Source organism: Balaenoptera musculus, chromosome 1 (assembly GCF_009873245.2).
Source record: "Balaenoptera musculus isolate JJ_BM4_2016_0621 chromosome 1, mBalMus1.pri.v3, whole genome shotgun sequence".
Lineage (NCBI taxonomy): Eukaryota > Metazoa > Chordata > Mammalia > Artiodactyla > Balaenopteridae > Balaenoptera > Balaenoptera musculus.
The window spans coordinates 49,491,452-49,635,630 of record NC_045785.1 but is presented as its reverse complement, the minus strand read 5'-3'; the positions used below and the strand labels follow the sequence as shown (position 1 = coordinate 49,635,630).

Genomic DNA, 144,179 nt, shown 5'->3' with positions numbered 1-144,179 from the left:
TCTAAAAGCACTTTCACATGTATCACCTCTGAGGCGTTGGTTTACTGGAAATAACCCAAGTGTTGACAAACCTGAGTTCAAATCCTACTCTACTGGGCAATAAGTCACTTAACTCTCCCCAGTTTCCTCATCTGTTGAAAACTACAAATCTCTGTCTATTACAAAAAATTAAATGAAGGTAATTGATGGGAGTGCCTAGAATGATCTGGGCACTTAGAGTTCAATATATCTTAAATTTTTTTCCTCTCCTATAGATTATATCCATTTCACATGTCAGAAAACTGAGGTCCAAATAGGCTGAGTAACTCATGATCACACATCCTCCATGTGCCAAAGCCAGAGTTTAGAACCTTTGTTTCGGCTTTCTAGCCCAGGTTGCTACCCCAGATACAAGACAGGTTGAGACACATTTCTTATTCACTTCTTCCAAGGAAGAGCCCCTCATGCTTTGTTCTGAAACTCAGGCCTCTGCCAATCACAGGATTATATTATCCAGAACCGGCTATCTGCAGGGGTTTAGTCTCCACCTCCAGATTTCCAGCCCCGCCCCCCAAATTAACATTTACTCTTTTGGGCACAGGCCTGGGGCTGCCCTTGGAAGGAATGAAAAGAGCAGGTGTGACTCACCTAGCATGTCACAGCTAGTCTTCTGAGCCCTGTGGGAGGCTCATCAGATTTCCTTGTTTCGGTCACCGGTCACCCGGGGCTTTCTCCACTCTTGCTATTTCCTTAATTGGAGCAATTGTTTTTTTTTTTTTTTGGCCATACCTTGCAGCTTATGGGATCTTAGTTCCCCGACCAGGGATTGAACCCAAGCCCTCAGCAGTGAGATCACCAAGTCCTAACCACTGGACTGCCAGGGAATTCCTGGAGCAATTCTTTAAATCATGTAATTTCTCCCTGCTTACATAGTTTTGGCTTCACTGTTTTTCAAATAGAATCACAGAATGTCAGAGCTGGAAAGAGGATCATTTAGTCCAAGACTCCATTCTACGGATGAAGAAACTGAGGCCCAGAGAGGAGAATAGATTTACCCAAGTCTGGCAGATAGTGGCAGAGCTACCCTACAACTCCAGTACCCTGGCTTTTGTCTTGTCTAATGTCTGTTCCACTTGTCTCTCTAGTTGGTCTCCTGTTTATTTTCACTCGATCATTTCTCTTCTTAAATTGTAGTGGTGATTCTTTAGCTTCTTAATATCACTTAAATGGGAGAGATACTTTGGTTAAGTGTAAAATGTGTGGGCTTTGAAGTTATCGGCTTTTCAGACCTCTGTTTTCTTATTTGTGAAATAGGTGAGTCTTATCTAATATGCTTGGTTTTAAAGATTAGACATAAGAAAAGATTGAGTACGTATTTAGTAAATGATCACCCTTGTTAGAATGACAGCAAGACCCTCAAGACCCAAGGGAAATAAATAACTAGTCATGGTTGGACTCTCTTCAATGCAATGCAAACAGCAATTCTAGTCCAGTTCCTTAAGGGGACGTCTCTGTCCCTAGGTGTCTGCTATTAGGGGGACGAAAGCAACCTTTGAAGCTACCTGTTTACAAAGGTGAAGCCACGGTCCACCTGGTTTGTATAAAATAGCCGTCAAAGCCAAGCAAGATACTCACCTTTGACTCTGATATGAGAAAGAAATAAATGTCTTTGTTTTCAAATTATATCATTGCTGGGTCTCAGTCTTTTATTTTATAATAAGAGTCTTTTTTTTAAATTTTAATATAATCTTTTACCAAAACACGTATTGGTGTCTATATTATTATTCCTGTAACAGACAAAAAAACTAAGACCCTGAAAGTTCAATTACTTGCCTATGGTCACACATCTAATAAGTGGCATATCTGGGTTTAGAACCCAGACAAATTGGCCCTTAAATCCAGCTTCTTAACCAATGTGCTATACTGCCTCCTAGACTTTGTAAATTTGTAAGCCAGAGTATATTAGTTTCTGTTACATCAAATTACTACAAATCTAGTGGCTTAAACAATACACACTTATTATCTTACATTTCTCTAGGTCAGAACCCTGACACAGGTCTCACTGGGCTAAAATCAAGATATCTGCACGCTGCATTCCTTTCTGGGGATGCTAGGGCAATTTTGTTTCCTGCTCGTTCAGGTTATTGGCAGAATTCAGTTCCTTTTCAGTTATGGGACCTTTCTCACTGGCTGTAAACTGAGTGCTTTCCCCAGTTTGTAGAGGCAGTCCACATTTCTTAGCTCATGGCCCCCTTTCTTCATCTTCAAAACCAGCAATGGCAAGTAGAGTCTTCACATTGAACTCTCTCCATTGTCCCACCTCTTTCTGGCCCAGCTGGGAAAAGTTCTCACTTGTGAGGACTCCCGTGATTAGGTTGGGTCACTCACATAATCCAGGATAAGATTATCCTCCCTCAAGGTCTCTAACATTAATCATATCTGCAAAGTCCCTTTTGCCATGTAATGTTACATATCCATAAATCCTGGGGATTAAGTTGTGGGCACCTTGACAGGGGAGGGCATTATTCTGTCTACCCCACAGAGAATAGCCCCCCAGCTCTCTGCTCTTAACCACTATACTGTACTACTTCTGTAAAATTGCAGGGCAGAGTGCATTTTTGTATTTAATGACAAAAGAGTTCTTTCCCCCATGGCCCTCTGCTCTATCCCTTTTTGAACAAAGCCTTTGCAAGGAAGAAAATGAACTCTTGGGAGAATTATTCCTGTATCCCACACAGGGTCATGCCTAGCACTGAGTAGGCACTCAGGAAATGTGTGTTAAATCGAAACAATACCAATGGCTATCATTTATTGAACACAGATAATGTGCCAGACATTGTCCTACAAGCTTTACCCTGATTATCTCATCCATTTCACATTAACCCCATGAACGTTAAGGTATGTTCTGTTTTTCCTGTTTTACTGCTGAGGAAACCAAGGCATTAATAAATGACTTGCCAGAAATCACATAGCTGGCAAGGAATACAGCTAGAATTTAGATCCAGGGCTACCCTCCTCAGAGTTTGTGCTTTATCACTATGCGCTACAACACTACAGGGTAAAGAACCATGTTCCGTGCCAAATAGTGATGATACAAGTTGGGAAGCTTATTCTTAGGGACCGAGAAGGAATCCCTCTAAGGATCACTTGGGAACTGAACAGATTTCTTCTGCAATCAATAGCGAATCCTGGTAGACGTCTTCCAGTTGTAATTTCTTTCCTGGAACCATTCTCTGTCATTGCTAAATACCATCAGAGGTTTCATTATTGCTTTTTATGATGAATTCTAGGAAGGAATTGTTCAGAGGGTGGGGATGAGTACGGGGGCCTAGGTTCATTCAGTGTTAGGGGATTACACTGAACACAGGAGAGCTGTGTCCCTGGCTCCACAGCAAGCTAGATACCCTCCATTTTAGTGGAAATTCTCAGCTCCATGCTGTACCAGGAGGCCAAACCAAGAAGGGTAAGGAGGGAGAGAGAAATGTCCCAGAGCGACAGTCTGAACACTCAGCTAACCAACATCCTGTCTCCTTGGAAAGACAGGGACAAGGGTCCCTTGACTAGATCAGTTTAACCCTTTAGAGAACTTATGTCCTCATGGCTCCTACACTGGATGTGACTCAACCTCTTTGCTGGTCCCGCTACTCTCAATTCCCTGGTTCGTTGGTACTGTTGGCGGAAATATTCTGACCACCCAAATATTGGGTTGGCCAAAAAGTTTGTTCGTGTTTTTCCTTTACATCTTAATATTTTCTGTAACATTATCACATGCTATGAAAACACAACTTGATATAGAAGGTGTCGATTCAACTAGGTCAGCAGATGAAGCTTGATGTCTTGGTTCTCTCTTTCTAGCTGTGTGGCCTTGAGTCTGGTAGTTTACCTCGCTGGTCCTCACATTTACCTTGTATCATGGATCTAATAATATCCACTCACTCTGGTTCATAGCATTCTTGTCTTCTAATCTCACCTCAGTGGAACTAAGGTAAGTATGACCAAAAGGCCAGTTTGACCAGTACTGGGAATACTTGGAATGAAGAGGTCCTGAATGACTGTGGGTGGTTACCCTGAAGCCATCCCAAACTGGACAACCTGTGTCCTTCAGGATGCTGAGGTTTTATCATTCACTTATTCCTTCAAATATTTTTTGTCTCATTTTTCACCAGATATTGTACTAGTTTGGGGAATATATGATGCATTGAATAGATATGGTCTCTCTGGTGTTTGTTTGTTTGTTTATTGCTTACCTGGCATCCCCACAACCTTCTTAATGAGGAAACACACCCATTGTGTGAGTCTTGGTGACAGGCTAGATGCTCCTGGCTGATGGAATATGGGCATGTGACCTGGCTTAGCCAGTTGAGCTCTCCTGTCTGGGACATTGATCTAGAGGACATGAAGCCGTATGGCCACTTGATAAATTAGTCACAGCAGCGTTAGCTTTGCCAACCATACAACTGCTCCACGGGTGTCAACTGTCCAGTGACAGTAGCACCAGTGGGCCATCCCAATCAGACTGTCCCATTGCTTGCCCTGGGCCATGTTCCTACTGCCCAGCCAACATAATTTCCTGACCATTTCCTGAATCTTGTTCTCCAGTCTTCCCACTGATTCTGTGAATTTACCCCAAATCCTCCAAAAAATTCCTTTTATGCTTGAGTTTAGCCAGAGTCAGTTTTTGTTGCTTACAACCAACCGTCCGACTGGTAGAGTCCCTGCCTTTGTGGAACTGAAAGGCCAGAGGCAGAGACAGTCATTAAGCACATAATCATAAAGGTAAGGGCACAAGTGAAATATGAGATAAGTGCTCTGAAGACGAAGAGCGTATATGGAAGTTCTGACTTCCCCTACTCCATAGGGGGAGTCACATCCTTAAGGAATTGATGCTTGATCTGAGATTCAAGGTATGAATAGATGTTATTTATGAAGGAAGAGAAGCATTTTAGTAAAGGAGAACAGCACGTGCAAAGGTCCTGAAGCAGGGGGAGTGTGGCTTATCTGAGGACCTTAGATTAGGCCAGTATGCTGGAATGTGTGGATAGCAAGGAGAAGGGTAGTGCTACTTGAGGCTGGAGAAGTGCGCTGAGGACCGACTATGGAAGACCTTTCAAGCTAATATTTATGCAAATTAGCATAGGGCACACCCTTTGTGCAGACAACCAGAAAAAGGCCTACTGTCTAGCTGGACTTAACCCTGTAGTGCAAGCCTTGGCAAACGGGCTGGTGGGAACCTTTGTGTGAAGAAAAAGGGGCTCCCTCCCCCTTACCGACACCACCTTACCCCAACCCCATTCAAGAGTACAGTAAAATCATTGAACATACACACACATACACATATATTTATACAGGGAGTGACATAATCCAATTTTGAAAGATCACTTTGGCTGGAGTATGAAGAATAGACTGAAAAAGTGGAAGGAAACAGTAGAAGACCAGAAGAGAATCTCAGGTGAGAGATAAAGGTAGTTTAGACTGAGAGCATATGTAGAGGATAGTGATGGTGATGGAGAGGACTGAGTGTATTGGAGGGACACCCAGGATTTAAAATCAATAGGACTTGGGGCTGGATTCTACATGGGGGTGGTGAGGAAATGGGAGGTGTCAAGAACATTTCCCTGGTTTCTGGCTTTCATGATTGATTGGTGGTACCATTACACAAGACAGAGAACACAGGAATGAGAATGTGTTTGGTGGGAGCGAAATGATGAGTATGGTTTTGGACATGTTGAGTTCAGCCAGGAGTTGGATGTAGATGTCTGGCATATTATGGGCTGCAGATGGGAATTTGGGAGGCACTGGCATATAGGTTTTGGGAGGCACCTGTATGTAGGTAGTACAAAAAGCCATAAACAGGGATGTAAGTGCCTAGGGGAAAGTGACAGACTGAAAAGGGGAGAGAGCTAGTTCCAGGCCTCCGACGACTTCAGCACTTCAGGACAGGAAAGAGGAGGATGAGCTGGTAAGGGAACCAAGAAGGGTCAAAACCAGGGATGGAGACAAAAGGACCAGCCCAGTCTGGTTCCAGGAGATAAGACCAAGTCAGAAGGCGGGGGCTACTGAACAGATGGGGAAGGGGAGCATTGGTGGGAGCAAAGGTCCAGATCAAGAGAGACCTGAGTGTCTGCCACTTACAGTTTTCGTCCAGCAGTTGCCTGCTCTTTGGGGACAAGCACCTGGGGAAAAGGAGAGGGTTGGAGTAGACAGTTCAAGAGATTAATCTGTGAGCATGTTGGGGGAAAACAAGGGGATGAGATTGCCTGGGAACAGCTTCTGGCAAAGCTCCTTGTCAGCATATGATCTCGGATCAAGTTACTTAAACTCCTCATGTCTCAGCTTCCTCACTCGTAAAATGGGAACAATAATGTACCACCTCCTCCCAGGGTTGGTGAGAGAAGTAACTACATTAGTACGTGTAAAGCACTTAGACTAGTGCCTGGCACACAGGGGGCACTCAAAAATGTTAGCTCTTATTAATCAGTGTGTTAAACTTGAATATACACAGTGTCCAATGCAAGCTCCACCATGGGGAAGAACTGTTTCCTTTTAGTCATCTCTGCACAGTTCATGGGACATAGCAGGTGCCCAATAATCAATGCTGATTCAATGGTTGGACAGATGAGATGGGTGGAGATCTCCCGGAAGGGCTAGCTCTGGCCTGGGAGTTTAAATGGGGCCAAATATGTCCCTTTGACATCTGGGATTAACTGTCCAAGGCGGTAAATTTCATATGCTTCTACCCATATCTCACCACTCAAAATAATATTCAGGAGCAAAAGGAAGAAAAAGAAAGCTACTTAGAACTCCAAGAAAGTTTTTTAAGGAAAAGCAATGTGGAACACATTTAAATAATTTGTGAACTAATAATAATTTGTAGAACTAATACAAAACAATAAGCAAGGAAAACACAGTCAGCACAATAGAATACACAAAAAGTTAATAGCTTTGGTATATAGAGAACCGAGACAAATGATTAGAAAAACAAAGATCTAATCAAGGCCTCAGCTAGGTAACTTTGTGCAAATTAGAAAGGGTACCCCCATCTGGGCAGATAAATTAGAAAAAGGCACCCCATTTATTTGGACCCAGTTTTATGGTACAGGCTTGCCAAGTGCACAGGTAGGTAGGTACCTTTGTAAAGAGAAAATGATTGGAGTCAGACTTGATTTTGGCTACCGCACCCCTTGGCCTTGGTGCAGCACATACGCAGAACGATCTTAAAAGATGGCCTGTCTTCAGACAAAGGTCATGAATAGACAATTCTGGAAGAGAAACTAGAAATGATAATAAACAACTTTAAAAAATATATCTAACATCACCAGTTAGTTATCCAATGTGTTCAAAGCAAAATGGGTTAAAATCCTTCTTCTATGAAATTAATAAAACTGGTATTACTCAGAGCTGGTGAGGTAGGTGTTAACTGGTATAATTTTCTGGAAAACAAGTTGACAATATCCACCAAGAACATTAGAAATGTTTATTTTCGTTGACTTCCCAATTCCATGTCAAGGAATTTATTTTAAGGAAATGAACAGTGATACAAACAAAGTTTCACATATGAGACATGTTCCCTGCAGCAATTTTATAATAACAAAAAGCTGAAAATAAATATCCAACAACAAGGGGATGGTTATACATATCCACAACTCCCTGAGACCGAATGTATTTCAGAATTTTCAAATTTTAGAAGAATAATTTGGTGCATATATATATATATTTTAACATCTTTATTGGAGTATAATTGCTTTACAATGGTGTGTTAGTTTCTACTTTATAACAAAGTGAATCAGCTATACATATACATATATCTCCATATCTCCTCCCTCTTGCGTCTCCCTCCCATCCTCCCTACCCCACCCCTCTAGGTGGTCACAAAGCACCGAGCTGATCTCCCTGTGCTATGCGGCTGCTTCCCACTAGCTATCTATTTTACATTTGGTAGTGTATATATATGTCCATGCTACTCTCTCACTTCATTCCAGCTTACCCTTCCCCCTCCCAGTGTCCTCAAGTCCATTCTCTACCTCTGCTTCTTTATTCCTGCCCTGCCCGTAGGTTCTTCAGAACCATTTTTTTAAAATTTTTCTTTAGATTCCATACGTATGTGTTAGCATATGGTATTTGTTTTTCTCTTTCTGATTTACTTCACTCTGTATGACAGACTCTAGGTCCATCCACCTCACTACAAATAACTAAATTTCGTTTCTTTCTATGGCTGAGCAATATCCCATTGTATATATGTGCCACATCTTCTTTATCCATTCATCTGTCGATGGACACTTAGGTTGCTTCCATGTCCTGGCTATTGTAAATAGAGCTGCAGTGAACATTGTGTTACATGACTCTTTTTGAATTATGGTTTTCTCAGGGTATATGCCCAGTAGTGGGATTGCTGGGTCGTATGGTAGCTCTATTTTTAGTTTTTTAAGGAACCTCCATACTGTTCTCCATAGTGGCTGTATCAATTCACATTCCCACCAACAATGCAGGAGGGTTCCCTTTTCTCCACACCCTCTCCAGCATTTACTGTTTGTAGATTTTTTGATGATGGTCATTCTGACTTGTGTGAGGTGATACCTCATTGTAGTTTTGATTTGCATTTCTCTAATGATTAGTGATGTTGAGCATCCTTTCATGTGTTTGTTGGCAATCTGCATATCTTCTTTGGAGAAATGTCTATTTATGTCTTCTGCCCATTTTTGGATTGGGTTGTTTGTTTTTTTGATAATGAGTTGCATGAACTGCTTGTTAATTTTGGAGATTAATCCTTTGTCAGTTGCTTCATTTGCAAATGTTTTCTCCCATTCTGAGGGCTGTCTTTTCATCTTGTTTATGTTTTCCTTTGCTGTGCAAAAGCTTTTAAGTTTCATTAGGTCCCATTTGTTTATTTTTGGTTTTATTTCCATTTCTCTAGGAGGTGGGTCAAAAAGGATCTTCCTGTGATTTATGTCACAGAGTGTTCTGCCTATGTTTTCCTCTAAGAGTTTTATACTGTCTGGCCTTACATTTAGGTCTCCAATCCATTTTGAGTTTATTTTTGTGTATGGTGTTAGGGAGTGTTCTAATTTCATTCTTTTACATGTAGCTGTCCAGTTTTCCCAGCACCACTTATTGAAGAGACTGTCTTTTGTCCATTGTATATTCTTGCCTACTTTATCAAAAATAAGGTGACCATATGTGTGTGGGTTTATCTCTGGGCTTTCTATCCTGTTCCATTGATCTATATTTCTGTTCTTGTGCCAGTGCCATACTGTCTTAATAACTGTAACTTTGTCTGAAGTCCCAGAGCCTGATTCCTCCAGCTCCATTTTTCGTTCTCAAGATTGCTTTGGCTATTCGGGGTCTTTTGTGTTTCCATACAAACTGTGCAATTTTTTGTTCTAGTTCTGTGAAAAATGCCAGTGGTAGTTTGATAGGGATTTCATCAAATCTGTAGATTGCTTTGGGTAGTATAGTTATTTTCACAATGTTGATTCTTCCAATCCAGGAACATGGTATATCTCTCCATCTGTTGGTATCATCTTTAATTTCTTTCATCAGTGTCATAGTTTTCTGCATACAGGTCTTTTGTCTCCTAAGGTAGGTTTATTCCTAGGTATTTTATTCTTTTTGTTGCAATGGTAAATAGGAGTGTTTCCTTAATTTCTCTTTCAGATTTTTCATCATTGGTGTATAGGAATGCAAGAGATTTCTGTGCATTAATTTTGTATCCTGCTACTTTACCAAATTCATTGATTAGCTCTAGTAGTTTTCTGGTAGCATCTTTAGGTTTCTCTATGTATAGTATCATGTCATCTGCAAACAGGGACAGCTTTACTTCTTCTTTTCCAATTTGGATTCCTTTTATTTCTTTTTCTTCTCTGATTGCTGTGGCTAAAACTTCCAAAACTATGTTAAATAATAGTGGTGAGAGTGGACAACCTTGTATTGTTCCTGATCTTAGAGGAAATGCTTTCAGTTTTTCACCATTGAGAACGATGTTGGCTGTGGGTTTGTCACATATGGCCTTTATTATGTTGAGGTAAGTTCCCTCTATGGCTACTTTCTGGAGGGTTTTTATCATAAATGGGTGTTGAATTTTGTCGAAAGCTTTTTCTGCATCTATTGAGATGATCATATGGTTTTCCTCCTTCAGTTTGTTAATATGGTGTATCACATTGATTGATTTGCATATATTGAAGAATCCTTGCATTCCTAGGATAAACCCCACTAGATCATGGTGTATGATCCTTTTAATGTGCTGTTGGATTCTGTTTGCTAGTATTTTGTTGAGGATTTTTGCATCTATGTTCATCAGTGATATTGGCCTGTAGTTTTCTTTCTTCGTGACATCTTTGTCTGGTTTTGGTATCAGGGTGATGGTGGCCTCGTAGAATGAGTTTGAGAGTGTTCCTCCGTCTGGTATATTTTGGAAGAGTTTGAGAAGGATAGGTGTTAGCTCTTCTCTAAATGTTTGATAGAATTCACCTGTGAAACCATCTGGTCCTGGGCTTTTGTTTGTTGGAAGATTTTTAATCATAGTCTCAATCTCAGTGCTTGTGATTGGTCTGTTTATATTTTCTATTTCTTCCTGGTTCAGTCTCAGAAGGTTGAGCTTTTCTAAGAATTTGTCCATTTCTTCCAAGTTGCCCATTTTATTGGCATATAGTTGCTTGTAGTAATCTCTCATGATCCTTTGTATTTCTGCAGTGTCAGTTGTTATTTCTCCTTTTTAATTTCTAATTCTGTTGATTTGAGTCTTCTCCTTTTTTTCTTGATGAGTCTGGCTAATGGTTTATCAATTTTGTTTATCTTCTCAAAGAACCAGCTTTTAGTTTTATTGATCTTTGCTACTATTTCCTTCCTTCCTTTTTCATTTATTTCTGATTTGACCTTTATGATTTCTTTCCTTCTGATAACTTTGGGGTTTTTTTGTTCTTTTTCTCTAATTGCTTTAGGTGTAAGTTTAGGTTGTTTATTTGAGATGCTTCTTGTTTCTTGAGGTAGGATTGTATTGCTATAAACTTCCCTCTTAGAACTGCTTTTGCTGCATCCCATAGGTTTTGGGTCATCGTGTTTTCATTGCCGTTTGTTTCTAGGAGTATTTTGAGTTCCTCTTTGATTTCTTCAGTGATCTCTTGGTTAAGTAGTGTATTGTTTAGCTTCCATGTGTTTGTATTTTTTACAGATTTTTCCCTGTAATTGATATCTAGTCTCATAGCGTTATGGTCAGAAAAGATACTTGATACGATTTCAATTTTCTTAAATTTACCAAGGCTTGATTTGTGACCCAAGATATGATCTATCCTGGAGAATGTTCCATGAGCACTTGAGAAGAAAGTGTATTCTGTTGTTTTTGGATGGAATGTCCTATAAATATCAATTAAGTCCATCTTGTTTAATGTATCATTTAAAGCTTGTGTTTCCTTATTTATTTTCATTTTGGATGATCTGTCCATTGGTGAAAGTGGGGTGTTAAAGTCCCCTACTATGATTGTGTTGCTGTCAATTTCCCCTTTTATGGCTGTTAGCATTTGCCTTATGTATTGAGGTGCTCCTATGTTGGGTGCATAAATATTTACAATTGTTACATCTTCTTTCGGGGTTGATCCCTTGATCATTATGCAGTCCTTCCTTGTCTCTTGTAATAGTCTTTATTTTAAAGTCTATTTTATCTGATATGAGAATTGCTATTCCAGCTTCCTTTTGATTTCCATTTGCATGGAATATCTTTTTCCATCCCCTCACTTTCAGTCTGTATGTGTCCCTAGGTCTGAAGTGGGTCTCTTATAGACAGCATATATAGAGGTCTTGTTTTTGTATCCATTCAGCTAGTCTATGTCTTTTGGTTGGAGCATTTAATCCATCTACATTTAAGGTAGTTATCGATATGTATGTTCCTATTACCATTTTCTTAATTGTTTTGGGTTTGTTATTGTAGGTCTTTTCCTTCTCTTGTGTTTCCTGCCTAGAGAAGTTCCTTTAGCATTTGTTGTAAAGCTGGTTTGGTGGTGCTGAGTTCTCTTAGCTTTTGCTTGTCTGTAAAGGTTTTAATTTCTCTGTCGAATCTGAATGAGATCCTTGCTGGGTAGAGTAATCTTGGTTGTAGGTTTTTCCCTTTCATCACGTTAAAGATGTCCTGCCACTCCCTTCTGGGTTGCAGAGTTTCTGCTGAAAGATCAGCTGTTAACCTTATGGGGATTCCCTTGTATGTTATTTGTTGTTTTTCCCTTCCTGCTCTTAATATTTTTTCTTTGTATTTAATTTTTGATAGTTTGATTAATATGTGTCTTGGGGTGTTTCTCCTTGGATTTATCCTCTATTGGACTCTCTGCACTTCCTGGACTTGATTGACTGTTTCCTTTCCCATATTAGGGAAGTTTTCAACTATATCTCTTCAAATAATTTCTCAGTCCCTTTCTTTTTCTCTTCTTTTTCTGGGACCCCTATAATTCGAATGTTGGTGCATTTAATGTTGTCCCAGAGGTCTCTGAGACTGTCCTCAATTCTTTTCATTCTTTTTTTTTTTTATTCTGCTCTGCAGTAGTTATTTCCACTATTTTATCTTCCAGGTCACTTATCCATTCTTCTGCCTCAGTTATTCTGCTATTGATTCCTTCTAGAGATTTTTAAATTTCATTTATTGTGTTGCTCATCATTGTTTGTTTGCTCTTTAGTTGTTCTAGGTCCTTGTTAAATGTTTCTTGTATTTTCTCCATTCTATTTCCAAGATTTTGGGTCATCTTTACTATCATTACCCTGAATTGTTTTTCAGGTAGGCTGCCTATTTCCTCTTCATTTGTTTCGTCTGGTGGGTTTTTACCTTGCTCCTTCATCTGCTGTGTGTTTCTCTGTCTTCTCATTTTCCTTAACTTACTGTGTTTGGAGTCTCCTTTTCACAGGATGGAGGTTCGTAGTTCCCGTTATTCTTGGTGTCTGCCCCCATTGGCTAAAGTTGGTTCAGTGGGTTTTGTAGGCTTCCTGATGGAGGGGACTGGTGCCTGTGTTCTGGTGGATGAGGCTGGATCTTGTCTTTCTCATGGGCATGACTGCATCTGGTGGTGTGTTTTGGGGTGTCTGTGAACTTATTATGATTTTAGGCAGCCTCTCTGCTAATTGGTGGGGTTGTGTTCCTGTCTTGCTAGTTGTTTGGCATAGGGTGTCCGGTACTCTAGCTTGCTGGTCGTTGAGTGGAGCTGGGTCTTAGCATTGAGATGGAGATCTCTGGGAGAACTTTTGGCATTTGATATTACATGGAACCAGGAGGTCTCTGGTGGTCCAATGTCCTGAACTTGGCTCTCCCATCTCAGAGGCACAGGCCTGATACTCGGCCAGAGCACAAAGACCCTGTCAGCCACACCGCTGAGTTAGAATTCAGGCTTCTTTTATACTAAAAGGGGAGAGCGTATGGCTGGTTGTTGCAAACTTCTGGGATGCTGGGATCCTTTGCAGCTGTCCACCTACATCTGGTCATAATCGTGCGTGTATTATTTAGCACTCTCAATAGGGTCTGGAGCAACATCATCAACACATCCAGATTTCTGCCATGAAACTTATTAATAGCCACGCTAATTGGTATAAATAGACCATAAATAGCTGTAGGCCACTTCAGGTCAGTTTTGCCATCAAATGGGTTGGCACCAAACTTTCAAAACAGCTTTCAGTTTTCAGAGCATTCTGAATTTGTGGATAAGGGATTGTGGATCTGTATAAATCATGGTTTAATTTTTGAGGACTTTTTAATAGGGGAAAGTGCTCACAATATATTGTTAAGTGAAGGGCAGGGGGAATAGTACCAAAGTGACACAATGACCCTGCTCCATTTTTAAAAAGAAAAATGGGAACACATTTGTAATTTAAATGCAAAATTGGCTGTTTTAAATCCAAACTGACCATATCTGCTTTTGTTTTCCTCTTTTTTTTCTTCTTTCTGTTTTTAATCTTCAAGTGCAATGGTATAATTTTTATCAGTGTAGAAATCAATCATTATTCCACTTGGTTTTCTTTGAACAGTCTACTGGGGCAGGAGAAAGGGAATCCCTCCTTGGCCACCGCCCAGTTGGTGAAGGAAAGGATAAGCCTTTGGATTTACAAAGGGAGGCCCCTTGCTTGGGGAACAGGAGAAAGAACCCAAACTGATTTGTATTAAGAAGTGGGAGGATATTTTTTTGGAGTTGGGTAGAAGCTGGGGGATGAGGGTGAGGTGGAGAGGATGGAGAGGCAAGGAGGGGAGATCATTCAGCATGGGGTTGACCCCTGTATTAGTTTCCTGGCGCCACCATAACTATGCACAACAAATGTAGTGGCTGAAAAATAATAGAAAGTAATTTCTCACAGTTCTAGAGGCTAGAAGTCTAAAATCAAGGTGTGAGCAGGGCCACATGCTCTCTGAAGGCTCTAAGGAAGCATCACGTTCCTTAGATCATTCTTCGCATCCTCTAGCTTCTTGGCGCTCCTTGGCCTGTGGCAGATAGTTCCAATCTCTCCTTCCTTTGGCTGTCTTTCCTCTGTGTGTGTCTATGTCCAAATTTCCCTCTTCTTATAAGACACCAGTCATTGGATTGGGATGCACTGTAGTTTAGTATGACCTCATCTTAACTTGATTGCATCTGAGAAGAACTTATTTCCAAATAAGGTCACATTTATAGGTTCCAGATGGGCATATATTTTGGGGGGATACTATTCAACTCCATCCAGACCACTAGTGTGTGATTTGACTAAGCAAAGGCAATTCTAATATTCCATTTCCTTTAAAGGCAGTGCCTGCGGAATGAACGAATGAATGATGAATATGGAACTGTGATGTAAATTTCCTCCTTGTCTTTACCCCCAGATTTTCAGGATAAGTCGGCTATGCAAGTGTGGAAATCAAGGAAAAGGCATCTCTTTGTTTCTGTGGGATAAAAAGGGGACACCCATGGGAAGTGAAATCAGGAATCCTGGAGGAGGGACCCTGAGAAGGTAAGACCAGGAGTGTCCCTGGGGGCAAGAGCCAGGATCTGAACTGACACCAGGTTACAGATACCCACAAAAATAAAACACAAAGATTCATCAGTGGGGATACTGGGGCTTTCCATTTTCTCCAAATATACATTCACATATTTTCCAAATTTTCTATGATGCTCATAATTTGCTTCAATAATCAGGGGGGAAAACGTTATTTAAAAGAAGGACAATTCAAGGTGATGTATTATTTAGATTTAAATCCAGATCTTCAGAAAATGCCTAAGGAACTGGCAAACTGAGCTCTTCCTTTCTTTAGTCTCATCAGACCGCTCAATACTATTAAAGCAATAATCTTCATCCTCCATGAGTATAATTATCCTCTTCAAATTATTCCCTTTGATCAGCCTGGGTGTTTCCAAAAAATTATTATTATAGTTTTATTAAGAAATCCCTAGGTAAAAGTAATTACCAGTCTCTCTACTAAAAATTAATCAGGACATACTACAATTGTCCAGTAGCCACACACACACACACACACAGCAGCCGTAAATTATATTTGGTCATAGCCTACTTTACCACACTTTGAAAAACAAATGAAGATTCAAAGTTGTGAATGAACAGACATTAGTCATCTACTACTTTTCATCACTATGCTAGAAACCAGAATAGAGCAATAAACAGAATTTTTTTCTGTTCTCAAAAATCTTACATTTCAGCACAGAGGTAGTGTTGGGACAGGGGAATAAACTAAACAGGCAAGTACAATCATGTGAGATAAGTGTTATGATAAGGGAATGCTGGGCTATGAGAACATCCATCAGGTAAAACTGATGTAATCTGGGGTGGAGGTGGGGATCAGTTTAGGGAAGGTCTACTTGAGAAAGTTTAAACTGAGACCTGAGGATGAATAGGAATTTGTCAGGTATAAGAGGAAGAGAAGGAGAAATGGATCAATCAAGGAGGAAAGCAGATATGTAATACTTGATTGTATTATTAAGAACTATTTCAGGTGAAAGTGTTTGTTAGCAGCTAAACTCAAACTAGTTAAGCAAAAGGAATTTGTTGACTCATGTAACTGGAAAGTGAAGGAGAGGTATTAGCTTTAGGCATGGCTGGGTCCAAGGGTTCAAATAATGTCAGGTTTCTATTTCTCTCTTTATATCTTTATTCTGCTCATGGCTTGGCTTTCATTTTCTAGGCCAACTTCCTCCTCATCTAGGGCAATAGGGCCACCAGCAGCTCCAGTCTTGTATTTTATTAATTTAAGAGCCACACAGAAGAACTTTTTCTCCTTCAAATTCCCATTGGAAATAGTTTTTGTAGATCTTAACTAAGCTAAGGATCTTGAGAGGAGATCATCCTGACTTAGGGTGGGCCCTAAATCCAAAAACGGGTGTCCTTATAAGAAGAGAGGACACAGAAACACAGAGAAGATGGTGATATGAAGACAGAGGCAGATAATAAGAACCTGCTGTATAAAAAAATAAATAAAATTCTAAAGCTAAAAAAAAAAAAAAGACAGAGGCAGAGACTGGAGTTATGCATCTACAAGTCAAGGGGCTCACTTGTACGGGAGCGTGTTAGTGGTTTCATCCTGGGATTTGAAGTCAGGGGCCAACTTGGGTCTCAGAGCCACCACTTACAATCTCTTAGTAGGAAAAACATAAGCATGAAGTGCTGCTGGTACACAGAAAAGTGGGGCAACTCACCAGGCCTGCTGCAGATGCATGCAGGACTTGCCGGAGGGTGTGATTTCTGCCCTGTGTTTTGAAGAATGAATTAGCCAGGTGACAGTAGAAAAGGCATTTGTAGTAGATGCCAGTGGTGCCCACTCATATCTCCCTGGATGTTGGCGTCTGGCCCATAACTCTGCACATGCTGGTTCTACTTGCAACAGCCAGCATCTGCGTTCCTCTTCTTGAGGCTTTTGGATCCCTCAGAAGCATATGCAAGATGCTGGAAGTGCAGAGAATTAATCACCCCCCCAGACAGCACTCAACCAATGACTGGCTGGAGTTGGTAGATAAATAGCCAGGCAACTTTCTCCTCCAGTTAGGAAAACTCTGTGTGTTACATAGTCTCCCCACACTCTTCAGAGAGACTCCACTCCATTTGACCCCATCTGTAACTAGTTGGTTAATGCGTCATTTATTGGCTTCCTTCCTTTTCCTGTCTCACTTCTCTGCTCCTCAGCTGGTGCTTCCTGGGATCATCTCCCAAATAAATTACTAACATTTGATTCCTTGTCTCAGGGTATCCTTCTGAGGGAAACCCAAATTAGACAACATTCCACATAGAAAGGACAGCATGTGCAAGAGCATAGGAATATAAGCATGGACATCTCACAACACATATAAGGGATTATCCAAATTATTTGAGAATCTGCTGCCTGGTCTCTTGGTCTAATGGATAAATAATTATCCAGGGCTTAGAAATAAATGGGTAACATGTTGTAATGACCCCTCTTTTATTTTGGGAATTGTTGGAGTTCAGAAGAATGGCTGGGGATTGTTAATTTTCCCTGGAGCCCTCACACCTACACAGTGCCTGGCACATAGTGTGCCCTCAGCAAGTATTTTTTTGAAGTAATGAATTTTATTGTGTTGAAATTGGGGTATTACAAAACTCCAGGGCTTACTATACAACACCCATTCAATAAATGTTTATTGAACAGAACTGAAGGACACTGGAAAGCCAAAGAAAAGCCTTTCTTTGAACAGGCATTGTGCCACCTGGTGGTGACTTTGAGGAGGGGGCCTTTGCAGGCACTGGTTGTGTGCTCTGGAATTTTGAGAACTTTTAGTTAGGGTGCAAGGTTGTAAGCTGAGTTCTTTGTAAGAACAAAACAACAGAAAGAGTTTAAATGCCCACAACAGGGGAATAATAAATTAAGTGATGCGATATCATTTCCATAGAACACTATGCAGTGATTAAAATGAATTAAGTTGATCTATATACATTGATATAGAAATTTCTCCAAGACTTGCTGTTCAAGTGATAAACTGAAGTCACAGAAAATACATATAATATGATGTCATCATGTCAAAAAAACTCACCAAAATACACCCCATATCTTTGCTTGTTTGAGAGGCAAACTCAACTACAGATTGAGTGGGATGCTGAGATGAATTTTAAGTCCCTTCCATTTCTGAGATTCTGTAATTTTAAGATGACAAGTCAAAGTTTATAGTTCCTTTAGAAAATATACTGCTTTGACTCATATAAGAAAACTGTAAAACTTTATGGAAGGACATAAAAGAAAACCTGGATAAATGGAGACATAGGCCAGCTTCCTGGACTGATAGAGTCAACATTGCAAAGATATAAATTTCTTCAAAATTAATCTAAGTTTAAAAACAACAGCAATAACAAAATCAAAATCTCAATGCATTTTTGGTGGGGGAGGACTTGAAAAATTTTCTAAAGTTCATCTTAAAGTTCAAATGTATAAGAAAAGCCAGAAAATATTTGAAAATAAAGTCTATATTGTGAAGTTAGAATAATTAGAATCATATACTAGTGCCAGAACAGACAGACAAAGGAAAAGATGTGGGTATTTATGAGAATTTAGTATGTAACAAAAGCAACACTTCAACTGAGTCAGGAAAGGATGGGTTGTTCAATAAATTGCTGGGACAGCAGTTACCTTGGTGTCCTCACCATGGGAAGGGCATATGCATGTGTCTTTTGTAAAAGCTCCACTGGTCTAATCATTCAGAAAATATTTTAGGTTATATTTTTCTATCCTAATTTGCACCAAAATAAATTCCTAGTAGACTAAAGTTTTAAGAACAAAGTCATTAAATATTGATACTAGAGGAAAATATTGGTAAATACATAATTTTGGGATTGAGACAAACTATAAATATGACCTCAAAGGCAAAAACCAAAATGAAAAGGTGGATAGATTTGTCTATACCACAATTTTTAAAATTATTTTTATATGCAGACATGAATTAAAGTTGAAAGGCAACTGTCAAGCACGGGAAATGTTTGCTACGTGAACGACAGACAATTCTTAAATATATAAAATATTTTTACCAGTCAATAAGGTAAAAATGAATGTTTTTATAGAAAAACGGGTTAAGGCATGAACAGGCAATTTGCTAAAGAAGAAATCGAAAGAGCAGATAAGCATAAAAAATTGCTTACATTGTTAGGAATCAAAGGAATGCACATTAAAACAACAGTAAGAAATGTTTTATCCTATCAAAGTTTTAAGTATTTAAAGCAATTTTATTTTTTTTAATTTTTTTTTAAACATTGCTTTTTTTAAAAAATTATTTTATTTATTTATCTATTTTGGGCTGTGCATGGGCTTTCTCTAGTTGTGGTGAGCGGGGGCTACTCTTCGTTGCGGTGCACGGGCTTCTCATTGCGGTGGCTTCTATTGTTGCAGAGCACGGGCTCTAGGCACCCGGGCTTCAGTAGTTGTGGCTCGCGGGCTCCAGAGCGCAGGCTCAGTACTTGTGGCTCACGGTCTTAGCTGCTCTGTGGCATGTGGGATCTTCCCAGACCAGGATTCGAACCCACGTCTCCTGCATTGGCAGGTGGATTCCTAACCACTGTGCCACCAGGGAAGTCCTAAAGTAATTTTAATTTTGCTTTTCAAGAAGCTTATGTATCAAAATGTTAACAGTGATTATCTTTGGGTAGTGGGGTTAAGGGTACTTTTTTTTTTTTTTGCTTTTCTGTGGTGTTATTTAACTTGTGTAGTAAAGAAATAGTAGTTTGCACTGACTCTTAGAAAAGTGCTCAGCTGGGATCTCTGGAGAACTAACCTCTGGAGAGTGAGCGAGGATGTGTCCAAGCTGTGGCTTCCTCTTGGGCCCAGCCTGGAGCTCGCTGAGCCATACTGAACCCTCTTGGCCCCCAACTTCAGGAAGTGGGTCTGGTTGGCTGTGTTTATACAGAGGTAGGGAGACCAGTCAGCAAGCTAGTGCAATGACAATCCAGGTGGCAATTTCTAAAAATAACACACTGGAATTTGGTGTGACAATTCTATTTGGGCAAAAAAAAAGAAAGAAAGAAAAAGAAAAGGGACTTCCCTGGTGGTCCAGTGGTTAAGACTCCCTGCTTCCACTGCAGGGGACATGGGTTCGATCCCTGCTTGGGGAACTAGGATCCTGTATGCCACGCGTCAGGGCCAAAGAAAAAAAAAAGAAAAAAATATTATGTTATAAATTTAAAAAATGAAATGGCCTGCCTGTTCATGTTATATGGGAAGAAGAAGGTAAAAAAGGAGAAGAAAGTAAAAAAGTCAAATGTGGATGAAGAAAATACTGAGCTAATTTTTGTTGGAGTGGAATATGCAAATGAAGATGCAGCAACTGTCTATGTGGGGGGCATTTCAGATGCAGAGCCAGCCATCTCCAACATCCGGAACAGTCAGGCCTAGCACGTATTCAAGAAAAAGGAAAGGCTGCTTTAGTCAAGACCACCCGTGCCTTGCAGACTATCAAATATGTGACCCTCAGCAAATCCTGTGCTCATCTCACCTAGCTCTCAGCCCGAATCTAGATCAGCAGAGTCCTCTTGTCTGTTGAGCTTCTGTCTATGTCTGGTGCTAAAACAATTCATCCCTCATAATTCTTCAGAGTTAGTCTCTCCTTTAATTCAGTATTCAGTTTCCAGTACTTCCTCTAGGAGGTGAGAATGAAAGTCTTTCTGTATCAAAGCAGCTTCTACTTCTGGAGAAAACTGAGTTGCCTTAGGTTGGGTTCCCCAGAAAGAGATTCTGAAAGAATTCTTTGTGTGCAGAGTTGCTGGAGAGGAAGGGAAAGAGGACTGGGCAGAAGAAGTGGGGCTTCTCCGCCAGTCCCATGGAGACCTGGGATGGCCCTGCAGGGTTGTCCTCAATTGAAATCCAAGGGTCAGGCCTTTGTCCCCCCAGATTACCAGTCATTGGATGTGCACTGTCCCTGGAGAGAAGGCATATTCTTGGATGAGGCAGGTGTCTTCATCCAAGGGAAATCTCCAGAGAGGAAGCCATCTGAATTGCTCTGGCAGACTCTAGAAGAAGGAAAGAAAAGCCCAAGGGAAGTGGGCTTGCTGGAATGATTTATTTTGTGGAGCCAGAAGACCTGACAGAGGATTATGTTCCACTGGAGGCCCAAAAGACAGATAGTATACAAAGACAGCAAGGAAGGCACTGATGAGAGGAGTACCAGCTAGGGATGATGGTAAGAGAAGCAATCACAGGGCTGGGCTTGATAATATCCAGGAGGATGATAGCATCTTGAAGTAATAGAAGCCAGGTGGTGGCTTTAACCACCAGAAGTCTGGGGGCTGTAATTACTATAACAACAGCTGGCAAGGTCAAGGGGGCAGCCTTAGGGGGCTTGATCCACAGAGGTTGTGAAGGTATTTAATAATACAAGGTGTCCCTAGGGGAAAAAATAGATGGGCAGCCAACTGGGTTCTGCTTAACATCTATGACCAGAAAAACACAAGAATGGAGGAACAGGGCTTCTCTGGTGGTGCAGTGGTTAAGAATCCACCTGCCAATGCAGGGGACATGGGTTCGAGCCCTGGCCCAGGAAGGTACCACATGCCGTGGGGCAACTAAGCCTGTGCACCACAATTACTGAGCCTGCGCTCTAGAGCTCGCGTGCCACAACTACTGAGCCCACGTGCCACAACTACTGAAGCCCACGCGGCTAGAGCCCGTGCTCTGCAACAAGAGAAGCCACTGCAATGAGAAGCCCGCGCACCGCAACAAAGAGTAACCCTTGCTTGCCACAACCAGAGAAAGCCCGTGCACAGCAACAAAGACCCAACGCAGCCAATAAAATAAAATAAAATAAAAATAAAGAATGGAGGAACAAGTGTCTCTGAGTTGTTACCCCAATAAAAAGTCATGTTCTTTGCTTAATTCTCACATCTGAGTCAATTTTCAGACCCAGACCACAGAACCCATTGACCAAAGAGGTGGCTGGGTCCCTAGAAAGAAGAACCCTAAAACACTGAAACAAGTATTTACAGTAATGATTTCTCCATGGCCTATGACCATTTTCTCAGCTAACTATATATTGGGGAAAGAGGAATACCCAGACATTTCCCAGGGTCTGAAAGGATCTTGTTACTCAGAAATCCAAGTGTTATCAAGTCCTCTCTCTAAGACTGGGGACTTCTGGGGGTCAGGTAATAAGCGGAGTCCTGGGTAACATCCAGCTTACAGTTGGTCCCTGGGTCCATAGACCCACCCAGTGGTCATTTCCCCAGACTCTCAGTGCATAACTGGGAATATATATATTGGGAAGCTGAAGCAAGCCCCAATTAGGTCCTTGGCCTTGAGTTCTCATGTGGGGAAGACCAAGTGAAAGCCTCTGAAACTGTCCCCTCTCTATCAAGTTAAGATAGTAAATCAAAACCTGTATTTCATCCAAGGGGAAGCGGGGGATGATGGTGGAGTTAATGCCACATGAACAACCCAAAGGATGGTCGTCCCTGTCATATTTCCATTTAGTTTGCCTGTCTGGTCCCTTCAGAAACCAGGAGGATGACTTACAAACTACTGCAGACCTAATCATGTAATAGCCCTGATCACAGCTGTTGCGTCAGCTCTGTGATCCGTCATAGTACAGGATCTGGACCACTTGGTCAACCCACAGAATGTCACACCTGTTTCACTGATGACATCATGCTAATCAGGCAGGATGAGCAAGAGGTGGCTAGTATATTGGAAACCTTGGTAAGAAACATGCACTTCAGAGGGTGGGAGATAAGCCCATGAAGATTCAGGGAACTGCCCCTTCAGTTTTTAGGGAACCAGTGGTCAGAGATATGCCAACATAGTTCCTTTAAAGCAAAAGGCAAATTACAAAATATAGACAAGCAAGATAAAAGAAAACATTACTTTAAAACGCTCTAAAAGTGATACCTAAAAATAGTGTTTATATCCTTTAGGATGTTCTTCATTGTGCATAGAATATAAATATAACAAACTGACTTTGAAATTATGGGATCATGTCACTATCTGATATCTTATTTATTTACTTGTTTATTTGCTTGTTGTCTCGTTCTTCACTGTGATATAAGCTCCATGAAAGTAGGGTCTGTCTTGTTCTCTGTTTCCCTGGCACTTAGAAGGCACTTGGTGCCCAATAAATATTTTTTGGTGGAATGAATGAAGTGTACTATACACATCACTTTGTAGCCAGCTTTTTTTTTTTTTTCACACACACACACTGTATTTTATTTTTACAAGAGATAAATAGACTGACACCAAGCATTGTACATGGATGACCACAACAAAAGCAACAATGATTGTAATTACCAAACATGAAACACACTCATACTATGTCATAATATTGACATTCAGTCCAGTAATCCTCCACTGTAACAGCTCCTTTACTTTGCAGTGAAAATTGATTTGTATATTCTTTGCCTCTGAGCAGCTATTTTCAACTATCTTCCAGATGCTTCAGGTTATTCTTCATCTTCCTTAGAATGTGCCATGTGGAAACAATTTTCACAGTCCAAAGACTACTTCTATCAGTGCGACTTCTGAACCAAGAAACCTTAGCCTTTTGGCAGCCCTCGAAACTCCTTCCTTTTGGTCAGCACTGCCTTAGAATCTACAGCGGGCACAGCCTTGCCTGGATCACTCATTAGAGGGACCCAAGTCAGGTTCCAAGACCTGAGCAAGTGAAGATGTTCCCAGGCGAGCCCCTCTGCCTGCAGCCACGTCCCTCCTCCGGCCACGCGGGGGCGCTAGAGCGCCACAGTTCACATGGGATCGGGGCCTTCTGGGAGGAAGACTCTGGGCGGGTGTATTGACTGCCCGGTGTGGGCGGAGCCAAAGGCGTCCATGTCCGAGCCGAGGGCAGGAAGTGAAGAGGTCGGGCTCCTTTGGCGGGGCGTACGCTTGCGCATAGGTCGGGTCAGAGGAATCTTCGTTTTCGACACTGCTAGGGTCTGTCCTGGTGGGGGTCGCCTTTGCACGGCTGTTAAGAGTGGGCCGGGCCCAGGGGAGGGGGCAGAGTACGGGAGTTGGGGTGGGGGGAGCTTGGAGGGGCGCTGGGGTGAGGAGCGGGGACCCCTGGGGACCCGGCTGGGTTGGGGTGGCCAGGCCTGGGGTGGAGGAGGGACGACGGGGAGCCGGGCTGGAGTGAAGCGCGGGGGCGGCGTGTGGAGTCGGGGGAGAGGGCGAGTGGGAAAGGAGGACGTGGCAGTAAAGTCTCCTTTTCCCGCCTGATCCCGTCCTGGTGTGAACTGCGGGGACCCCAGGTGCTACCCTGGCAGCGCGGGAGTTCCAAATAGGCAGGTGGCTGCATTTTCCGGGAAGATAAGCTCCCTCTCCTCCCAGCCTTCTCATTAGCGGCCCTTTTTTAAAAGTTGTGTTTTTTTTTTACCGCAGTATCGTGTGCGTCACAGTGACACCTTCACCCGTAGAAAACCGCTTCCAGCCGCTTTTGGCATCTTGAGACTCAAACCATCTCTTTTACCTGTTCCCTCTTAAAGCAGAGAAAATTAAAGTTTTCCTACCCAAACCCCGCAGTGAAAAATAGGAAATTCCCTGTCTCAAGAGTTGTAGGGTATTTAAATAATTTCTTCATGAACTTGTCTACAGATTCACTTTTTGTGCTCCTTAAATAATGTCACTTGCCTGCGTAAAGTGGAACAACAATTGTGTTGTGCCATGCAGTCCTCAATGAGAAATTTTAGTCCAGGGAGATGAAAATACTTCATTGGGAATTCAGGGATTGAACAACTATAGTGACTCTGACCAATGCCATGTAACCCTCACTAAAAGGATTTGGGTCCATATCCATCATTCTCAGCTGTGGTGAAGGGGTGCAGTCTGGCATTTGGAAGCTTAAGAACCAACTCTGTTGCCTTCCAATTTATTATTATTTTTTTTAAGCCTTCCATCATGTGTGTACTTTGCTTGAATGATTATTTTAAAGTACATGTTCTATTTTTGCCAATCTGACAGCTGTTTCCATAGAAACTAGGGAAGAAATAGTCACTTTCAGAAGAGTTGTTAAAACTGTCTTCCCGGCTTCAGCTGTGAGTGCCAGTGAGCGCTGTACTTGCTCATTCTGAGATGGTACTTAAAGAATTAAGGATCTGAAATGTTCATAGAGGCTAACAATCCAAATTGTTTAATTTTCTCACATCATTAATTTAGTAATCCTGGAAGTCTGCCAGCTATGTTTGTTGACCTGCTACAGTTCTTTGAAGAGGATGTGTCAGCCCTGATTCTTCTGCTCTGTGTAGTCTAGTGATTGGATCTTTGAAAATGTATAAATAGTTTTCTTCTCCCATTCTTTACCCTTTCTTAAGGATAAAGCAGGGATTACAAAATATCAGGCACTATTTCTGTTTCAAGTGACACTTGTCTGATATAAATGATAACGTTTTTGCTTATATATGTACTACATATAGTGTTTGGGGCTTTTGCTAACTTCTGTGTCAGTAGAATAAATTTCACGTTAGTTGTGAGCTATGAGCAGGAGTTTGCTTGACGTGTGAACAGAGCTAAGCAGTGTAAATAGATGTGCACAGAGATGAGAGCTTTTCTGAGAGGTGTAAGTAAATCAGTGGGTCTGGAGCTTCGGAATGGGTGAAGGAGGGGTAGGGAAGGTGCCTGGAGAAACAGTGGGAGGTGGTATTATGAGGGGCTTGGCCTACCATATGCAGGAGTTTATTGAAGCCCATGGAAACCAATGGTAATTACAAATATAGTTGCCTTTATTGATTTGGGGCTTACAAAAGTAATAACACATCCTGTAAAAGTTTAAACAGCACGGAAATATATAAGATGGAAATACTGAATCCCTTACAATCATCCTGCCACCCCAGATAACCACTGTGAATGGTTTGGTGTGTATTCCTTTAGATTTATTTATATGTGTATATACTAGTGTGTTTTAAGCATTCCTATGTAAAAATTTGAGTAATTTTCAAATAATTTGATATATAGATAATACTATTTATGAAAATTGATGTTCTGAAGCATCTTTCCAGATAATATTGTATTAGCCTAGACAGAGTTAGATTTATGTATTTTTCCCTGCAACTTTTATTATGAAGATTTGAAACACTAAAAAAAACTGAAAACAAATTTAATGAGCACATATATAACCACCACTTAGATACAAAGATTGTTAGCGTTTTTCTGTATTGCCTTTATGTTCTGTGTGTATGTCTGAATGTTTTTTTTTAAATTAATTAATTTATTTATTTATTTATGGCTGTGTTGGGTATTCGTTTCTGTGTGAGGGCTTTCTCTAGTTGCGGCGAGCGGGGGCCACTCTTCATCGCGGTTCGCAGGCCTCTCACTATCGCGGCCTCTCCTGTTGCGGAGCACAGGCTCCAGACGCGCAGGCTCAGTAGTTGTGGCTCACGGGCCCAGTTGCTCTGCAGCATGTGGGATCTTCCCAGACCAGGGCTCGAACCCGTGTCCCCTGCATTGGCAGGCGGATTCTCAACCACTGCACCACCAGGGAAGCCCATGAATGTATTTTTATTATAAAATTTGAAAGTTTTATTCATCATGAAAAGAGAGTTCAGCAAGCATTTCAGGTATAAGATATTCACCTACATAACCACATCTTTATCACCTAAGGAAATAAGCAACTCTTATCTAAAATAACCTAAAAGCAAATTCATGTTCAAATTACCCCAATAGTTCCAGTTTTCTTCTAAAACAAATTTTTTTTCTTTCAAATTAGGATCTAATCAGAGTTCACACATTGCATTTGGTTGTCTCTTTTTAGTACCTTTTAAAAAAAATAGCTTAATGTATAGTTGATATACAATAAATTGGACATATTTAAACTGTGCATGTTTTGACTTATGTGTATATCTGTGAAACCAACAACACAATCACAATAGTGAACATTTTAGTTGCCCCCCTCCAAACTTTGTAATCCCTCCTCTTGCCCTTCTTTACCTTTCCATCCTCTGATTTCTCTATAAGTATAAATTAGTCTGCATTTGCTACAGTTTATATTATATAGCTGAAATCATAGAACATGATTTTTGGAGAGAGAGTAGTGTTCTTTCCTGTGTATTTTTCCTCCTGTGTATGGGTCTGGCTTCTCTCACTTGCTAGTGTTTTTGTGTATTGCTCTTGTATTCTGCCACCTTAAACTCATTCTAATAGTTTTTTCTGTAGATTTCTGTGGATTTCCTGGATAGACAGTCATGTTATCTAGGAATAAAGATCATTTTACTTCTTTATTATCTGGCTGCCATTTGTTTAGTTAGTTACGTATCTGTTTATTTAATTCTGTTGCACTGGCTAGCATCTCCAGTATAATGTTGAATAGAAGTGGTGGGAGCAGACACATTTGCCTTGCTCCTGATCTGAGGAGGAAAGTATAATCTTTCACCGGTAAACATACTGTTGCTTATAGGTTCCTGTAGATGTCCTAGTTACTGAGAGTTTTTTATCAGGGTTGGTTGTTGGATTTTATCCATTGCTTTTTCTGTGTCTTTTGAGATGATCATGTAGTGTTTCTTTCTTCAGTTAGGGTGAATTACATTGATTGATTTTTTTTTTTTTAAACATCTTTATTGAAGTATAATTGCTTCACAATGGTGTGTTAGTTTCTGCTTTATAACAAAGTGAATCAGCTACACATATACACACGTTCCCATATCTCCTCCCTCCCACATCTCCCTCCCTCCCACCCTCCCCATCCCACCCCCCCAGGCGGTCACAAAGCACCGAGCTGATCTCCCTGTGCTATGCGGCTGATTCCCACTAGCTATGTATTTTACATTTGGTAGTGTATATATGTCCATGACACTCTCTCACCCTGTCACATCTCACCCCTCCCCCTCCCCATATCCTCAAGTCCATTCTTTAGTAGGTCTGTGTCTTTATTCCCATCTTGCCACTAGGTTCTTCATGACTTTTTTTTTCCCTTAGATTCCATATATATGTGTTAGCATACTGTATTTGTTTTTCTCTTTCTGACTTACTTCACTCTGTATGACAGACTCTAACTCCATCCACCTCATTACAAATACCTCCATTTCATTTCTTTTTATGGCTGAGTAATATTCCATTGTATATATGTGCCACATCTTCTTTATCCATTCATCCGATGATGGACACTTTGGTTGCTTCCATGTCCTGGCTATTGTAAATAGAGCTGCAATGAACATTTTGGTACATGACTCTTTTTGAATTATGGTTTTCTCAGGGTATATGCCCAGTAGTGGGATTGCTGGGTCGTATGGTAGCTCTATTTTTAGTTTTTTAAGGAACCTCCATACTGTTCTCCATAGTGGCTGTATCAATTTACATTCCCACCAACAGTGCAAGAGTGTTCCCTTTTCTCCACACCCTCTCCAGCATTTATTGTTTGTAGATTTTTTGATGATGGCCATTCTGACCGGTGTGAGATGATACCTCATTGTAGTTTTGATTTGCATTTCTCTAATGATTAATGATGTTGAGCATTCTTTCATGTGTCTGTAGGCCATCTGTATATCTTCTTTGGAGAAATGTCTATTTATGTCTTCTGCCCATTTTTGGATTGGTTTGTTTGTTTTTTTGTTATTGAGCTGCATGAGCTGCTTGTAAATCTTGGAGATTAATCCTTTGTCAGTTGCTTCATTTGCAAATATTTTCTTCCATTCTGAGGGTTTTTTGGTCTTGTTTATGGTTTCCTTTGCTGTGCAAAAGCTTTTAAGTTTCGTTAGGTCCCATTTGTTTATTTTTGTTTTTATTTCCATTTCTCTAGGAGCTGGGTCAAAAAGGATCTTGCTGTGATGTATGTCATAGAGTGTTCTGCCTATGTTTTCCTCTAAGAGTTTGATAGTGTCTGGCTTTACACTTAGGTCTTTAATCCATTTTGAGTTTATTTTTGTGTATGGTGTCAGGGAGTGTTCTAATTTCATACTTTTACATGTACCTGTCCAATTTTCCCAGCACCACTTATTGAAGAGGCTGTCTTTTCTCCACTGTATATGCTTGCCTCCTTTATCAAAGATAAGGTGACCATATGTGCGTGGGTTTATCTCTGGGCTTTCTATCCTGTTCCATTGATCTATATTTCTGTTTTTGTGCCAGTACCAAACTGTCTTGATTACTGTAGCTTTGTAATATAGTCTGAAGTCAGGGAGCCTGATTCCTCCAGCTCCATTTTTCGTTCTCAAGATTGCTTTGGCTATTCGGGGTCTTTTGTGTCTCCATATAAATTGTGAAATTTTTTGTTCTAGTTCTGTGAAAAATGCCATTGATTGATTTTTGAATTTTTATTCAACCTTGCATTCCTGAGACAAACCTCACTTGGTCATGAGGTATTGTCTTTTTAATATATATTTGAATTAGATTTCCTGAAATATTATTAAGAATTTTTGTATCTATGTTCATGAGGGATATTATTCTGTAGTCTTCTTGTAATTTTTTTTCCTGTCTTTGGTATCAGGGTAGTGCTGGTCTTATGGAAGGAGTTGCAAATTATTCCTTTTTAATTTCCTGGAAGAGTTTATATAGAATTATTATTATTTCTTCTTTAAATGTTTGGTAGAAGCCTTTTGGTTCTGGAGCTTTCTTCATGGGAAGGTTTTTAACTATAAATTCAATTTAAAAATTGGGTATAGGGCTCTTCAGGTTGTTTATTTCTTCTTGAGTGAGCTCTGGTAGTTTGTGTTTTTCAAGGAATGTATCCATTTAATCCAAGGTGTCAAATTTAAGGTTTTCTCTTTCATTGGTTTTAAGAAATTTGATATACCTTAGAGTAGTTTCTTTTGTGTTTCCTGTGTGTGTGGTTTGTTAAACTTCTTGGATTTGTGGGTTTACAATTTTCATCAAATTTGGAAAATTTTGGCCATTATTTTTTCAAGTTTTTTTTTTCTGTCTACTATCCCTCCCCACTTTTTAGGGACTCCATTTACACATATATCAGGTCACTTGAGTTATCCCACACCTCAGTGATGCTGTATGCATTTCTTAAAGTCTATTTTCTCTCTGCATTTCATTTTGGATAGTTTTTTATTGATATGTCAATTTGTAAGTCTTTATTTATACAATGTCTAATTTGGTGTTAGTCTCATCCAGTATAATTTTTATCTAAGACATTGTAGTTTTCAAATCTAGAAATTCAATGTCGATCTTTTGAAAAAATATATTCCATGTCTCTACATAACATGCCCAAACTTTTCCTTTAACTTCTTAAACATAAGCAATATGTATAACTAGTTTAATATCCTTGAATTCCCAGCTTCATCTCTTTAATTTAGGAGGACCATTGGGCTGCGCTAGGTTTCCCCTCTTTGCATAGTGGCCTAGAAACTCTCTCCAGGCAGAAGGCTGGGGCAGTTGTAGGGCTTGCCTTATTTGTTTCCCATTTCTCAGGGATGACTGTTCTTCGTTGCCTGATGTTCAGTATGTTGAAACCATTGTTTTACTTATTGTGTCTGTTTTTTTTTTTTAATTGAAGTATAGTTGATTTACAATATTGTGTTAGTTTTAGGTGTACAGCAAAGTGATTCAGTTGTGTGTGTGTGTATATATATATTTCAGATTATTTTCCATTATAGGTTATTACAAGATGTTGAATATAATTCCTTGCGCTATACAGAAAGTCCTTGTTGCTTATCTGTTTTATGTATGGCAGTTTGTAACTGTTAATCCCATACTCCTAATTTATCCCTCCCCCCTCCCTTTCCCCAACAACCATAAGTTTGTTTCCTATGTCTGTGAATTTGTTTCTGTTTTGTATATAGACTCATTTGTATTATTTTTTTGGATTCTAAATATACATGATATATAATATTTGACTTATTTCACTAAGTATAATATTCTCTAGGTCCATCCATCTTGCTGCAAATGGCAGTATTTCATTCTGTTTTATGGCTGAGTAATATTCCATTGTGTTGATGGGCACTTGGGTTGTTTCCATGGCTTGGCTGTTGCAAATAGTGCTGCTATGAACATTGGGGTGCATGTAGCTTTTTGAATGAGGGTTTTCGTCTTTTATGAATATGTACCAAGGAGTGGGATTGCTAGATCATATGGTAGCTCTATTAGTTTAAGGAAGCTCCATACTGTTTCCCATAGTGGCTGTATCAATTTACATTCCCACCAACAGTGTAGGAGGGTTCCCTTTTCTCCACACCTTCTCCAGCATTTATTATTTGTAGACTTTTTGGCGATGGCCATTCTGACCAGTGTGAGGTGATACTTCATTGTGGTTTTGATTTGCATTTCTGTAATAATTAGCGATGTTGAGCATCTTTTCATGTGCCTGTTGGCCATCTATGTGTCTTCTTTGGAAAAATGTCTGTTTAGGTCTTCATATTCTGTCTGTTTTTTTGGTTATTTTCAGTGACAGGATAAGTCCCTTTTACTCTGTATTGACCTGAATCAGAAGTGCCAGTATTATATTTGAACGGAACAAATTTGTATTTTATTTTTATTTATTTATTTTTGCTTTTTTTTTTTTAGGTTTTTAAAAAAATATTTATTTATTTTATTTATTTTTTTGGCCGCGTCAGGTCTTAGTTGCGGCACACAGGGTCTTTGTTGAGGTGTGCAGGATCTTTTGTTGTGGTGTGCGGGCTTCTCTCTAGTTGTGACGTGCGGGTTTTCTCTCTCAGGTTGTAGTGCTCGGGCACCAGGGCACGTGGGCTCTGTAACTGTGGCACAGTGGGCTCTAGTTGAGACACATGGGCTCAGTAGTTGTGTCTTGCGGGCTTAGTTACCCCGCGGCATGTGGGATCTTAGTTCCTGGAGCAGGGATCGAACCTGCTTCCCCTGCATTGTAAGGTGGATTCTTTACCACTGGACCACCAGGGAAGTCCCACAAATCTGTATTTTTAAAAATGCATTTTATGTTAGACTTTACTATTCCATTAAATACTCTTTCCCCCCATTACTGCCAATTGCTGAAACTTAGTGCTGTTTTTATTTAATCCATTCCTTATTCCCCAAATAATATAGCTGTTAAAATAAAAATAGACTCACCCAACTAAAATTAAAAAATGAAAAGAAGAAAAAAATCCAGATTTTGAAAGTACATGTTGTTGAGTTAAAAGTTAGTAAAACCTCTTTGGTTTTTATTGTTAAGAGGAGTTGGTGCAGGGGGCAGTGAGTAGAAACCCAAGGTAATTTAGTTGGAGATGTGTTAAAGGAAGAACACCTTTTTCATAAGTGTTATATTCCCAGTTTGGTAATAAGTATTTTGCTTAGATATTTATAGTTTATATTTTGTGTTCCAGATAATCAAGCAAAACAAAGATGAGCTTCATCTGTGGACTGCAGTTTGCTGCTAGAAACTGTGTTTTCTTCCGATTGAATTTACTGACCAGCTGGAGAAAATGTAACACACAAGCTGTAACCTCACTGGACTGTCATCAAGTGAAAATTAACAATATAGTAAATAAGTCTCTGGGCCTGGGAGTAAATCAGGGTGATAGATGGACATTTCTGCCTGAAAACTTTCATTTCTATAGGACTTTTAATAACAAAAGAACAGGCTGCCTCTTGAGCACCAGAAGTAAGGAAATTTGGATGATTACCCAAAAATGTACTGCATGGAATAACTCTTTTTCAAGACAGCTACTGATGAAAGACGTTCCAGTAGTTCCTGCTCTTTCAGTGGTGCATCCTGTAAACTGTTTACCCACAAGAGACATCAGGAGTTTCCATACTTCTCCGCGGTTTCAAGCTGCTCCAGTTCCTCTCTTGTTGATGATTCTTAAACCAGTGCAGAAGCTACTGGCTATCATTGTGGGCAGGTAAAATGCTCTTTAAAATATAAACTCTTAAAAAGTATCTGTAAAACTCACTTTTAAAGAAAACTTGATAGATTTCCCTCCCATAATTAGCTCAGAATTCAGTTTCTAAACAGTTGGTTCTACTCAGTTTTTTTATGTATGCCTTAAAAATCTTAAAATCATTTATTGCATATTATAGTACAGAAATGTGATCTTTAAAAGTTATTCTTGTATATTTTATATAGACACTATTTAAAAGGTCTTATATTTATGATTACAAGAATCAGAAATGTTTGTTATAACTCACATATAAGAACTGTACTTACAAGCATTCCTTTTTAGTTCATGGAATTTGAGACAATGGATCATGAAACTGAAGAACTTTGCTTACTTAAGAAAGGGCTCATTCCTAGCCACGTTAACTCTTAATTAGTATTTATTATTTATTTATTTATTTTTCTATTCTGTTTCTGACAAATCTTTATTTTCTCTTTGTGATCCTTTATAATACTTAATGTTTTTACAGCTAAGTGATACTTCATATTTAATTTAAAACTCCCCCTCATAATTCTGTTTTCTCTTATTTGCTCCATGAAGATTGAAGAAAGGTAAAGTTAAGCATTGTCTCCTTATAAACTTTTCTTATGTTTGATAACTATGAAGTGCCTTCTAGCCTTCTTACTTCCATGCTAACCAACCCAGTTTTCTTTTTATCAAAAATCGAGGACCTGTACTCTGTAATTTATTGTGTTCTTTATGACTAGGCTTTGGCACTCAGAAAATATACAGCTAATTTAGCTCTCAATTTAAGTAACGACTATCAAAGAAAGCCAGAGCTAGACAGTAGTTAAAGAAGTAAAAACAGATTTTATTCAGAACTTCTGCAGTAGGAGAAAAGAGACCTCAGTATAGAACCAGAGTCAGCTCTGAATACACCATGGGCTATGTGGGCAGGGCGGGGGGTTGGTAGATGGAAAACTACAGAGAGGAAACATCAGGAGCAAGGGGGGATTCCACCCAAACTGACCTACTAGAGTTATTGCTGAAGGCAGGTGAGGGTGATCAGATATCACCTGGGGGATGATGAATGATAAGGACAGATTGGGTATCGTGATCAGATATGGAGGATGAGGGATTCTGACTTAATTGACCTAGCAGGATTCTTGCTAAAATTGGACAGTGCAGAGATGAACACAGCAGTCCAAAAGACAAGGCCTATTTGAAAAAGAGTTCAGGGGAGTCTGAGTAGAGTTTGGGGGAGGAGAGAATCTTTGTCACAACTCAGCCCAAGTTCTTGGGCCAATAACACTTTTTCATCCTTTTAAATTATTTATTTATTTTTAACCTTTTGTTGATATTACTATAGTAAATCACCTAAAATTTTATTTTAGGATATGTTTTCATACATTTTAAATAATAATGTCATAAACTTTTAAATTGGAAATAAGTATACTTCATAGTTTGATCTGAATCTTTTTAGGTTGAAACACTTTAAAGGCATTTTAGGTGTGTCACTTAACAAGATTAAGATAACTCAAAGAAGTTATTTTATAAAATAAATTTTGTCAAGAGAATGATGTATATATTTTAAATTCTTGTTGTAATTTCACAGATGAACTCATAGGGAAAAAGTTCTGTTCCAGTGCTGAAAACATTACTGGTTGTCAAAATGTCCATGAACCCTTACAAGCAGCAGAGAGTATATTGTTGCCTGGTAGAATTGGACCTCCCCAGATGTTATCTATAAAATCTCTCATTTCCGTATTTACAGTGCTTATGCTCTTTTTATTACCTCTCCTTTGTCATGTTCTTGAGGGGTTAGTGGAGTTTCTGCTACTGAGCAATACTTGTTTCTATAATCAGTGCTGAGATAGTTTCCCTTGTACCTTACTGAAGTACTGGCAGATTGTGTCAGATGTCTGATGAGCAGTGGGGGCAATGGTGGTTAAAAGTATAGATTTGTTGTACCGTAACGCCTTCAGATGTTTATTTGGGCAGTTCATCCCTATTATATTGCCTTCCTTGCCTCATTTTCCTCTTACTAACTCTACAACCTTGTATAAATTGTTTAACTTCTCTAAGTCTCCATTTTCTCTTCTGTAACAGGATTATTATGAAGATTAAATGAGATGATATACGTATAGCATTAGAAGAGTACCTTGAACGTGCTAAACAGTCAATAAATGTTAATGGTAGTTTTAGTAAAACAGCTTCTCATTTAGCATTTACCTTTAAAATAACTGAAGAAAATTCAAATGAGCATTAGAATTTTTAACTATAGCTCCATATAATTGATTACTTTTTCATCATTTAGCTAAGAATTTTTAAAAACTGAAAAAAACATCTATACAGAAACATAAAAATTTGAGTATTTGATGACAGAATTTTAGCATAAGCATTAAGTTTTGGTGATATGTACTGATTCTATTATCAGAACTTTGAATTTTTCTTTTTGCTCTAGGGGCATAAGGAAATGGTGGCAGGCACTTCCTCCTAACAAAAAGGAACTATTTAAAGAAAGTGTAAGGAAGAATAAATGGAAGTTATTCCTTGGTTTGAGTAGTTTTGGATTGCTTTTTGTAGTATTTTATTTTACACACCTGGAAGTGAGTCCAGTCACAGGAAGGAGCAAGCTTCTATTACTGGGGAAAGAACATTTCAGACTTTTATCAGAACTGGAATATGAAGCAGTAAGTAGAAAGAATTGTTTTTAACTACATTGCTTGATGTAATACGCAAAGGAGGAAAGTTTCTTAAATATGAAAGATGCACTAGTTTTTAATTTTAATCTCTGATAGCAAATTAGCATTTTTTCCAAAAGGTCTCAGACCTTTCATGCTTAGTATTCCTACTGCCTACATTGCCTTTCCTCTGGATCACCCAGCTAACTCCTGCACATCACATGTCACCTTAAATGTCACTTTCTCAGGAAAGCCTTCCTTGATTATCCTGACTGGGTTAGGCAGGGTGGCTACGTTAGGCTCTAGGGGGTATCCTTCATACAGACTGCATTATGAATTAGTCATTTGTAGCTATGCTCTGTGCTTGGCTATATTGGGGCTAGGTCTCCTACTTTTCTCTTTGCATACTGTCCTTTTCTTTTAAAACACTTATCATGAGGGTAACACCATAATTATTTGCATAATTATTTATTTGTTGATCTGTCTCCCTTTCTAGACTAGCTCCAGGGGGTCAGAGACCCTGTCTATTCTGTTTATCATTTCATCTTACGTACTGGCACAGTGTACAAAATAGTGCTTAGTATATATTTTTTGAATAAATAGGTCTGTAATTTGAATTTTTGTACCTTGAAAATAAAGTAGAATAAGATATTCCCCCCCACCCCCCACACATCAATTTTGGCTATTTATTATATTTTTTGAATGCAAAATAAAGTTGGAATTCAGAAGTCATACCTCCTTGGAAAGTATAGTCACTCAAGTAGTTAAACATTTTATACCACTAGTGAGTTCCTTGAGGACGGATCATCTTTCTATCTCTCATGCTTGGCACATAAATAGTATAGACAAACCTCATCTTATTGTTCTTCGCTTTATTACACTTTACAGATGTTGCATTTTTTTTTTTAATTTTTATTTATTTATTTATTTATTTTTGGCTGTGTTGGGTCTTCGTTTCTGCGCGAGGGCTTTCTCTAGTTGCAGTGAGCAGGGACCACTCTTCATCGCAGTGCGCGGGCCTCTCACTGTCGGGGCCTCTCTTGTTGCGGAGCACAGGCTCCAGACGCGCAGGCTCGGTAATTGTGGCTCACTGGCCTAGTTGCTCCGCGGCATGTGGGATCCTCCCAGACCAGGGCTCGAACCCATGTTCCCTGCATTGGCAGGCAGATTCTCAACCACTGCGCCACCAGGGAAGCCCCCAGATGTTGCATTTTTAAAAATTGGAGGTTTGTGGCAACCCTGTGTCAAGCAAGTCTATCGGTGCCATTTTTCCAACAGCATTTGCTTACTTCATATCTCTATGTCACTTTTCGGTAATTCTTGCAATATTTCAAGCCTTTTCATTACTATTATATTTGTTAGGCAAAAAAGATTATGACTTGCTCAAGGCTTAGATGATGGTCAGCATTTTTTAGCTATAAAGTGTTCTTTAAGGTATGTACATTGTTTTTTTTAGACATAATGCTGTTGCACACAGTATGCACTGGGAAACCAAAAATTCATGTGACTTGCTTTATTAAGATATTCACTTTGTGGTGGATATCTCAATAAAGATATTGAGAACTGGAATTGAACCCACAATGTCTCTGAGGTGTGCCTGTATGTGCTCAATTAATATTTGTTGAACTTATAACCTCACTTGACAGCTTTGTCATGGTTAGATTTTTATATATTTTTATTTCAATTGAGCTTCTGAGTTTGTTAATGGAAAGTTACCATAAAAAAGGAAATAATGGTTTTTCACTAAAAAGACTGTTCTTAATAAAGATAAGACCAATCTCTTCTATACAGTTTATACAGAGATTTGAGATGTTTCTTAGAATAGTCTAGTTAGAAGCAAGTTTGAGGAAAGTGTTCTGTTAAGATTGAGAAAGGCCTAGTGTTAAATTAGTGTTATCTTCTACCATTTATATCACTAAGAAGCTTTAAAAAATTATATACATGTACATATATTTTTTTTCTTATTTTTTAGCCTACTAATGTAATACCTGCTTGTTATGAAAATTCAAACACATGCTCTTATAGGATTATTATAAAGTACTATAATTACATACAATTTTTTTTGTTGTATCTACTTCAGTGGTTTTCTTTGTTTCAGACGGTTTACATTGGTGACTTGTGCTTTTAAAAAATGCTATATAAAGACTTTTTTTTTTTTTATAAATTTATTTATTTATTTATTTTTGGCTGTGTTGTGTCTTCGTTGCTGCACGCGGGCTTTCTCTAGTTGCGGTGAGCGGGGGCTGCTCTTCATTGCGGTGTGTGGGCTTCTCATTGCAGTGATTTCTCTTGTTGCGGAACATGGGCTCTAGGCGCGTGGGCTTCAGTAGTTGTGGCACACGGGCTTAGTGGCTCCGTGGCATGTGGGATCTTCCCAGACCAGGGCTCGAACTCGTGTCCCTTGCGTTGGCAGGCGGATTCTTAACCACTGTGCCACCAGGGAAGTCCCGCTATATAAAGACTTTTAAATTCATGTTCTATAAAATCATCTGTTTTTAATGCATCTCAAGGAGGAAGGTTATGGACTTCTTGATTCATATATGAAAGAAATTATACGTTTTATGGAAATTTAATATTTTCAGAACATCCTCACTTTTCGAAGTACACTTGAAAGAGTCTCATGAATATAGCTTCAGAAAGTGTCTTCATATGGTGGTTAGTCTTAATTAGCATAATATAGAGAAAATGATATGCCCATTAGTTCTAAAATTTTAGTAATTTCAATCTGTCTGGCTAAAACACTGTAAAGTTAATGAAGTGTCCTTTTTTTGGTGGAAGTTTAACTTTCTTATTAAGTATAGGGTGTTTTTCTATTCAGTATGTTATGAAAGTAATTTTCTTTTGTATTTTACTTTCTTATATGAAATCTTACTGTTCTCTAGGCAATGTTTTGTTTTCTAAAATATTTAGGAAATTAGAAATAATATTTAAGCATTTTATTTGTTTATAGGCTAATAGAAGAGTGAAATTTTTATTTCAACCAATTTATATGAAAAATCTTAGTTATTAGAATTTATTCTCTTTGTGAGAAACCAGATTGCCTTTGCATAAATAATTCAAATTTGAAATTTTTGAGTATTTAATATGTGCATATTTTTACATAATTAAAAATTAAAGTGTTCAACAATAAGTGCCATATAACACTACTTAAAGCAATATAAACATTTTGTAGAACTAACACTCACTTAGAGACTACTTTTCTTTTTAATCTTTCAGTGGATGGAAGAATTTAAAAATGATATGCTAACTGAGAAAGATGCCCGATACGTGGCTGTTAAAGAAGTGGTTCATCATTTAATTGAATGCAATAAAGATATTCCAGGGATCTCTGAGATCAATTGGATAATTCACGTGGTTGATTCCCCAGATATAAATGCCTTTGTGCTTCCAGTAAGTAAATGTTACCCAGCCTAATTTTTAATTGTTAAATTTAGCGTCCTTGTTTTTTATGTTGTTCTAATTCCTTACATTATTTTCATTATGGTGCAGAATGGACAAGTGTTTATCTTCACTGGGCTTTTAAATAGTGTGACTGATATTCATCAGCTATCCTTCCTTCTGGGCCATGAAATAGCACACGCAGTACTTGAGCATGCCGTAAGTACCTAAAATGAATGTTCAGTTGTTGAAACACTCCTTTGAAATTAGCAAGTTAAATCTTTTAGAGAACTGAATCTTTTCAGTTATTTTTTATGATGGAATTTTAGTTTTTAGTAATTGACTTATTCTGTTACCTGAGAAAGTATGATTGGGTAATTTTGAGAATTTTTATCGTCTTTAGTGTTTGATACTGAACAATTAGTGTTTCTATTAAATACTATTTTTATCACCTGTCTTTTTTGCTAAGAAGTGATTATTCTCAACCTGTAATTATTTCAAATTAGATTTTAAACTTCCTATAATTATTAACATACTTATAATCTAGTCAGAAAATCAACTGTAGGAAAGTGATATTACTATTCAAGTGGTAAATGTTTTCTTACTTTTTTATTCATTCTCAGAGGATAGCTTAGAGCATCTTTGAAAATGTCTAGAATGATATGCCATGTATAATTAATGCAGAGTAATAATAATGATACCTTGCCATTTTACACTTTACTGAGTTTTTTAATACCTTCTCATTCATAATTTTAATACTATCCTCATGAGGTAGGTATTTAATATCCCTATATTACAGGGGTCCTCAACCCCCGGGTCGTCGACTGGTACTGGGCCGCACAGCAGGAGGTGGGCGGCAGGCGGGTGAGCAAAGCTTCATCTGCCGCTCCCCATCGCTCGCAGTACCACCTGAACCATCCCCCCACCCTGTCCGTGGAAAAATTGTTTTTCATGAAACCGGTCCCTGGTGCCAAAAAGGTTGGGGACTGCTGCTATATTATATACGAGGTCTCTAATGTTTAAAAAGACTCTAAATAACATGACTAACGTGACAAACTGGCAGAACTGGAACTTTAATCAAGGTTTTCTGTTTGCAAGTCTGGCACTGCTTCCTTTTCCTACAGTTACCCGGCTGTTGGCAGCACTTTTCTCATAGATCATGGAATTCAGGTCGATTTATACCTTTGTGAATATACATCTGTTTGACTTGGTATGAATCTAGAAAAATAATCTATTTGTTTACTCATATTTTTATTTTTATTCATTAAAAATTGTGCATGGCTCATTTGTTCACATGATTAGAGAGAGGTATATTTTTTAATTGAAAACACAAAGGTAAATAGTGGAAGGATTGTGAATATATCAGAAATGAAAGTAATATTAACTTCAAGTGGAAATGATAATGTTATTAATCCCTCTAAAAGTCATCTCAAATTCTGTCTTTTCCTTAGAGTATCAAAAAGATGAGGTGGGCCAAAGTTGTGCTATTCTAGAGTGCAAATAGTAATTATCTCCTTTGTTTCTTCTGAGTTACAGGAAAATAGAAAAAAATCTTTTCCTTAAACAGATACATACAAGAATAAATCTAAGCAGTTGAAATACGTTATGTCTTTCTAGAAATGGCTTCATAACTCCAAAGTCAATCAATTTTGGCCATTTTTAGTTTTTAAAAGGTGTTCATTTCAGTACATTAATTTTTCTGGCCTCTAGGCCAGTGCCTTATTCAGCATAATGTTGTCATCTCTATCAGTGCAAGAGCAATAATTAGACAAGACATAAAAAGCAAATGGTCTTAAAAATAGGAAATAGTTATTAATATTTCTTTGTTAGAGGTCTTAGACACTGTCAATACTATGTTTTCTCTTTCAGGAGTCTCCATTTTATGTTTTCATTATTTCACAAATACAAATTTAAAAAATTTTTTAGTTTTCTAAGATTATGTAATAACAATTATATTCTTTAATAATTAATTACAAGGATTTTCTCTTCTATAATGACTTCATCATTTAGTGCTAAAATAATTCCATAATTGTTTTTCATGAGTCTTACAATGAAGCAAAGAATGCTTTGTGAGGGCAGATTATATTAAGAAGTATTCTAGGTGATTATTTTTAGTTGTTAGCCATGTTTCATACATTCAAGTAATGATTCCTATATTATCAGTATCAGCATTACAATAACATTTATTCAGCAACTTTAGTGAGGAACAATGAACAGTCCAGTGCATTAAACTTATATTTAGATATTACTACTCCAAACAACTATTTTAAGTAAAACATTTTTTGGTTACTGCTATAAGTAAATACAAAAAATCATATAACTAAATTTCCTGGTGGGAAATACCAGGCTGATAAAGTTGCAAACTTGCATGACTCTTCACATATTAGGTCATGAAGTCAAAAGACTTTTATTTAAAAAATAAATTTCTAATATTTTCCTGAATTGTTCCTTGTTTTAACTGCTTCATATGTTAGGTAGTGTTTGGTCTCTGTCTAAATGTATAAGCATAATAAACACATTTATTTGATTTTTTAAAAAGATTTAGCGACTGTATTAGAAACTCTGACTTCCTGGGTTTGATTCCTTGTTCTTTTACTAATTGCTTTGTGAATTTGGGCAACTCTTTTAATCTCTCTTCATCTTAGTTTATCTATAAAATAGGGAACAATTGTACCTATTTTACAAGATTATTATGCTTGTTAGTATAAGACACTGTAGGTTAATGAACCTGTCATTGTATCTGAATGGTGCTAGTGGCTCAAGTAGATATTAGTTAAATGAATAAATGAATGCATAACTATGTAAGCAAGAGATGGGAAAAACAGACTGGGAAAGGATAAAGCACACGGAAGAAAAAGAATTTGCAATCTTACTTGGCGAAGTTCAGTTAAACACATGTAATTATTTAATGTGATTACACATGATGAACTAGAAAATATAAGCATGTACTATCTGAATTTATTAAGTGTAATTTTCATTATTTTGATTTTTCTCAGGCAGAAAAGGCTAGCTTGGTTCATTTCCTGGATTTCCTAGGTCTGATTTTTCTCACAATGATTTGGGCCATTTGTCCTCGAGATAGTTTGGCACTTTTGGGCCAATGGATTCAGTCTAAATTGCAGGAGGTAAGTCTGAGACAATAAGTTGAATTTGCAATGGCCTGTGGTGAGAACATTTTAATATTACTGTAAAGGAAAAAGTACCAGAAATGTTTTCATACCTTATCATGAATCTTATCATGAAAAACGGGTGCTAATTTTTAGTGTCTTACGTCTTCTTATTTTTAGGGGATATTCTTAATAATGAGCATTCAAATTAGAAAATACTACATCTCTTATATGATGGAGATAGATGGGTTAGAAGGGCTTGGCAACTTTTGGCTAGCATTTTTTTTTTTTTTTCATAGTTACTGTTCTTACAGAGAGAAACCCAGTCACAACCCTTCCTTTCCTTCTGTTGCTTTACCTTCAGACGTTCCCCTTTTGTCTCCTAGTAACAGTGGTGTACTCACTGGATGTCTCTCCCTTCCCCCAAATTATTTGCATTTTAATGGAGAACTCTTAAAACCTGTAAACTTTTATGGGCGCAGGGTTGGCAGAAGCTGCTTGACGACCCTCATCTCCTCACTCCCAGTTAAATTAATGTTGCCTGGAAAATACTGAAAGGACAGTCTTAATAGGTGTTTGTTAATTTTGTTTTTAGTACTTATGCATAATGATAGTCATCTGATAAAATTTGTTGAGTCCTCCATCTTGTTCAAAACAGTACACTACTGAAAGGAGGTCTTGCAATCTTAATATTTGCTTTGTTTAACTATCATTAGTTATTTTATTTTATGTCTTTCATCAGATATTTCTTCTTGTCCTGGGAGGTTTGGTTATTTAGGAACAATCTGTTATTTGTTTATTCAGTGATTTGTGGAGCACCCATCAGAGTGCCATCTGGGTGCTGTTTAAATCCAATGTATAAAATTCTTTGAGACAAATTGCTTTAGAAATTGAATAACTAAGTCTTTTATTCAGTGTTAGCATATCATTTGGTTTCATTTATATTGAAATAAAGATTCTTAAATGGAAAAAGAAAGAATGGTTATTGCTTAGATTATAGAATCTCATATTTTGAATTTTATTTTTATCATTAATGTGCTGGGAAGTCAAAGAAGGTAATGTAGTTTCCCCCCCCCATTTATCAATATATAGCTTTTTCTGTAATGGAATCAGGAGATTAAGTCTTAAGAAAGATAACTGGAAGCTGTTTCTCCCTTGAAATACTTGATGATCCTGCTATTTGAGTATAATTCTTTAATAATTAAACTGAAAATGAAGTAAGGATTACTTCTGTTTGAAGTCTTTTTCCCTAAATCAAGGCCCCCTCCCAGCAATTTTGGTGACAAGGAAATATTTCTTTCTCTAGAAGCTTGCTCATTGTGATTGGAGAGTAGAGGGGAATGCTGATAGTGAAGTTCTTGAGGGGGAATTGCTGACATTTTTTTGTCAGAGAAAGGAAGAGAGGAAGGAAGAAGTAGGGGGCCCTCACTTAACTGTCTGGGTACAATGTAGCAGCCCTCATAGAGCGCTACCAGGTAGGGTTTTGAGAGCTATTACTAATGATTATAGTAGCTAACATTTATTGAGTACTTACTGTATTGTAGGCACTAGGATAAACATTATAGATTAATTTTGTACAGGGGTTAAGGATACAGGCTCTGATCAGATGGATCTGTGTTTGAATTTAATCTCTATTAGACCTAAATTTTATAGAACTTCAGCAGGTTACTTCACTTATTACAGGTTTCAGTTTCTTTATCTGTAAGTTTGGATAATAGTAGTGGCTAACTCAAAGCATTATTGCGGGTTTAATTATACATTTAAAGCAGCATTTCTCAATATAGGCACTATTGACATTGAATTGACAAAGAATTGACAAGATAATTCTTTGTTGTGGGGAATTGTCCTCTGCATTGCAGAATGTTCAGTGGCTTCTACACGTCTAGATGCCTCTACACATCTGGCCTCTACCCACTAGACGCCAGTAGCACTCCCCCCTCTCTCCCCAACCCCAGTTGTGACAATCAAAAATATCTCCAGACATTTCCAAATGTCCCTGAGGGACAATATCACGTCCAGTTAAGAACCACTGATTGACAGCATTTAGCACAGTACCTGGTACCAAGTAAGGACTCAACAAATGGGAGTTATTATTATTTGCTCATTTTATCCTCTCTGCAACTCTAGGAGTTTGGTACTGTTACTGCTCCATTTTACATATGATGCTATTGGGCTTAGAGGGGTTAAAAAATTAGCCCAGAACTAATAGTTAATACACATCAGCATTTGGGCTTGAACACATTTCTTTCCTTTTAAAGCCAATGTTTTTAATTGGTTATACTACCGGCAGATTCGTTGGGACACCTGCAGACTGCTTATGGAAAGTGCAGACACTATATAATATAGTTCAGCAACCTAAAACAGACATGATCGAGAAGGAAGCAAGTCATATCTAATGGTCATATACAGTGGATTAGATTGATTTTACTATTTCTAGCCATTACTGACATGCAGCTACCTCTGAAAAATTGCTTCCCCAATTAATAGCTCTTCTCTCAAAAATCCTGCCTATTGATCCATCTTCTACAAAGTTTTAGTACTTACTGAAAATTAGTATTTAACTGGAAAGCATTCACATAAATACAAGTAATTAGGAAAATTACAGTTATAATATCTATTTGTATTCTTTTATTGAAGTTGGAAGAAAAGTTCATTTTCCTAACTAATCAATACTTAGAAATCAAAGAGGAAATTAAGATAATATGTCAAAGAAAGAACATTCTGCTATATGGTTAATTTTCGAACTGAAATAAATCCTCTAGTAGTGTCACTGGCTATTATATAGCTATAGTTTTTCAATTTTCTTTTAAAACTGCAAGGTCACAATGTTCCTTGGTCATATTAAAAATCATGCATCAATAAGCTTTCTTAGGGAATCCTCTACATAGTAAGTAGAGATTATAATTGGAAAAATAGAAGTCCACTATATGATACTGTGGACTCTCCAAAAGTTTGCAGGCATGGTTTTTTCCTATTCTTTCCATGTTTTAAAAATATTAATCTCCGATGGAGGAAATAAAGGCTGCACTTTGTTTTATACCATGGTGTTCTTTAAATGTTAATCATGGAGAGCATAAAAACTATATCCTAGGTACTTCATGAAATTAATTTTTACAATCTCATTTTTTGCTCCTTTTGTTATGAAATAGCCTTAATGGAAGTTTTCTTTCTTATTTCTTCTTAGTTTATGTTTGATAGACCATATAGTAGAACACTGGAGGCTGAAGCTGACAAAATTGGACTACAACTTGCTGCAAAGGTAAAATATTTAGTAGTTGAGAATACACAGTGTCCTTCACATAGTAAAAGATAAATGTGTATCATCTTAATGAGGTTTGGCATGGGCATAGAATGAAAGTTGGACTATATATAATTTTTCATTAATACCTTTTTAAGTCTGTGCCCTCTGGAAGCTATTGCTATCTTTATTTTACTCCTTTCCCTCAGTTTGCTGATCTAAGGAGGCTTTTTGAGTAAGTAAGATGATGTGTAGCTGTTTTTCCCCACTTGGAGAAAGGTTTATCTTACTGTAGCTATATTCCTGGCTAAGCAACCTGAATTTTCACCATTTAATAAACGATAGAAGAGCAGGCTTATTACTCTGTACCTTTCAGATTATTTTTGTTGCAGCAGATGGCTTATTTTTGCTAGCCACAGAGAGCAGCTCTGGGCCTTTACTCTGGTTTACGTTGGCTGTGTTCATATCTACCTAACAGGGCACTTCTTGCCTGTCTGCTGTTTTTAATCACCTGTGATAACTGCGTATTATTGGTAGGATTTAACATTAAAAGTAAAACTGCATTTTTAAAAATGAGTGAAAACAATGCCACTTCACATATTAAATTCATATTGTATTTGATTCTTTGTTGAGTTTTCAGTAGTTATTAAAAGTCCTAACTATTGAAAATTACTATTATCTGAATTTCTCATTATGAGTTTTATGGATTTAATTTCATAAATCAAGATATTACTCATTCACAAAAGCAGTGTTCTTTGAATGTTACATAAGTAGAATTAAGTGAATTATCAGACTGCATAGATTAAGAGGTTCCCAAATGATGGGCCACAGATTGGCTCTATCAAGAATTTCCTAATTTTAATGTACTACAGTCTGTGAAATTTTCCCTCTAGGTAAGTGCATTCTGTGTTCTGATAAAGAAATCTTTGCTTATTTCAGTAAATTGTTCCTGTTTTATTTCCAAGAAGTTTTATTGTTTTGTTAAATATAAGGAGGAGGTCAAGATAATTTTTTTCCCATGTGGATATCTAATAGACTCAGCACTATTTATTGAAGAGTTTATCTTTTCTCCACTATACTTCAGTGTCTCTTTGTCATCAATGTGGGAGGCTATATGTAAGTCTGTTTCTGGACTCCCTGTTGTATTCCATTGGCCTGTTATTTATCTTTGAGCCAATACCACATTGTCATTGTAGCTGTGTATTAAGTCTCGATATCTGATATCTTGATATCTTGATTTCTGTCCTCCAATGTTGTTCTGCAGTATTGACTTGGCTATTCTTGGTCCTTTGCTTTTTCATATAAATTTCAGAATCAGCTTGTCAAATCACATACCTGTACAAAAACATGCCTGGGATTTTGATTGGAATTGTGTGCATCGAATATAGATCAATATGGGGACAGCTGACTAGTGTCAACAGTATTGAGTCTTCCAATCCATGGATGGTATATTTGTCCATTTATTTAGATGTTCTTTAATTTCTTTCAGTGATGTTTTGAAATTTTTTTGTGTGTATAGGACTTATACATCTTTTGTTAGATTTATTGCGAAGTGTTTGACATTTTTGATGTTGTTATAAACAATGTCATTGAAAAAATAAATTTGCCTATATATAGAAATAGTTTGTTTTTATCATTGACTTTGTATCCAGCAACCTTGCTAAATAAATTCACTTAATTCTAATAGTGTGTAGATTCTTTTAGATTTTTACATGTACATAGTTATGCTGTCTGAGAATAATGACAGCTTTATTGCTTCCTTTCCATTCTGTATACTTCCTTTTTTTTTTTTTTTTCCTAATTGCAATGGCCAGAAACTTCAGCACAGTGTTGGTGGTGGGCACCTTTGTTTCTTCCTGATCTTAGTGGAAAAGCATTCAGTATTTCACCATTAATTCTGATGTTTGTTGTAAGCTTTTTTTAAACCTGACTTTTGTCAGGTAAGAGTTTCCCGTCTATTTCTAATATGCTAAGAGATTTTTAAAAATTATGAATGTTATGTTTTTCAAATGGCTTTTCTGCACTTATTGATGATTATATAGTCTTTCTCCTTTAATCTGTTAATGTGGCAAATTACAATAATTTTTTTTTGTTTAAAAAATGACAATTTTTTATTTTTGAAATAAACCAATTTTGTCAATTATATTAACCTTTTAATGTATTGCTAGAGTTGGTCTGCTAATGTTTAGTTTAGAATGTTTCTGTGTTCATAGGAGGTAGTGGCTTGGAATTTTCTTGTAATGTCTTGTCAGGTTTTGGTATCAACATTATGCTGATCTCATAAAAAGCATTGGGTAGTGTTCCTTCTTCTTTGTAAGAGTTTGTGTAAGAATAGTGATATTTATTTTTTCAATATTTGGAGAATTCATAGGTAAAACCATATGGGCCTACACATTTCTTTGTGGAAGGGTCTTTAATTATGGATTCAATAGATGTGGAACTACTCTTTAATAGATGTAGAACTACTATACAGATTTTTATATTTTTGTGTCAGTTTTCATAAGTTTTGTTTTTCTAGAAACTTAGGTTTTGTTTAAACTTTCAGTATTATTGGTATAAAGTTGTTTTGATATACTCTTCGTATATCTTTAATGTCTCAAGGATTCCTGCATTCTACAGGTATATTTTAAAAATGTCCCCTTTGTTCCTAGTATTGGTGATATATGCTTTGTCTTTTTGCTAGATTTTATTACGTTCATTAATCTTTTCAAAAAGATGTTTTGGCTTTGCTTATTTTCTCTATTCTGTTTGTTTTCTACTGTTTCAGTTACTATTGTTATCTTTATTTCCTTGTGCTTTGAGCTTTATCTGCTGTTCTTCCTAACTTCTTAAGATAGATACTTATGTCATTGATTTTATGTCATTGATTTGTCATTTTCTTTTCGAATGTATACATTTATGCCTAGCCGTTTTCTTTTTGGAATATCTCGTCATATTGCAAGTGTTGATATGTTTTTGTTTTCTTCAGTTTAAAATATTCTTGTTTTCATTGTAATTTCTTCTTTGACCCATGGGTTGTTTAGAAGTATATTCCTTAGTTTCTAAACATTTGTTGGGTTCCTTAGTTTCTAAACATTCCTTGATTTCTAAACATTTACCTTTTGTTTTTGATGTCTAGCTTAATTACAGTCTGATGGGAGAATATACTGAATGGTGAATTCTTTCAAATTTGTTCAGTTTTGCTTTATGGCTCAGCATGTTACCAAGTTTGTTAAAATGGTATGCACTTGAAAGTGGATTCCGCCATTGTGGGTGCAGTGTTCTTCATATGTCAATTTTGTCAAGTTTGTTAAATCTGTTGTTTCAGATCATCTATATCCTTGCTGAATATTTTTCTCTGCTTTTATTTTTCTAGTTACCAAGAGAGGTTAGTCTCTCGTGATTCTGTATTTTTCTGTTTTTCCTTTTAGTTCTATTAATTTTTGCTTTTTATATTTTAATACTATTTTTAGCATACTCATATAGGATTGTTAGAGTTTACTGGTAGCTTGATCCTTTTATCAATATGTAATCCCTCTTTGTCTCTAGTAATGCTTCTCGCCTGAAGTTCTCTTTTTCCTTTATTGGTATTGTTGTGACAGCTTTCTTTAGGTTAGTGCTTGCCTGTCATATCTTACTCCATTCTTTTATTTTCAAGTTTTCTGTGTTCTTATGTGTGTGTCTCTTATAAGTAACACATAGTTGTTTTCTCGTCCTTGCCCTATTTCGGATGTTTTTACTCTGTTTATATTTTTAATTTGTATTTCTTAATGACTAATGCTGTGGAGTGTATGTTCATGTGTGTACTGGCCATTCATGTATCTTCTTTTGTTAACTGTCTTTTTAGATATTTTACTCAGTTTTAAATTGAGTTGTCTTCTTATTCTTACATTGTAAGAGTTCTTTATACATATGCTGGATATAAGTCCTTTGTCAAATATTTGTGCAAATATTTTCTCTTATTCTGTGACTTGCTTTATTTTTTTATAGTGTGTTTTGAATAATAAAAGTTTAAAATTTTTATGAAATCTAATTTTTCTACTTTGTGTTTAATTTACTCTTTCTCTTGTTTTCTAAGGTAGGCGCTTAGGTCATTGGTTTTAGACTTTCTTCTTGTTTAGAATAACATTTAAAGCTCTGAATTTCCCACTCTGCATTGTTTTACCTAGACACAGATTTTGATATGTTGCATTTTTATTTTCAGTTAAGTCAGAATATTTTCTAAAATTTCCATTGTGATTTCTTCTTTCATCCATGTGTTGTTCAGAAGTGAGTCATTTAATATCCAGGTATTTGGAGTTTGTCTAAATGTTTACTTCTAATTAATTATTTCATGGTCAGAGAATATACTCTGTGAGAATTTAATTTTTTCAACTCTGTTGGGACTTATTTTGTGGTGTATCATTTGGTCTATTTTGGTGACTGTTCCATCACTTGAAAAAATGTGTATTCAGTATTTGCTGAGTGTATATTCTATAAATATCAATTAAGTTAAGGTAGTTTATAGAGTCATTCAAATCTTCTATATCTTCTGAATTTTTGTCTACTTGCTATTGAGTACGGAGTTTTGAAATCTTTAACTATGACTGTGGATTTGTCTATTTTTTCTTTCAGTTCTGTTAGTTTCTGCTTCCTGAATTTTTTTTTTTTTTAATTTTTATTTTTGGCTGTGTTGGGTCTTCGTTTCTGTGCGAGGGCTTTCTCCAGTTGCGGCAAGCGAGGGCCACTCTTATCGCGGTGCGCGGGCCTCTCACTATCGCGGCCTCTCTTGTTGCGGAGCACAGGCTCCAGACGCGCAGGCTCAGTAGTTGTGGCGCACGGGCCTAGTTGCTCCGCGGCATGTGGGATCTTCCCAGACCAGGGCTCGAACCCGTGTCCCCTGCATTGGCAGGCAGATTCTCAACCACTGCGCCACCAGGGAAGCCCTGCTTCCTGAATTTTGAAGCTCTCTATAGGTGCATACGCATGTGGGATTATTTTATCCTCTTATTGAACTGGTTGATTATTGTGAAGTATTTTTTTATTTGTCTCTATAGCAATACTCTGAAGTATTTTTTGTTTGGCATTAATTTTTTTAAATTTGTTTTTTATTGAAGTATAGTTGAATTACAATGTGTTAATTACTGCTGTACAGCAGTGACTCAGTTACACATATATATGCATTCTTTTCCATATTCTTTTTTTTTTAATTAATTTATTTGGTTGTGCTGGCTCTTAGTTGTGGCTTGCAGGCTCCTTAGTTGCGGCACATGGGCTACTTAGTTGTGGCATGCGAACTCTTAGTTGTGGCATGCATGTGGGATCTAGTTCCCTGACCAGGGATTGAACCTGGGCCCCCTGCATTGGCAACGTGCAGTCTTAACCACTGCACCATCAGGGAAGTCCCTTATTTTTCATATTCTTTTCCATTATGGTTTATCAGAGGATATTGCATATAGTTCCCTGTGCTACACAGTAGGATCCTGTTGTTTATCCATTCTGTATCTACCAGTTTGCATCTGCTAATCCCAAACTCACAATCCCTCTCCCACCTCCCTCCCCCTTGGCAACCACTAGTCTAATCTCTATGTCCCTTTTTCTGTTTCTGTTTCATAGATAGGTTTGTGTCACATTTTAGATTCCACATATAAGTGATATCAAATGGTATTTGTCTTTCTCTTTCTGACCTACTTCACCTAGTATGATAATCTCTAGTTGCATTCATGTTGCTGCAAATGGCATTATTTCATTCTTTTTTATGGCTGAGTACTATTCCGTTGTATATATGTACCACGTCTTCTTTATCCGGTCATCTGTCAATGGACATTTAGGTTGTTTCCATGTCTTGGCTATTGTGAAAAGTGCTGCTATGAACATAGGGGTGCATGGCCAATAGGCACATGAAAAGATGCTCAACATTGCTAATTATTAGAGAAATACAAATCAAAACTAGAGTGAGGTACCACCTCGTGCTGGTCAGAATGGCCATTGTTAAAAAGTCTACAAATAACAAATGCTGGAGAGGGTGTGGAGAAAAAGGAACCCTCCTATACTGTTGGTGAGAATGTAAGTTGGTGCAGCCAGTGTGGAAAATAGTATGGAGGTTCCTCAGAAAACTAAAAATAGAATTACCATATGATTCAGCAATCCTACTCCTGGGCATATATCCTGGAATTAATTTTGTTTGACATTATTTTGCTTGACATTAATATACACCCTCCAGTTTTCTTAGGTGTTATTGTTCACTTGGAATATCTTTTTCTGCCCATTTGTTTTCAAACTATTTGAGTTTTTGTATTTAAAATGCATCTCTTACAGATGGCATAAACTAGGTTCTTGCTTTTTTTTTTTTAATTCAATAAAGACTTTTTTTTTTATAAATTTATTTCTTTATTTATTTATTGGGTGCGTTGGGTCTTCGTTTCTGTGCGAGGGCTTTCTCTAGTTGCGGCAAGCAGGGGCCACTCTTCATCGCGGTGCACGGGCCTCTCACTATCGTGGCCTCTCTTGTTGCGGAGCACAGGCTCCAGATGCGCAGGCTCAGTAGTTGTGGCTCACAGGCCCATTTGCTTGGCGGCATGTGGGATCTTCACAGACCAGGGCTTGAACCCATGTACCCTGCATTGGCAGGCAGATTCTCAACCACTGCGCCACCAGGGAAGCCCCGGTTCTTGCTTTTTTATTGTTTGACAATCTATGCCTTTAGTTTGAAGTGTATAGTCCATTTATATTTAATGTAATTATTGATATGCTTGTATTTAGGTCTACCATTTTGCTATTTGTTTTATCTATGTTTTGGTTGCTCTGTTCCTCCTTTTCTTCCTTCTTTGAGTTAATCATACTTTTTAGTATTCCATTCATTGGCTTTTTAGATATAACTCTTTGCATTATGTTTAATGGTTCCTTTTGGGATTACAATATACATCTTTAGCCTTTTGAAATCTACTTCAGGTTTTTTTTTCTTTTTATACAGCAGGTTCTTATTAGTCATCAATTTTATACACATCAGTGTATACATGTCAATCCCAATTGCCCAATTCATCACACCACCACCCCCACTGCCCCGCAGCTTTCCCCCCTTGGTGTCCATACGTTTGTTCTCTACATCTGTGTCTCAATTTCTGCCCTGCAAACTGGTTCATCTGTACCATTTTCTAGGTTCCACATGTATGTGTTAATATACGATATTTGTTTTTCTCTTTCTGACTTACTTCACTCTGTATGACAGTCTCTAGATCCATCTACGTCTCAACAAATGACCCAATTTCGTTCCTTTTTATGGCTGAGTAATATTCCACTGTATATATGTACTACATCTTCTTTATGCATTTGTCTGTCAATGGGCATTTAGGTTGCTTCCATTACCTGGCTATTCTAAATAGTGCTGTAGTGAACATTGGGACGCATGTGTCTTTTTGAATGTGGTTTTCTCTGGGTATATGCCCAGTAGTGGGATTGCTGGATCATATGGTAATTCTATTTTTAGTTTTTGAAGGAACCTCCATACTGTTCTGCATAGTAGCTGTATCAGTTTACATTCCCACCAACAGTGCAAGAGGGTTCCCTTTTCTCCACACCCTCTCCAGCATTTCTTGTTGGTAGATTTTCTGATGAAGCCCATTCTAACTGGTGTGAGGTGATACCTCATTGTAGTTTTGATTTGCATTTCTCTAATAATTAGTGATGTTGAGCATCTTTCTTTGTGCTTCTTGGCCATCTGTATGTCTTCTTTGGAGAAATGTCTATTTAGGTCATCTGCCCATTTTTGTACTGGGTTGTTTGTTCTTTTAATATTGAGCTGCATGAGCTGTTTATATATTTTGGAGATTAATCCTTTGTCCATTGATTCATCTGCAAATATTTTCTCCCATTCTGAGGGTTACCTTTTCGTCTTGTTTATGGCTTCCTTTGCAGTGCAAAAGCTTTGAAGTTCCATTAGGTCCCATTCGTTTATTTTTATTTTCATAACTCTAGGAGGTGGATCAAAAAAGGTCTTACTGTGATTTATGTCAAAGAGTGTTCTTCCTGTGTTTTCCTCTAGAGTTTTATAGTGTCCAGTCTTACATTTAGGTCTCGAATCCATTTTGAGTTTATTTTTGTGTATGGTGTTAAGGAGTGTTCTAATTTCATTCTTTTCCATGTAGCTGTCCACTTTTCCCAGCACCACTTATTGAAGAGACTATCTTTTCTCCATTGTATATCCTTGCCTCCTTTGTCATAGATTAGTTGACCATAGGTGCGAGGGTTTACCTCTGGGCTTTCTATCTTGTTCCATTGATCTATGTTTCTGTTTTTGTGCCAGTACCATATTGTCTTGATTACTGTACCTTTGTAGTATAGTCTGAAGACAGGGACTCTGATTCCTCCAGCTCCATTTTTTTCCCTCAAGACTGCTTTGGCTATTCGGGGTCTTTTGTGGCTCCATACAAATTTTAAGATTTTTTTGTTCTAGTTCTGTAAAACAATGCCATTGGTAATTTGATAGGGATTGCATTGAATCTGTAGATTGCTTTGGGTAGTATAATCATTTTCACAATATTGATTCTTCCAATCCAAGAACATGGTATATCTCTCCATCTGTTGGTATCATCTTTAATTTCTTTCATCAGTGTCTTATAGTTTTCTGCATACAGGTCTTTTGTCTCCCTAGGTAGGTCTATTCCTAGGTATTTTATTCTTTTTGTTGCAATGGTAAATGGGAGTGTTTCCTTAATTTCTCTTTCAGATTTTTCATCATTTGTGTATAGGAATGCAAGAGATTTCTGTGCATTAATTTTGTATCCTGCTACTTTACCAAATTCATTGGTTAGCTCTAGTAGTTTTCTGGTGGCATCTTTAGGATTCTCTACGTATAGTATCATGTCATCTGCAAACAGTGACCGTTTTACTTCTTCTTTTCCAATTTGGATTCCTTTTATTTCTTTTTCTTCTCTGATTGCTGAGGCTAAGACTTCCAAAACTATGTTGAATAATAGCGGTGCGGGTGGACATCCTTGTCATGTTCCTGATCTTAGAGGAAATGCTTTCAGTTTTTCACCATTGAGAATGATGTTTGCTGTGGGTTTGTCGTATATGGCCTTTATTATGTTGAGGTAGGTTCACTCTGTGCCCACTTTCTGGAGAGTTTTCATCATAAATGGGTGTTGAATTTTGTCAAAAGCTTTTTCTGCATCTATTGAGATGATCATATGGTTTTTATTCTTCAATTTGTTAATATGGTGTATCACATTGATTGATTTGCGTATATTGAAGAATCCTTGCATCCCTGGGATAAATCCCACTTGATCATGGTGTAGGATCCTTTTAATGTGTTGTTGGATTCTGTTTGCTAGTATTTTGTTGAGGATTTTTGCATCTATATTCATCATTGATATTGGTTTGTAATTTTCTTTTTTTGTAGTATCTTTGTCTGGTTTTGGTATCAGGGTGATGGTGACCTCATAGAATGAGTTTGTGAGTGTTCTTTCCTCTGCAATTTTTTGAAGAGCTTGTGAAGTATGGGTGTTAACTCTTCTCTAAATGTTTGATGGAATTCACCTGTGAAGCCGTCTGGTCCTGGACTTTTGTTTGTTGGAAGATTTTTAATCACAGTTTCAATTTCATTACTTGTGATTGGTCTGTTTATATTTTCTATTTCTTCCTCGTTCAGTCTTGGAAGATTATACCTTTCTAAGATTTTGTCCTTTTCTTCCAGTTTGTCCATTTTATTGGCATAGAGTTGCTTGTAGTAGTCTCTTAGGTTGCTTTGTATTTCTGCTGTGTCTGTTGTAACGTCTCCTTTTTCATGTCTAATTTTATTGATTTGTGTCCTCTCCCTCTTTCTTGATGAGTCTGGCTAATGGTTTGTCAATTTTATTTATCTTCTCAAAGAACCAGCTTTTAGTTTTACTGATCTTTGCTATTGTTTTCTTTGTTTCTATTTCATTTATTTCTGCTCTGATCTTTATGATTTCTTTCCTTCTTCTAACTTTGGGTTTTGTTTCTTCTTCTTTCTCTAGTCCCTTTACGTGTAAGGTTAGATAGTTTGAGATTTTTCTTGTTTCTTGAGGTAGGCTTGTATAGTTATAAACTTCCCTCTTAGAACTGCTTTTCCTGCATCCCATAGGTTTTGGATCGTCATGTTTTCATTGTCATTTGTCTCTAGGTATTTTTTGATTTCCTCTTTGATTTCTTCAGTGATCTCTTGGTTATTTAGTAACGTATTGTTTAGCCTGCATGTGTTTGTGTTTTTTACGTTTTCTTCCCTGTAATTGATTTCTAATCTTATAGCGTTGTGGTTAGAAAAGCTGCTTGATATGATTTCAATTTTCTTAAACTTACCGTGGCTTGTTTTGTGACCCAAGATGTGATATATCCTGGAGAACGTTCCGTGTGCAGTTGAGAAGAAACTGTGATATCTGCTTTTTTTGGATGGAATGTCCTATAAATATCAATTAAATCTATCTGGTCTATTTTGTCATTTAAAGCTTCTGTTTCCGCATTTATTTTCATTTTGGATGATCTGTCCATTGGTATAAGTGAGGTGTTAAAGACCCCTACTATTATTGTGTTACTGTCGATTTCCTCTTTTACAGCTGTTAGCAGTTGCCTTATGTACTGAGGTGCTCCTATGTTGGGTGCATATATATTTATAATTGTTATATCTTCTTCTTGGATTGATTCCTTGATCATTATGTAGTGTCTTTCCTTGTCTCTTGTAACATTTTTTATTTTAAAGTGTCTTTCCTTGTCTCTTGTAACATTTTTTATTTTAACATTTTTATTTTATTTTATTCTATTTTATCTGATATGAGTATTGCTACTCCAGCTTTCTTTTGATTTCCAATTGCATGGAATATGTTTTTCCCTCCCCTGAGTTTCAGTCTGTATGTGTCCCTAGGTCTGAAGTGGGTCTCTTGTAGACAGCATTTAGGGGTCTTGTTTTTGTATCCATTCAGTGAGCCTGTGTCTTTTGGTTGGAGCATTTAATCCATTCACGTTTAAGGTAATTATCGATATGTATGTTCCTATGACCATTTTCTTAATTGTTTTGGGTTTGTTTTTGTAGGTCCTTTTCTTCTCTTGTGTTTCCCACTTAGAGAATTTCCTTTAGCATTTGTTGTAGAGCTGGTTTGGTGGTGCTGAATTCTCTTAGGTTTTGCTTGTCTGTAAAGCTTTTGATTTCTCCATTGAATCTGAATGAGATCCTTGCCGGGTTGAGTAATCTTGGTTGTAGGTTCTTCCCTTTTATCACTTTAAGTATATCATGCCACTCCCCTCTGGCTTGTAGAGTGTCTGCTGAGAAATCAGCTGTTAACCTAATGGGAGTTCCCTTGTATGTTATTTGTCATTTTTCCCTTGATGCTTTCAATAATTTTTCTTTGTCTTTAATTTTTGCCAATTTGATTACCATGTGTCTCGGCATGTTTCACTTGGGTTTATCCTGTATGGGACTTGCTGCACTTCCTGGACTTGGGTGGCTATTTCCTTTCCCATGTTAGGGAAGTTTTCCACTATAATCTCTTCAAATATTTTCTCTGGTCCTTTCTCTCTCTCTTCTCCTTCTGGGACCCCTATAATGTGAATGTTGTTGTGTTTAATGTTGTCCCAGAGGTCTCTTAGACTGTCTTTTCTCCATTGTATATCCTTGCCTCCTTTGTCATAGATCAGTTGACCATAGGTGTGTGGGTTTATCTCTGGGCTTTCTATCCTGTTGCATTGATCTATATTTCTGTTTTTGTGTCAGTACCATATTGTTTTGATTACTGTAGCTTTGTAGTATAGTCTGAAGTCAGGGAGTCTGATTCCTCCAGCTACGTTTTTATCACTCAAGACTGCTTTGGCTACTCGGGGTCTTTTGTGTCTCCATACAAATTTTAAGATTTTTTTGTTCTAGTTCTGTAAAAAATGCCATTCATAATTTGATAGGGATTGCATTGAATCTGTAGACTGCTTTGGGTAGTATAGTCATTTTCACAATGTTGATTTTTCCAATCCAAGAACATGGTATATTTCTCCATCTGTTTGTGTCATCTTTGATTTCTTTCATCAGTGTCTTACAGTTTTCTGAGGACAGGTCTTTTACCTCCTTAGGTAGGTTTATTCCTAGGTATTTTATTCTTTTTCTTGCAATAGTGAATGGGATTGTTTCCTTAATTTCTCTTTCTGATCTTTTGTTGTTAGTGTATACGAATGCAAGAGATTTCTGTGCATTAACTTTGCATCCTGCAACTTTACCAAATTCATTGATTAGCCCTAGTAGTTTTCTGGTGGCATTTTTAGGATTATCTATGTATAGTATCATGTCATCTGCAAACAGTGACCGTTTTACTTCTTCTTTTCCAATTTGTAATCGTTTTATTTCTTTTTCTTCTCTGATTGCCATGGCTAGGACCTCCAAAACTATGTTGAATAATAGTGGTGAGAGTGGACATCCTTGTCTTGTTCCTGATCTTAGAGGAAATGCTTTCAGTTTTTCACCATTGAGAATGATGTTTGCTGTGGGTTTGTCGTATATGGCGTTTATTATGTTGAGGTAGGTTCCCTCTATGCCCACTTTCTGGAGAGTTTTTCTCATAAATGGGTGTTGAATTTTGTCAAAAGCTTTTTCTGCATCTATTGAGATGATCATATGGTTTTCATTCTTCAATTTGTTAATATGGTGTATCACATTGATTGATTTGCGTACATTGATTTGCATCTCTGGGATAAATCCCACTTGAGCGTGGTGTATGATCCTTTTAATGTGTTGTTGGATTCTGTTTACTAGGATTTTGCTGAGGATTTTTGCATCTATATGCATCAGTGATATTGGTCTGTAATTTTCTTTTTTTGTAGTATCTTTGTCTGGTTTTGGTATCAGGGTGATGGTGGCCTCATAAAATGAGTTTGGGAGTGTTCCTTCCTCTGCAATTTTTTGGAAGAGTTTGAGAAGGATGGGTGTTAGCTCTTCTCTCAGTGTTTGTTAGAATTCACCTGTGAAGCCATCTGGTCCAGGACTTTTGTTTGTGGAAGATTTTTAATCACAGTTTCAATTTCATTACTTGTGATTGGTCTGTTCATATTTTCTATTTCTTCCTCATTCAGTCTTGGAAGATTATACCTTTCTAAGAATTTGCCCATTTCTTCCAGGTTGTCCATTTTATTGGCATAGAGTTGCTTGTAGTAGTCTCTTAGGATGCTTTGTATTTCTGTGGTGTCTGTTGTAACTTCTCCTTTTTCATTTCTAATTTTATTGATTTGAGTCCTCTCCCTCTTTTTCTTGATGAGTCTGGCTAATGGTTTATCAATTTTGTTTATCTTCTCAAAGAACCAGCTTTTAGTTTTATTGATCTTTGCTATTGTTTTCTTTGTTTCTATTTCATTTATTTCTGCTCTGATCTTTATGATTTCTTTCCTTCTGCGAACTTTGGGTTTTGTTTGTTCTTCTTTCTCTAGTTCCTTTAGGTGTAAGGTTAGATTGTTTACTTGAGATTTTTCTTGTTTCTTGAGGTAGGCTTGTATAGCTATAAACTTCCCTCTTAGAACTGCTTTTGCTGCATCCCATAGGTTTTGGATCGTCATGTTTTCATTGTCATTTGTCTCTAGGTATTTTTTTATTTCCTCTTTGATTTCTTCAGTGATCTCTTGGTTATTTAGTAACGTATTGTTTAACCTCCATGTGTTTGTGTTTTTTACGTTTTTTTCCCTGTAATTCATTTCTAATCTCATAGCATTGTGGTCAGAAAAGATGCTTGATATGATTTCAATTTTCTTAAATTTACTGAGGCTTGACTTGTGACCCAAGATGTGATCTATCCTGGAGAATGTTCCATGTGCACTTGAGAAGAAAGTGTAATCTGCTGGTTTTGGATGGAATGTCCTATAAATATCAATTAAATCTATCTGGTCTATTGTGTCATTTAAAGCTTCTGTTTCTGTATTTATTTTCATTTTGGATGGTTTGTCCATTGGTGTAAGTGAGGTGTTAAAGTCCCCCACTATTACTGTGTTACTGTCGATTTCCTCTTTTATAGCTGTTAGCAGTTGCCTTATGTATTGAGGTGCTCCTATGTTGGGTGCATATATATTTATAATTGTTATATCTTCTTCTTGCATTGATCCCTTAATCATTATATAGTGTGCTTCCTTGTCTCTTGTAACATTCTTTATTTTAAAGTCTATTTTATCTGATATGAGTATTGCTACTCCAGCTTTCTTTTGATTTCCAATTGCATGGAATATGTTTTTCCCTCCCCTGAGTTTCAGTCTGTATGTGTCCCTAGGTCTGAAGTGGGTCTCTTGTAGACAGCATTTAGGGGTCTTGTTTTTGTATCCATTCAGTGAGCCTGTGTCTTTTGGTTGGAGCATTTAATCCATTCACGTTTAAGGTAATTATCGATATGTATGTTCCTATGACCATTTTCTTAATTGTTTTGGGTTTGTTTTTGTAGGTCCTTTTCTTCTCTTGTGTTTCCCACTTAGAGAATTTCCTTTAGCATTTGTTGTAGAGCTGGTTTGGTGGTGCTGAATTCTCTTAGGTTTTGCTTGTCTGTAAAGCTTTTGATTTCTCCATTGAATCTGAATGAGATCCTTGCCGGGTTGAGTAATCTTGGTTGTAGGTTCTTCCCTTTTATCACTTTAAGTATATCATGCCACTCCCCTCTGGCTTGTAGAGTGTCTGCTGAGAAATCAGCTGTTAACCTAATGGGAGTTCCCTTGTATGTTATTTGTCATTTTTCCCTTGATGCTTTCAATAATTTTTCTTTGTCTTTAATTTTTGCCAATTTGATTACCATGTGTCTCGGCATGTTTCACTTGGGTTTATCCTGTATGGGACTTGCTGCACTTCCTGGACTTGGGTGGCTATTTCCTTTCCCATGTTAGGGAAGTTTTCCACTATAATCTCTTCAAATATTTTCTCTGGTCCTTTCTCTCTCTCTTCTCCTTCTGGGATCCCTATAATGTGAATGTTGTTGTGTTTAATGTTGTCCCAGAGGTCTCTTAGGCTGTCTTCATTTCTTTTCATTCTTTTTTCTTTAGTGTGTTCCGCAGCAGTGAATTCCACCATTGTGTCTTCCAGGTCACTTACCCTTTCTTCTGCCTCAGTTATTCTGCTATTGATTCCTTCTAATGTAGTTTTCATTTCAGTTATTGTATTGTTTATCTCCATTTGTTTTTTCTTTAATTCTTCTGGGTCTTTGTTAAACATTTCTTGCATCTTCTCGATCTTTGTCTCCATTCTTTTTCTGAGGTCCTGGATTATGTTCACTATCAGTATTCTGAATTCTTTTTCTGGAAGGTTGCCTATCTCCACTTCATTTAGTTGTTTTTCTGGGGTTTTATCTTGTTCCTTCATCTGGTACATAGCCCTCTGCCTTTTCATCTTGTCTGTCTTTCTGTGAATGTGGTTTTTGTTCCACAGGCTGCAGGATTGTAGTTGTTCTTGCTTCTGCTGTCTGCCCTCTCTCTACTTCAGGTTGATAGTGAGTTATTTCTGGCAAAATGTACAAACTTTGCAATAGTGTATTTGTCAGTCATCATGTATTTAAGTCAACATGAAGTTCACCCTTCATGTTGTTTTCTTGCTTCTGAGGATTTCCTCTTAATTTCCATTTGTGCTGCTGGCTTCCAGTTCTGTTAACTGACTTGAAGCCCATAAGGCTTCAGCTTTTTGTCGTCCAAATTGCTCATGGTTGAGGAGTACACTGAGTTTAAAAAAAAAAAAAAGAAAGAAAGAAAAAAGGCAGCAGACTTACAGATTTGGCCCCCACAGCTTTATTTTTCAAGAGTCGCTTTCTCTCTGGTCTTTGCTTGCTTTTCTACAACTCCCACCCACCCTCCTTGTAATTCCCTGCCTTAAATGTAGTTTAGATGCCAGTCAGGGATTTGGGTGGAGTTTACACAGAGTTTCTCATTCCTTTTGTAGTTCCCTCATTGTCAGTATTCCTCCTTTAGGTTTCTCACTGCTTTAACATCCCTGAACTATGATCTCTGGCACTTTGGCTGATGAGCCTGTTGCCATTTTCTGCAGCTTTGTCAGTGGAAGCTGGGCAACACCTTCAGGCCAGAAAGCAAGAATTCTTGTCTTATCTCTGCTGTTGAAGTTTTTCAAGATTAAATTCTCTTCTGGCTTCTGTTTTTGTACACTTTCCATTATCTTTAAATAATTATTTTAAATCAGGTTTTTATAATTGTTATCTGCTGGAGGGTTCACATGTTTCCTTCCCTTTTCTTTTGTTACTCAAAATTTCACGTTTCCTAAAATAATATTTTTGCAAGGCATAAAATTTTTAATTTGCAGTTATTTTCTTTCAGTATGTTAATGATGACATTTCAGTTTTCTCTAACTTATTGTTCCTGTTCAGGTTTCAGCTGTCAGTCTTTTTTTTCTTCCTTTGAAGGCCCTGGGTCTTTTTTTTCCATGACTGCTAAAATTCTCTGTTTGTCTTTGCTTTTTTATAGTTTGTGTGTCTAGGTGTGCTTTTCTTTGTATTTATTGTGCTTGCTGTGGCTTATAATGTTTCACTAGTTTGGTAAATTCTCAGGCATTATTTTTTAACATATTGTTTTTGCAATATTTTTCTCTTTTCCCCTGTAGCTCTGGGATTTTTATACTTCCATTTGTCTCTTGCATTTTTTTTTTCTTAAATTTTTTGTCCTTATCTCTCTACATTTCAGAATGTGTTTTCCTCTCCTGTCTTGTGGTTCACTGATCTTATTTTCAGCTGTGTTCATTCTGCTATTAAACTCATTTTTGAGTTTTAAATTTCTGTTATATTTTTCCATCTAGAGTCTTAATTTGATTCTCTTTTATAAATTTCAATTATCTGGTAAAATTCTCCATTTTGTCATAATTTTCTTGAATGTGTTAATCACAAGTTTCTTTAAACATTCATGTTTGTTAACTTATTTTTATTATCTCTGAGTCTGTTTCTGTTGTGTGTTTTTGCCTTTGGTCTTGTTCTTGGTATGCTTGCTTATTTTTTTTTTAATTATGACTTTATATTAAGTTTTTTTTTAATGAAGTATATTTATGGAATATATGTATTCTTTTTCAGATTCTTTTCCATTAAGTTATTACAAGATACTGAGTATAGTTCCCTGTGCTATTCAGTAGATCCTTGTTGCTTACCTATTATATGTATAGTAATGTGTGTCTGTTAATCCCAAATCCCTAATTTATCCCTCCCCCTTCCCTTTGGTAACCATAAGTTTGTGTCTGCGAGTCTGTTTCTGTTTTGTAAATAAGTTCATTTGTATCATTTTTTTAGATTCCATATATAAGTGATATCATATGATATTTGTCTTTCTTTGTCTGACTTCACTGAGTATGATAATCTATAGGGCCATCCATGTTGCTGCAAATGGCATTATTTCATTCTTTTTTATGGCTGAGTAATATTTGTGTGTGTGTGTGTGTGTGTGTGTGTGTGTGTGTGTGTGTGTATACACCACATCTTCTTTATCCATTCATCTGCTGATGGACATTTAGGTTGCTTCCATGTCTTGGCTATTGTAAATAGTGCTGCTGTGAACATTGGGGTGCATATATCTTTTTGAATTATAGTTATCTCTGTATATATGCCCAGGAGCAGGATTGTTGAATCATATGGTAACTCTGTTTTTAGTTTTTAAGGAACCTCCATACTGTTCTCCATAGTCACTGCACCACTTTACATTCCCACCAGCAGTGTAGGAGGGTTCCCTTTTCTCCTTACCCTCTCCAGCATTTATTATTTGTGGAATTTTTGATGGTGGACATTCTGACCAGTGTGAGGTGGTACCTTATTGTGGTTTTGATTTGCATTTCTCTAATAATTAGCAATGTTGAGCATCTTTTCATGTGCATTTTGGACATCTATATGTCTTCTTTGGAGAAATGTCTGTTTAGGTCTTCTGCCCATTTTTTGGTTGGGTTGTTTGTTTTTTTGATATTGAGCTGTGTAAGCTGTCTGTGTATTTTGGAAATTAATGCTTGCTTATTTTTGATTAAATACTGGGCATTTTATATAAACAGTACTGTTGACTCTGATCAGTAATTTCTTCTATCATCGGGGATTCTCCTTGTAGTCTGGTGGACAACTAGAATAGAGCAGATGACTTCAGTCAGTCAGAGCCTGAGCTGAGTCTTTATAAGTTTCAATTTACCTCTAGTTCACCTTCATTCATAAGGGTATTACTGTCTAGCAAAGCCTACTGAAGGCTTGGAGTATATACTGACTTCCTTCTCTGTAGTGGTTCCTGAACTTCAGTTTTTGTTCTCACGGCACCATAAGACTGTTGAAATCTTTACTCAGTTTTTCATCTACTTTTTGTTTTAAAAAGTGCCCTGTGCAGCTACTTTGGTGAACTGGCATCAAGTGTTGTCTCTGTCTCCATACTTTCAAATCTTGACTTCTCAAATTTGGTTGCCTTGTCAATCTTGACTTCTAAGTTTTGGCTCTCTAACCCTGATAGACAGTCAAAAGCTCGTAGTCACCTCCTTCTGCTTCTGCTTGGATTTCTTTTGATTTCTGCTTGTATTCTCAGTTTCTTGCTCTTCACTGCTTAAAATTTAACAGATTTGCTGGATGGCATTGTGAAACAGAAGATCAGACTCACCTCAGTGAGTTTTCCTTCTTTCTGGGATTTTGGCTTTTCTAGTCTTGGTTGACTTGGTAACTCTTCAGTACCTTTGAACAAATATTATTTATATTTTATCCAGATTTTCTAATCTTTTTTTTTTTTTTAAAGATTTATTTATTTTATTTATTGATTGATTGCTATGTTGGGTCTTCGTTTCTGTGCTAGGGCTTTCTCTAGTTGCGGCAAGCGGGGGCCACTCTTCATCACGGTGCACGGGCCTCTCACCATCGTGGCCTCTCTTGCTGCGGAGCACAGGCTCCAGACGCGCAAGCTCAGTAGTCGTGGCTAACAGGCTCAGCCGCTCCGCGGCATGTGGGATCCTCCCAGACCAAGGCTCGAACCCGTATCCCCTGCATTAGCAGGCAGATTCTCAACCACTGCGCCACCAGGGAAGCCCTCTAATCTTTTTTGACAGGAACGTCAGTCTGCTATAATAAGCTACTTGACTCCATCACTGTTAGGAGAGGAAGTCCCTAGCTTAGTGTTTTGAATAGCTACCTAATATTCTGTAATTTGGATAACTCATTTAATTAGGTATCTATTAGTGAACTTTTGGGTTATTTATTGGTCTTTTTTTTTTTGGTTGTTGTTTTTATTACAAATAATTCTGAAATCGGCAACCTTATACACATATCCTTCTGCTCCTTGGGCTTTAATAGCTATAGGGTGCGATTACTGGCATTTCAATTTTTAATTTAAAAGATACTCCCAGTTATTTCAAAATGTTAATAGCAAATCTTACCAGTGACAACTCAGGATGCCTTTTTTTTTTTTTTATTTTCCCAGGATGCCTTTTTTTAATACCCACTTCAGTACTGTTTTCAATCTCTTTTTGTTAATTTGGACAAAAAATGAAATCTCATTGCTTTTAAGACTTGAATTTTCTTGCTTAGCAGTCAAGTTGAACATAATGCTTCATTTTCATTGGCTCCTTTATTTCTTCTTTTGCAGATGGCCTTTTATTATGTTTGATTAGTAGATTTTAAAAATACATACTCTAGGCTCCCCCTTGGCAATTCTGATTCAGTAGCTAGATGATGAAGGTCTGAATCTGAAAATGTTTAGGAGCTGCCAAGTGATTCTGATATCCAGGCAGATTTGGAAATTACAACTTTGAGTAATCAAATGCCAGTTTTGTGTTTTGAGGTGAGTTGGTAAGTTAAATTTCCTGTTTTATTAAAAAAAAGAGGAATGAAATTAGAGAAGTTATTAAAGAAATATTGATATTCCTTTTTTTTTTTTTAATTGATTTTTTTTTTTATTTAATTAATTTATTTATTTATTTTTGGCTGTGTTGGGTCTTCGTTTCTATGTGAGGGCTTTCTCCAGTTGCGGCGAGCGGGGGCCACTCTTCATCGCAGTGCTCGGGCCTCTCACCATTGCGGCCTCTCCCGTTGCGGAGCACAGGCTCCAGACGCGCAGGCTCAGCAGTTGTGGCTCACGGGCCCAGTTGCTCCGCGGCATGTGGGATCTTCCCAGACCAGGGCTCGAACCCGTGTCCCCTGTGTTGGCAGGCAGATTCTCAACCACTGCGCCACCAGGGAAGCCCTGATATTCCTTTGATTATTTATAAATGCAAGCCATATTTTTTTTAAAAAGTATATCTTGATAGATGAAACTATGATCTTATTTTCTAAAGCACACTAAATATTTTGTTATGGACTAGTGACCTTTTGGTATTATGGTTTATTTAGTTCAAAGGAGAATATGATATTGTTACAGATGTAAAGTCATGAATATATAGCGATAAGATAACATCTTTTTATGGAGCACTTAGGATATAAAAGTGCAATCTCTGAATACAAGTATTTCTTTCCTGCCAAAGGGAGAAATAGTATGAAAACCTGAAATATTATATTTATACTACCACTTACTCTGTGTCACCTTTTTAGATAATAACACCGTTATCTGCTATTTAATACTTATTATGTTCCAGTACTTTGCTTAGTATTTTATATGCATTGCCTAATTTAATCCTTATAGTAGCTCCATGAAATAGTTGTTATCAGTATCTCTATTGTATAGATAAAGGAACTGAAGCCCAGATATGTTACTTTCTTGTTCTCAGCTACAAAATGGTAAAGCCATGATTCAAACTTGAGTATGTTTGATTTCAAAATCCATGCTCCAGTTTGCTATCCCTCTACCACAGTTACACTTCTCAAGGTCTTCTTGTCTACCTGTATGTTGTCGTATCCCATGCTTACTTTGCCACGTTTATCATGTTCTTCTCCTTAGTAGCATTTGATACTATTAACCGTACTCCCCTTTAAAAAATATATGTATCTATTTGTGTGTGTAGCCCACATTTCATTATAGCATAGAAAGTAATCTAGTGTTATAAACTCATAATGGGAAATAACAACCTTCACTGCCCCCTGCCTTATACCCCAGAGGTGAAAATCACCTTAACTTTTCTTTGCTATTTACCTCTATATTTCTACATAATAAGTTTATTTTGCAATATCTTGACTCATTAAGTTTAGGCATTATTAGTTTCTTGTTATAAAAGATTTAGTCTGATTGTTTTCTTACTATTGACTTTAGAGTGTTCTTTACATATTCTGGATACAGTCGTTTGTTGGTTATGTGATTTGAAAATTGTTTTTCTTCATCTGCGGGTCATCTTTTCTTAACAGGGATTTTTTTTTATATTTTTTTTTTGCAGAGCAAGCATTTTTAATTTTGATGAAATCCAGTTTAAGGAATCTCCAAGTAAACTCCACACCAGTTTCTGGGGCCAGCTCTTTCTGACAGCTTGCCCCACAAATTCCTGCAACTTCTGCAGCTTTAAACTCCTGTCTTCTAATACCTTAGCTCAGTCAAGCTCACCATTCTCTGCTTGGGTTCTACCTCCCTGTGGTGTGGTCAGGAAACTGCCCCCAGGCAGAGAACAGGGGTAAATGTCGGAATCACTCATGTTTTTCTCTTCTCTCAAGGATCATAGATTTGTCCTGCTTGTTGTCTAGTACTTGAAAACGTGTGCCTTTTAGATTCATTCCATTTTATAGATATTCATGTTGGGAGGACAGGTCCAGTACATAGTTACTTTGGTGGATGGAAGTGTAAATCCCCAAATTTGTGATTCATGATTTTCTGTCCATATTTTATAAGAAGGCATTAAGAAACTTTTCAGAAGCTCTGTATGCAAAAGTTGGGATAGTGGACTTCACTGTAAGATTATAGCTCTTTCTTTGGGAATTTCCATATGGAATTTATATATATATATATATATATATATATGTCTTTTCTCTGTGGCTATTTAGGTGTCTTTGCAGAAGAATCTTATAAATTGTTTAGGGGTTGAGCCGGGAGGGGAGGTGGGCGTTTTCTCGTTCACTGTGGAGACTTTTACTTAATTCTCTACTTGAGTCTTTTTACGTCAACCCTTCTCTCCTGGATGCCAAGTGGTGAACCGTTCTGGAGTTCCCCCAGCGTGGGGCTGTCAGTCAGCTGCCACGGAAGCAATACAGTCTAGTGATAATGAGTGAGCTCTGGGGCCAGACTTCCTAAGTTTGAGAGTCTGCTTTGCCCGAGACAGTACTAGCTCTGTGATCTTGGGCAAGTTATCTTTCCCTTCTGTACTTCAGTTTTCCTTATCAGTATGAAAGGAACAATAATAGGACCTATATCACAGAGTTAATACAGTTAAAGTCCTAAGAGCGTGAATCTTCTAATTATTTATATTCAAATGTCTGCTGTTATTTCCTCTTTCTATTTCACAAGTATCTCAAACCTGATATATTCAATGTTAAATCCTTGATTTCTCCTCACAGCTATTTCTCTTCTAGTCTTCCTTTCCCCCAGATTATACCACCTTCTATTCAGTTGCTTTTGGAAAAAATCTGGAGTCCTCCTTAGTACTTCCCTCTTCTTTATCATTTGCATGTAATCTTTCACCAAGTCCTGGTTGTTCTCTGTATAAAATGTATCTTATTATGTTTCCATTTCCACTATCAGCGTCTGCACAGCCTCGTTAATAGCTTTCATTGACTCCAATCATACTCACCTGCATTCTGTTCTCCCCCATGCCGCAAATAAGAGGCAGGTTCAGTGAGCTAGGATGCTCACTTTCTCAAGGTGAGACTTAGATGGTCACTGGCCAGCATTTCCACCAGATTCTTCAGTTTCTGGGCTGAATAACCCCCTACTTCTGACTGGCACATTCTCTTTCCTATTTGTTAATTCAAGCAATTAGAAGACAGATCTTTGAGGCCCAGATGTCACTTTCTTTAAGTGATGTACATAGCTTTTCTCTGACCTATTGGGTTAATTTTCATTTATTAGATCAACATATATTTAGTGTGTGCCTACCATTTACTACAATGTAGGGATATACAATAGTTACACAAGTGGTAATTAGCCTGGTGAAGATGTTGATGGGTGTGTTTTTGGCATGGCAGGCAGCATGTTCAAAGGCAACAGAAATGATGGTCTAGTCCAGGGGTTGAAAATTCTGTATGGCTGAAATGTAGGTAGTATTCAAGAGCACCAGTGTCAAGAGATAAAACTGAAAAGTAGGTAGAGACTTCTCGTTAGCAATTTTGGGATTTTATACCTTATCCAGCATAGCAGTCGGGACCTTGGACTCCAGAGTCAGACCTGTGGTTTGAACTCTTGTCTCCTCGACATGAGTAGGTAAATCCTTTAACCTCTTCAAGTCTATTTTCTACTCTGAAAAATAGCAATAATGATCACATTTACCTCAAAGGTTAATTTGAACATCCTGAATTTGATTCTTATTTGTGGCTTATGTCCTCTTTTTGGACACTGATGCATCAGACTCCTTTGACTTCTTGCCATTTCATATTCAGATCACATAATTCTCTTATTCCTAATTCTATCCTTATTAGGCAACCTTCTGATTATATTCTGGCTTCCTTTGTACCATGCCTACGAGGGAGAGAACATGCTGACTTGACACAAATGCCCTGTGCCCTTGTAGTTTGGGCAGTTATAGTTACTGCTGTAAACTAGTAAGTTGGCATTCTTATTTTATGTCAGTCTTGTGAGCTTGATTAATGGGAACTGTTCCTGAGAGATGGATCTATTGGTCATGTGCTGTCCCATTGGTTTATGAGATTTTAAGGCCAAGAGCTAAACAATATGGAAAATTCATTAAACTCAAGTTACTCATGAGGCCTCTTTCAAAATATGCAGCTTGCCTCCTCTAGAGATACTCTATATCTGCTCTGCTGTTGGCTGTGAGTTTATTTTGTATCTTTACATTTTTATAGTTGTAGTTTTAATTTTTCATTTATGAAATATTTATTTTATCATTACATAAATAATCAGAATGAAAAATATAGTTATAAAAACTGGTAGGACTGAGGTGTCCCAAGTGCAGAATAACAACGAGCTGTCCAGTTATCAGCTGAAAAAAAGGTGTCCTGTGAAGTATTTGATTTTGTTGTGTGTGTATTCATTTGTCACTGTAAAGAGAATTTGACACTTTACAGTCATTTACAGAAATGACTTTTATTTGATTTCACAAAAAACTAAATCATATATATATATTTTGAATATCTGTTTCTTAAAGATGAGAAAGAAAACTAATTTTCTTTTAGTGGTTCTACGCTAGGGGACAGCCTCTTAGGGCACTGTATATGATTGTTATTGATTGTCGCAGTGACTGGGAGGTAGGATTACTGGTGTTTAATGGGCATGGAGGGGGCAGGGATATTAAATATACTATAGTGGCCTGGAAAGCTCTCCAGAGAGAGGAGTCTAGCCCCAAAAGCTTGTAAGTGCCCCTCTTGAGAGACATAGCTGGGTTATTTCTTCAAGTAACCTGAATAACTATGCAGATAGCACCATCTAGTGAGGGAAATAGGTAATAAGCAAAAATCTACTTTCATCGCAGGAATAAGAGAAAATTCAAAATTCTAAATTTTCTGTAAAATAATAGGTTATAGAATCACAGACTTTTGGAGCAGGAAGGAAAATTGGAGATCATCTGATCCACCTTCTCCTTTTACAGATTAGGAAATTAGGGTCCAAAGAGTTGCAGTGATTTGTCTAATAGCATACAGCTAGTTAGTAGCAGAAGCCAGGGCTAGAATTCAGGTCTCAGAGTTTTCCAGGTTAGTAATCTGAGCGTTCTTCATAGCAAACTGTCTTTGTGTTCTATTTGGGTTAATATCTTAGGTTCTTTTTCAGTGATTCATTTAAGAAAGAAAAAATAATAAATGAGAACATTTCACTTACTTGGTGTGTTACGAAGTAAACTTTCATAATGCAAATATTATGCATTACATCTCATTTTGAACCTAATTGTTTCACCTAGAGAAATGAGACAAGCTTTTGTGTTTAATTTTTTTAGTTGCTATGATTTCAGCACTAGTATTGAATCTTATGATAAAACTTCAGGATAGAGAAAAAAAATAAATACATGAAAATTTATTAAAATTATGTTGATGATGAACTGACATGTTGGAAATCAAGACGCAGAAAATTTTAAAATGAAATGAATTATAAAATAATGGCAGTCTCATTTTTCCTCTTTGTTAGGGTACTTAAGATAGTTTTGATAAGTCAAGTTTTTTTCTTTCTTTTTAAATAAGAGAGATTGGCATATATTGAGGATGGTTTAGCTGTAACCATCCCAAGACTATATCACATTTAGTTGGAAAAGAGCTCTTTTTAATAATTGACTAGAAAAATGTTGTTTAGACAAGAAGTAAAGTGAGCTTTAACAGGCAATGTCATCCATCAGCAGTATTGGGAAAATGAACCTGTTAAAGTGAGAGACTGAAACAAACTAGTTCCCTGGTAGATGATGATGACAGTGGTAACAGTAGTGCTGATAATACTGATGATGATTTTGACAACAATGATAATAATATTAGTTAACATTTCTTTATGTGCTGCACATGTTCTGAGTGTTTTAAATATGCTATCTCTTTTAATCTTCATAGCAACCCTGTGAAGTATAGGTTTGTTTTTACGTATGAAACTGAGGGATAGAGAAAGCAAGTAACTTGTCAAAGGGCTCACATGTAGTAAAGTTTTTCCCTTCTATTTCTGAAATGGAACTTTTTATCATACTTTAACCTGCTAGGAACAATTTTGGCCATCTGCAGTATTGCCCCTAAGATGACCATTTTTATATCTGTTTTAGTTCCTTTAAATCTAATTTTAAAACAGCCTCAGTGTATTCTTCTACATCTAGGAGTCCAGTTACCCTTCTCCCACAGTCCTTTGTAGTATTATTTCAGATGGCTGTTTTATTTACCACATGTCTACATGGAATAGAGGAGAGAATGCCAGAATGACTGGGACAAGTGTAGGGTGTTAATGCCATTCCAAAAAAAAATTCAGAACTGCTAGTGTCAGAACTTACCTCTTGGAGAGGGTGATGGCTGGCAGGAGTTTGGTTGGAGAGTCTAGGTGAATAGAAAGAGCACAATTCAGAGACACTTTTCTTCTTTGTACTTCTAATGAAAATTTTGGCTACAGGTAGGGTGTACTAGGTCTAGGTCTAATCATATATTTTTCTCTAATATTGTTTTGATCTTGGGAAGTGTTCAGATTATAAGAATAGCTCTTATACTATTGTACTCTTATGAATATGAGTTTTTAGTTGAATAGTAGCAAATTGTCAATTAATATATCCCCTAATGCACATTCTTGCATATTGATATTATAGGCTGAATAAACTAGATCCTTCTTTAGTTGTAAATTCATGACATCATCACTTATGATCGTATTGAGGATCCTGCAATAACCATAGGCCTGTGGTTGCTCACCAGGGGAAAAGAAGAGTAAAAATAGTGTCTACTATGTTCTAGATTCTGGGCTGGGTACTTTACAAGAGTTACCACATTTAATCACAATGATCCACTGCTTTAATTTCATTTTTACAGATAAGTTCGAGACTCCTGCAGACTAAATTATTGGCCCAAGGTCACACACTCTGGAATCGGTCTCCTTGGGTTCAAATTGTAGCTCTGTCACTTATTGGCTGTGTTACCTTAGCAAATTATTTGACCTCTGTGGGCCTTGGTTTCTTTGATCTGTAAAATGAGCGTAATTATAGGATTTACTTCATGAGGTTGTTACGATTAAATGAGTTAATATAATGAATTAATATCTGTAACATAGTATCATGTAAGTGATTATTATTTAAATAAAATAAATAACTGGTATTTTGAACCCAGTCTTTCTGGTTCTAAAACCCAGTCTCTTCCCATTACCCCAGCATAATGTCTCAAAAAGTATTCCAGGACCAATGTACTTTACTAAAACATATTTTCTTATGTTTCCTTTGAACAGCTGTGGCCATTACTAGTTCTCTTTTAAAAAGGAAATGTTGTCTAGAAAATCTCATTCTTTCTATCTTTATGTACTTATAGACACTTGATAAACACAAATTCCTTACTTTGCCATAATTTTTACTGAGGCAAGCGAGTTATGCTTGTGATGGGCTAAATATTTATTTTAAAAATATTTGTATTTTGATCTGTAATTATCACTTCTTTTTCTCTTTTTATTGTGGTAAGAACATTTAACATGAGCTCTACCCTCCTAACAAAATTTTAAGTATATAATACATTACTGTTAACTATAGCCATGATATTGTACAGCAGATCTGTAGAATTTATTTATCTTGCATAACTGAAAATTTATGCCTGTTGAATAGCAACTTCCCATTTCTCCTTACCCCTAGCTCCTGGCAACCACCATATACCCTCTGCTTCTGTGAATTTGACTGTTTTAAATACCTCATTCATATAAGTGGAATTGTGTAGTATTTGTCCTTCTGTGACTGGCTTATTTCACTTATTGGTTTTGTTTTTTAATTTTATTTTTAATACAGCAGGTTCTTATTAGTTATCTATTTTATACATATTAATGTATGTATGTCAATCCCAATCTCGCAATTCATCCCCCCACCCCCCTCTATCCCCCGCGCTTTCCCACCTTGGTGTCCATATGTTTGTTCTCTACATCTATGTCTCTATTTCTGCCCTGCAAACCGGTTCACCTGTACCATTTTTCTAGGTTCCACATATATTATGCGTTAATACAAGATATTTGTTTTTCTCTTTCTGACTAACTTCACTCTGTATGACAGTCTCTAGATCCATCCATGTCTCTACAGATAACCCAATTTCGTTCCTTTTTATGGCTGAGTAATATTCCATTGTATATATGTACCACATCTTTTTATCAATTTGTCTTTCGGTGGGCCTTTAGGTTGCTTCCATGACCTGGCTATTGTAAATAGTGCTGCAGTGAACATTGGGGTGCATGTGTCTTTTTGAATTATGGTTTTCTCTGGGTATATGCCCAGTAGTAGGATTGCTGGGTCATATGGTACTTCTGTTTTTAGTTTTTTAAGGAACCTCCATACTGTTCTCCATCCATAGTGGCTGTATCAATTTACATTCCCACCAAGAGTGCAAGAGGGTTCCCTTTTCTCCACACCCTCTCCAGCATTTGTTGTTTGTAGATTTTCTGATAATGCCCATTCTAACCAGTGTGAGGTGATACCTCACTGTAGTTTTGATTTGCATTTCTCTAATAATTAGTGATGTTGAGCAGCTTTTCATGTGTTTTTTGGCCATCTGTTATGTTTTCTTTGGAGAAATGTCTATTTAGGTCTTCTGCCCATTTTTGGATTGGGTTTTGTTTTTTTTTTTAATATTGAGCTGCATGAGCTGTTTATATATTTTGGAGATTAATCCTTTGTCCATTGCTTCATTTGCAAATATTGTCTCCCATTCTGAGGGTTGTATTTTCATCTTGTTTATGGTTTCCTTTGCTGTGCAAAAGCTATTAAATTTCATTAGGTCCCATTTGTTTATTTTTGTTTTTATTTCCATTACTCTAGGAGGTGGGTCAAAAAAGATCTTGCTGTGATTTATGTCAGAGTGTTCTTCCTATGTTTTCCTCTAAGAGTTTTATAGTGTCTGGTCTTACATTTAGGTCTCTAATCCATTTTGAGTTTATTTTTGTGTATGATGTTAGGGAGTGTTCTAATTTCATTCTTTCACATGTAGCTGTCCAGTTTTCCCAGCACCACTTATTGAAGAGACTGTCTTTTCTCCATTGTATATCCTTGCCTCCTTTGTCATAGATCAGTTGACCATAGGTGTGTGGGTTTATCTCTGGGCTTTCTATCCTGTTGCATTGATCTATATTTCTGTTTTTGTGTCAGTACCATATTGTTTTGATTACTGTAGCTTTGTAGTATAGTCTGAAGTCAGGGAGTCTGATTCCTCCAGCTACGTTTTTATCACTCAAGACTGCTTTGGCTACTCGGGGTCTTTTGTGTCTCCATACAAATTTTAAGATTTTTTTGTTCTAGTTCTGTAAAAAATGCCATTCATAATTTGATAGGGATTGCATTGAATCTGTAGACTGCTTTGGGTAGTATAGTCATTTTCACAATGTTGATTTTTCCAATCCAAGAACATGGTATATTTCTCCATCTGTTTGTGTCATCTTTGATTTCTTTCATCAGTGTCTTACAGTTTTCTGAGGACAGGTCTTTTACCTCCTTAGGTAGGTTTATTCCTAGGTATTTTATTCTTTTTCTTGCAATAGTGAATGGGATTGTTTCCTTAATTTCTCTTTCTGATCTTTTGTTGTTAGTGTATACGAATGCAAGAGATTTCTGTGCATTAACTTTGCATCCTGCAACTTTACCAAATTCATTGATTAGCTCTAGTAGTTTTCTGGTGGCATCCTTAGGATTTTCTGTGCATAGTATCATGTCATCTGCAAACAGTGCCAGTTTTACTTCTTCTTTTCCAACTTGAATTCCTGTTATTTCTTTTTCTTCTCTGATTGCCATGGCTAGGACTTCCAAATCTATGTTGAATAATAGTGGTGAGAGTGGACATCCTTGTCGTGTTCCTGATCTTAGAGGAAATGCTTTCAGTTTTTCACCACTGAGAATGATGTTTGCTGTGGGTTTGTCGTATATAGCCTTTATGATGTTGAGGTAGGTTCCCTCTATGCCCAATTTCTGGAGAGTTTTTATCATAACTTTTTTATCAAAAAGGGTTGAATTTTGTCAGAAGCTTTTCTGCATCTATTGAGATGATCATATGCTTTTTATTCTCCAATTTGTTAATATGGTGTATCACATTGATTGATTTGCGTATATTGAAGAATCCTTGCATCCCTGGGATAAATCCCACTTGATCATGGTGTAGGATCCTTTTAATATGTTGTTGATTCCATTTCTTGTATTTTGTTGATGATTTTTGCATCTATATTCATCAGTGATATTGGTCTGTAATTTTCTTTTTCTGTAGTATTGTTGTCTGGTTTTTGTATCAGGGTGGTGGTGGCCTCGTAGAATGAGTTTGGGAGTGTTCCTTCCTTTGCAATTTTTTGGAAGAGTTTGAGAAGGATGGGTGTTAGCTCCTTCTACTACTTTGGGTTTTCTTTGTTTTTCTTTCTCTAGTTCCTTTAGGTGTAAGGTTAGATTGTTTATTTGAGAATTTTCTTATTCCATGAGGTAGGATTGTATTGCTATAAACTTCCCTCTTAGAACTGCTTTTGCTGCATCCCATAGGTTTTGGATTGTCATGTTTTCATTGTCATTTGTCTCTAGGTATTTTTTGATTTCCTCTTTGATTGCTCCAGTGATCTCTTGGTTATTTAGTAATGTATTGTTTAGCCTCCATGTGTTTGTGTTTTTTACGGTTATTTCCCTTTAATTGATTTCTGATCTCATAGCACTGTAGTCGGAAAAGATGCTTGATATGATTTCAGTTTTCTTAAATTTACCGAGGCTTGATTTGTGAATCAAGATGTGATCTATCCTGGAGAATGTTCTGTGTGCACTTGAGAAGAAAGTGTGATCTGCTGTTTTCGGATGGAATGTCCTATAAATATCAATTAAATCTATCTGGTCTATTGTGTCATTTAAAGCTTGTGTTTCCTTATTAATTTTCTGTCTGGATGATCTGTCCCTTGGTGTCGGTGAGGTGTTAAAGTCCCCCACTATTATTGTGTTACTGTCGATTTCCTCTTTTACAGCTGTTAGCAGTTGCCTTATGTATTGAGGTGCTCCTATTTTGGGTGCATATATATTTATAATTGTTATATCTTCTTCTAGGATTGATCCCTTGATCATTATGTAGTGTCCTTCCTTGTCTCTTGTGACATTCTTTATTTTAAAGTCTATTTTATCTGATATGAGTATTGCTACTCCTGCGTTTTTTTGATTTCCATTTGCATGGAATATCTTTTTCCCTCCCCTGAGTTTCAGTCTGTATGTGTCCCTAGGTCTGAAATGGGTCTCTTGTAGACAGCATATATAGAGGTCTTGTTTTTGTATCCATTCAGCAAGCCTGTGTCTTTTGGTTGGGGCATTTAATCCATTCATGTTTAAGGTAATTGTCGATATGTATGTTCGTATGACCATTTTCTTAATTGTTTTGGGTTTGTTTTTGTAGGTCCTTTTCTTCTCTTGTGTTTCCCACTTAGAGAAGTTCCTTTAGCATTTGTTGTAGAGCTGGTTTGGTGGTGTGAATTCCCTTAGCTTTTGCTTGTCTGTAAAGCTTTTGATTTCTCCATTGAATCTGAATGAGATCCTTGCTGGGTAGAGAAATCTTGGTTGTAGGTTCTTCCCTTTCATCACTTTAAATATATTGTGCCTCTCCCTTCTGACTTGTAATTTCTGCTGAGAAAGCAGCTGTTAACCTTATGGGAGTTCCCTTGTATGTTATTTGTCATTTTTCCCTTGTTACTTTTAATAATTTTTCTTTGTCTTTAATTTTTGCCAGTTTGATTATTATGTGTCTCGGCATGTTTCTGCTTGGGTTTATCCTGCCTGGGAGTCTCTGTTCTTCCTGGTCTTGGGTGGCTATTTCCTTTCCTATGTTAGGGAAGTTTTCAACTCTAATCTCTTCAAATATTTTCTGGGTCCTTTCTCTCTCTCTTCTCCTTCTGGGACCCCTATAATGCGAATGTTGTTGCGTTTAATGTTGTCCCAAAGGTCTCTTAGGCTGTCTTAATTTCTTTTCATTCTTTTTTCTTTATTCTGTTCTGCAGCAGTGATTTCCACCACTCTGTCTTCCAGGTCACTTATGCGTTCTTCTGCCTCAGTTATTCTGCTGTTGATTCCTTCTAGTGTATTTTTCATTTCAGCTATTGCATTGTTCATCCCTGTTTGTTTGTTCTTTACTTCTTCTAGGTCTTTGTTCTTTAATTCTTCTAGGTCTTTGTTAAACATTCCTTGCATCTTCTCGATCTTTGCCTCCATTCTTTCTCCGAGGTCCCGAATCATCTTCGCTATCATTATTCTGAATTCTTTTTCTGGAACGTTGCCTATTTCCACTTCATTTAGTTGTTTTTCTGGGGTTTTATCTTGTTCGTTCATCTGGTACATAGTCTTCTGCATTTTCATTTTGTCTATCTTTCTGTGAATGTGGTTTTCATGCCACAGGCTGCAGTATTGTAGTACTTCTTGCTTCTGCTGTCTGCCCTCTGGTGGATGAGGCTATCTAAGAGGCTTCTGCAAGCTTCCTGTTGGGAGGAACTGGTGGTGGGTAGAGCTGGGTGTTGCTCTGGTGGGCAGAGCTCAGTAAAACTTTAATCCGCTTGTCTGCTGTTGGGTGGGGCTGAGTTCCCTCCCTGTTGGTTGTTTGGCCTGAGGTGACCCCGCACTGGAGCCTACAGGCTCTTTGGTGAGGCTAATGGTGGACTCTGGGAGGGCTCACGCCAAGGAGTACTTCCCAGAAGTTCTGCTGCCAGTGTCCTTGTCCCCACAGTGAGTCACAGCTGCCCCCCACCCACCTCTGCAGGAGACCCTCCAACACTAGCAGGTCGGTCTGGTTCATTCTCCTATGGGGTCACTGCTCCTTCCACCTGGGTCCTGATGCACACAGTACTTTGTGTGTGCCCTCCAAGAGTGGTGTCTCTGTTTCCCTCAGTCCTGCAATCAAATCCTGCTAGCCTTCAAAGTCTGATTCTCTTGGATTTCCTCCTCCTGTTGCTGGACCCCCAGGTTGGGAAGCCTGACGGGCTCAGAACCTTCACTCCAGTGGGTGGACTTCTGTGGTATAAGTGTTCTCCAGTTTGTGAGTCACCCACCCAGTGGTTATGGGATTTGATTTTATTGTGATTGCGCCCCTCCTACTGTCTCAGTGTGGCTTTTCCTTTGTCTTTGGATGTGGGGTATCTTTTTTGGTGAATTCCAGTGTCTTCCTCTTGATGATTGTTCAACAGTTAGTTGTGATTCCAGTGCTCTCACAAGAGGGAGTGAGTGCACATCCTTCTACTCCACCATCTTGAACCCATCTTTGTCTTGTTCTTGGTCTTAGGGAAAAGTTTTCAGTTTTTCACTGTTGAATATGATGTTCTCTGGGGGTTTTTCATATATAGCTTTTATTATGGTAAGGTAATTTCCTTCTGTTTCTAGTTTGTTGATTTTTTTCATTAAGGGTGCTGAATTTTTTGAAATGCTTTTTCTGTACCTATTGAGATGATCATGTTATTTTTATCCTTCATTCTATTTGTGAAGTATATAACATTAATTGATTTTTGTATGTTGAACCACCCTTGCATCCCAGGCATAAATCCCACTTGGTCATGATATGCTTTTCTTTTAATGTGCTATTTAATTTGGTTTGCTAGTGTTTCGTTGAGAGGTTTTGCATCTATATGTTCATCCAGAATTTTTGTCTATAATTTTCTTAGTGTCTTTGGCTGGCTTTGGTATCAGGGCAATGCTGACCTTGTAAAATGAGTTTAGGAGTGTTCCCTTCTCATCAATTTTTTGGATGAATTTGGGAGGGATTCACATTAATTCTTCTTTAAATGTTTGGTAGAAATCACCAGTGAAGCCATCTGGTCCTGTGCTTTTCTTTGTTGTGAGATTTATTTATTACTGATTCAGTCAGCTCTTAGTTTGTTGGGTTTTTTTTTTCTATTGCTTTTCTATTCTTTATTTTGTTTATTTCTACCGTTATAATCTCTATTATATTCTAATTTCTGCTAACTTTGGGCCTAGTTTGTTCTTCTTTTTATAATTCCTTAAGATGTAAACTTAGGTTACTTATTTGAGATCTTTTTTAATGTAGATGTTTATTACTATAAATTTCCCATTTAGTATTCCTTATGCTGCATTGTATAGATTTTAGTATGTAGTATTTTTGTTTTTGTTGGTTTCAAGATATTCTCTGATTTCCCTTTCAATTTCTTCTTTTCCCACTGGTTGTTCAGGAATATGTTATTTAATTTGCACACATTTATGAATATTTAGTTTTCCTTCAGCTATTGATTTCTTGTTTCGTTTCATTGTGACTGGAAAAGATACTTGTTTTGTGACCTAACGTGTTCTATCCTGAAGAATGTTCCATGTGCTCTTGAGAAAAACGTGTATTCCGGTGTTGGGTGGAATATTTTGTATGTGTCTTTTGGATCATTTGGTCTGTCATGTTGTTCAAAGTCACTGTTTCCATATCGATTTTCTGTCTGGATGTTCTATCCATTACTGAGAGTACGAACTTACAGTCTTCTGCTACTATTGTATTGCTACTTCTCCCTTCAGTTCTGTCAGTGTTTGCTTTATGTATTTAGATGCTCTGATGTTGGGTGCATGTATATTTATAATTGTTAAATCTTCCTGGTTTATTGATCCTTTTATCATTATATAATGCCCTTGTCTCATGTGACAATTTTTGTCTTAAAACCTATTTCTAAGTATAACCACCCTCCCTCTCTTTTGGTTACCATTTCCATGGAATATCTTTTTCTAGCTCTTCACTTTCAGCCTATCTGTGTCCTTATAACTAAAGTGAGTCTCTTGTAGATAGCATATATTTGGATCTTGTTTTTTCATTCTTTCAGACACTTTATTTTTGGAGTGAGGACTTTAATGCATTTACATTTAAAGTAATTATTGATAAGAAAAGTCTTTCTGTTGCTATTTTGTTGTTTTCGGTCTATCTTGTAGAACTTTTGTCCTTTCCCTTTCTGGCTGTCTTCATGTTTCTTTGATATTTTGTATTGATATACTTTGAATCCTTTCTCTTTTTCTTTTATATATTTTCTACAGGTATTTTCTTTGTTTTCACCATAGGGCTTACATAAAACATCTTCTAGTTGTAACAGTCTATTTTAAGCTGATAACAACTTAACTTCATTTGCATACAAAACCTCTACATTCTACTTTTTCTCCTCTACACTTTTATGTTATTGATATTACAATTTACATATTTTTATATTTACATCCATTAACATACTCTTTTAGTTATTTTTGATACTACTGACTTTTATTCAAGAATTAAAGTGATTTACCTACTACTAGTAGAATATTACAATATTCTTTATTTGTCTATATATTTACATTTACCAGTGAGTTATACAGTTTCATTGCTTTCATATTACTGTTTATAGTCCTTTTGCTTGAACTTGAAGAACTCCCTTTAGTGTTCCTTGTAAGGCAGGTCTAGTGGTGATGAACTCCCTCAGCTTTTTTTGTCTGAGAAAGTCTTTATCCTTCATTTTTGAAGGACAGTTTTGCTATAGTATTCTTCATTGGCATTTCTTTTCTTTCAGCACTTTGAATATATAACCCCACTCCCTTTAGCCTGCAGTATGTGTGCTGAATAAAGCCACTGACAGTCTTATGGGGTGCCCTTTTACATATTGATTCACCTTTCTCTTTCTGCTTTCAAACTTATCTCTTTGTCTTTGACTTTTGACAAATTGGTATATAATGTGTCTAGGTGTTGATTTCTTGGAGTTCATCTTTTCTAGAGTGTGCTTGGCTTCCTGAATATGGATATCTATTTTTTTCTCCAGAAGTGGGAAGTTTTCAGCTATTATTTTTTCAAATAAGCTTTCTGCCCCATTTATCTCTCTCTCCTTCTGGGACTCCTCTAATGTATATATTGGTCTTATTATATGGGATAATATCCCATAAATTCCTTAAGCTTTCTTCACTCTTTTATTATTTGTTCTCTTCTCTGACTAGATGATTTCTAATGACTTGTCTTCGAGTTCACTGATCCTTTCTGGATCTAGCCTGATGTTGAACCCCTCTAGTGAATTCTTCAGTTATTTATAGTGTTCTTCAGCTCCAAGATTTCTGTTTGGTACTCTTTAATATTTTCTATCTCTTGGTTGCAGTTCATGCATTTCTCCTGATCTGGATGAGCAATTTTATGATGGTCAGTTTGAATTTTCTGTCAGGTAAATCATGTATCTGTTTCATTAGGGTTGGTTTCTGGAGATTTAACTTGTTCTTTTGGGGCTTATTTCCCTGTTTCTTCATTTTTCTTGATGTTTTGTACTGGTATCTTCACAGTGGAAAAAACAACCACTTCCTCCAGTCTTCACAGACTGGCCTTGTACAGGAGAAGATCCTTACCAATCGGCCCAGCCAAAGACTTTGGGTAACTTCTCAAACATTCAGGCTAGTCCAAACCTCTGTCTTTGGTCTTAGTGCTCCCCAGGCATCTAAAGTATTCCAGAGCCTGTCAGTGCTCTGAGATAGGTGTGACAGTAGCTAGTCCCTCTGGCAGCTCCCAGAAATGCAGGAACATTAGATATGGGTTTCACCTCCTATTCCCAGGGAGGAGAGCCAGGAAGGAGAAGCTGGGAGCTGGGAGTTTTTTTTTTTTTTTTGCCTGCTCACTCTGTGTTGAGCTGGGGGGAGGGGCTGTGGTGACTGCTTGTGTGCTAGTTCACTCTGTCATTTTGGTTCTCACTGGTTACCAGGCATCTAGTGTATGCTGGGTCTTGTTAGTGCTCTGAGTCAGGTGAGACAGAAGCCAGTCTTTGGGCAGCCATGGAAAAGTTGGAACATTGGAAGTGTGGTCTAACTCTTTCCCTCCCTAGGGAGAAGCTGACCAAAAAGGACCCTGTCCTCCAAATATCAGGGATCTGTGCTCTGATCACTGAATGCTGCTTTTGATCACACAGATGCAAAGAGGTAGATAGCCATTATTGTTGCACCTCCCTCCATTATTGCAAGCCCCTCCCCTCCTGGCTGAAGTGACTTTCAGGGGATTTAAGTGTCCAGTGCCCTTCCCCCCTTTCCTTTTTTCCCTTTTTATTTTTTCTTTTGGGAGCCAGACACTAAAGACTGGGGCATTTAAAAACGAATACATACATGGGGAGATTTAGAAAGTGACCACACATGCTAGGAAAAACCTGAGAAGACATTAAATTTACACCTCAGGCTGATCCTCAGCACAGAGACAGCCTACAGCAAAACAAACAAACTAACAGTAACAAAACAACAAAAAACCCAGCAAACCCTGAGGAAGGGGTAGAATCTGATTTGCAGAGTTACCACATTGTTAGATTCAAATGTCCAGTGTTCACCAAAAAGCACAAGATATACAAAGAAACAGGAAAGTATGGCCCATTCAAAGTAAAATAGTAAATCCACAGAAACTGTCCCTTAAGAAAACCTAATGACAGGTATACTAGACAAATACTTTGAAATAATTGTCCTAAAGATGCTCAAAGAACTAAAGGAAGGTGTGGAGGAAGTCAAGAAAGTGATTATCAGCAAAATGGAAATATCCATATAGAGATAGAAAACCTAAAAAGAGGCCAACAAGGAATTCTGGAGCTGAAAAATACAGTAATGGAAATATAATATTCACAAGACAGATTCAAAGGCAGATTTGAACAGGCAGAAGAATCAGTGAACTTTGAAGATAAGACAATAGAAATTATTAAGGCTGAGGAACAGAAAGAAAAAAGATTGAAGGAAAGCAAACAGAGCCTAAGGGACTTGTGGGAACCATCAAGTGGACAACATACACATTGTGAGAATCCCAGAAGGAGACGAGAGAGAGAAAGGGGCAGAGAGAATATTTGAAGAAATAATGGCTGAAAACTTGCCTAAAATGAAGAAAGACATAAACATAAACATCGAAGAAGCTCATTGAACTCCAAGGAAGATGAACAGGGAGACCCACATTGAGGTACATTATAATCAAACTTTAAAAAGGCAAAGACAAAGAGCAGATCTTGAAAACAGCAAGACAGAAGCAAATCATCACATTCAGGGGATCCTTTATAAGATTTTCAGCAGATTTCTCACCAGAAATTATGGAGACCAGAAGACAGGGCTCAGTATGTTCAAAGTGCTAAAAGAAAAAAAACCTGTCAACCAAGAATCCTATATCCTGCAAAACTGTTCTTCAAAAATGAGGGAGAAATGAAGACATTCCCAGTTAAACAAAAGTTGAGGCAGTTTGTGACCACTAGACTTGCCCTGCAGGAAATGTACAAGGGAGTCCTGCAAGGTGAAATGAATGGATACTAGATAGTTACTCATAGATGTATGAAGGGACTTCCTTGGTGGTCCAGTGGTTAAGACTCCACGCTTCCAGGGCAGGGGGCACGGGTTTGATCCCTGGTTGGAGAACTAAGATCCCACATGCTGCATGGCCAAAAAAGCAAACAAAAAACCAGAACAAAACAGAACAAAAGCTGTATGGAGAAATAAAGATCTTAATAAAGGTAAAAACATGGGCAGTTGTAAAAGTATTATTGTAACAGTGGTTTGTAACTGTACTTTTTGTTTGTTTTCTACATGATTCAAGAGACATATATTTAAAGGAAAAAAACAACTATTAGTATAAAAGTTAGTATTACTGTAACCTTGGTTTGTAACTTCAAATCTTGTTTTCTTAAATGTAATTAGGAGACTAATGCATTTATTTATTTATTTATTTTAAAATTAAAGTGTAGTTAATTTACAGTGTTGTGTTAATTACTGCTGTACAGCAAAGTGATTCAGTTATACATATATATACATTCTTTTTTTGTATTCTTTTCCATTATGGTTTATCATAGGATATTGAGAATAGTTCTCTGTGCTATACAGTAGGGCCTTGTTGTTATCCATTTTAAATATAAAAGCTTGCATCAGCTAACCCCAACCTCCCACTCCATTCCTCCCACAACCCCCTCCCCCTTGTCAACCACCAGTCTGTTCTCTATATCTGTGATTCTGTTTCTGTTTCATAGATAGGTTCATTTGTGTCCTATTTTATATTCCACATATGAGTGATATCATATGATATTTGTCTTTCTCTTTCTGACTTACTTCACTTAGTATGATAATGTCTAATTGCCTCTATGTTGCTGCAAATGGCATTATTTCATTTGTTTTTATGTCTTGAGTAGTATTCCATTATATATATGTACCACATCTTCTTTATCCATTCATCTGTTGATGGACACTTAGGTTGTTTCCATATCTTGGCAATTGTAAATAATGCTGCTATGAACATTGGGGTGCATGTATCTTTTTGAATTAGTGGGGTTTTTTTTTTTGGATATATACCCAGGAGTGGAATTGCTGAGTCATATGGTAGTTCTATATTTAGTTTTTTGAGAAACCGCCACACAGAGGTTTTCCACAGTGGCCGCACCAATTTACATTCCCACCAACAGTGTAGGAGTGTTCCCTTTTCTCCACCAACATTTGTTATTTGTGTTCTTTTTGATTATAGCTGTTCTGACAGGTATGATGTCATAACTCATTGTGGGTTTGATTTGCATATCCCTGATGATTAGTGATGTTGAGTATCTTTTTATGTGCTTGCTGGCCATCTACATTTCCTCTTTGGAAAAATGTACTCAGTTCTTCTGCCCATTTTTTTTTTGTTTTTTGTTTTTTGTTTTTTTTGTTAGTTTCTGCTTTATTTATTTATTTATTTTTTTCACACACACACACTGTATTTTATTTTTACAAGAGATAAATAGACTGACACCAAGCATTGTACATGGATGACCACAACAAAAGCAACAATGATTGCAATTACCAAACATGAAACACACTCATACTATGTCATAATATTGACATTCAGTCCAGTAATCCTCCACTGTAACAGCTCCTTTACTTTGCAGTGAAAATTGATTTGTATATTCTTTGCCTCTGAGTCCTTGTGGGATTTTTTTTTTTTAATTCAGACAGAAAGTCACAAAAATTATACTCATCCTCATCAGTTCACTCAGTCCCATGTAATTAATTTTTTTTTCATCTTGATCTTTTGTTAGCACTTTTATGAGTTCATCAGTTTTTCATTAGAGTTCTGAAAATGCTTATTCATTCAGTTCAGTAGTACAGTCAGTTACCAGAAACCTGTACTTGTCAGAGTCTTTTCCATGAATTTCTTGAAGATGAAACCCTTTTATAGGAACATATTTGCAAAATCATCAGAGTACACCCAGAACTGTCTGTAAATGACAAAAGACTTAAAAATGACCACGGTTAAAGATTTGATGAAAGTTCATAATAATGCAGTTGACAAGAAAATTAGTTATTTCTGAGATATACATTTTAAAGTAATAACTAGGATTATTACTTATAACATTATACCAGAACATATAAGATTTTTAGAAATTTCATGTAATGTCTGAAACATTTATATTAACATATTTCCATACATATTTCCATACAAATACAAATATAAGATTTTTAGAAATTTCATGTAATGTCTGAAACATTTATATTAACATATTTCCATACAAATAACCCAATGAAAATTTAGTATTAGTTGTTTTGTTTGTTTTTTTATACTGCAGGTTCTTATTAGGCATCAGTTTTATACACATCAGTGTATACATGTCAATCCCAATCGCCCAATTCAGCACACCACCATCCCCACCTCACCGCAGTTTTCCCCCCTTGGTGTCCATATGTCCATTCTCTACATCTGTGTCTCAACTTCTGCCCTGCAAACTGGCTCATCTGTACCATTTTTCTAGGTTCCGCATACATGCATTAATATATGATATTTGTTTTTCTCTTTCTGACTTACTTCACTCTGTATGACAGTCTCTAGATCCATCCACGTCTCAACAAATGACTCAATTTCGTTCCTTTTTATGGCTGAGTAATATTCCATTGTATATATGTACCACAACTTCTTTATCCATTCGTCTGTTGATGGGCATTTAGGTTGCTTCCATGACCTGGCTATTGTAAATAGTGCTGCAATGAACATTCGGGTGCATGTGTCTTTTTGAATTACGGTTTTCTCTGGGTATCTTCTGCCCATTTTTTAATCAGGTTGTTTGATTTTTTGATATTGAGTTGTATGAGCTGTTTATATATGTTGGATATTAATCCCTTATCAGTCATATCATTTGCAAATATTTTCTCCCATTCTGTAGGTTGTCTTTTTGTTTTGCCAATTGTTTCCTTTGCTGTGCAAAAGCTTTTAAGTTTAATTATGCCCCATTTGTTTATTTTTGCTTTTATTTACTTTAGGACACAGATCCAAAAAGATATAGCTGTGATTTCTGTCAAAGAGTGTTCTGCCTATGTTTTTCTCTAGGAGTTTTATAGTATCTGGTCTTACATTTAAGTCTTAAATCCATTTTGAGTTTTTGTATATGGTGTTAGAGAATGGGGATTTTTTTGGCTTGTTTGCTTGTTTGTTTTTCTTTTACCATGCCACTCGGCTTGCGGGATCTTAGTTCCCCCACCAGGGATTGCACTTGGGTCATGGCAGTGAAAGCGCCGAGCCCTAACCACTGGACCACCAGGAATCCCCTAGAGAATGTTTTAATTTCATTCTTTTACATGTAGCTGTCCAGTTTTCCCAGCACCACTTATTGAAGAGATTGTTTTTCCTCCATTTTATATTCTTGCCTCCTTTGTCATAGATTAATTGACCATAAATGCATGCATTTATTTCTGGGCTCTCTATCCTGTTCTATTCATCTATATGTCTGTTTTTGATTACTGTAGCTTTGTAGTATAGTTTGAAGTCAGGAAGTGTGATTCCTCCAGCTCTGTTCTTCCTTCTCAAGATTGTTTTGGCTATTTGGGCTCTTTTGTTTCCATACAAATTTTAAAATTATTTGTCTAGTTCTGTGAAAAATGCCATTGGTAATTTGATAGGGATTGCATGGAATCTGTTGATTGCCTTGGATAGTATTGTCATTTTAACAATATTGATTCTTCCAATCCAAGAAAATAGGTATATCTTTCCATCTGTTTGTGTCATCTTCAGTTACTTATATCAGCGTCTTAAAGGTTTCCAAGTACAGGTTTTTTGCCTCCTTAGGTAGGTTTATTCCTAGGTATTTTATTCTTTTTGGTGCGATGGTAAATGGGATTGTTTCCTTAATTTCTCTTTCTGATAGCTCATTGTTAGTGTATAGAAATGCAACCAATTTCTGTATATTAATCTTGTGTCCCACAACTTTACTGAATTCATTGATGAGCTCTAGTAGTTTTCTGGTGGCATGATTAGGATTTTCTAAGTATAGTATCATGTCATCTGCAAACAGTGACAGTTTTACTTCTTCTTTTCCAATTTGGATTCCTTTTATTTCTTTTTCTTCTCTGATTGCCATGGCTAGGACTTCCAAAACTCTGTTGAATAAAAGTGGCAAGAATGGACATCCGTGTCCTGTTCCTGATCTTAGAGGAAATGCTTTCAACTTTTTACCATTGAGTATAATGTTAGCTGTGGGTTTGTCATATATGGCCTTTATTACGTTGAGGTATGTTCCCTCTATGCCCACTTTCTGGAGAGTTTTTATCATAAATGGGTGAGTTTTATCAAAAGATTTTCTGCATCTATTGAGATGATCATATGGGTTCTTTTTTTAACATCTTTATTGGAGTATAATTGCTTTACAATGGTGTGTTAGTTTCTGCTTTATAACAAAGTGAATCAGTTATACGTATACATATGTCCCCATATCTCTTCCCTGTTGCATCTCCCTCCCTCCCACCCTCCCTATCCCACCCCTCTAGGTGGTCACAAAGCACTGAGCTGATCTTCCTGTGCTATGCGGTTGCTTCCCACTAGCTATCTATTTTACCTTTGGTAGTGTATATATGTCCATGCCACTCTCTCACTTTGTCCCAGCTTACCCTTCCCCCTCCCCGTATCCTCAAGTCCATTCTTTAGTAGGTCTGCATCTTTATTCCCATCTTGCTCCTGGGTTCTTCATGACCTTTTTTTTTAGATTCCATATATATGTGTTAGCATACGGTATTTGTTTTTCTCTTTCTGACTTACTTCACTCTGTATGACAGTCTCTAGGTCCACCCACCTCACTACAAATAACTCAGTTTCATTCCTTTTTATGGCTGAGTAATATTCCATTATATATATGTGCCACATCTTCTTTATCCATTCATCTGTTGATGGACACTTCGGTTGCTTCCATGTCCTGGCTATTGTAAATAGAGCTGCAATGAACATTTTGGTACATGACTCTTTTTGAATTATGGTTTTCTCAGGGTATATGCCCAGTAGTGGGATTGCTGGGTTGTATGGTAGTTCTATTTTTAGTTTTTTAAGGAACCTCCATATTGTTCTCCATAGTGGCTGTATCAATTTACATTCCCACCAACAGTGCAAGAGGGTTCCCTTTTCTCCACACCCTCTCCAGCATTTATTGTTTGTAGATTTTTTGATGATGGCCATTCTGACCGGTGTGAGATGGTATCTCATTGTAGTTTTGATTTGCATTTCTTTAATGATTAATGATGTTGAGCATTCTTTCATGTGTCTGTTGGGATCATATGGTTTTTATTCTCCAATTTCTTGATGTGGTGTATCACATTGATTGATTTGTGGATATTGAAAAATCCTTGCATCCCTGGGATAAATCCCACTTGATCATGGTGTATGATACTTCTAATGTATTGTTGGGTTCAGTTTGCTAGTATTCTGTTGTGGATTTTTGTGTCTGTGTTCATCAGTGATATTAGTCTGTAATTTTCTTTCTTTGTGATATCTTTGGTTTTGGTATCAGGGTATGGTGGCCTCGTAGAATGAGCTTGGGAGTGCTCCTCCCTCTGCAATTTTTTGGAAGAGTTTGAGAAAGATAAGTTTTAGCTCTTCTCTAAGTGTTTGATAGAATTCACCTGTGAAGCCATCTGGTCCTGTACTTTTGTTTGTTGGAAGATCTTTAATTACAGTTTCAATTTCATTACTTGTGACTGGTCTGTTTATATTTTCTAATTCTTCCTGGTTCAGTCTTGGAAAGATGTACCTTTGCAAGAATTTGTCCATTTCTTCCAGGTTGTCCATTTTATTGGCATATAGTTGCTTGTAGTAGTCTCTTATGATCCCTTGTATTTCTGCAGAGTCAGTTGTAATTTCTCCTTTTTCATTTGTAATTTTATTGATTTGAGTCCTCTCCCTTTTTTTCTTGATGAGTCTGGCTAAAGGTTTATCAATTTTATTTATCTTTTCAAAGAACCAGTTCTTAGTTTCATTGATCTTTTCTAATTTTTTTTTAGTCTCTATTTTATTTATTTCTGCTCTGATCTTTTTTATGATTTCTTCCCTTCTACTAACTTTGGGTTTTTTGTTTTTGTTTTTTTTTTTAGAATTCAAATTTATTTATTTATTTATTTAACGTTTGACAGTCTCTTTTTTTTTTCCAAACAGAAAGTCACAAAAATTATAATCATCCTCATCAGTTAACTCATTCCCATGTAATTAATGTTTTTTTCATCTTGATCTTTTGTTAGCACTTTTATGAATTCATCAGTTTTCCATTAACTTTAGGTTTTGTTTATTCTTCTTTCTCTAGTTTCTTTAGGTGTAAGGTTAGGTTGTTTATTTGAGACTTTTCTTGTTTCCTGAGGTAAGAGTGTATCACTATAAACTTCCCTTTTAGATCTGCTTTTGCTGTGTCCCACAGGTTTTGGATCATCGTGTTTTCATTTTCATTTGTCTCCAGGTATTTTTTGATTTCCTCTTTGATTTCTTCAGTGATCCATTGGTTGTTTAGTAACATATTATTTAGCCTCCACTAAACAATATACTTTTAAACAACCAATGAATTTAAAGAAGAAATCACAAGGGAAGTTAATAAATACTAGAGATGAATGAAAATGAAAACATAATATACCAAAAGTTATAGGACACAGTAAAAGCAGTAGTAAGGGTGACTAGTTATTAGACTGAGAATCAGTAATCAAAATCTTCCAGCAGAGCAAAGTCCTGGATCTGACAGCATCACCGATGAATTCTACCAAGCATTTAAAGAAGAATTAATACCAGTCCTTCTCAAACTTTCCCATAAGACTGAAGAGGAGGGAACACTTCCTAACTCATTCTGTGAAACCAGTGTAATCCTAATACCAAATCCAGACAAAGACACTATAAGAAAAAAAGCTACTAACCAATATCCCTTAAGAACATTGATGTAAAAATTCTCAACAGAATACTAGCAAATATAATTCAGCAGCCTATTAAAAGGATTATACACCATGGCCAAATGAGATTTATCCCTGGAATGCAAGAATGGTTCAACATATAAAAATTAAAGTGATATGCTGTATCAACAAAATGAGGGAAAAAAGCCGCATGATTATCTTAATTGATACAGAAAAAGCATTTGGCAAAATTCAACACCCTTTCATGATAAGGAACATGCAACAAAATAGAGGTAAGAAGAAAACTCCATCACTGCAATAAAAACCATATATGAAAAACCCACAGCAGCAAAGGCTGAAAACTTTTCCTTTAAGATAGTGAACAAGGCAAGGATGCGCACTTTCACTTCTATTCAACAAAGTACTGGAAGTTTCTAGTCAGCAAGAAAAAGAAATAAGCCTCCAAATTTTAAAGGAAGAAGTAAAATTATCTCTGTTTGCAGATGATATGATCATGTATGTAGAAAATCCTAAAGACTCTACAAAAAAAGTTGTTTAAACTAATAAACGAATTTAGTAAAGTAGTGGAATATAAAGTCAGCACACAAAAATCAGTTGTATTTCTATACATGAACAGTGAACAATCTGAAAAGGAAACTACAAAAATAATTCCATTTACAGTAGCGTCCACAAGAATAAAAGACTTGGGAATTAACTAAGGAGGTGACAGGCTCATATGGTAAAAACTACAAAACATTTCTGAAACAACTTGAAGAAGACATAAATGAATGGAAAAACATCCTGTGTTTATGGATTGTAAACTTAATATTGTTAAAATGTCAGTACCCAAACCAATCTACAAATTCAATGTAATCCCTATCAAAATTCCAATGACTTCTTTTTTGCAGAAATAGAAAAACCCATCCTAAAGTTCATATGCAATCTTAAGGGACCTGAATAGCCAAAACAATCTTTTTCAAAGAACAAAACTTAGAAGGCTCACACATCCCGATTTCAAAACTAACTACAAATTTGCAGTAATCAAAACAATGTGGTATTAGCATGAAAGGCATATAGACTAATAGAATAGAATAGGTAGCCCAGAAATAAACCCTCACACATATGGTCAAATCATTTTTTTGTCGAGGGTGGAAAATGGGTAAAGAACAATCTTTTCAGGAAATAGTGCTTGGGAAAGCAGGATATCCACATACAAAAGAGTGAATCTGGACCCTTACATAACACCATAACACCATATACAGAAACTAACTCAAAAATTTTTAAGGACCTGAGTGTAAGACCCAAAACAATAAGACTGTTAGAAAAAAGCATAGGGCAGAAGCTTCACAACATTGGTTTTGGTAATGATTTCTTAGCTGTGACTCCAAAGGTGCAGTTGACCAAAGAAAAAATGGACAAATTGGACTTCATGAAAAAAAAAAAAAAAATTGCATCAAAAGACACCAGCCACAGAGTAAAAAGAGACAACTCAGAGAATGGGAGGAAATATTTGCAAATCATATATCTGATAAGGGATTAATATCTGAATATATAGAGAACTTCTAAAACTCAGCAACAACGAAATCCTGATTCAAAAATGGGCAAAACTGTCTTTTCTTTATATTTATTTGAGGTCTTTTCCTAATTATTCCAGTGGTATAGATGAAGAGTAAAATTTCTTTAGTACAGTTTAATAACAGATTAGATTTTAAAATCTTTACGTGAAACCTAAATTTTTTTAATTCGTGTGGAAGATTTTTGCCCTTGATACATGTTCTTAATATCCATCATACTGAATGAAAATAGTGGGTTATCTTTGGGAGTGGGATTATTGTGAATGCTGTGTAGGGGGAAGGGCAAGGGAGGAAGATTCTTTTTGAGTTCTATAATGCCATATTGGTTGAGTTTTTTTTTTTAAAGCAATGAACATATTCTACTTTTATTAAAATGATAATGGAAAATATTTTTAAAACATGTAATGACATAAAGGTAAATTTAAAATAATGTCCTCATAAGTAAGCTTACTTTGTGCTATTATTAATTTTGATTTTAGGCTTGTGTGGACGTCAGAGCCAGTTCAGTGTTTTGGCAACAGATGGAATTTGCAGAAAGCCTCCATGGTCTTCCCAAGTTGCCAGAATGGTTATCTACACACCCTTCTCATGGAAATCGAGCAGAGCACTTGGATAGACTCATACCTCAGGTAAGCTAACACTGCGTAAGGCAAGACATTATTTTTACTGTATCATATATTTTTAATACTTTACTTCTTGTGCTTAGAAAAAGAGCACTAGAAAAAAAAATCCTTTGTATTAGTTTGCTTTCTGGTTATTTCTTTTAAAAGATAGAATAAATAATCAGCTATTTTGATTACCATCAGTTTTCAAAGGATTTGACTGAAAAGTAAAATCCTGCTAGTCCACAAGTCTTAGTGAATAAATTGGTGTGTATAGTTGACTTTTCTTGATGGTGAAGCTTTACCCTTTTTAGTATCATACTTTTTAATTTTAAAAAAATTTGGTGAAATTCTAAAACTCAAGGCATATTTTTCATCATACTGATCATAATCTTTTCTTAGTGATTTAAGCTTATCATTAAACATACCAGTTAATGAGTTGTGCAAAAATTTTGGGTCGACTGGGTGTTAATTCCAGTAGTGACACTGGAATTTGTTTTCTTAGGGAAAAAAAAAAATCCTTCGTTATTAGTTTGCTTTCTGGTTATTTCTTTTAAAAGATAGAATAAAGCATGTGCCATGTGCTCTTCTTTTTCTCGTTTTTTTTTGTAGAATTCATTAATGGATCAAGCTGAAGCAGCTTTCTCCCAAGTAGTATTCACTATCTTCTAAAAACCTTTTGATTTAACATCATTCAGAATGTTTTCTGTGCTTTCCACATAGGTACAAAATGAATGTCAGACATCTTTAAGCCAGGCTACATGCTCTCTTCTGTCTCTCTTGCATTAAATTTGCTGGTTGGTTATAAAAGCAGAATATTCTTTACCAATTTCAGAATTGGTTTTGGGCTTATTTGCTAAAGGATAACACAACAAATACAGATGTATTATAAAACTATCTTTAAACATGTCTTCAAATTCAGATGAACAAACATTGACTACCTATTATAAGAAAGATACAAAAGAAATAATACATGGTCTTGATATTTGCAGATGCTAAGATAAGTACAAAATGATTCTTAATATAGTAAAGAATATGAATTATCATAAGAAAAGTAGAAATACAGTGGTATACATTTTGAAGGAAGAATAGCCTGCATCTCATTTGGGATAAGAAACTACCGTAAGATTCATTAATTCATTCGTGAATATTTATTCATGTTCATTGCTAATCTACCATTCTGTGTTCTATTGCTGGGGAATGAGCAAGGAACAAAACAGTCTCTGTTTTCTTGGAGCTAACATTCTAGTTAGGTAATGCAAACAATAAACAAGCAAACAAACATACATACAGTATGTCAAGCAGCGATAAGCATGTTGCAGAAAAACAAAGCAGGTTAAAGGTAGGAGAGAAGGCTGGGAAGCAGAGAATATGTACTAGTCATTGTTCGTTTGTCAAGGAAGACCTCACTAAGCAGAATCTGGAAAGAAGCAGGGGAGCAAGTTCTGTAGGTATGTGGAAGGAGAATCTTTTAGTCTGAGGAAGCAGCAAATCACAGGACCTGAAGTGAAAGTATGCTTGGTGTGCTCAGGGAATAGCAAGGAAGACATTGGGGCTGAATGTAGTAAGGGAGGGGAGAATGATTGAGGTGTACGGGGGCCAGGCGGTGAAGGGTCGTCTAAACCGTTGTAAGAACTTGACTCTTATTTCAAGTGATATGGCAAGCTAAGAGAGGGTTTTGAGCAGAGGAGGGACTTGATCTGACTCTAGTGTTTTATAGTGATCGCTGGAGCTCCTGTGTGGGCTGTAGTGGGGCAAGGATGGAATCAGGAAGACTATTTAATAGGCTCTCGCAATAATCCTGGTAAGAGATTATGGAGGCAGAAGAGAGGGAGAGAAGTGGTCAGATTTTGGATTTATTTTGAAAGGAATGATGACAAGATTTGTTGATATTTTGAGCATACTTTGTGCCTTTTATGAACACTGGGGACAGCCAGACATAGCTTCTTGAGACCTATCCTAAATATATTTCATTTATACTCTTAATTTGAAGAAAAAATATGTGAGAAAGAAACAGCAGTGAAATTTACTTGATATAATGTGTAGTAATTATTCATCTTAAAAGACAACATAGGACTGGGACAATAAATGTTTCATTAGTAACTGGTTTGTATTGAAGAGCACTGACTCTAAGAGTCTTCTTAGTGCCATCCAACACCCAGGGACCTCATACTACCCTGGGAGGCTTAACCTATCTCTAAAGCCATAATAACCACATGGTTTTCTCTTAGAATTTCCTTTCTTTTTTATTTTTGCTTAGGGAAATTCTAAAAAGATATGGTTCGCTTCAAATGGATAATAAGTTCTACCCAACTTTTATCTGATGCCTGTCGTAAATTCCAAGTTTTCATTTCATCATCAGATAACTAAGGATCTTTAAAGAAGTAATAAATGTGCTTTGAAAAGTCTTCAAAATAATAATGAATCGATTAGTGAGTATGAAGAAAAATGGTTGGAGAAACTGATATGTTATTTGGAAGCCAATGGCAAAGAAAAAAATTGAGAGATATTTTTCTTCTAAAAATAAACTATGCTAGTTCAGAAACTTAATTTGAAAAACTCATATAATTTCTTGTATTTTCCCCCCAAGTGATTAAATTCAATTTGAAAGTAATAAAACTCTACTACAATATTGGGAATAATTCAGTGGTTGAAGTGAAACTTATAGTTAAGGCGTGAGTATATTGTTAATTAGAACACATAGTCATCATTCAGAGATTGGAATTCCCTACTATCATAGGTCTAATTTCTGTAATGGAAGAAAGTGATTCCTCAGGCAATATATAGAATTATGTGAGTCTGTATACTACTAAAGACTACCTATTTTGGGTTCGATTTTATTTAAGGTTTTTTTCCTACTTAGGTGAGGACAATGTTATATTCTACCAAAAGCTCATGTCCTTTGACATTCCTGACAGTATGCCTGAAGTAATGTATACCTCTAAGGCAGTTGGGAATCTAGCACCATAGTACAGAGGTGTCTAGGCCAGAGATGAGGATTTCAAAGTCACCAAAAAAAGGTGATAGTTGAAGCAGTGAGAGCAAGTTCACTTAGGAAATAAGCAAAGAAAATGATCCTAGACAGTTAGCAGTATTAGGTGGATTCCACATTTAACAGGTAAGAGGAAGACAGAGCCTGTAGCAGATGAGGTTCATAGGAGGAGAAAAGATCAAGAAAATCAGGAAAGATTCTTTGGTCCTCTGAGAATACAAATCTTGGTAACTTTGATTTTTTTTTTTAACTTAACTTATTAAAGATTGCATATTTTTATTTTTTAATGTTTTCCTGGAATATCATCACAGAAGTGTATTATTTCTTACCATACCATATCAACATTTAAGATGTTTTAAATCTGTATTTTATGCATTCAACAAATATTTATTGATTACTTGTTATGTGCCAGATTTTAGGAATTGTAGGTTCAGTGACAAAATAGACAAAAAACCCTGCCTTCAGGAAGCTTATTCTGTAGTAAAGGGTGACAGACAATGAATAGAATAAATTAGTAATGTACAGAATAAATCACCAATATATATGTTAGTCAGTAATAAGTGTTAGGGAGGAAAATAAAGAGGGAGGAATAGTGTATTATCTTGGGCTGCCATAACAAAATACCATAGACTGGGTAGCTTAAGCAACAGAAATTCATTTCTTCACAGGCTTGAAGGCTAGAAGTACAAGGTCAGGGTTCTGGCTTAAGCAACAGAAATTCACTTTTTCTCAATTCTGAGGGCTGGAAGTCCAATAATAAGGTTATGGCTGATTTGGTTTCTGGTGAGGTCTCTCTTCGTGGCTTTCAGACAGCTAGCTGCCTTCTCCCCGTGTCCCACTTGGTGGAGACAGTGATTGCACTAGTGTCTTTTCTTTTTATAAGGGCACTCTTCCATCATGAGGGCCACACCCTCATGACCTCATCTAAACATTACTTCCCAAAGGCCCCATCTCTAAATACTATCACATTGGGAATTAGGGCTTCAACATATGAATTTGGGGAGGACACAGTACATTCCATAGAAGATAGGTAATGTGTAAGCAGAGGTGGTCATGGTGCTGGAATAGCTATTTGAAATGGGGTTGGGAAAAACAGAGCTGGAAGAATCAGGCTCCGTGACTTCAGACTATACTACAGAGCTACAGTAATCAAGACAGTATGATACTGGCACAAAAACAGAAATATAGATCAATGGAACAGGATAAAAAGCCCAGAGATAAACCCTTGCACATATGGTCACCTTATCTTTGATAAAGGAGGCAAGAATATACAGTGGAGAAAAGACAGCCTCTTCAATAAGTGGTGCTGGGAAAACTGGACAGCTACATGTAAAAGAATCAAATTAGGACACTCCCTAACACCTTACACAAGAATAAACTCAAAATGGATTAAAGACCTAAATGTAAGGCTAGACACTATAAAACTCTTAGAGGAAAACATAGGCAGAACACTCTGTGACATAAATCACAGCAAGATCCTTTTTGACCCACCTCCTAGAGAAATGGAAATAAAAACAAAAATAAACAAATGGGACCTAATGAAACTTAAAAACTTTTGCACAACAAAGGAAACCATAAACAAGACAAAAAGACAACCCTCAGAATGGGAGAAAATATTTGCAAATGAAGCAACTGACAAAGGATTAATCTCCAAAATATACAAGCAGCTCATGCAGCTCAATATCCAAAAAACAGACAACCCAATCCAAAAATGGGCAGAGAACCTAACTAGACATTTCTCCAAGGAAGATACACAGATTGCCAACAAACACATGAAAGGATGCTCAACATCACTAATCATTAGAGAAATGCAAATCAAAACTACAATGAGGTATCACCTCACACCAGTTAGAATGGCCATCATCAAAAAATCTACAAACAATAAATGCTGGAGAGGATGTGGAGAAAAGGGAACCCTCTTGCACTGTTGGTAGGAATGTAAATTAATACAGCCACTATGGAGAACAGTATGGAGGTTCCTTAAAAAACTAAAAATAGAACTACCATACAACCCAGCAATCCCACTATTGGGCATATACCCTGAGAAAACCATAATTCAAAAAGAGTCATGTACCACAATGTTCATTGCAGCACTATTTACAATAGCCAGGACATGGAAGCAACCTAGGTGTCCATCGACAGATGAATGGATAAAGAAGATGTGGCACATATATGCAGTGGAATATTACTCAGCCATAAAAAGAAATGAAATTGAGTTATTTGTAGTGAGGTGGATGGACCTAGAGTCCGTCATACAGAGTGAAGTAAGTCAGAAAGAGAAAAACAAATACCATATGCTAACACATATATATGGAATCAAAAAAAAAAAAAGGTTCTGAAGAACATAGGGGCAGGACAGGAATAAAAATGCAGACGTAGAGAATGGACTTCAGGACGTGGGGAAGGGGAAGGGTAAGCTGGGACAAAGTGAGAGAGTGGCATGGACATATATACACTACCAAATATAAAGTAGATAGCTAGTGGGAAGTGGCTGCATAGCACAGGGAGATCAGCTCGGTGCTTTGTGACCACCTAGAGGGGTGGGATAGGGAGGGTGGGAGGGAGACACAAGAGAGAGGAGATATGGAGATATATGTATACATATAGCTGATTCACTTTGTTATACAGCAGAAACTAACACACCATTGTAAAGCAATTATACTCCAATAAAGATGTTAAAAAAAGGAAAAAAGAAATGGGGTTGGGTCAGAGGAGGTTTCACTGGGAAGATGGTATTTGAATGAAGACTTGAAATAAGTGAAAGAGTGAGCCATGTAGCTTTCTAGGAGGAAGAACCTTGCAGGCAGAGGGAATAGTAAGTACAAGTCCCTGAGGCAGTAGTGAGCCTGGTATTTGAGGACCAGCAAGGAAATCAGTGTAATTGGATGGAGTAAGCAAGGGAAGGTGGAGGGTGCAGGCTCTACAGCCCCGCAAAAAAAAAAAAAAAAAAAAAGACTGGCTTTTGCTCAGAGATGGAACACCACTGGAGGGTTTTGAGCTGAGGATGAGAGGAGTAACAGGATCTGAATTATGTTTGAAAAGAATATGATCTATGGCTCCTACAAAGCAGTACAATCATATAATTTTGGAATATTTTAGTATAGTATATTGTTCAGAAAATAGACTAGTTCCTTTCTTGTTTTGTTTCTAAATCAAGAAAATGCCCCAAAATTAGAAAAAAAAATGCCCTTGTTTTTTTTTTAAATGTGAATTCTGAGATAAAGCATGTGTAAATGCCTAGTTAAATATAATCTTGTGATCCACTAGCATTTGAAAAGGATAAATATAGGGTTATAGTAATAATATTATTTGTAGTTAATAATATGATATGTTATAATTTTATTTACTTGAAATAATCAGTTAAATTTAGGAAACACATGTTCCACATATTCGGTTGCCATAACAACTTGGGAGAAAAACTGAAGAACAGATGTTATATCAACCTGTTGATGTTTAATAGTATGACAGTTTTGAAATTATATTTACAATGTTCAGATTTTAAATTTATATATATATACCATACATTGTCCTCGAAAGACCTTATTTAATTTTCCTTCTGTAAGTATCGTTATACAGTATGAATAGGTGTGAATAAGAGAAACTGTATGATAACCCAGGGTAGAAATTTACTTGAAAGATTTATCTTACAACTGAAAGCATTTATACTGAATTTTGTATTATTTCTTCTCTCACCAACTCTATGCCATCCTTTCCTTGGTGAGGGGGAAGGGGATGGAGAATAATAGAATATTATTCTAGGAAAAACGATTAATTTGGACTTACTGGTTGTCTGGGGTTATGTTATTGTAATCATAATTTTGAATAGGATTTATTTTTTAACGTTCTTAGAACTTTCAATGTCAGCTTTATTTGTAAACTGTGTTTTAAATCTTGAGTTTCAAAGTTACTACATTTAATTTTTAGACATGAGAATCAGTGGCAGACTACAAATGCATTCATTTTAATCTCATTTTATTTCAAATTCTTTAAACTTTCAGGAAGCTGGGGATTTTAACTCATGTGTAAATCATTCTTACACATTTATAATTGGACAAAGTAAATGCATAAACCATTAATATTATACATCTCATAAGTAGAAAATATGAGTGTGTTTAACATTGAAGTGAAATGTCGTTGTTGGCCAATGTACACAAACATACGCTGTTCACCTTGCAGAATTTCATTTTGTCTGACAAGAAGAGTGTTGAGGAAAAGGCAAATATCATAGCAGCTACTGTAATTGAATTGGCCTCTGAATCATATAAAGCCAGGAAGCCTGACAGTAACATTGTCTAAAACCTTAAAAAAATATTATGGTGCATGTGATGTGTATCTACTTGAGGCTGAAATGAATGGGCTATTAGAAAAAAAATTGCTTTTATAGGGAAAGGGGAGAAAAGTAATGATATTTTTAGAAAAATATGTTTAAAAATTGAGGTGATTTTTTTGTTCCTTGAAATGTCTTGGTTTCTATTTTCAAAGGAAGCTTTTAATCTAATTATGAGGCTTCTTTGGCTTTAATTTTTTTTCCTGTTTTTTTTCCTTTTTTGAACTTAATTATTATAGTTTATATTTTTATGCATAAATAATTGCTGTTTTACTTGATATATAGTACCTAGAAGAATCCTGACATGTACCAGCAGTTGTTTTATAAATATTTCTATTATTACTGGGAATAAATACAGCCATTTCTTAATACCTGATTCTCATATGTTAGGAGTGGTTGATCATAAAATTTTATTTGAAAACTTTTCCATATTATTTTATCATTCCAAAGGATAATTGACCTGTGTCAAGGTGGCCTTAATTTTTAATTTTTTTTTCTTTTTTTTTTTTTTAACATCTTTATTGAAGTATAATTGCTTTACAATGGTGTGTTAGTTTCTGCTTTAAAACAAAGTGAATCAGTTATACATATACATATGTTCCCATCTCTCTTCCCTCTTGCATCTCCCTCCTAATTTTTTATATCTATTTACTTCAAAGTTTTAGTTATTTATACTTAATTAGACCACTTACAAAATTAGTCAGACTCCAATTTCCATTGCAGTTTATGAAAGGAAATGAGTCAGAGGAAAAAAAATTTTAAAGGTAAAATTATGACTTACACAAATATAAAATGAACCACATCTGAGATTTTATTTAACTTATTATTAATGAGGGAGCCAGTAATATCTTACAACTAGTTCAGATGACTGTACAAGTAGGTGCAAAACTGACGCATTCATAAGGCGATAATCAGTTGCATTTCACCAGACATAGTTCATTTCCTTTTCTGTGGACAAGTATCATTTACATTGTTTTAAGTTTTCTACAACTTACAGAGTGGTAAAATCGCTCTAAAGCCATGAAAGGCTGGGATAATACCAAAGGATGCATTTGACAGGATACCAAATGATCTTCTAATGCCCATTTCAAATTCTTTCACAGTTTTCTCTGTTTTTATTTCCTGTTGTCTTCCATTAGCCTTTCAAGTTGATACCAAATCAAATCATCCTGTCAGACTAATATATAAACAGAAGTTTTGTTTTGTTATTTTTAAGTAGCCACATAGACATTATCTTTGTAGTTTCTGTCTCTTAAAGTGGTAACCTACTATTCTCATTATTTTCTGTTAAATTTGTTTCTAGTGCGCTTTTGCATTGCGATTATTGATGCTAAAATTTCAGATCTTTTGAAAAGTATATGCTTAACCTTCAGAAATCAAGGGAAAGAGTTGGAGGTTGAGAGGGTGTAAAGAGACTGCTTTCATTTTTCAGAAGAAACATTTAAACCTCTCATGAGCAATTTAGAACTAAAGATACAGGTGTAAAATCAAGAATGAAGTTATAGAAATGCAAAAATGACAGAGAAAAAGGGAAGCTAGAGAGGAAAAAGTTTTGTTCTAAAGAAAAATTTTTTAGTTTACCTTTTGATGATCAAAATTTAAAAACGTATGTAAAGATAGAGAATAATTTGAATAATTTAATAAACCCCCGTTTTTCACTTACATTCAGTAGTATCAACCTTTTTATACACTTGCTTCATCTGCCTCTTCTCTTATTTCTTTCCCCAGAAGTATTTTAATGCAAATCCTAGACATGAGGGCTTTCCCTCCTAATTACTTCAGTATGTATTTTAGAAAGTAGTATCATTTTCTTTCATAATCATACCATTATCATAGCTAAGAAAATTAAGTAATTCTCCTCAACAAAATTAAGTATCCTGTGCATATTCAAATTTCTCTGTCTCAGAATATAGTTTTCTGATTGTGTTGTTCAAATCATAATCCGTCAAGATCCATACACTGCATCTGGTTGCTATGTCCCTTAAGTCTGACTTTAGGACAGTGCCCCTCCCCTCTGTTTTGTTTGTTTTTAAACATGTTGACATGTTGAATAAATCTAGTCCCACATTCTAGATTTATCTGATTGCTTCTTTGTGATTTTGACCAGCTTGTTTCTCTGTATACCTATAAATGGAAGTTACGTTTTTGGCAAGAATATTTTATAGGTTGTGCAACTGTGCTTCATATTGCTTCACATCAGGATTCTCTTAATCTGGCTGTTCCATGTTTAGTGATGTCACATTTGATCAGGGGGGTTGGATGGTGATGGCCTTAACCCCTCCTTTGGAAATGTGGTTTTCCCCCTTATGGCCAGCAAGTGATTGTGGAGTGGTGATTTGGCACTCTGCAAAAGATCCAGTTCTTTAGCAACCTGAGAAGTGTTTTTGATTGAGGAAATATCATCCTCCTCTGTCTCAAAAGGCTTAGCTAAATGTGTGTCTTCAGGAGGAATCTATATAGAACAGTGAAGAAGGAACTCAGACCAGCCAAGTCAACTCTAACGGAATAAAAGATGTTGCAGCCACATTTTTCTCCTACTCAAGAGTAGATTTAAGATGTAGGTAAGACAGATTTTTTTAAAAAATCAGAATGTTGATGAGTGCATAAGAGTTGGCAAGAAAGGAAAGTTGATCATAGGTAATTGTATTTAAAAGAGTGTCTGAGTATCCTTAACTAATACCACCACAAAGACCCTCATCTAAACTAAATCCAACAATAACGACAAAAAAACAAAGCCCCTGAAATGCCCATTTTCCCCCAGTAAGATAAGCTTCAAAGAGTAGAAAAATCTAAAAAACAAAACCAAATCTCAAATCTCAGTCTAATTTTAAAATGTTACTTCATTGGAGAGGACAGCCTAGGTGATGAAAACTACAGAAGCAGCACCACGTGAAGCTGGCATGATAAGGCTGATTTAACTACATTGAAAGTGACAGAAGAAGAATGACTATACAAATGTAAGATACATCCATTTCAAAAAATTGCTAAACTTGCGAATACAGCAGAGAAGCTTGTAAAACTTTCATTGGAGGTTGTAAAGAGAAGAATTGATGCTCCAGAGCGAAGACTCATTGATGCTTGGAGATAGAGGAACATAGCACAACCAAATTAAAACATCCAAAGCTAAAAAGTGTCTAAACAATGGAAGCATATTGAAGACACAAGGAAATCCAAACTGCATGTAACAGTGGTAAGGATTCATTCATGTCTTTATTTCTTTGACTTTGGTTTCTATATCCATTTTTTGATTTAGATAACATTTCTCAAGATAGGTTTTTAGAAGAATCCCAGAGCATCATGCATGAGAAGCCTGACATGAACATCCCTAGGTAGTTAAATTTATCAAGTGTTTAATCGTCATTGCAAAGATAGGCTCTTAAAGATGCCAAGGTATAAAGAGAAAATTTAAAAACACTTAATAGTAAGAATGACTTTAGATCTTACTTGTCAGACTTTGGAGAACTGTAAGAGTTTAAGGGGGAAAGAAACAAAACCAACCAACCAAACAGAAACCAATGGAACTAATACACTTTGCTATGGTATCTAGCCAAACCAACTTTTCTTTCTTTTAAGGTGGAAGATCCCTTAATAAATGAAACACATAAAACAATATGTCAGTGAAGTGCTCAGTAGCAGTAGGGCTCTTTACAGAATCCACTGACGCTCGAGAATTAGATAAAATATATCGTTTAGTTTGTTTATATATGATTGTGATTACAGCTTGCACCCTGCTGTTCTTAGAAAACCACAGATCATGTAAAGGAATTAACAAAAAAATGAGTTGAATAGTACAAAAATAAGATTTAACTGACATTAGAAACTAAATGCTTGGAAATAGATGTATATTTTCTTCTTAAATGTGCATAAATCTATAGCAATATTGGTCATACAACTTTTTTGGACAAAAAATATGTGTATGTAATATAAAAAATGTTATGGTTCAAATTGTCAGAACACAGTACATTAAAATTAGCATAACAAAAATTAAAAGATGGGTGAAAGTTAAAATTGTGTATAAGGCAAGAGAGAAATCCATAAACAATAAGAGCAGTGATATAATTATGTTTTCATGGGTTGCTGTCAAACTGATGTGTAAAGGAAATTTTATCAATTTAAATGTCTATATTAGTAAGACAGAAGAAGAGAAAAGAAATAGAGTAATGTGTCCCAGATAGGGAAAATACCATTAATAAAATTAAGCAGAAATAAGCAAAATTACAATAGTTGTTTCTTTGGATAATTTAGTCGAAGTGAGAATCATTGGTTAGTTAGACAAAGAATGAAATGCAAAATATGATCAGGAGAGGAGCTACAATAATTAACATACAGGAGAACCAAAAATATTTCGAAGAATGTTATTTTTAGTTGGCTATTAATTAATGGGCCAGGTCAAAATCAGAAATAAAGTGTGTGCATGCATGAGTGTGAGTGTGTGTGTGTGTGAGTATTGCCAAAGTGGATGCAGCTAGAAGTAGAAATTATAACTAGAATGAACCTCCTCAAATTAAATTTTGAGGAAAGTGGTAAGGTGTAATTAAATCAAATAAATAAAAACAACTGTATGGGCTTCCCTGGTGGCGCAGTGGTTGGGAATCTGCCTGCCAATGCAGGGGACAGGGGTTCGAGCCCTGGTCTGGGAGGATCCCACATGCCACGGAGCAACTGGGCCCATGAGCCACAATTACTGAGCCTGCGCGTCTGGAGCCCGTGCTCCGCAACAAGAGAGGCCGCGATAGTGAGAGGCCCGTGCACCGCGATGAAGAGTGGCCCCCGCTTGTCACAACTAGAGAAAGCCCTCGCACAGAAACGAAGCCCCAACACAGCCATAAATAAATAAAAATTAAAAAAAAAAAACAACTGTATTAGAAACCCAAAGAGTCATAACAAATAAGTAAAGAAAAGGACACCTAGCCCTGATGGGGATTAACTTTGGAGAATTTTTTTAAAAGTTCAAAGAACAAATATTCAGTGAATAATTAATTCTAGCTTCAAAATATAGAAAAGGGGCATTGTTAATTATTTGATGAGCAAAATGTTAATCATTTTGTGAGCAAAAAGATTTTGTTTTGACAATTTGATAAGAACAACACCTTTAAAAGAATTTATGGACTGGTGTCATTAACCAGCCAACGATACAATACTGCTTAACAATAATGATTTGCAGTGAGCAAGTAAATTATCCTCAGATGCATGGGTAGCATAATAAAAGAGAAGCTATTAACACAGAGGAGGAAATTTAGGACTCATCTTTAATTTCTCTCTTCCCTTCCTCTCTGTATCTTGCCAACTAGAAGATTTTGTCGACTGCCTCCACAAGGCATTAGGGATGTATTCCCTTCTCCATCAGCATTGCTACTGCCCTAGTAAAAGTCACCATCATCTCTTCCCTAGGTTAACTGCAGCCATCTCCTATTTTAATCTTCTTGTTCCACTTTTCACCTCAATCCCTAACAACGTATTTTCAATACAGTAGCCAGAATTCTCTTTTTAATGTCATTTCCATGCTTTCAGTGGCTCCTCATTTAACTTTGAATAAAAATCCAAACTCCTTACTTGGTCTTTAAATCATGTAATTTGGCCACTGCCTGCCTCTCCAGCTTTTTCACGTGCCACTCTCCCCAGGTTTTCCTTGATTCCAGCTATTTCACGTGGAGCCTCTTTCCTCCTTACAACCCTTCTACTCGCCGATTTCTCAGCCTGGAACATTCTTCCCTCAGCTCTTTATGCAAACGTTATGTGCCTAGGGAGGCTTTTCCTGATCCCCCAATCTCCAATAGCCTCTCTTCCATGCAGTCATTCTGTAACACAGTTTACTGTTTAATTTCTTTGGGTACTTAACTAAAGTTCCCTTGTTTACTTATTATCTATCTCCTCCCCCAGAAAGTAAGGCCCCTTTTCACTGCTATATCCGTAGTGCCTGAGACCATTTCTGAGATGCTTAGCGAATATTTATTAAATTATTTATTGCATGATGGTAATAATAGGAAGGGTAAGTAATAAAATGTTGTGTTAAAAATAGAAAAATTGGGCAATGCAGTTGAATAACAGTTACATTCTCTCAGAAATTTAGCATGCAGCAGATTAATAGTCCATGATGGGAAAAGGATGCTTATAGGAAGTAGTGAAAAAATAGCAGTGGTCTAAGGAGTTTGGGGTTTTAGTCTGACCCACTCACCTAACTTTGAGGTAGCTACCTAATCTAACATTCAGCTTTCTTCATCTGTAATATTAGGAGAGCAATAAGTCCTGGATGTTTTATGTATGTACTTGTATGTTTGTGGGGTAAGGTCCTGCCTCCTTCCCTCCCTCCCTCCCTCCCTTATAAGACACTTTAATGATAAGTATTCAACACTGAGCCCAAGATTTCAAAAGTGGTTCATATCATAATACCAATTTAGATAACAGGTAAAATACCTGGCACAGTGCAAGGTACCTAGAAAATGAACAGTAAATGTTAGTTCCTTTTACTCCTAGTTGGAATCTTTAGGCTGGCTAATCCCATATTTATCTCTAGATCTTCCATGGGATTCTTAGAACTGTGTATTCTTGTTATGAGAGTGTGTTCCTCTTTTCTCTTAGACTGTAAACTCTTAAGAGTGTTTTTCTTATGACATTTATCATAACCATTTATTCATAGCTTGTGTTCTCTAAATGTTTGTTTAACATTCAGCATGCATTTGTTAAGTACCTATTATGTGCAGTGCATGAAGTTAAACACAGAAAACAAAGGAAATAGAAAGGCATATTCTAGCTGTAGAGTGGGAAAACATTGCTTACTTTAAAAGAGATGAAGGCATATTTAATAAGATTTGAATTTATAAAAAATAAAAGATGTTGACACAGCAAAATGTAATAAAATTAATGTGGAAACGAAAGTGAAAAAAGAATATTTTACCAACATATGCAATAAAATCTTACTATGCAAAACAGATGAAGATTTGATGGAAATATGTATGGTCTGTAACAGGATTCTGCTTGATAGGTAGAGGAGAAAAGCAGTTCACAGATGAAGAAATAGTAACAGAAAACCTTTATAAAAGTATGTATAGTTTTTCTAGCAATTAAGGAAATGTAGCTCAGACATCTCCAAAGTGCATTTTATTCAGTAAAAGATGTACTCAAGAAACATATAATGTGATGCCAAAAAAAAAAAAAAACCACATTAGTACATGTAATGCAAAAGTATTAAAAACAACAAAAGTGGGTTCTAATCCCTTTTTTCTACGCCTTTTTATCAGTACTTCCATGCCAGCTTTTTACAAAACAGACTTTATTTTTAAGAGCAATTTTAGGTTCATAGCAAAATTGAGTGAAAGGTAGAGATTTCCCATCTACCTCTTGCTTCCATATGGAAACAGGCTCCCCCCACTATCAAAATCCTGCACCAGAGTGCTACATTTGTTACAGTAGGCGAGCCTACATTGCCCCATTATTATGGCCCAAAGTCCATAGTTTACATTAGGGTTCACGCTTAGTGTTGTACATTCGATGGGTTTTGACAAATGTATAATGACATGTGTTTATCATTATAGTACCACATAGAGTAGTTTCATTGCCCTAAAAATGCTCTCTGCTCTGCCTGTTCCTCCGTCTTCCCCCAGCCCCTGACAACCATGGATCTTTTTAGTGTCTCCATAGTTTTGCCTTTTCCAGAATGTCATGTATGTAACTAGGATCATACACTATGTAGCCTTTGCAGATTAGCTTTTTTTTTTCACTTAAAAACATGCATTTAAGGTTCTTCCATGTCTTTTTATGGCTTGATAAAAGCCATAAAAATAGCCAGCACTATATCTTATTAGTGCTGAATAATATTTCATTGTCTGCTTGCATCACAGGTTATGCAGTAACCTACTAAAGGACATCCTGGTTGCTTCCAATTTTGGCAATTACAGGTGAATAAACAAACGCTAAGCAGTTTTTTGTTTCCTGCCAGTCACTTAACCTCTCTAGGGCTCAATTTTCTTCTCTGTAAAATTTAACTGATGATTTCTAAGGATTCTGAGGTTTGAAATTATGTGGTTATCTAGATAGAAATCATAAAATCTTAGGTTCTGTTGATTATGAATAACTCAGGTGTGTATGTATGCAGATGACATTATAAGGTGGTAAAGCCTTTCTGGTGAAAGCAGTCTGGTCCTATATAACAAAAATTATACTCTATTCTTACTCTTTGATTAGATCATTCTATTTTAGGGGGTCTCCCTCAAGTAAACCCAAATGGAGATTAAAAAATAACATCTTTTTTTTAAACGAAGGTTTTCATAGCAGGGTAATTTATAAAAGCCACATAAAACAAAACTATGGAAACAATGCAAATGCCCAGTCGTGGGGAAACGCAAAGTAAATTGCATGAGGGCAGGGACCATGACTATTTGCTCTGATCAGTGTGTACCTAGCACCTTGCTCAGTGTGATGTTCTAAATATTTGTTGAATGTAAGAGTACTGAATAAAATAATTTAAGGGAAAGGGAAGAGCTTTTACTGAATATAAAAGATGGTAGGAGATGGCACTCTCTTCTCTTTGTTTGCTGCTTTGCATCTCTCATTGCTAAATTCAGCTGTGCCAGCCACTACCTGCTGAACTCCACACTTGGCCCTTTACTGATACCAGTGAAGGCCTTAGGCATGTGATGTAGCAGCCGTGACAGGTTGGCTTCTCACTCGGAAAAGAACATCAACATGGTTGTAAAGGAGTTAAAGCAAGAGTAGACTGTACGTCCCAGTTTTGACAGGACAGTCTCAGTTTATGCCTGATGTCTCAGTGTAAATCTTATTTTAATAGCATTTCCTTTCACTCCCAAAGGTATCCTTGTTTGGACAGTAGGTCACCATGTAGCTGAGGGTCTGAATTTCTTTTTACTTTAGTGCTATAGTTGGGAAACATTTTCTTCCTTTTTTCAGTTCAGTTTACTTTAACAAACATTTATTTAACACTCAATACATATTAAATCTACTGTATTGTGAGATACAAAGAAACTTCAGACAAGGCCCCTATCACCAAAGAATTTCACTTTAATGCTTTTTCCTCTTCAGTTTATTTTGGTAACTTATAGCCTCATTCAGGGTCAGAGGTCTCCTAGACCCAAGCTCTTGCCCTGGCCTCGACCATTAAAAAAGACCCTTTTCTGGCTTGCCTCTGGTTGCATGCCCCCCTCTCCCATGGGAGCTAAGGGAGTAGTCCCTTTTAAGAACCTGTGCCCTCACCACATGGCACTCTGGTATTTGGGATAGTGGAATTCCTCACCTAAACACTTTGGAACCCGCTTTCAGGGCCTGCATGGACCTCTTCCTTTGGACGCATGCACACAAGGTCCCTCACTGTGCCAGGTAGGCCAGGGGTGGGAGGAGAAGGGAGTGGACAGCAGGCCAGTGGCAGCAGCTGGGGTAGGTTCCCTGCAACCTTACATGTGAAATTAAAGAATTCTAATTTTGTACTTGGCTGTCAGAGTCATTTTTTTTAAAAAGATACAGCTTTTTTTTTTTTTAATATTAATTAATTAATTAATTTATTTATTTATTTATTTCTGGCTGCAATGGGTCTTAGTTGCAGCACACGGAATCTTTTGTTGTGGCGCGCGGGCTTCTCTCTAGGTGGGGCATGGGCTCTGTAGTTGCAGTGTGCGGGCTTAGTTGACCCCGAGGCATGTGGAATCTTAGTTCCCCAATCAGGGATCGAACCCGCATCCCCTGCATTGGAACGCGGATTCTCAACCACTGGACCACCAGGAACGTCCCTGTCAGAGTCATTTTGATTGTCTGTTCCTCAAAGTAGAATAAAACATTTTTTTATGTAGTCATTTTAGATGTTTAAATATATGGTATCTGAGCCTCCATTTGCATTCTTGCCATGGACCCCACAAATATCAGGAGCAGGACCACTCAGAGGAAAACCTAAAATCCGTAGCCTGACCTGTGAGATCCCACAGTCTGCTCCTGCCTCCTTCCCGCCTCTGCTGCAGCTGCCCTGGCTTCCTCGCTGCTCCACAGCGCTCCAGCCATGCTCCCTTCTCAGGTTCTGGCACTCACTACTGCTTCTTGGAATTCTCTTCTTCTAGGTACCCATGCGACCTCTTCCCTCAGGTCCTTGTCCTTTAGGTCTTCTCCCCACTGCTCCAAGTCATTATTTTATCCGTGAGAACTTATATTTTTAAAACTTTCCTACTCCCCAAGCACTGACTCTCCCCTCCCCTGCTTTTCTTCCCTTAACATGCATCACTATCAAACATTTAGAAGTAGTAAAAACCTAAACTAGCTTTTCCCCTTAAACGTCTTTCTTTTAAAACCCCTTAGGTATTAAGACATTTTTCCCTTAAAAAAATTGCTATTTTAGTTTTCATGTCTTAAAGTCATTCATGTACCCGCTTTGAAGAAGCACGTAGTTCTCTAAGGCTAGTACTTAAAGCGGCATTCTCCCTATCCTGCCTTCAGTTTCAAGGGTAACCATTTGCAACTCTATTAAATGATTCTTTCGGTATTTCCCACCTTATCTGTATAACGTGCTTATATCGCTACTTCCTAACTTTTCGGTTTTAGGTATTATCTATTTCTTTTCCCCCATAGAGGATGAGAATTAAGTTCTCCCTTACCACTGTCACACCCTGTGCATACCCACACATGCATCCAACTCTCCCCCTTCCCAATATGGTTAAGTTGTGATTTTGGTTAGATAAAGACGCAGTTTTTAAAAACTGTAAACACTAATCACAGCTGAACCATGTGTCGTATACTGTGCTTACTTTTCTTTTCCCGGCATCATTTTATTTTTCCTGGAGTTAAAAGTTGTCATGATTTTGATTTGCTTACTTTTCTAGGTTATTAGTATCATTTCCACCCCAGACTGTCCCAGTCATGTATATCTTCTTTCAGTAGGTTCACATCTATTTTCTGTTGTTTTCTTTCTCTTGAAAAAAAGCTCTCTGCGTCTTCAGATATTCTCTAATCTGAATAATGTTCTCAGGATTGGCTCGAGTTTGACAAATCATAGAGATACTTCCAAGAAGGCTTATTTATCCCCAACAGGACAGTGGGCAGTCATTGCAAATACAGTTGTTTTTTGAAGATATTATATGAACAAATCATGTAAATATAACTATTTACTATGAATTTGTATATGGTTCTCTTTCATATGTTGTAATTAAGATACCTTTTATTGCAGAAATACAGAATGTATTCTTATATTTCATTGTTTTACATAGAGCATATTAGGAATTACTGGAATAACCTTAATTAATTTATATATGTGTATATATTTTGTGTTGTATTCTTTCTTTGTAGGCACTCAAAATTAGAGAGACCTGTAATTGCCCACCACTTTCTGGACCAGACCCTCGATTACTGTTCAAACTCAGCATGAAGAATTTTCTTGAAGAAGCAGAGAAAGAAGACCTAAATATCACTGTTAAACCGAAAATGGATACTCTTCCCATTCAAAACGAGAAGCAAATACCATTAACGTGTATAGTTGAGAAAAGAACTGGCAGTTGAATTAAAATTTATGAGACACCAGATATATGACGAATGCAGTAATCCTTATCATTTTCATGTTACTTTTTAAAAAATATTGTTTGAAATGAAAAAAAAGGGTACTCAGGGTCAAATCATGTATATTACAGGTGTTATCTAAATTCTTATACTAGGTATTTATTTTTCATAAAATACTGATATATTTTAATCTATTTTAAAATATCTTCAATGAGGAAAATGTCACAGAATAAATTTATATTACACATTTTACTCTGTTGTATACTTTTGATTTGGAAGGCAGAACTCTAGTGGATGAAAAATCAGAGTATCAGAATGTGCAGTAATTGTTACTGTCGAGAGGGTTCCAGCTGAGCCTAAACTGAATTTCAGAGTCCGGGTGGTTATGATGAACTGGGAAACTGACAGTCTGAAATATGCAGAAATTGGTTTGCATTAGCGTGGGATTATATGGAATAGGGGACCTTGAGATAGAGAGATTCCTGGTCCTTGCTTATGGCCGATGAGGGATTAAGAAGAAGCTGAAGAAGCTTTTTTCATAGGGAGGCACAAGTAGTGCTGTTTGTGGTCCAAGTGGCCAAGGGAGAAAATGGGGAGAGAGGATCATCTTCTGCATAGTGTGCTTGTGTTGCATTGAAGTCTTAACAGGAAGTCATGTCATCTTGGCCTCTTGACGGTATTAGTTTGGGTATCTCTAGGGTTCTCAGAGAAGACAACCACCGTATTCTCACTGAGGATCACCAGGAGATGCAGGGCCGAGGCGCGGCCCCCAAGTTGATCTTCCTGGGCAGCAGACATCGACAAAGGGCTGAATGAAGATGAGAGAAGCACAAGACACATCCCTAGTGATACCCAGAAATTACTGTATTAGTTAAATGTGGAAATACGTTTTAAAAATGTATTAGTATTTATGTATTATTAGTACTCCCACGCTGGTGAAGTCCAGCGATGTTGAGGTTATATTTCTAAGACAGACATTTTTCTTATAAGACATTAAATCAAATAAATCATTTCTTAGAATTAAAGGGAAATAAACTACCTTTTACTGAGTTTCTACTATGAGCTGTGCCCATGTATTACACAGCCCTGTGAAGTAGGTTTTATTGTAGGCATACCTCAGAGATACTGTGGGTTCGGTTCCAGACCACTGAAAGAAAGCGAGTATCGCAATCAAGTGAGTCGCAAATATTTTGGCTTCCCAGTGCATATAAAAGTTATGTTTATACTATACTGTAGTCTATTAAGTGTGCAATAGCATTATATCTAAAAAACATTGTACATACCTTACTTAAAAAATAATGCTGTTGGGAAACTGTGACTTTGTAAAAAATTTGTAAAAAACACAATATCTGTGAAGTGCAATAAAGTGAAGCACAATAAAACAAGGCATGCCTGTATTTTCATTTTACGATGAGAATTAGGCTTGGAGAGGTTACATGATATACGCAATGTCTCTCATCTAGAAAGAGCAAAGCTAGATCTGTCTGACTACAAATCTTTCCACTTCCACACTCTCGGCATCTAAAAACTAAGCTATCAAAAGAAAAAGAACAAACTCTGTTCTCAGTTGTTTGTTAGCTTCTTCATGTATGACTTCGATACAGGTAAAAATCTCCTCAGTACAAAATCAAGGATCGCTTATATTATCTCTAGGACGATTTTCCAGGTCCTCCTCTCAGACCCTTCTATCTAACTTCACATCAAAAGCCTGGAGTGAGGCAGGATAGGAGTGGAACCTCTCGCCCTGCCTGTGAAAGCCTGTGACTTCTCATTTGGGGTGTGTCCTGACACAATTACATTTTCTTAGACAAAATATTGACCTAGTTGTTAAGGAGACAAGTCCAGAGCCTGTTTATGTTTCTCAGGGCTTACTATAGATTGCTTGTAAGCAATTTCCTGATCTGCCCGCAAGACGACACTTGTAAGGCAGAGGTTCAGATTGACTGTTCTCCATATAGTTGTTCTTTCCTCTCCCTAGTGATTGATGTTCTGTCACAGGCACTCCATGACATGTAAAGACATCTGGAGAATGTCACCTACAGGTAAACAGTAAAACACACCATTAGATTTCCCTGTAGGTTTCCTAAGAAAATAGTATAGTGGAGACCCTAAGTCTATTTTTTTTTCTTCCGTTATCACGTCTAATTGTTCAGACTTCTTAGAAACACATACAAGTTGACATCATGTCAGAAAGAGCAGAGAAAATATAGAGATAATACCTTTATAGTACATATGAAAAAGGTTTATTTTTAACCCATGGAATCAATAAATGTAAGAGAAATGTTACATTTCAGCTCAGGGTTTTAGGAGAAATTAAATAACAATTAGAATGTAATATGTGTATGTATGCTTTAAGTTGTACATGGAAACGACCTCTGTATGTCCTGCATTTAGTTGCATAACTTACTTTTAGTGCTTTTTACGTGCCTGTAAGATTTAGATGTTGTTGGCTGGTTAGCTTAGTTGTAAGAAACATGGTGCTAGTAAATCCAAGGCACAAATTCAATCTAATCTCTTATAATCCAGATAGTTGTAAGACTGTATCCTCTAAAACTAAACTCAAAGAAAATATGTGTATTTACTGCTATGTCCCTAATACCTAACCATTTTTGGCATATTAGCGTTTTACTGATAATGTACACTCAACGTCATCTGGTCAAAAGATTTTTAAAAAAAGAAATAATCATACCTGGTGAAATCTCTGCCTCTTGGTAGCATGGGCAGTCACTTAAACCCTCTAACCCTCATTTCTTCATTTGTAAAATGGGGATAATAAATCCTACCTTATAGGTTGACGTGATGATTAAGGGAAATGAGGTACTGAAAGCATTTAGCACAGTGTCTAGAGCTCCAAACATAATAAAAATAGCTCCCATTTATTGAATTCTTACTTTGTACTAAGCACTGTGCTATGCATTTTTCAAGCACTATTGCACCTCACTGCGGTTGCAATAATAGATGATAGATGATAGGTATTATATGATCCCCCATTATAGATCAGATGATAAGTATTATATGATCCCCCATTATAGATCGGGAAACTGATGTTTAGGGGGTTAATGAAACTTGCTCAAGGTTTCATAGTATATTTCTTAAGATTATTGTACTTGCAAGAACAGAAAAACCAACTCAAACTCAATCAAGAAAAGTTATTGCCTCACCTAACAGAAAAGCCCAGAAGTGCACTAGCTTTGGACACAATTTGGTCCAGAGGATCATGATATCATCAGAGCAATGGCTCTCTCCCTGTGATTTTTCTCAGCTCTGGCTTCTCTCCCGTGATGATATCAACATGGCTGTAGGCAGCTGCCAGGTTTACTTCACAACTAGATGGAGAGAGTGACCCATCTTGCAACTTTTGAAACAAAGCCTTCAACACTAACTGCAGCCTCTAAAGAGCATCCCAGAAGCAGTCACCATGGCAGGGGATGCGATTGTCCTAACTGTCTGGAGCCGAGGATGGGTACAGTCAACAGTACCTAAACAGAGCTCTACAGCATGGTGAGGGACATGCAACCACGAGGTCTGTAAGTAATGAATAAAAACCTGTTACCTTTGTCCTCTTTGAGCAAGAAAAGTAACAAGATGATCCTTTGAAGATTGATCTGAAAGTATATTTAATCTGAACAGAAACAATGTAGCAAAATTTTACATTGATATGATAGTGGATTTGCATTGACACATTTGCTTTACTATTTACAAGGTATTTTTTTCTGACCTGAATTATATCCTCAAAACCAACCTATGAGATTGGAAGGACAAGTGGCATTTACTCACAGGGGAGAAAACTGAAGCTTGGAGGAATTAGGCAAATTACCCAAGTATGCACTCCCAAGTAAATGGCTGAACTGGGATTGGAAGGAAAGGATTCATTGATTTGTATTCTTGTGCTCATTCAGCAATACCACATTCTTTGGAGAGAGAGGCATTACCTCCATTTTTTATCTGGAAACCGAAGCTCAAAGATATTAAGCAACTGTGTGCCCAGCACTACTCAGCAAGTAACAGCAGAACTGAGATTCAAACCCTCATCTTCTGACTCCAGAGTCTGTGCTCCTCATCCATTTACTACTTCAGCTGGCAAATCTCATAAAGGAAGTGGGAACGCAAAGGGTTTCTTTCCCTTCACCCCTCGCCTGTGAACAGTGGGGCAATACCCTCTCTTCCCTCACTTAAAAGCACTCATTGTAATACTCTATGGCAGGTGGTAAAAATTATCTATTTTAAGTATATTCCAATACATGGAGATAAAATTCCTGGTAATTGTCCTATAACGTTTTTTTTAATTGAAGTATAGTTGATTTACAATGTTGTTTTAATTTCTGCTGTACAGCAAAGAGACTCAGTTATACATACATACATTCTTTTTTTATATTCTTTGCCATTATGGTTTATCTCAGGATATTGAATATAGTTCCTTGTGCTGTACAGTAGGACCTTGTTATTATCCCTTCTACATGTAATAGTTTGCATCTGTTAACCCCAAACTCCTAGTCCATCCCTCTTGGCAACCACAAGTCTGTTCTCTTTGTCTGTGAGTCTGTTTCTGTTTCTCTTTCGTGGATAGGTTCATTTGTGTCATATTTTAGTTTCCACGTATAATTGGCATCCTATGGTATTTGTCTTTCTCTTTCAGACTTACTTCACTTAGTATGATAATCTCTAGTTGCATCCATGTTGCTGCAAATGGCATTATTTCGTTCTTTTTTATGGCTGAGTAATATTCCATTTGTGTGTGTGTATGTGTGTGTGTGTGTGTGTATATATATATATATATATATATATATATATACACATACACCACATCTTCTCTAACCATTCATCTGCTGATGGACATTTAGGTTGTTTCCATGTCTTGGCTATTGTGAATAGTGCTGCCGTGCACATTGGGGTGCAGGTATCTTTTCAAATAAGAGTTTTGTCTGGATGTATGCCCAGGAGTCGGATTGCTGGATCATATGGTAATTCTATTTTTAGTTTTCTGAGGAACCTCCATACTGCTTTCCATAGTGGCTGCACCAACTTACATTCCCACCAACAGTGTAGGAGAGTTCCCTTTTCTCTGCACCCTCTCCAGCATTTGTATAACGTGTTTTTATTTGAGACCTAGAGAGTTCCTTAATCTGGTAAGAAATATCTCTCATTTCATTGTGGAAAGAAAACGCTATCAGTGCGCTTCCCCTTTGCACCTTACTCCCTAACTTCCATCGTGAAACCAATAACCTTCAAAGGTAGGCCAGTGACTCTAGCTTTTTAATGACAAAGAACTCCTTTTATATGACCTGGCTGTACGTGCATGGACTTGTGCAAACAAGTTCTCTCTGTCTTGAAGGGTTGGAGTGTCTAGACACATGACCAGGGTCTCTTGCTGCGCTGGCTGTTTAGGAGCTGAGATCGTTGGGCATGGGGCATGAGTCGCAGTGTGGTCCTGCTTCCAGGTCTCAGAGTTGCTATGATGTCATCAAAGACCAATCAGGACCACTGATCATCGTGTGATCTCTGGTGCTACCGAATTCCAGCCAAAAGAAAGATTTGTGATTTTAATTAGTCTGAGTGGCCTAATTATATGAGAGAAAATATAACATTTTTAGTTAGGTTCTTTGAAATATTAAGCATAACTGGCAGATTCCAATAACACCTTCACAGGCCACAAGGGACCTGGGACTTCTTCCTGGGCAGCATGGGTTTACAATCAGATTTGCTTTTTTCTCTCCAGAATATAAAAGAAAGTAAAATTAACATGTATTAATTTTGACCAATATATCAAATTATAACCATATTTTTGTAGATTAGTGATGATGGATGGTCTACTCAAGGATTCTGTTGTTCCATATTTAAGGATTTTTTCAAGTATTATTTTTGCAGAGAAACAAGTTGAATTTAATTTTTTCCACAACAATTCCCCTCTGATGTTAGAATACCTTGAGAAAAAGCAAGGGCAACATGACTAGTCTTATTTTTAATTTGGGAAAATGGGACGATAACATTTTCCCTGCCTGCTTCCTAGGGTTATTAGGGGTTTTAAGTAAAATAATGTGTATCTGCTTTGTACAACATCCAAAATGTTGTACCCGGGTTGATTCTAGTGTTGTCTTAGCCTGGGTGATAAGATTATTATTTAGGATAGGCCATTTCCAAAAGGATGGCCATTTGCCTGATGTGATACAACCCAGAATTGATGATGATCTGTTCTTATCCAAGGGTGAGAAAAAGGGAAACTTATTTGTAGCATGTTTTGGTTTAGTCTAATTTAGGAGTATGCATGTGTGTGTGTGTTTAACCTAGTTATTCTATTAATCCTATTAGGATTAATAATTAATCAGTGTCCCTGATTTCCATCAATTTCAACATTCTGATGCTTAAATCTAGAGAACTAAGATCAACGTTTTCTGGAAGGGCCAGCCCGTTCTCCAGGTGACGGACTGGGAGGAAGGGAATTAATATTTGCTGAGCACTACTGAGGATGAGATGACACAACTTTCCCTCCTTGTAATCCTGGCAGCAGCTCTCAAGGCACAGGGTATTCTCCCCACCTACGTATAAGGAAACGGAGCCTCCCAGGGCTGGGTAACTGGGCCAAGGTCACACAGATAGTCCAGGAGTTTAACTGGGTTTGTGAGACTCACAAGACTTTACTGCCTTTCACATGCTTTCTCTCACACAGAAAATGAGAGCAGTTGTCAGGGCAACACGGGAAACATGTATACGGGGCCCTTCATTCTTGCATCCAGGACTTTTCTCCTGCTCCATAAGCTCTGAAACTTCCCATGATCTCACCTCTCAACACTCATCTCTTGCCAGGAGCCAACCAGCTAACTGAAGGGTGTTCACGACAAAGGCCCAGCAGCCCTCGGGAACACAAACTGGCCCATAGTAAGTGCTCAGTGAATTCAAGTCCAAGGATTGAAAGAATGAGTGACTGGAGAGATGTATAAATGAATCCAAACAAGCAAGCTGTAGGAGTCATTTTAATGCTGAGACAGTTTGGAGGTGAGCTTTATTTATAATATAGTGAAGATTTGGAAAGTCTCACCCATGCACACAGGGGTGTTTCTACTTCACCTCCTCCCAGCCCCAGGGCTGTGTAAGCCTCGGCTCTACCACAAACACTCCATGGCAGGGGATAGACACATCCCGCCGATTCTGCGCGCTCTAATATCTCACTCGCCCTCTGCTCTGCTTTATGCGTCTTCATAGTACTTCTCTCCATCAGAAGTGATAGACCTCTTTGACTCTATGGCTACCCAAGGTCCTTGGGGTCACCAGGTTTGATCTGAGCTGGTCACAAGGAGCTAACTCCTCCTCTCGAGGGAACTAGTTCAGGAAACACTGAGGATTCAAGGGCTAAAGATGCGGGTTCAGATCCTGCCTTCCTCACCGCTGTGTGACGGCTCAGGTCCCTCTTCATCTGTGGGTCTCAGCTCATCCTCACTGTACGCTGTGAGGCTGGAGAGAGCTTTGCCACTGCCCCTGCCTCATCCCACTGCAAGCCCGCCCCGTGCCTGGGTCCTCCTCGAGGGCAGGGGCTCTGTCACAGCCTTCTTTTTTATCCTCAAGCCAAAGGTCTGCTCAATACCTGTTTCCTAAATCAGTATAAAGAATAGTAACTAGCATTACCTTTGTTATTTATTGAAGTATAGTTCATTTACAATGTTGTGTTAGTTTCAAGTGTATAGCAAAGCGATTCAGTTATACACACACACACACTTTTTCAGATTCTTTTCCATTATAGTTTATTACAAGATATTGAGTATAGTTCCCTGTGCTATACAGTAGGTCCTTGTTTATTACCTATTTTATATGTACTAGTATTAACTTTTTAATGTCGTCTGGCAAATTCCTCACAATGGGAGTCTCCATCTTTCTGTGAAACGGGCTAATTTTCCTTTTAGGTTTGACCTAACGTTTGCCCTTAATAGTCCAGCCTCTGCAGCCAGACAGACCCGGATCTGAGGCCGGCTCATTCTGGGTGACTTACTTTACTCTGTAAGGCTCAATTTGCTTCTTCTGGAAAATGGAGTCGATGCTTCCTGGGGGTCGGTGTGAGGACCAAATGTGTGTCCAGTGCTGGGCCGTTTCCTGGCATGAAGAGGTCAGCGCCAGCAATGAGTGCCAGCATCACCGGTGAGGCCACACCCGCGTGCCCTCAGCCCCCTGGGCTGGCCTGCAGCAGCAGTGGAGAGTTTCTTTTCCACTGCTCTCCTCACCCTCCTGCTTCCTTCTCTCCTGAGGCATTTCTCTGGTACTACAGGATTTCGCCCAGCCTCAAGCAGGGGCAACCCACAAGCACAGGGTGAGGGGAGCTCCCCGGGGTATCCCACAACCAGTGGGGCATCAGAGTCAGTGGATAAATGTCTCATCCTCTTGGGATGATTCTAGGTTGTGTTCCCCAGTCTGTCATAGGGTCCCCTGTGGGACTGAGTCCCAGTCGCCCACAGCTTTAACCCACTCATTAATGCATCCTGCATTGGCTTTCTCCCTTCCCGCTCTGTTTGTCCGCTTCCTTATGTGAGCTTCCTGAGAGCAAGGCCAGATAAACGACCTGGTGCGTACCTACTTTCCCCTGGTGCCTGTCTCAGGGCCTGCTTTTGGGGGGACCCAAACTGGGAAGTTAGCTATCAGACATTATTATTATTATTGAGTCCCCATAACAAGCCCACTTAACAGATGACAAAACTGAGGTTCAGAGAGGTGGGAACTGGCCCGTGGTTACGCAGCACATGGTTCTAATAATCCCTACCTCTCAGGGTTGTTATGAGGAAGTAATGAGTCAACTCTCAAATATAAATGGGCTTCATAAACTGTAGTATTGGGCACGAGTTGTTTATTGTCCCTTCATAATGCCACGTCTTCTAATGATGGTGACATGGAAAGTGATCCTCTGATTCCCAGAGTAGACATAAACATGCCCAAGTACAATAGCTAATCATTCCTCATTCAGGCCCCATAATCAGTCCCCAGAGCAGCCTCAGAGTTTGAACCTGTTATCTGTGATTCATAGACTCTGGATCTGGAGTGACCCTAATAGCCACCCCTGCAGCGGGAGTTTTGACTTGGAAATCACAGTCTAGGCATAAAGTGGTTTTTACACACACGCGACAGCCCGTCCGGGAGCAGGAGAAGTTTATTTAACAGCCGAAACAGATTGCGGAGTAACACTAAAGGCCTCGTCCGGAACACAGAAATCTGTCGGGAATCGAAATGTGAAGGAAACGCAGGCTGGGAAGACAAACCAGTTTTGGAGAAGCCTGCTCAGAAGCGCTCCAACTTACTCTGCAGGGGACATTCAGGTTGGATTGTTCTGGAAATGTGGTCACTAGGGCTCAGCAAGGTCCTGAGTCACTGACAATAAGACCAGTAACCAGAGCAATAACGAGAGCCACCATTCGTTAGTGGATGAATAATGAATCACCTCTCACAAGCCAGGCCCCGAAAGCACTTGACGTGCAGGAGCTGGTTTGATTCCTGCAACCATTCTGTGAAGTGGATATGATCGTCTCACTTTATAGATGAATGCAGAAATCAGAGCCTAGAGAGCTTGGGTGACTTGACCCAGAGTCACAGTGAGGACTATCCCCATCCTCCAAGCTCATGGGCCCCAGATTTAATGCCATCTGATGCCATGAGATGAGGGTGGGTTGGCTGTTTGGCTTGTTGGTTGGTTTCTAATGCACAAAAATACAGTGTGATGTGGAGAAGTGTCTTTTGAATCAGACAGACCTTAGACAAATTCCCTCACTTTCCCAGGACTAATTTCACTCCTACCAAATATTCAGTGATATCTTCTCCACAGAGCAGCCATGAGAAGGTAGTGAGTTTACGCATGTATGTGCCTGGCACATGGTAACCAATAACCACTTGCTGTTTCTCTTTTTCTTTCAAACTTATGGCTTATAGTCCAGTTACTTCCAAAGATGATTTGCAAAGGAAAGTTTGGGGCCAAAATCTAAGAGGAGATTCACTTCTTGCCAGGCCTCAAATGATTTAAGAGATTCTTTTGTAAGGCAGAGAATGTCAAGAGACAAATACAAGAAGGGTTTTTTGGGGTTTTTTTTAACATCTTTATTGGGGTATAATTGCTTTACAATGGTGTGTTAGTTTCTGCTTTATAACAAAGTGAATCAGTTATACATATACATATATCCCCATATCTCTTCCCTCTTGCGTCTCGCTCCCTTCCACCCTCCCTATCCCACCCCTCTAGGTGGTCACAAAGCACCAAGCTGATCTCCCTGTGCTATGCGGTTGCTTCCCACTAGCTATCTATTTTACATTTGGTAGTGTATATATGTCCATGCCACTCTCTCACTTTGTCACAGCTTACCCTTCCCCCTCCCCATATCCTCAAGTCCATTCTCCAGTAGGTCTGTGTCTTTATTCCCGTCTTGCCACTAGGTTCTTCATGCCCTTTTTTTTTTTTTTCCTTAGATTCCATATATATGTGTTAGCATACTGTATTTGTTTTTCTCTTTCTGACTTACTTCACTCTGTATGACAGACTCTAACTCCATCCACCTCACTACAAATAACTCCATTTCGTTTCTTTTTATGGCTGAGTAATATTCCATTGTATATATGTGCCACATCTTCCTTATCCATTCATCCGATGATGGACACTTAGGTTGCTTCCATGTCCTGGCTATTGTAAATAGAGCTGCAATGAACATTTTGGTACATGACACAAGAAGGGTTTTTCAATGAGGTCTTTTGTTTTCTACTCAAGGTAACATTACATAATATTCAGGCAATACCTTCCCTAGTTTCTCTGCCCTCTGCCAGTGAGCGCTCTCTCTTTGAACTATTTCAAAGGTGGCAGCAGAGCTGGAGAGCCCTCCTTACCCCCAGCCTCACTGACATATGAATGGCAGACAGAGGTCCCATGGTCAAGTTCAATGACCACAACTGGTCACTGACTCTCTTCCTTAAAGGGAACTGCCTCTCCCTGTTTTTACTCAAGATGTTGATAAGATGTTGAACTAGGCTAAGTTTCTACATGAGATTTATGTAAAGTAATAATGATCAAAATAAAACAAAAATTAAAACTAAAGTTTTCTTAGGGCCAAATATACCATGAACAGGAGAGGACCACTTCTTGGAGAAGATGGTATGGTGAAGGTGGACGACACAGAAAGAGCTATTTTACTACTCATAGGACTGAGGCTAATGGTCACACAAGTTATATACTGCACACCTCCAAGGGGCGCCATCCACCCAAACTACAATGTGAACAACACCTGGTAGAGTTATACAACAAGGCAGCCCTACCTATGATGCTTTTATCCTTTCTGTCAAGGAGAATGATCATTAAGGGTGAACTGAAGTTCTAGGTAGAAGAAGAGATGGTCAGAGAGAACCTGGATGCCTTTATTAATGTTTATAATCACAGTAGGCAATAGTAATAGTTAACACTTAAGGAGTAAAACTTGTCAGAAATGCTACTAAGCACTTTGCATATATTATCCCATTTTACCCTCAAGTATAATATTGTTGCCAACAGCCGTTCTTCCTCTTCCCTTCCAGCAAAGCTTTATTTTGTTTAAATGGCAGTGTGCCCTGCCCAAGGAGATAAATCATGATCATCTAAGTCAGTCATAGCAATGCTGTCTCCCTAAGCCAGTGATTGGTCTAGGAGTAGGTATGTGACCAGATCTGGCCAATGAGAAATAGAGAAAAGTCCAATATTTTCCAGGATGGCCAATATTTTCCCCACCCGAGAAAGACGAGAGAGGCCACAGAAAATGCTGGTTGTTTGTTGTTGTTTGTTTGTTTTATTTTACATTTTAAATTGAAGTATAGTTGATTTACAATGTTCTGTTAATTTCTGCTGTACAGCAAAGTGATTCAGTTATACATATATACATATATATATTCTTTTCCGTTATGGTTTATCTCAGGATATTGAATATAGTTCTCTGTGCTATACAGTAGGACCTTGCTGTTCATCTATTTTGTTTTTTTTTATAAACCTGTGTCTTCTGTCCCTGCTTTGCCAGTTTTGTGTTAAAATATGATGTCTGTTGCTGCTGTGGCCTTTCAATGAACTTGAGGACAGGCCAAGAGAATCATGAAGATACCAACCTAGAACGCCAACCTCACTGTATTGCTGAGCCAATGCTGGCACTGCCTCCCTTGAAACCTTTTATGAAATGAGATAATTAAACGTCTGTATTGTTTATGCCACTGTTAATTAAGTATTCTCTTACTTGCCCCTGAAAGAAATCCTACTGATAAAACATTTTTGGTTCAATTTTGCAAATTAGTTAACTCTCCCAGTGTCACCCAGCGAGTAAATGGAAAGGCCATGCTTCAAGCCAGGTCTGTCTGGGCCTGAGCTTTTCACTGCTGCTGTTCTGCCTGGGGCCAAGTCTAAGGTCCAGGGGAATTACATTCCAAGGGCACTATGCTGGCCCAACCAAATAAGAAGAACTCTCAACAGTAGACAGCTTCGCCGGGGAGGGAGCTCTAGGTTACTGGAAATAGTCAAGCAAAGACAAGACTACCATCCGTAAGGTTTGTTGGAAAGGAGAGTCCGGCTCTGAGTAGGCACAAGTGAGGAAGTGGGACGATGAGTGAGAGGCAAATGTTCTGTGAATGTGTTCTGGAACAGAACCAAGTGGCTCCAAAGACTAGGTAAAAAGAAGTTGCAGCCCTGGCTAACTAGGGTTGCAGTCTGAGACAGCATCTCAGGCATCTGTGCTCAAGGAACAGGTATGATGGCTCTGCTTCTGGACCACCAAGGGCAACGATGTGGTGACCCATAAAGGTCAGGTCTGTGTCTACATCAGGGTCCTAGCTCTTCCATTTCTTACCTGTGAACCTCAGCTTCCCCCTTTGTCAAATGGGAAGAATGGACTTGGTATAGTTCACAGGGCCACTGTGAGGATTAAATGAGACGATTGTACCTGTCCACAAAGATTTATTGAGGACCTACTACGTGCCTAGCCTTCTGCTGAATCCTGATGTCTGTGTCAGCTATAAAGTGTTCCCCAAATTTAAAATGTTAAGTATTATTCTTTATTTTAAAAAACTGTCCAACTCTTCTCTCCTTCCCACCCCACCAAGGGAATAAAACAAGGACCCCATTTATCTATTTTGAAAGAAATTGAGCTCTTATCCAGGAAAACAGAAGAAATGGCTCCAACAGACAGAGTTTCCAGCAAGACAAATCCCCCAGTGGCCTCTCTCTGCCACCGCTCAATAATGGTGTTTGCTATAAATCAGAGAGCTTCTTTATCAAGTGCCTTGGAAGCGCTTGGGACCGATTTAGCCCTAGAGTGAGATTAATCACAAATGCTGCTTTAGAAAGAGTGATGGGTGTGAATAAGAAGGGTCAGTAGAGATCATTTCGATTTACCCCGATTGCTATAGATAGCTGGAGTTTGCAGAACTAGGGCTCTAAGTTTTTAACATTTCTGTTTGAGAAAAATTATTGCAACCAAGAATGCTTCTATACCCCTAACAATGGCCTAGAAGGACAGGGGAAGGAACTAATGTTTTTTTAAAGTACCTACTATGTGTGCCAGATGCTATGTTTACATCATCTGTTTTAATCCCCATAACCACTCCATGAGATAGGTCTGGTTACCCTCATTTTTGAGACCTAGAGCAGGAAAATGCCTTGTACAAATGACCAAGTGGCAGAGATGAGAATAAAATGCAGGTCTGTGTGACTCCAAAATCTTACCACGGAGCCTCTCAGGACCTTGACTGTAGATCCTTGGCAGCAGAGTTCCATGCAGTCACCAAGACAAAAATGCAAGTAGTTTCCTGAGACTGCTGGCCCTAGCAACGATGTCTGAAACAGTCCTCTAGGAGCCAGCTTTCATGGCACTGTTCTGTGATGACCTTCTCAAACATCTCACATTTTTTCATAAGATAGAGAATGAATGAATGAATGGATAAGTAGGAATCTGCCTTCTCTCTGCTCATGCACAATATGGCAGCCACGGAGGGTGTGGACCCACTCAGCACCCCCTTCAAGAAAACCTGCTGTAGGGAGCTTAGCTTACTGATGCTCTAGCTGCCACCACACCTTCAGGTCCACTGTAAGTTTCACCTGGATGGCTCCCAGCTGGGCATGGCAGGGGTGCTAGAGCTGGGCTGGGCCATTCCTGCCTCACAGGAGGCACCTGTAATAGACAGGCTTTGCTTGGGGACTCCCTGTTGGCCTAGCCGAGACTTTCTTACAATGGCACTAGTCAGAAGTCCTCCCGACTCAGTCCTCCTTCCTTCCCACTCTCCCTTCCTATGTGTCAGACCTCATCACAGTCTGAAGGCTCTCCCTGCCTACTCCTCTCCCCTCCACACATCATTCACCTACATTTCTCCAATACATCTCTTACACATCTAATCCTGTCTTGGTGTCTGCTTCTTGGGAGACTCTAGTAGACAAACATAGTGATTCTATTTCCCCAACCCAAATGTCTATCACCAGGAAAACAGATCAATATTATGATATTGACATGCAATGGAATGCTACAGAGCAGTGAAAATGAATGAATTAGAGGTAAAGGCCTCAACATGGATACATCTCAAAAATACAATATTGAGCAAAAACAAAAAAAAGTTGCGAGTGATAGATGCAGGATGTGATATTTATATAAAGTTTTAAAACATGCAGAACAAAGCAATACATCATTTGTAGATATGTACATATGTAATCAAAGTATAAAAACACACTAGGTAGTGATAAACACCGACTTCAGGAGTGAGGCTGCCATTGGGAAGAGAGAAAGGAGAAAGAAAGGAGAGAGAAAGGAGAAAGAAAGGAGAATGCAGTCAGGTTTTCTATTTTAAGCTGGGTGGTTGGTACATGGTTGCTCATTGTACCTGTGCTTTTTATCTGCCTAAAGTATTTCATGATAAAAAAATTAATATATATTAAATCATACCCAACAAATCGCCTCTTTTGAAAATATATTAAAATGATTTGAAATTGGCTCTGCTTCGGAAAATCTTGGATCTATGTTGTCACGTGCCAGCAACTGAGTCTTAGTGTACTGTGGCTTTTCCTGCACTGAGTAGCAATTCCTTATTTTTATGCTTCTTCTACTCTCTTTCTCTCCCTGACCCTCACTGGACCATGAGTTCTAAGAAGACTCTCATTTCCTTATTTCTGAATCCCCAGTGGTTACGACAGTAGCAGGGGAGCAATATGTGTTTATTATGTTTTTAATAATCAGGAGGTGATAAAATGAGGGACTGGGAAGAGAGAGGGCAGGTAGAGCCGATGGCAGAGTATAGGTAGCTTTTCCAAAAGCCGAGAAGGCACCTTCGTCCGAGCAACGCTGCGTGTGGGTGATAGGTCTGCCGTGGGGCACCAGGGTAGCCAGGTCAGAGGGTCTGATGCCTGAGTTCCTAGCACTGTGCCAGCCACTTTGTTAAATGCTTCGTGTGTTTTATTTTCAATCTTCACAACTTGGAGAGTTAGGCATTACAACCCCTTTTTACAGATGAGAACACTGAGGCTCAGCAAATTTGAGAACAGCTGGAGCCACACAGCTGCTCATTAGCAGAGCCAGGTCACACGAAGGGCTTTCTGGTCCCAGTGGTCCACTGTGGGGCTCTGCCTCCGGGTCCTGTGTCTGTTTTACACAAGTCAAGTGATGTGTTTGCTATGAGGCCAATCATCCAGGTATTAATGTGTTCAGTTATTCGTTTACCACTCCTACGTCCCAGGCCCCAGAACACAGAGCACAGACTCAGACCCACTGACCATCTAGCAGGGGACACAGAGACACAGACAGGTGCCTGTGCAGTGGGATGAGTTCCATGATAGGTGAAGGTCAAGGGGCAGTGGCAGCACAAAAAGTGGCACATCACCCAGTGTCAAGTTGTCCCGGCTACCTGGAGGATGTGACCTCCAGAGGAGACCCCGGTGGAGCCGGTGAAAGGAAGAGGGGCGGGCGTGTGGCAGGGGAGGGGGATTGTTTCTTCAAGAAAGAACTGCTTCTCCGATGCCTGAAGGAGGGAGAGTAAAGTGACAGGGCTTCATGCGATACCACTTGGACATCCTCCCCTTCCTCTGCCTTCCAGGTTCAGAATTCAGCGCTCCAGGGACTCCGGCTGGGCACCCCCATTGCTCCTACTCACACTCACCTGATTCGTATTAGTCCAGGTCCTTAGAGAAAGTAGAAACCAGAAACCGAGACAGGATTAAACATGCAAGAAATCTGAAACAGGAGAGAAAATGAAGGGGAAGCCAGGAGATGTTGCAGGAGCTACAGCGTGTGGAGTTGATGTGACCCTGAGTAAAGGACAGAGGCAAGGCAGGACGGTTGGGTAGAAGGGTCTTAGAGAATCCTAAGTTTGGCAAGGCTGTCTGGGAGTCCTTGAGCCCAAGTTGCCTGGGAGAGGAGACCCGAGTCTTCCAGGAATGGCTCTGCCTGAAGTGTCCCTGCTGGGCTCTGCCACTGGCTGGGAGCAGCCAGGGACCGGCGTGGTGCAAAGGCGGTGCCGGACTTCAGAGCACAGCGGGTGGGACCACTGGTCAGTTACACTCCCTGAGGTTGGACACCTGAGAGGCATGTTCTTATAGCCACCACACTGCCCTAGGTTTGTTCGTCCCCAAAGTCCGGCTTCTCCCTTGGCCTCAAGTCCTGAGTTCTAACGGGGGAAACACGTCTGACCAGAGGTAGTGTAAGGGTACAGCTTGGAGCCATCGCCCCAGCTCGGACACTTACCAGCTGCGTACTTTAGTCAAGCTACTTTATCCCCCAGTTTTCTCATCTGAAAATGTGGATACTTACATTATGTCATAGGGCTGTTGTAGGATTAAATGAATTAAAACACATGACAAGTGCTCAGTAAATGTTATCCATTATGACTTTAATGGAGCCATTTTGGTTCGGAGGCTATTTCAATGCGTCACTTTGATAGGCCTGCATCAAATGTAAAACACCATGCCCTAGCACTGATGTGTCAGATACACCCAGCCCCACTCTCCCCATCTTTTGCAAAGCTTCTCCTGACCCTGAGGCTCGGTTTGGGGTCCTCCTCTGATTCTGCAGTCTCCCTCGCCCATGGAACTTTCCACAATGATTGGTTGCAATTTTATCATTGTTGTCCACCAAACTGAGAGTTCCTGAGGGGTGGGGACAGTGTCTGCCTCACTGCTGCACCTTCAGAGCCTGGCATGCTGGCTGGTTGCCACCCTAGCAAGGCTCGGACCCAGGGCCACTCTGTACCATGTTGCAGGGCATCTGCTTGAGAGGGGCAGGGGCTGCGGTCTCGCCCGTGCTCTGGACCCCAGGCTGTGTGCTGAGAGGCGATGTGTCTGCCTGGAGGAGGTACAGTGTTCTAATCTGCATTCACTCCCCGTAGGTGACAGCTCACCAAGCTGGGCCCCGCGGGGCTGCACCTGCCCAGAGGAGGGTCCTTTTCTTATTTGAAAAAGGTGCTGCCAGCTAACAGCAGCTCTGCCAATCAGTGGGGCTTAGAATGTGTGCAAAAGCATGACATGGTGCCTCATACTGTGTTAGCGCCTCCTTCCAGAAACTTCTGGAAGGTCTTGCATGAGCCCTTTTGAGTCTCTTTCTGCCTCTGTAATATGAGAGCTTGGGTTCGTGTTCCTCTAAGGTCCTCCGCTGCCCTGACGTTCAAGGGTTCGAGGGAGCCGGCTGTTTGGATCTTGCTAAGGTCTGAGGACAAGCGCTGACTCACGTGGAGGTCTGGATCCCGCATGTCCTCTCTCAGCCCATCACCTGGTCAGCCTCTCCTCCTCCTCCCAGGAGTCTGCTGGACCAGGCCCCCATACACCACATATGCTACATAATTTATACTTTATTAGGTGACTTCCTTTAATGCTCACAATGACCTAGTCATATTGGTATTATTATCTCATCTTACAGATGAGGGAAATGAAACTCAGAGAGGTTAAAAATTTGCCCAAGACCACAGAGCTAGTAGTAAAAGGCGGAGTTCAGACTTGAACACACATCTAGAAAGTAGAATGCCTACGCACTTTCTTTAGGTTGCTTATAATTTTTATCTGCATTGTGTGTCATTCTTCCATTTAAAGCCTCAGGCTCAGGGGATGTGATTCCACTTCATTCAAGTCCCTCCCAAACACCTCACGTATACAATAGGTGCTGTCTAAATGCTGCCTGAGTAAAAGCCAACATGCTTGAGATGCAGCCGCATCATACGTCAACCCCCGGAGAAGCCCCGTGTAGATAGACCCCGTGTATGCACGACAGCCCTCAAACTGGTACTTCCTACGTGTGCACTCGGGGCAGCTGGTGCGGCACCTTTAAGGAGACATCTCTGGTTAAAAATAAGATGCTCTCTGCCTGTGCCTGTGGCAGTGGATTCGTCAGCCAGATGCTCTGCTTCCCCCTCTCTGCACCGTGTCCTTCCCTGTCCTCTCCCCCCCACGGCCCAGGCTCCACATCTCCTCTCGTTTAGATCCGCTCTTCCTTGACCCCTCTTGCTGTGAGCTCAGCTTCTCCCAGCCACAGCTTCCTGCCTTTTCCTAGCTTTGGGGCATTCACCCAGAGTCTCCCAGACCCGGCCCCACAGACATCCTGCGGGCAGCAGCCCACAGCCTACCCTGTCTCAGATCCCAGGCACTACCGAGATGCATGGCGAGAGCTGTACAAATTCGTATGTGCCCGTGATGCCAGGAACTTACACATATGGGCCCACCTCGCCACGTGGATCCATGTCCACTGGGCCAAGAGCAGAGACACAGACATGCATTTATGTCCATGGGGGCAGACCCAGGGCCCGCATGCAAACCCACACGTGTTTCACATGCAAAGTGTGCCCAGATGCACAGGTGCATGCGCACGCAGACTCTCCAGTGTGCATGTGACCTTATGCGTTTGAGACCGAGTCTGTGGTGCCCATACCCCTCAGTACGCAGATACCAGTGTATGCAAACTCACTGCCGCGTGCCCTTCCGTGGAGACACGCACAGGCATGCAGAGGCAAGGGACGCGAGCTTAGCCACCTCCTAAGGCTGCAGGATTCCATCGCAGCTCGTGGCCTTTTCAAAGACACAGGTTCACACCTTCTCTTTGGGGTCAGCTCTGCCTGTGTCAAGCTGTCTGGCCCTGGGAACAGAGCCAGGGCTTCTGGTCTGGGATTCCCCAGGTGCGCACACCCGGCCTGTCACCTCCACACGCAGACTTCCCTCCCACCAGGAGCTTGCTGCTCTCAGCGGGGAAGGAACTGAGGCTGGAGGTAATTAAATCTCTCTTTTCACTTCAGCAACATTGATCTGTACAGGGACACGCTCTGACTCCAAAGGATCAAAGCTTTTAATTTCCCGGCTGGAATGTGCTGTTCTTAGACTTGTTTCATGTGTGAGTCAGAAGAGTGAAAAGTACAGCATATTTTCTCATCTTCAGAGCATGCTGTAGCTTGTAAGGCACTTTTGTACCATTTCATTTGAGTCTCACAATAAGCCTGTGGATAGTAGGTAGTATACGAATTCGCCCATTTTACTGATGGGGAAACTGAGGCTAAAACAACAATAGCTGTCACTGATTTCCTGCTACATGTCAGGCATTGGTCTAAGTACTTTGCATGTTTTGATTTTTAAAAATTCCTACCACAACACTTAGAGGTAGGTCTGTCTTCACCCCTATTTTATAGTTGAGGAAACTGAACACAATAAAGTCTTATTAACAGCCTGAGGTTACTTAATGAACAACCTGTCTGGCTTCACCAGATGCTATATGAAGTTGAAGGGACTTGACGCAAGGTATTTGTCTTTTGTTTGTTTGTTTTAAAATATTTACTTTATTTAGTTATTATTTTTTTTGGATGCATCGGGTCTTAGTTGTGGCACGCGGGATCTTTCGTTGGGGGTGCACGGGCTTCTCTCTAGTTGTGGTGCACAGGCTCAGTAGTAGCAACCCATGAGCTTAGTTGCCCCATTGCATGTGGGATCTTAGTTCCCTGACCAGGGATCGAACCGGCGTCCCCTGTGTTGCAAGATGGATTCTTAACCACTGGACCACCAGGGAAGTCCCAGTATTTGTCTTTCGGGTAAAAATCTAAAGCAATGACTTCTCCTTCTTCTGACCACCAATAACCACATATATGATTTTCATACATCTACTCCACCCTTGAAAGAGTTTATCCAGTACAAGCACTGTATTTATTAAGAAATAGCCTGTCTTATGCCATTTCAAGAGACTTTTTGAAGTTTTGAGAATAGCTTGGGGTACCCTGAACCTCTGAAATATTTCTACTGACAGAGATGCCTTGGGATTGAGAAAATTCAGGCTGGAGACACTTGAGATGTGGAAGAGAATTTAGTTAAGGTACTTCCTTTATTGATCTGGGTCCAAATCCTGGATCTGCCATTTACCCCTTATATGTCCTTGGTCCAGTAACACACCTCTCTGAGCCTCAGTTCGCTTCCCTACGGTGTCAGATGGAAAAAATAGCACCCACAACTGGAGCATCAAGGCACAGCAAGGTGATCACGGATAACCCACAACACCACCGAATGAGGAAAGAAGTATTTGTAATGGTCAGAAACACGATACAGCTGGCAGAAGTACATGAAATAAGTGACGTAAATTGTGAACTATGTGTCAAAGTTCTATTTGTCCTGAGACAGGGTGGAAATCATCACATTTCTCAAGATAGAAAATAAAAACAGAGAAAAATCATGAGCCCTTTGGAATAACTCAGGCACAGAGAAAGCTCTTTCTCTTCATGGGTGCTCTGTTGGGGCACCCACAGGACTACCATTGTTCATCTAGATGCCTGCCTGCTTCTGTATCCATTAATGTACACCTTTTGACTCTTTTTTTTTTTAAAGCTCTTTAGTAGTTTAGCTGGGGTCAGTTGTGGTTTTGTCCTTGGTTACTGTGCTTATGTGAAACCAACTTCAGAAGGAACAAATCTTGCTTTCTCCTTGGCAATCCCTGAGTGGCTCTGACTCTCCAAAGCTTCCATCTCTTGTGTGTCTTCATCTTTGCTCTCTCCTTTCTCGCCCATCCTGCCTTTTCCTTATTTAGAAATGTTTCAAGACAATGAGCACGAGTCTCAACCACATTAAGACAAATACCTGGGCTCTAGATCAATCCTTTTGGTCATGAGCCTCTATTGGCATTGGAAACTTTGAGCATCCAGTACCAATGTATGCACATTTCTTTGTTTACAAATGGTACAGTTACATATGTACTAATATTTTGTGTGTAAGACATACACAAATGGAGATTTTTAAGATGGGGATTTTTTTTAAGCATGAGATAAAAATGAACAATAATTTAAAAATAACTTATTAATGAGACAGAAACGCACTAAAATATTATGATTTTGAAAACCTTGTCTTAACACTTTCTGAAATAGTTATTTAAAAGTTTGGCCCAGGGGCTTCCCTGGTGGCGCAGTGGTTGAGAGTCTGCCTGCCAATGCAGGGGACACGGGTTCGAGCCCTGGTCTGGGAGGATCCCACATGCCGCAGAGCAGCTGGGCCCGTGAGCCACAATTACTGAGCTTGCGCATCTGGAGCCTGTGCTCCGCAACAAGAGAGGCCGCGATAGTGAGAGGCCCGTGCACCGCGATGAAGAGTGGCCCCCGCTTGCCGCAACTGGGGAAAGCCCTCGCGCAGAAACGAAGACCCAACACAGCCATAAATAAATAAATAAATAAATAAAAATTAAAAAAAAAAAAAAAAGTTTGGCCCAAAGTTTAATTTATATGAGAGGTTGAATTTAATCATTGTCTTAGCTGTAAGGGACTGCCAACAGCTGGTTTCATCACCAAAAATGTCAGTAAATTGCAAACCTTTGTCTTTTTGAAAAACAATTTTATATCTCAGCTTTATTCTAGACAAGCCCTTTAAGTACTCAGCTCTGGGATAACTAGTGAGCCTCTCTTTGGTATAGAAGATTTTCATCATCTTCACCCAACTCTAGTATTTCAGATAATATAATCTGTAAAGCCACTTAACTGTGCACATGTCCACTACAGTAAACCATGAAATGTTGGAAACCAAAAACTGAATGAGGACTCTGTGGGTAGCCCTTCTGCATTGTGGGACACTTACACTTTCCCCAGGATCCCTCAGGGAAAGTAGGTGACAAATAGATTTAGTAAGGGCATCAGGGCCCATCTGTATATTACATCTTAGTAAACATTAATATTTGACTTATTTTAAGTTTAAGCATATAAATAGAGGGCTAATATGTTTTCATCCACAGCTCCCATAAATCATTATGCATGCCGTCTGGGTAGGTCAACCTCATTTTGCAGGCCACTCAGAGAACAGTGAGATTCAGGACTAGGGACAGCTACATACACAAGTGGGATTACACCGTATTTTAATAATCTGTCTCTGACACCTATCTGGTAGGATTGTGAGAAATAAATAAAATGGCATAGTAAGTGTTCAATAAATATTAATTCCTTCTGTCCTCTTCTCTGCTGCTCAGCCTGAGGCCAAGTGAAGGAAAGGAGATGGATTCAGGGAAGATGCTCTGGCCAGAAGTAAAACAATGCAATTTTGGAAGTGTTTCTGGTGCCTCCCTCTGCAAACACAATGCCCCAGTTAGGAGAAAGGATTTATGTACAATAAGTTTATATCCTATTATAACACAGATGATGTACCCTTCTTTCCCCACCCCACATATATGCATATATATTACTGATATGTCCCACGGATGCCAACTTCTTCATCTGATAAGGCCTTTTGCTATCCTCCCAGATCTGACTCAAGCTCCTGAATGGTAAAGTGGTGTTTGTGCACCTAGACATTTTGTCTTTGACTCTTTTTGATCCATCCATGTACTCTGCTGAAAGGGAGCCCTGGGCACTCACCCCAGTTCCTACTTGTGGTAGTTGTAACACATGTCCGCAAATTCTTTGCTGCTCCTCCTTAGAAGATGTGGAGATTAATTCCTCTCTCAGTCCAATGTGGGCTGGATTGAGTAACTTGCTTCTAATGAATAGAATATGGCAAAATAGTAGTGTGTTATTTTTGAGATTACATTGTAAAAAGTCTCTGGATTCTCTCTGTCACTTGCTCTCTCTCCACCTTGGGTCAGTTGCTCTGGGGAAAGCCAGCTTCCATGTCTTGAGAACGCTCACGGGGCCTTGTGTAGAGGCCCATATGGTGAAGATCCAAGGTGACCAAACAGAGCTGGAGCGAAACCCAGACCCCCTGCCAACAGCCTTGTGACAAAATCCTCTTGCAAGCTGATTCTTCTGCCCCAGTCCAGCCTCCAGATAATGCAGCCCCAGCCAGAAGCTTAAACGCAGGCTCGGAAGAGACTCTGCGCCAGAGCCACCCTGATAACCTGCTTACAGATTCATGACCCTCAGAAACTATGAAATAATGAATGCTTGTTGTTTTAAGGCATTGACTGTTTGGGTAACTTGTTATACAGACAAAGAACATAATGCTCAAAATCCTGAGCTTACCTTCCTTGTTCCTCACTGATTTTAATTTTTCCACTCTTGAGTTTTCCAAAACAAATGATTTCTGGGTGTCTCTTTTATTTCTGGTTTTTAATCACTATTGTTACTTCTGTTATTTGGAGCTCAACTTCCTCATCAAAACCAACAATTGCTACCATACATTGAGCATTTATCCCATACAAGGGATGTGCACACATACGTTATCTTACCACTCATCTCTACCAGAATATGAAGTGATCCTATGATTATCCCCACGTGATGAATAAACTGAGGCTCAGAGAGGTTAAAAAAACCTGGCTCGAGTTGATACTTAAACTTTAGTAGGTCATCCTGCAAGCCACGTGCTCTAAACCACTTTGCCATTCTGCCTGTGGCTTTGATCCTATTTCCTTTCACTTACTTAAAAGTTTTGGTGTAGGAGAAACCTGGGCTCAAACCCTGGCTCCACAACTGACCAGGTGATCACTGTTCCCTCCTCTCTAACATAGGGGAAACTGCACTTACTTCAAAGGTTCTGTGAGGGAGAGCTGAAAGAATATACACAGAAAGTGCCTGTCTGTCCCACTAGACCAGTGCTGTCCAACTGAACTTTCTATGAAGATGGAAATGTATCCTGTCTATCCAATATGGTAGCCACTTAGCCACTGTGGCTATTGAGCACCTCAAATACGGCTAGTACAAAGGAGGGACTGAATCTTTTTATTGCATTTAATTTAAACTTAAGTAGCCACCTGCCGCTAGAGGCCACTATACTAGATAGCACAGAACTAAACCAGAAGCTCCAGGAAGGCAGGGGCTGTGCCCCTTGGGCTCACCAGCATATAGTCAGCACTTAGCACAGTGCCTGAGACCAAAGAGCTACCTGTAATTAATTGTTGAATGGATGAATATATACACGAATGAGTGGCCCATTGTGGGCCTTCGATAAATAGCTTCTAACAGGCGGCAGAGCATTGACGTTTCTCGGACCCCTCCTGCCTGTGCGCGTCTTGCCTTTTCTCCCCTCGTCCACAGCAGCCAATTATGCTCTCCTGCAGAAATGTCATTTGAGCCAAGAATTGGACAGAGGCTGGATTTCGGGTGACTGGGGGAAGAGGAAAAGCAGCCCCCTGCATCTCTAATGGGCCACAGAGGACAGGAAGCCCCCTCCTCACCCCTCCAAGGCTGACTAGAAAGTTTGTCTGTAACAGAGATGGTTAAATTAATGATGAGGCTCGGTGACAGGGAGGCCAGAGCGGCCCCCCTAAATGTCACCTTCGTTATTTTTCAAGCCCACACAAAGAACTGCCTCCCCAGTCAACGTCCATGTTGTTATTGTTCTGCCTCGGGGTGGAGGGATTTTTTCCCCCTAATCCTTACAACACGCGTGGTGTCAGTTCAGCAGGGGCAGGAGATGAGATGGCACAGGACGCTTAATAAGGGTTTTGGCTGTCACTGAGCAGGAGCTATTGTGTAGATGTGGGGAGGGGACAGAGCGAGGGTGGCCTGCTAGGGTTCCCTTTCTCGCTTCCTCCCTGTAGTACAGAGTCTGCCTTCCCAGACGTGAGAGTGAGGGAGCGCCCTCTGACACTCTGACCCGGCACTCGGGTGCTTTTCCTCGCTACTCCTTCTCTGCATCAATATTCTAGTCTGAAACAGGACACGGCATGGCTGGGAGCAGTGAGTTCTGGGCTGGGGGGTCTGGAGATCCAGGTAGGAGTCCGGACTCTGACACGACTGGTGTGGGTGACCTCTGGCAATTCAATTCCCCTCCCTGGACCTCCATTTTCTATTCTGTGAAATGGGACTGGACATGGCAATCTTTAAGACCTCTTTAAGCCTCTAAACTTGCAGAGTGGCTTGAAAGTATGGACTTTGCAGTTACATAAAGTTTGAACCCTGGCTCTGCTCTTTCTTGGCTATTACTTAGCCTCTCTGAGACAATAATAATAGAACCTCATAGGGGTGCTGTGAGGATTAAATGAGATAATGAATTCCGGTGGTCTCAGCCCTGGCTGCGTATTAGAATCACCTGGGATACTACAGCTTCAGCCTCAGAGATACTGACTTAATTGTCTGTGTCCAGGTCTAAGCACTAAGGTTTTAAAAATAAACTTCTCAGGTGCTTCTAAATCATATTTAAGGCTTGGTGGGGTTTTTCATATTTAGCAGAAACTTAATGAGTATTTGGTGACTCAGTGGCTTTTTTTAAGGTCATCTGTGTCATCCTCTTTCCCGAAACCTGGCTCTCTGGCCCTAAGTTACAGAAGCCAAAAAAATAGCCCCAGGCTTGCAAAATACATATACCCATTGATTCCTCCTTTTTTCTCCTTTTCCTAGACCTCATACTCCTCCATTGCCATGACTCTCCTCTCCATGCCTCCTTTCCACTGCTCTGCTCTGGACCATCCAGCATTATTGCACTTCAGGATGCTTTCAGTAGCCTATTATCTTTCTGCTTCCAGTATTCATTCTCAGATCAATCAGTAAAATATCATGAGCATATGAGCATAGACTCTGGGGCCAGATTGTCTGGGCTGTGATCCCAGCTGAGCCATGTATTAGCTGTGTGACCTTGAATATTTTTCTTAACCTCTCTGTGCTCAGTAACCTCATCTGTTTACTGAGGATCCCAAAGATCGCAATCTTTGAAATCAGTTGTTCCCCCCATTAGACCTTCTAACAGGGTTACCTTGTCGTAGGGGAACGAAAGAGAATTGAGAAATAAAGCATTGACACGATGTTGAATATTTTCCATACCTGTGTCATTTCATCCCCACAAAAGTAAGCGAGAAAGATACACTCGTTTATTAGACGACAAAAACAAGGCACAGAAAAGTTGTTTAACCAAAATCATGCAGTGAGTAGAGGTAGAACCAGGGCCCTGCCCAAGCCTGTCTGACTCCAGAGCCTGTGCTGTGTGCTTCTGACGGGAGAAAGGCCACCTCTTTGGGGACGTTTATCTGCTTTGACCTCACAGCTCTGGGAGGGATGCCGGGGGTATGGAGATGGGGAAGGAGGAGACACCCACCCATAGATGCTCAACCGCAGTTTCTGAAACAACTGCCCATTGGGTGACATATATCAAATTAGAAGATATATTTGTGGCTTTTTTTTTAAAAAAAACCTTTTTTTTATTTAAAAAATTTTTTCATTGAAGTATAATTGATTTACAATGTTGTGTTAGTTTCAGCTGTACAGCGGAAGGACAGTTAAGAGGAAATAGAATACTTGAGTAACCATACTGTGATCCCTTGGCAAGAATTAAATATGAAGAATTAAATATAATAACACTGATTCCTTCTTCTGTGTATCACTCCCTAGTAATACAGAAGTTAATTCCTGAAGAACTCTGAGCGAACGTAATTGCGCATAGTGCGTTAGATATTTAAGCTGTGCCACCTCACCCATATCTCCACCTCCTTACGACTTCATTTTCAGTTGTACCGAGTTCCACTGGCCAGTGCCTGCCTGTCTCTGCTGAGGGCTTTTTCTGACTGCCAAAGCCTGCTTTGCCTGTCCTAGTGGTGGGCTGTAATCCCAGGGAATTAAGGCCACCTAGAAGCAGCCCTGGCCTGATGACTGATACGTGCTGGTTTATAACAGCCAGCTCCCTCACCCCTCTGGTGGGGTAGCTCTGAGATGCATATGCTTCCCTGCCAGAGTCCTCCCAGGAGGACTAAGCCTCACCTGTCCCCAGTAGTAGCTGAGTTTTAATGGACCCATCGATTGGCTGCCTTCCCTTCCTTCCCTCTCTTACTTTCACAGCCCCACAGATGTCTTCTGGGATCCCCTCCCAAATGAGTTACTCGCCCTCAAATCCATCTCTCAGAATCGCTTCTGCAGGAACCCAGATGCAGACGCTACTCAGAATCGCGCTAGGCGGTGGAGAAACACACAAGGAAGATGCACTATCTTTGAGGAGCTCACGAACCATCGAGGAAGAAGAAGGTACACAAACACAGCTCAGGTCAGGATGCCACAAGTCACTGCTGAGGTGTGCCCCAGAGGCACCAAGAGCAGGCCAGGTCAGCTCTGCTTTTGAGGTGGTAGGGAAGGAGAGGTATTGGAGTTTTATAGGATAAATAAATATTTAAAGGCGGGAAGAGTGTATGACAAAATATCTCCTTTCCTAGGAAAGGAGGCCAGCACCGTACTGTCACCGACTGGGTCTGGAGGGTCGTGTCTGGGAGCTGGCGGTGCTGAGGAGGTCTCAGACAGGTGTGCAGCAGAGGTGACAGGCCCTAGGCTCTCCATCAAGACTTAGGTGAGGGGCGAGGGGCCCGAGGTAGAAGGGAGGAGGCAGACACTCAGAAAGCCAGGGCGTGTGCCCCTAGGACGCCCATTTCCTCTCCTCTCGTCCTCCAGTGCCCTGGCGTCTGCCTGCCCTTCACAGATCCACCTCCTGCGCCCTCCCCTTACCAGCCCCTTCGTCTGTCGGCAGAGCTGTTCTGCGTGGCCTCTGCTCAAGGTGAACTTTGAGTCTGGGTCATCGACTGCTCCAGGCCTCCCGAACCAGCTGGCCTCCTGACCTCGCTCTCTCCGAGTCCTCGTGCCCTGCCTTGTCTGAAAGGAGTTTCTGGTCACCAGGCAGCGGCTGGACAATGTGTCTTAACACTGAGGCGCCTCCGTTGGCTCTCCCCAAACTGCAGTCGCCCCTGTAGCTGGACGCGTGGCATTGACTTTGTGCAGTGGGGGAGTTGTGTTTTTATAGCCTGACATACCAGTGCATTCATTGGAGCAGCCCTTTTTTAAAAATTTGCTTTATTGAAGTAGAGTTGATTTACAATGTTTTAAATTTCTGCTGAACAGCCAAGTGATTCCGCTGTACATATATATGCATTTTTTTTCATATTCTTTTCCATTCTGGTTTTTCACAGCACTTTTAGAAGTGCCTGCCCTTGTCACGGCTCCTGGAAGGAGCAGCTTGTAGGGCATTTGATCCTGTACTTCACTCAGCTGCTCGCTGGGTCAGAGGTGGACACATAACCCAAGCCTGGAATGATGTGGCAGACAAACAGTTGGGCTGAGCCAATTGATTTCTTCCCCCAACTTTGGCATTGGAAGCGTAAGAGACTGCTGCCAGCATGTGGTGGGCCCTGGAGCAGGAAGACTGCGTGCACCAGGAGCTGGAGGAACTGGGGGGCCGTGTACAAGCTGGTGTGCAAACAGAGGATGGAGCAGACCCATGGAGAGAAGCAGAGAGCCGCAGGCCCTGCAAGAGAGAGAGGCCAGGTCTCAGTCCCCCTGGGACTGGCTCTGCTTAATTGTCTCTCATAGGTTCTCAAGACCTCTGAGAAGCCCTACGGTTAATGCCTTTCCCCCAGGCTAGCTCGAGTGGGTTTCTCTTCCACACAGTCAAGAGTCTTAATGGAAACAGAACCCAAGGGTAGCTGCCACTGCAACATGTAGCAGCCCTGGAGGGCAGCCTGAGGGAGGTGAGGCCGGACTCCCACCAGCATACTAGAGAAGCTGACCCCAGAGTGCCTTATTGCACCAGGTCATCGTGGCAGCATGCCTCGGGCTACAAGGGACCCCTGAGATGCAATAGGAGAGGCATCTCGAGAGGTGGGATTCCAGGTAATTAGTGGAGATGGCCAGAGATTCACATAGGCTGAGCGGACGGAAAAAAATCCTTTGCGGATGGGGACAGTGTGAGCAAAGACATGGGAATATGAATATATTCATTCACTATTATTATTAATTATTATTATTATATAAATTTACATACAGTCAAATTGACTTCCTCTTTCTGGGTGTACAGTTCTAGGAGATTTAATCCATGTACAGATTTATACAATTGCCATCACAACCAGAACACACAGCTTCTCACCTCAAAAACACCCTTGTGCCCCTTTGTGGTCAAACCTTCCTCCCACCTCTAACCCCTGGCAACCACTTCTCTGTCATTGCACTTTTGCCTTTTCCAGAATGTCATATAAATTGAATCATATAGTATGTAACCTTTTGAGACCATCTTGTTTCACTTAGCTTAGTGCCTTTGACATTCATAGCTGTTGTTATTTGCTGTTACTGATTGCTGAGTAGTGTCCCATTGTATGGATGTATCATACTTTGTTTATCCAATCCACATGGTTTCCTATTTTTGGTAACTATGAATAGAGCTGCTATAACATTATGTACAGGGTTCTGTGTGAAGATATTTTTATTTCTCCACGTAAATGCTTAGGAGTGGGACTGCTGGATCATGTGATAAGTGTAGGTTTAACTTTATAAGAAACTGCGGACTGTTTTACGGAGTGGCTGTACCATTTTGCATTTCCACTCATGAATGAGATTAATGCCCTGACAAAAGAGACCCCGTATGTCTTATTTGCCATGTGTAAAATTGGAGCCATGTGGCTCCTCGAACCAGAATTAGAAGGAGCTTCATGTTCATCCAATGCATAGTCTAGATTTCAGGCTGCCTTGGAGTCCAGACTGGGAAATACTAGAGAAAAAAAATCAATGGGAAACTCACCAGTAAGTTGGCTTCACTTGAAGTTCTGTTCCTTTTGCTACCATTTTCTTTTTAGAGTCCTCAGAGAGCTGCCCCATGCTTTCTTTCTGGAGTTTTTAGTTGCTTTCAGTGGGAGAGGGACAGAGTGGAGAGTCTTGACTCCATCTTGACTAGAACCAGAAAACACTCATTCACTTCGTATTCACTAATTTTTTCACTCACTCACATTCACTCATTCATCCTTCATTTGTTAATTCTTTTATTTATTATTACTTATTTGCTCAGAAGTCATATGTATTTTAATCAGTATACCTGCTTGGAGCCCTTACTATTAATCAGGTGCTATGTTACTCACTGCAGATACAGACATGAAATAGATATAGTTCCTGTCTCAAAATAATCTTGGGCTAGAGAAAAAGGAGATTAATTATCAGATAAATATAAATATAGTGGAATGATGCTGTGATAGTGTGAGAGCAATCAACTGCCTTAAATGAAGGGGTCCATAAGAAGGCAGCCTAGCTTCTGGAAGTTGTCTCTTGGAGACGTGCAAATTTGGGGTAAGAAGGCACTTCACTTTGAAAGGACAGCATGAATATAAAGCATGAGATTGGGAAATCAAGGGGCCATGTTTGAAGAAGTAATGTCTCGTCTTTGACCTTGGCATTCCTAGGATTTCAGGACAGGGGTGTGACTGAAAATAATCCTAGAGCAGAACATAAGGACTCCTCCAAGATAATCCTTGAGTTTAGAAAATTGGTATTTGGTGGTCTCTCCTTTCCTATTCCTACCCATCCTGGTGGGTTCCATCTACTTGGTATTCTGTCAAAGCAAAAATGTATGCTTTGCTCCAAGGAGCCCATCCAGTCTGTCATCCATAAATAAGAGGGAAGCAACAGAGCCTGCTTTTGCAGCTGCATCTAGAAAATACCTGTGTGTGTGCGTGTGTGGCGGGGGGGGGGGGGGTGTAACCTGACTCCTACTGATGTTCAGATCCAAGAGGTGTCAAGTCCTGAGATTTCTCAGTCATCTTCAGTAACCTTCCATCTCCCACTTCTGTCCTGGATCCCAACCCCTGGGAGCTCATTCATCCCCTGATATATACAGTACCTGCCTCTGATCTGCCATTTTCCCTATATTTGCTTATGTATTCAATCATTCATGAATTCATTCATGCATGCACAGATACATCCAAGTGTATTCCACTCACACTCTATGCCAGACCTTGTTTGACTATCCCCTTCTATGGAAATCTTGTTCTGCCTTCTACGCTATTCCCATTTCTTTTCTACCTCTCTGACCATTCTTTCCTGTCTCTTCTGATGGATTCCCTTTCCTTCTCTTCTTTACAGGTGTGGATGGCTCACCTTTGAACTGTTCTTGAAGTCTTCCCCGCCCCATCCTCCTCTGGCCCTCTTGTCCTCACAGCTGAGGCAGCTGTGCAATCCAGTGCTGAGATGGGGGCAGCTCACAAGGGTTTTACTCAGTCACTGAGCCCAGCTGCTAGTGCTTCAGTTCTAATAGCTGTGATTTTTGCCTCATTTCTGAGACCCTGATGGGATCTCTAGTTACAGTAGTTTTTTCTGTTCGCATTCCCTGTCTCCGACTTTCTCGCTTGAAAATGTGTTGGGCCCTCTCTGCTCTTAGCCTGTTGTCTCTTCCCACAACTGGGGCTCCTTCACCTGCAGACTCAACAGCAGGACCAGCCCCAGATCTTGGGTTACAGCATGAAGCCTCCCTGGATCTGGTCCATTCCTCATTGCATGCTTGGATGAAGAAGAAAACATGAAATCGGGATCAGATTCATCCATGCTGCGATCTAAAGTTGCAGGAGATAGGTTGTTTAACTCTCTGATATCAATTTTCTAATTGTAAAATTGATTGTGAGCAAAATTCTTATCTTCTACATTGTTAATAAAACCCTGTCTTTGTTTAGCTATTAAGCAATCACAGACTTCTGGCGGCTGGGAGTTGAAGTCTTGAGCTAAGCTGATTGTGGTGGTAATTCCTTTCTTCTTGCCAGTGATTGGCTTAGGAAAGGACATGGGATGAAATTCTGGTTAATGAAGCATGAGGCGGTTGTCTGCTGGGGGCTTTGGGAAAGGATTTCTTCAATGGAAAAAGTCTCAGGGGAGGAAACATTCACCCTTCTGCCTCATAATGCTGTCCTTTGTGTGATGCCTGGAGTTACGACAGCCATTGCATGAGGCTGCATGGTGCAGACCAGAAGCACAAGCCCACAGCCTGAAGAAGACAACAGGGAGGAAAGATGGAAAAACCTAGTTCTGGATGACATTGTTAAGCCACTTAATTGAGCAACCCAGAAGCTGTGCTTCCTCTGGTCTTTTTGTTACGCAAGATAAATTTCCTTTCACTTCCATCATTTTTAGTTGGGTTTGCTCCCACTCACAGCCAAAAACATCCTGATATGTGGCATTATAATGCCTGTCTCACAAAGTTCAAGTGAGACTTTCTGCTCATCCTTTAGAGCTCAACCCAAATGTCACCTCCTCAAGGAAGCCTCCCCTGATTGCTCATAGTAGGTCATATCATCCTGTCATGCATCAGTCACTAGCACCATGTAACTTTCCTTCTTTTCTTTCATCACACTTGTCACAGTTTGCCTACCTGATTATTTATACCCTCTCTCACTGACCTCTAGGCTCTTTGAAGGCAGAGGTGGTGTTCCTTTTGCTGACCTTTGTGTCTCCCATGGCTACTAGCAGTGTCCAACAGCTCATCGACCTTCAATAAATCTTTGTTGAATGAAAGAATAAATTAATACATGAACATATTTAGAAAAGAGCTGGCATTGGCAGGAAAGTCTACCTTCGTGCCCTTTCTGAGACTGAAAAGTTGATCAACTCTCTCCTTATTTTTCATCTTGACAAATGACTTTGTACCCCACCATTGGCTGATAGGTTTCAAAACAGTTTTAAATTTACTTTGAAATGCACCATTATTTCATCCCCTCAGGAGCAGGTGCTATTTATTCCTCCCCACACCCCTCTCGCTTCTGTTCTTTAGCATTCATGACAGCTAAGCAAACCCCTTCTTTGATTTTTCTTCTTCTGCAGGCTCTAGGAGACTGATCAGTCATAACCTGTGAATAATGACCAGGGAGGTTGCTAAGCCATGTAGGAGTCTAGCTACATCACCATTGAGCCCTCAGCTCTTAGCTAATGAAATGAAGGAAGTTTTGTCACCAACTCCAATCTTACAGGATGTCCAAAGAGCTGCCTTTTACTATCCAGTAATAGCCATGGGGCCCACGATTGCAGGGGGATATGGGGGCTTTGGGAAGAAGAACTGAAACAGTCTTGTCATCCCTCTGGAATATTTCAGGGAAACAAGCCAGCATATCACGGTGATTTATTTTCATGAAGCATTGGTTTGCCTTGGAAGGTGGAGGTATGGGAGTTTGGAGAGTCAGGGCTTGTTGTGAGAGGCAGAGCTCGTCCTCAGCTTTCTCTTATCCATAGACAAGGAGCAGCAATGATGGCATCAAAAACAGCAGTAATAACTACAGCCTCAGAGGAGACTGGAAATGGCGTTGGCAGAAAGCACACACGCTATCTAGCCCAGCATTCCTCAAAAGATGCTTTCCAGAGCATAAGTCCCCCAAATGCTCTTTGCTAAAAGAGCTCATGGTGAAACTGTTTGGAAAACATAGTTATACTTCACTCAGTAAACACAAAGTTCCCTGCAAAATAAAGAAGCCTGATGGACTTTGTTTAACACAGAGTTCTGGTGCTTATTTCACCAAGGAAAC

At 38.6% G+C, this 144,179-nt stretch overlaps 1 protein-coding gene across 5 annotated transcripts; it reads left to right on the top strand.

Annotated features, from left to right (window-relative positions):
* The first annotated feature begins 23,715 nt into the window (after positions 1–23,715).
* Positions 23,716–110,836, top strand: OMA1 (OMA1 zinc metallopeptidase). Of its 5 annotated transcripts, none has more exons than XM_036826547.1 (9): positions 23,716–23,780; positions 32,089–32,607; positions 35,048–35,276; positions 38,484–38,657; positions 38,757–38,864; positions 41,642–41,770; positions 44,937–45,011; positions 91,661–91,810; positions 110,380–110,836. In XM_036826547.1, exons 2-9 carry the CDS (start codon positions 32,108–32,110, stop codon positions 110,587–110,589), a joined length of 1,575 nt encoding a protein of 524 aa, XP_036682442.1. In that variant the 5' UTR covers positions 23,716–23,780; positions 32,089–32,107; the 3' UTR covers positions 110,590–110,836. The 5 variants fall into 5 exon arrangements, with proteins under 5 accessions (XP_036682442.1, XP_036683242.1, XP_036681583.1 ...); XM_036827347.1 differs by having other exon boundaries at positions 23,719–23,743; XM_036825688.1 differs by having other exon boundaries at positions 23,724–23,818.
* Positions 110,837–144,179: the final 33,343 nt, after the last annotated feature.

Coding starts and splice junctions, on each gene's coding strand:
- OMA1 (XM_036826547.1), top strand. CDS start 32,108: ATGAGCTTCATCTGTGGACTGCAGTTTGCTGCTAGAAACTGTGTTTTC. Junction 32,608..35,047: donor CTGGCTATCATTGTGGGCAG/GTAAAATGCTCT, acceptor TTTTTGCTCTAG/GGGCATAAGGAAATGGTGGC. Junction 41,771..44,936: donor TTCAGTCTAAATTGCAGGAG/GTAAGTCTGAGA, acceptor ATTTCTTCTTAG/TTTATGTTTGATAGACCATA.